Source organism: Ornithorhynchus anatinus, chromosome 4 (genome assembly GCF_004115215.2).
Source record: "Ornithorhynchus anatinus isolate Pmale09 chromosome 4, mOrnAna1.pri.v4, whole genome shotgun sequence".
Taxonomy (NCBI): domain Eukaryota; kingdom Metazoa; phylum Chordata; class Mammalia; order Monotremata; family Ornithorhynchidae; genus Ornithorhynchus; species Ornithorhynchus anatinus.
Window position 1 is genome coordinate 108,978,556 of NC_041731.1, and position 144,179 is coordinate 109,122,734.

Genomic DNA, 144,179 nt, shown 5'->3' on the forward strand with positions numbered 1-144,179 from the left:
ACTCCCATTTTGTTCATGAAGCCTGTTTCAGGTAGTAATTCATGGAAAAAAAACTTTTTACTTTTTGAATCTTCATTATGTTTTTGATACCTTATAATATTGTGCATGTCCTGAACTGTGCAGAAGTGCTATGTCTGCATTTATGTGGGTGTGTGCCCAAAGTAGGGGAATACAAAAATTTAATCCCCATTACTAGTATATCTGCTCATTGCCAACTGCAACCTGCTTTCTGTAACTATATTCTCACTCACCTGGTTCTCTCCCTGGAAGCCAACATTGCCAGTTATATTGCACACTCTTTCTCCAACCCTTCAAGGGAAGAGCAGGAGGGTAAAGGATAGGTTTTTGTAAGATGCTTGTTTGTTTTCTTTTAGTAAGATGACTGAGAGGGTAACAATGTGATATTATCTAATAGTGCACCTGGTGCATCTATGCCTCTTCTAAGGCAAGTTCTCTTTGCTGTCTGAGGGAGTGGAGGTAACATTTTCTCCTTTAAAAAAAGAATTATTAAATGTGTTGACATATTGCTAGACCAGAAGCCCTGATTCGAATTGAATAGGAAGGCTGAACTTTAGAGACCACCTAGCATTTGAACAATATTGATTTAATTTGGTCTGCTTTTCTCCTTCTACCTATGGTATAAAGATTAAAATTGAAATGAAAATACTATATTGATATCTGTGTGCATAGTATTTTCTTGATTGGAATCCAAGCCATGCTATATTTCCTATCACGATGTTCCTCTAAGAATGGAAGACTAACAAAAACTGTTTTAAAACTTCTCCCGTTGATGTCACTTTTTCCTCTTTATTTCACTAGAAAAGCTTTTTTCTGAGCAATGGTACTCAATATACTTCACATGGAAAATTAACTTCAAAAGTCCTGAAACTTCTCACCATGATCATTATCAAAGACCTAGTCAATCCTCAACTTATTTCCAGCACAAAACTGGTTCAGGTTTCAGGCATTTTTAGAAACATATAACCAGGAATTTCATTCATAACCTTAAAGACTTATCTGTCAGAAGCAGTCTGGTATATTATTTTATTTTATTTTTTTTTTAGTTCAGGCTCTAATAGCCATTAGAGCTACTAATTGGACTTAGAGGTAATCAGAGACATAAACAACATTTTATGTTGGACTGTTCTAGCTGAATATTGTTGTTTCTGGTATTCAAAGAAACTGCATGGCTTTATCTAATGTCCCTGGCATACAACTGTTGAAAGATTACATGCCAAATTGATATTTTTTTAGCATTCAGGTGGTCACCTATTCTGTCAGAGAGAAATGGAAGAAACCTCTTAAATGAATAACCTTCTCCTAGAAAATGTCCATTCCTTTAACATGTATTTATTTATCAAGGCTGTTTTATTTTATGAAATATCTCTCAGGTTGAACATAAACATTTATCAGATCAGCTTTCTACTGATTTTACCTTTCACTGAACTGGAAGTCCATTATTTTTCACAAATGTATTCCCCTGTCAAGCACGTACGTTTTATAAAAAAAAGAAGAAAACACCACTGTTCTGCAAGCGCTTCAGCTAGGGAAACAGAAAAATCTCTTCTTCCTAAGGACTCTGGTTCTTTTGGATATCCAATTAAGTGGGCTCCCTTGTTTTAATCCATCACAGGGATATCAGACCACTGGGTTCAGAGTCTGGTGCTGGCTCTTTGGAAGGTTTAAGAAGAAATAGACTAGTGGCATTTCCTGTTTGTCCCATAAATCTTTATAACCTCAATGCACTCAACTGTCAATTATCAATGAGTGAGTTCTCTACTTTGTGGATTATCCTTGGCAGATCTTTAAGCTTGTAACAACTATGAGCCAGCCTGGTCTCCAATGATGTCATCAACCATAGACCCACACAACTTTTATTGACTCTTGACTCCTTCTTTCCACTGAAGTGGATTATTCTACAACCACTTGGGTGGGGTTTAATGTTCCTTCTTGGGGGATTTTGCATTAATTGCTCTGGGTTACCATCACACTTCTCCCTACTTCTATTGGCAGACACTACTGAAAAGTGATTGCTTGGCTTCCTCAAAAAAAATGTATTGAAAATCAGAAATAAAAATCTTGAAGATCATTGGTCTTGTTTATGTGCTGTTTGAGCTTATTTTTATTTAAATGAATTTTTCGGCTGAAAAAGTTTTCTGACCTTTCATTTCTGGAAGCACGACTGCCCCTTTTAACTCATTTGTTAGTCTTTCTCTGCCTTCAGACTAGTTTTCAGTTGTTTGAAATCTGGGTGATTAAGGATTAAAGCTTCCCTCTCTTCAGCTAAATTTTAGACTTCATATCATCCCATTTTAAACGGTAAAAAGAGTCTGATTTTGATATTGCCTCTTCAAATGGGCCTTTTTCTTCAAAACTCTTATGATGTAATTCCTTGTAGCCTCCCGGCAGAAATGAAACAGTCCACTCCAAAGCATGCTGGCAAAGGGACATCATATTCTGAATTACTTGGATGTGCAATTAAAACGAATCAAAGGAATGGAGGTGACACAATGCATTAAACAAAAATGCATCAGGGCATTCAAAACAAACTGCCTCGGATTTTCAGTGCTTCTCTTCAAAGAGAGACTGGAGACGGGAAGTTTCCAACTGAAGTGACATCAGGCAGACTACTGGGACAAATGGGAGGCACAAATGCTCTTTCCCTTGCCTCAGAGGCTACTGGGGCCTTAGAAATTGCAACAGAAAATCTCCTGAACTCCTTCCCCATACCCATTCACCACAGCTATGAGGAGAAGAGTGTTAAGAAATACACTGGTTTTGGACTTATTTGGATGTTTGTTTTGTCCTGTGCCCAATTAGCTTCTATTCTTCCTGTGCAAAATCACAGTAATGACATGCAAAGAGATCATGGTCTAGTGGATAGAGCAGGGGTCTTGGAGTCATGAGGATCTGGGTGCTAATTCCAGCTCCACCACTTGTCTACTGTGTGACCTTAGATAAGTCACTTCACTTCTCTGTGCCTCAGTTTCCTCATCTGTAAAATGGGGATTAAGACACTGAGCCCCCCCTGCGTGGGTCAAGGACTGAGTCCAAGCTGATTGTCTTGTATCAGTGCTGTATCTATATCTACAAAGTGCCTGGCACATAGTAAGCTCTTAACAAATACCACAATTTTTGTTATTATTATCAGTCAACCAGTGGAATTTACTGAGAGCTTACTTTATATAGAGCACTGTACTATGCACTTGGGAGAGTGCAGTACAACAGAGTTGGTAGATATGTTCCCTGCTCACAACCAACTTACAGTCTAGAGAGAGAGAGACAGGTATTAATATAAATAATTAATACATATGGACATATGTGCTGTGGGGCTGGAAAATACCAAATACCCATAGACAACAGGTCCAGGTGCATAGAAAATGCAGAGGGAGAGGAATTTTGGGAAAAAGAGGGCTTAATCAGGAAAGGCCTCTTGGAGGACATGAGACTATAATAAGGCTTTGAAGGTGGGAAGAGTGGTAGCCTGTTGTGTGTGTAACAGCTAGTTGATACCCCAGACACCTAGCCAGGGAAAAATTGGCCATACAAAAAATAAATGTTTGCTAAACTTCCGTGATGAGTGGTTATTAGTTTACTTTTCAATCTTTCAAAATAATTGTTTGGTATTTATACATTGGCTATTTTTATTGTATTTGTGGCTACTGAAGGAGTGATGCATTATTTTCAGTGCTAGAATTATACATGTGATCTTTCCCTTCCTTTCTTATATTGAATTTTTTCTTTCTTTAACAAAAGAAAATCAAACACTAAATGCTTGCTCGGTCAAAATTCAGGCACTTACAAAAGCAGGAAAGGCTAAGGCAAGTTATCATATTTATGGGCTATTTTTTTATTTTAGTCTGAGTTATTTTGCTGGGTAAATAATCTGGTTGAGTTAATCTTATTCTAAGAGAAAATTTCTTGCTTTTTCTGCATTTCAGTGTGCAAACTTCATATTTATTCCATGGAGATTGGACTTCAGAGGAAAGGGTTCCATTCATTGCACCAGATTCTCATCCAAAAGGTTACACCGGGGAGGGAATCTGATCTCACACTAATGGAGATGATATATGTGTCCCAAATGACAGAATGACCTTTGATGTGGTATTTACCTTTAGTTTATACAGCAAGGTAGTACTTTTTGAATCTTAAAGTAATTCCCCATGCCATGTCTGCCTAAGAAAACTATTCCAAACATTACTTTATTGTTGGTCCCATTTACAGCATGTACTCATGCTATGTGTCTAAATAAACCTTTAAGATCTTGTGAAAGATGATCATGATGGGAACATGATCAAGAACCAAAATTCAATTACAAAAGGTTTTACCTGAAAAAAATGGTCTTCAATAAACAGAACTCACTGCCCTAAAGCAAATACTTGGGCCCAATGGTTCTTATTGCAAAAGCAATTCCTGAGTTTAAAAAATACTTACCATGCAATTATATACAAATTAGTTCCCAAAATATCTGTTTGCAACCATTAAGATGTGGCCGAAGGGTCATCATAAAACCACAGTGAAGATTGAAGAGAGCACAGTACTGTATCATATTCCAGGCAAGTTTCAGGCATTGAAAGTAAACCCACAATCCAGCCAAAGTATGAACTGAATACCTAACTCTGTTGATTTTATAGTAATAAACATGAAAGCAAGAATCACAATCTCAGTCTGGCACCCTGTCTTGCCCTCTTTTCCAACCCTAACACTAAGGTCCTGGGTGTTGGTGAGTGAATAATGAAAAATTCAGAGCAATATGAAATAGTTTGAAATGTAATCTTGCTGGGCTTGTTGTAAAATTGAATTAAATGCTTCTTTACTGGATGAATTCAATTTAAAATTGGGCCTGTGTCCATAGACCTGGGTGATTCATCTCCTTTGGAGTTATTTTAGCAACTTCACCTTCCCTCTGAAATAAAACAAGGCCATACCACTCAAATTGTTTGGTTTCCAGATGATGTGCTGATTAGAATTCCAAATGTGTGGCGTGGGCAGTGAATGGCTGGAATGGTGATTATGGTGTCATCATGCAAAAGCATTCCATTACCTGGAGCAAAGCACCCCATAAATGGCAGCTTTGCAGACTTTCAATTGTAGTCAATGTTTCTGTGTTGGTGGTGCTTGTTTTTTTAATGTGATGCAATAATGTATGGGTTTCAGAAGTTTGAAGTAAAAGGTGGGCAGTTGATCACCTATGTCTTATTCAGCATGCCTAGTTTTTTTAGGAAACAATTTCATTGAGTTACTAATTCTAGGTTTCGGGAAAAATTGAGGCAGACTAACTACCTATAATGCCAGTTTGTGCTTCTTGTCCTGTGCCTATTTGTCTGAGAATTTGAATGCTCTTTGTTCGATTGCAGCATTAATCCCACTTCAATACTAATAATGCTATACCAACTTACGATGGAATGGCTACTATCTTAAATTGGAATGATGTTATCCCCTCCCTGCCCCCAAATCTTCCAGACCAGAGCTTTTGCCATTTTAAAAGCCCTTTTAAATTCCTACCTTCTCCAGGAAAACTTTCCCAGTTTGTTCACAAAAGCCCACTTGGTATAGTGAGTCTAGAATCACAGTCCTCTAGGACTATAAATAAGTTCATTTGGGGCAAGGCAATGTCTACCGCACTTTGGGATTGTACTCTCCCAAGCACTTATACAGTGTCCTGAACACTGTAAGCACTCAGTAAATTCCTCCGATGTTCATTGCATAAATCCAGTGGCCCTGCTTAGCACTTATATATTTCATTTATCTCTGTAGTACTTATAAACATATGTATATGTGTATATTCAGTTGTCTGTGTGTTGATTTGTGCCTGTCCTCTGTCATATTCTGAAAGTGCTCAGAAAATACCATCAATTAAGATGTGATGCCACATCATTATATAAACATATGTATATGTGTATATTCAGTTGTCTGTGTGTTGATTTGTGCCTGTCTTCTGTCATATTCTGAAAGTACTCAGAAAATACCATCGATTAAGATGTGATGCCACATCAGTATGCTTAGTGCCACTTGAAATATAAAAATGTTAAAGTTAAAATAACTAGTGTTGTAGGAAATAGAAAAAGATACTGGATCCCCACACTTGTATTAATGACCCAAGACTTTCTGACTAATTTCACCCTTGATTTCATGTCTGTATGCATGGAGAGCTCAGCTCTGCTTAGAGTCCTCCCAGAATCTACTCGTAACTTAATGTGTGGCTAGGGGCTATTCCCTGAAGTGAAAGACTCCAGGGCTCCCGGAACCCCCCTCCATCAATGACAAGGAAAAATGGTGGTGACAAGGATGCTGTCTGATGAGAGGGAAAACTGATGAGAGAGACGATGAGCCTGGTGGCTAACACTGTGGCTTTCTGGGGCCTGTTTTTGAGGTAGGATTACAACTTAAATGTCTGCATTTGCTCCAGATATAGCGACAAAGTTTAGGACAATATGGAGATGCAAGGGGAGATATTTATTCCTTCAATTGTATTACCAAGTGGTTACTGTGTGCAGAGCACAGTAGTAAGCACTTGGAAGAGTACATTACAACAATGAACAGTTACATTCTCTGCCCACAATGAGTATGTGTATGGACCAGTAGAGGGCATTCAGCACCATCACTCATACACTGGAAGCACTTACATGCATGCATTTGAAGTTGTTGCTTTCCCCTACCTATAATTCAGTTTAGTGTCTGTCTCCCTCTTTAGTGTCTGTCTCCCTCCAGTAAATTGTAGACTCCTAGAGGGCAGGGATCATGTCTACTAACTCTACTAGTTTCTCCCAAGCATTTAGTAATAATGATAATAAAAATAATCATTGCGGTATTCAAGTGCTTACTAAATGCTAGGCACTGTATTAAGCACTGGAGTGGTTATAAGCAAATAATGTTGATCACAGACCCTGTCCCGCATGGGGCTCATGGTCTCAATCCCCTTTTTACCAATGAGGTAACTAAGGCACAGAGAACTCAAGTGACTTGCTCAAGTTCACACAGCGGGCAAGTGGCAGAGCTGGGATTAGAACCCAGGTCCTTTTGATTCCCTGGCCTGTACCTTCCCTGGCCTGTACCCTACCCACTAGGCCAAGCTGCTTCTCTAGCATTTAATATAGAACTCTGGACTCTACACTGTAAGTTCGTTGTGGATAGGTTATGTGACTTCTAGCTTTGCTATGTGCCATTCAGTTTTGTCAATCTTCCCCACTCTGTAGAGCTACTCTAATACTATCCCAAGCACTTATTAAAGTGATTATCACACATTAAGCAGTTAGTAAATATGAGTGATTGGTTCCATTGACATATTGATTCAGCACAGAGATTGAGTATGGATTTAGTGCCCTCTTGACTTCTAGGCCTACTAAACTCAGGTTCCTTATAATCAATCGTATTTATTGAGCACTTACTATGTATGTACAGAACACTGTAGTAAGCACTTAGAAGAATTTCAGATAAATATATTCCTGCCCATAACAAGTTTACAGCAAAGGTCAAATTCAAGTAGCCTCAATGACTCAAATTGCCATTAGGATCTTGGGCAGGTCACTTAACTTGTCTGTAACATATTTTACTCATCTGTAAACTGAGGGTTAAATGCCTATTCTTCTTCCCCTTTAGACTCACATGAGACAGGATCTGTGTTCCATCTTATTCCATTATATTTGCCCCAGCACTTTCTTTGCAGAGAGAAAGTGCTTAGCAAATACCACAATATTCTTATTATTTTCATTAAGAAGGCAGAAAGATAAAAGTATTATTGTTCCTTTCATTTCCACTCAAATCTGTTGTCCCTTGCAGGTGAGCTTTGCCCCAGTGCTAGTTGAGAAAGATGCATGGTCACCTACATGTGCCAGCTTAAGGGCCATAGTAACATTTATTTGGGGTTAATCAATCACATGGTGTTTATTGAGCATTTACTGTGTGCAGAGCACTGTACTAAGCACTTGGGAGCATACAATACAACAGAGTCAGTAGACACGTGCCCTGGCCACAAGAAGCTTACAGTATAGAAGTCGAGATAGACATATTAAAATAAACTATGGATGGATACATAAGTCCTGGGTGGCTCTTGATGGGGTGAGTACCAAGTGCTTAAAGGGTACAAATTCCAGTTCATGAGCAACGAGAAGGGACAGCAAGTAGGGAAAAATTAAGACTTATTTGGGAAAGGCTCCTTGGAGAAGATATGGCTTTAGTAAGGCTTTGAAAATGGGGATAGTTACGGCCTGTTACATATGAAGAGGAAGAGAGTTCCAGGCCACAGGGAGAATATGGGAAAGGGATAAATAGACTGATATAGAGTGAGTAAATTGGTGTTGAGCGAAGTGTGCAGGCCAGGTTATATAGGAAATCAGCAAGGTAAGGGAAGGAAACTGACTGAGTTCTTTAAAGCTGTTTGGTACATGAGCAACCACTGGGTAGTATTGAGGAATGGAGAGACATGGATTGAATGTTTTGTTTTTTCTTGAAAAGGATCCAGGCTGAAGAGTGTAGGAAAGACTACTGAGAGGAGATGAGTCTTGGAGGTCACTGAGGAGGCTGATGCAGTAGTAACGGCAGGATATGTATGATAAGTGCTTGAATCAGTAGTAGCAGTTTGGGTGGGAGGGAAAGGGAAAATTTTAGAGATACTTTGAAGGTAATAGAACTAACAGAATTTGGAGATATTGAGTAAGTGGGTTGAATGAGAGAGATGAGTAAAGGATAATGCCAAGGTTGTAGACCTGTAAGACAGGGAGGATGGTGGACCTGTCTACAGTGTTAGGAAAGTCATGGGGAGAACAGGGTTTGGGTGTAAAGATGAGTCGTTCTTTTTAGGATATGTTAAATTTGAAGAGTCATCAGAATATCCATGTATAGATGTTCTGAAGGCAAGAGGAAATGTGAGATTGCAGAGAAAGAGACAAGTCAGGATTTGAGAGATACATTTGGGAAATATCTATGTAAAAATGGTAGTTGAAGCCATGGGAATGAATGATTTTTGCAAGGGAGTAGATGTAGAATAAAAGGGGATCCAGAACTAAGCCCTGATGGACTCCTTCAGGTCAAGGATGGGAGACAGAAGAAGAGCTTCCTAAAGAGACTGAAAAGGTTCAACCATAGAGAAAGGAGGAAAACCCAGGAGAGGACAGTGTCAGTGAAGCTAGGGTTAGATATTGTTTCAAGGAGTAGGAAGATTAACTTAAGAGTTCAAGGGAGGAATAAAGATCTTTTATCTATAATTTACCTTCTACTTCTTTCCTTTGAATTTGCCCTCCTTTCATTTCAGTTCCATGCTTTCCTTCATTTAGAATTGAATCTTTTTCTGTCTCCCCCATGAGAAGGTTTGGAGCACCACCTTTGATTAGGAGCTGGATTTAGAGGAGGATGACAGTCAAAGGATAGGTTTAGTTAATTTTTTTGTTAATGGTATTTGTTAAGTGCGTACAGTGTATCACTTACTAAGAGCTAGGGAAGACAAAAGATAATTAGGTTGGATACGGTCCCTGATTCATACAGGCTCACAGTTCTAATCCCCATTTTACAGATGAAGTAATTTAGGTGCTGAGAAATTAAGTGAATGGTCCAAGGTCACACATGAGACAAGTGGGAGAGCCAGGATTAGAACCCAGATCCTCTGACTCTGAGGCCTTTCCACTAGTCACGCTGCTTCCCAAAGAAGCTAAGGTGATGGCTTGTAGGGGTGGAATGGAAAGAGAGGTGAGTCTATCTGATTATGCTGTGATTACAAGCAGGAAAGGGACAATTACTTATGCGTTTCAAGCTTACAGCAATAAAGAAAAAAAAAACTAAGGAGAGCCTATGTGATTGAAATGGCAAATAAAGCAGGTAGTTTTAGCAGCAAAAGCTAAAAGCTGGTTAATAGATGAGTGTTTAATGGGAGGCACCATGCACAAACACATAGAATGAAAAGTTTCTGAAGTATTTTGCCAAACAGGGCATTCAAAAGAAATAAAAGGTATGGAAAATCTTGATAGAATTCAAAGGAGAACCCTGCCTGCATATGTGAAGAGCTTAAAAACCCTGATTTGATATGCCTGCTCACAAGTAATGTTTCAAATAAAATTATAATTCAGAAGACAGCAGGAAACTGAGTTCCCAGTAGAGATTTAAACCACAGACTAAGATTTACACCACAAGTAGATATCATCAACCCGCAACTTCCCTGGCCTATCTTCCCATCAGCTTTACTTAGGGGATAGGGCATCTTACCCATGTGGAGTCAGCTCCACAGCTGAAGAAACCCAAATAGAAAAAGACAGAAATCTTTCTCTTCTCCTATCAAGTGAACTTGGGGGTTTGTTCCAACCCAGGCCTCTCTCTACTGAAATGCAAAAAGGTCCCTGTCCTCTCCCCCTCCCTTCAGCCTCGCATCTCCTCCTGCCTCCAGAACGTCTCCACCTGGATGTCTGCCCACCACCTAATAATAATACTAATGATAATAATAATAATGTTGGTATTTGTTAAGCGCTTACTATGTGCAGAGCACTGTTCTAAGCGCTGGGGTAGACACAGGGGAATCAGGTTGTACCACGTGGGCCTCACAGTCTTAATCCCAATTTTACAGATGAGGTAACTGAGGCACAGAGAAGTTAAGTGACTTGCCCACAGTCACACAGCTGACAAGTGGCAGAGCTAGGATTCGAACCCATGACCTCTGGCTCCAAAGCCCGTGCTGTTTCCACTGAGCCACGCTGCTTCTCTAAAACTCAACATGACCAAAACTGAGCTCCTCATCTTCCCTCCCAAGCCCGGTCCTCTCCCAGACTTCCCTATCACCGTGGATGGTATGACCATCCTTCCTGTCTCTCAGGCCCGCAACTTTGGTGTCATCTTTGATTCGTCTTTCTCATTCACCCCACACATCTGATCCGTTACCAAGACCTGCGCGTCTCACCTTTACAATATTGCCAAGATCCGCCCTTTCCTCTCCACCCAAATGGCTACCTTACTGCTACAGGCTCTCGTTATATCCCGGCTAGACTACTGTGTCAGCCTTCTCTCTGATCTCCCTTCCTCTTCTCTCACCCCGCTCCAGTCTATTCTTCACTCTGCTGCCTGGCTCATCTTCCTGCAGAAATGCTCTGGACATGTCACTCCCCTTCTTAAACACCTCCAGTGGTTGCCTATCAACCTCTGCTCCAAACAAAAACTCCTCACTCTAAGCTTCAAGGCTCTCCATCACCTTGCCCCTTCCTACCTCTCCTCCCTTCTCTCTTTCTATTGCCCACCCCACATGCTCCGCTCCTCTGCCGCCCACCTCCTCACCGTCCCTCGGTCTTGCCTATCCCTCCAGCGACCCCTGGGCCACGTCCTCCCGCGGTCCTGGAATATCCTCCTTCCTCACCTCCGACAATCTAATTCTCTTCCCCTCTTCAAATCCCTACTGAAAGCTCACCTCCTCCAAAAGGCCTTTCCAGACTGAGCTCCACCCTTTTTCCCTCTGCTCCCTCTACTCCCTCTTCACCTCTCCGCCGCTAAACCCTCTTCTCCCCCCTTCCCTCTCCTTCTCCCCCTCTCCCGTCCCACCCCCTCAGCACTGTACTCGTCCGCTCAACTGTATATATTGTCATCACCCTATTTATTTTGTTTATTTTGTTTAATGAGATGTACATCACCCTGATTCTATTTATTTACCATTGTTTTTATGAGATGTTCTTCCCGTTGACTCTATTTATTGCCACTGTTCATGTCTGCCTGTCTCCCCCCGATTAGACCGTAAGCCCATCAAAGGGCAGGGACTGTCTCTATCTGTTGTCAACTTGTACATTCCAAGTGCTTAGTACAGTGCTCTGTACATAGTAAGCGCTCAATAAATACGAATGAATGAATGAATGAATGAATGAATGAATGAATGAATGAAAAAGATGAGGAGGTAGCCCTCTGGCTTTCTAGGCAGTGTAATAATAATAAGAACAATAATGGTATTTGTATAGTCCTTACTATGTGCCAGGCACTGTACTAAGCATTTGGGTGGATACAAGCAGTCCTCGGAAAAGCAGCACGGTTTAGTGGCAAGAGCACAGGTTTGGGCGTCAAAGGACTTGGGTTCTAATTCTGGCTCCACCATGTCTGCTGTGTGACCACTTTACTTCTCTCTGCCTTGGTTACCTCATCTGTAAAATGGGGATTAAGACTGTGACCCCCACGTGGGACAACCTGATTACCTTGTATCTACCCCAGAGTTTAAAACAGTGCTTGGCACATAGTAAGCATTTAACATATACCATCATTATTATTACAAGGAAATCAGGTTGGATATAGTCCATGTTCAACATGGATCTCACAGTCTTAATCCTCCTTTTACAGATGAGGTAAGTGAGACACAGGGAAGTCAAGTGATTTGCCCAAGGCCACACAGCAGACAAGTGGCAGAGGATTAGATTAGATTAGGATTAGAACCCATGACCTTCTGACTCTTAGACCTGTTTTCTATCCACTGTGCCTTGCTGCTTCCATGCCGCAGTGCTGCTATAGTTTCTCCCTTCCTTCCCTGCAATTCCCTGAGCAACCTAAAACAGGACCTCTTAGTTACTTTAACAGCTTTCCGCAAAGGCTGACTATAATGAACAGTATCTGACCTGATGATCTTGTATGCATGTATGTGCCCCAGAACTTAGTACAGTGTTTGGCATTTAGTAAGCACTTAACAATTCTCTCAGTATCACACCTGGAGAGTGTCTACCAGTCTCAGCTACGGAGGAACGGTCAAACAGAAGCATACCCATTCCATCCCTAGCTTGGGCAGTGGCTACCAAGTAGAAAGCAATCTGCTACAAATCAAAACACACCTAGGTTGGGCAGCAGCAATATGGGAGAGAGTCGAGGACAGAGAGTCAGGTTTACTGTGTGGAAGAAGACAATGCTAAATCAATTTCATATTTTTACCAAGAAAACTCTATGGGTCCATTACCAGAATGATTGTAGATGGAGGTGGGGCATTCTGGGAGAGATGTGTCCATGGAGTTTCTATGTCCAACCTGATTTTTTTGTATCCACCCTAGTACTTAGTACATTGCCTGGCACATAGTAAGCACTTCACAAATACCACAGTTATTATTATTATTATTGGTCAGAGATGACTCAGCATAAAACAAGAAAAGCACTTAACAAATATTATTATTATTATTACTCTTATTATTCAGGGACTATTGGAAGGCTTCAGTTTTAAAGCCACAGTGCCTGAGATAACAAATCCTAACTCCAATCAGAGCTAGGTAAAAGCCATCAATCTTTGTGGATCTTGCCCTCACTCCATTACAGCTTGATTGATTTCAAAGGAAACATTTCTTGAGTAAATAAGGGTAGAGAGTAATCTTCTTGTGGGCAGGAAATGCAGCTTGTGGTTCTGTTGTACTTTCCTCAAGAACTTAGTACAGTGAATTATATGTAGTGGGTGCTCAGTAAATACCATTTGACTATTACATGATAGAAACAAGGTATAAAAGGCAACACTATAAATGAAGGCTGAGTAAGAAGGAGAGAAAGATGAAAAAGAAAAAGGGAAAATAATGTGGAAAAAAGATATAAAGATGAAAATAAGGAAGAAAGGGAACAGAAAGAAGAAGAGTGGAGAGAGTAGACAGAAAAAGAAAAACAGAGAGCATCTGGTTGCAGGAAAGGTGAGAAGAGCATGCTATTTAAATTCTGCACAATAGGGGAATGGGTCTTTCTTATATGTCATACACTTAGAAGCATCATGGACCTTACATTATAATTATTTCTCTACTGCCATCATCCCTATTATTCATTTATGAATTACTATAAATGTAGAAACTACAAAATAGAACGTGACGGTACTGCTTAATTAAACTTGGTCCAATTCCAACAGACCAAATAAATAAGGCACTTAGCTCTTTTTTTAAGAAGTTTTTCTCAACTCTAACCACTGCTAGAATTTTTTTTAATTAGAAATGAATGTACTTTCCAATATTTCTTTATCCTAAACACCTTGTACCATCTTAATTCACACAAGCACATCCAGATTGAAAAATCATGCCATATGTATTTTGGCTCAGAATGAGGCTTTTTTTCCCCAAATCTGTAGTAATTCAAAATAAATAAGGGTAGATTTGATGACAGCTGCTGCGAAAAGGAGTTTTTATTGGCATTAATACAGTAGAAACAGTTTGTGTTTATTATTATGTTTCATAATTAACATCTTGGCTTAGTAGAAAACATGGTTTTCCTGCAAATCTGAGTTCTTGCAAGAGTCTATGTTCATGATGACAGCAAGCAGGGCTGCAGGGAATCATGAGGTTTATGTCTCCTGACCCTGGGAACTCATGAGGCCCAGCCCCTGGTGTTTATGGTATAACGATCAGGATGTCCCGCTAACTCATTGGTGTGAGCAGTGTCACTACCATGCATGCTTTTACCACTTTCCTCTTCCAACCCCCAATCATAGTCTGCCGCTACCACCATCCTTCTCTGTCAGGATGCCTCCGCGGACTTCTCTTAGCTTCCTTCTCTCCCTAGTAACTTGCCCACTACTGCTGTTCTCAAACTGTAACCACAGGAGCAGGGAGTGGGTTTGGGTGGGTATGCCTAGAAGCCTGCCTATCCCCAGGGTTTTCTTTAAAAATCTTTATCCTCTACCTAATTAGCCCACCCCACCTGAATTGGGACTCTGGGTTGGTGGGGAGGAGGAATGATTAACACAAATAAGTGTTACTCTCCAGTGCTTATCACCTCCCATCCCTAGCTCTTCATCACCAGAGAGCACATTGTTAATTCCATAGTTGTGAGAGGTCCTTCATTGAATTTGTAGTGAATAGAAAGGGGTTTCCCTTTACATTTAATGTTAGAGGAATTGAGGTGGTACTTGTCTGAGGGCTAGGCTGTGTGTAGGTTTACTCAGGTGTGCCCTGCTGACTGAAGGGAAGGAGGGAGAGTCAGACTCATTCATTCATTCAATAGTATTTATTGAGCGCTTACTATGTGCAGAGCACTGTACTAAGCGCTTGGGATGAACAAGTCGGCAACAGATAGAGACAGTCCCTGCCGTTTGACGGGCTTACAGTCTAATCGGGGGAGACGGACAGACAAGAACAATGGCACTAAACAGCGTCAAGGGGAAGAACATCTCGTAAAAACAATGGCAACTAAATAGAATCGAGGCAATGTACAATTCATTAACAAAATAAATAGGGTAACGAAAATATAATAATGTTGATATTTGTTAAGCGCTTACTATGTGCCGAGCACTGTTCTAAGCGCTGGGGTAGACACAGGGGAATCAGGTTGTCCCACGTGGGGCTCACAGTCTTAATCCCCATTTTACAGATGAGGTAACTGAGGCACTGAGAAGTTAAGTGACTTGCCCAAAGTCACACAGCTGACAAGTGGTAGAGCCGGGGTTCGAACCCATGTCGTCTGACTCCAAAGCCCGTGCTCTTTCCAGTGAGCCACGGGACTCCTCATGACCATTCTTCCTTCCCAACCCCACTCCACCCTGCAGCCACCTTCTGTTGCAAGAATAAACCACAGGTAAAACCAAGAGTAAACCAAAGCTGGAAGAAGGAGTGGGGAGCAGAGGGACATCAGGAACAGCCACTAAATCATGGTGGGGGTCCTCCTGACTCCTATTCCCTCTTTCCATCCCCCCACCTGCCAACTGAGTCTGCCCACATCTCTTCTACAACTCTGCTGCCACTGTGGCTGATGGCACTGTAATGACATCACTGAGGGTCACAGGAGGGGGATACTCCATAAATTGATTTATCTCTGGGTTCTAATTTATTTTAAATCAACCCTGGTTGGGTGTTTTTGCATTGTCCAACATAAGTGCATTCACCTCACTTCTCATTGGATAACCCTCTCTCAGGTTAGATAGAAATATTCCCAATGATATTGTTAATCTGGGATTAGATCATTTTCTGAAATCCAAAATCATACAATCGTATCTACTAAATGATTACTGAACACAAAGCACTGTATGGAATACTTCAAAGTCACTAATGGAAGCAAAGTACACATTTCTTTCCCTCAAGAGGCTTGCAAATTAATGACAAGAATAACTGGTCTCCTCAAGAACCTCCAGGGGATGCCCAACCACCTCTGTAATGAAAAGAAACTCCTGCCCATTGGCTTTAAAGCACTCAATCACCTTGTCCCCTCCTACCTCACCTAGCTACTTTACCACTCTAACCAGCCCATACACTTCACTCTTCTAACACCAACCTACTTTCTGGCCCTCTCTCACCATCTGCCTCTCACTCATAGCTTGAACATGTTTCTCTTTGTCCATCTAATAAAAGCATTACTTGCAAGTGTTGCAAATGAGTATAGGTAAAGGGAAGATCCTTATGTGTCAAACCCCAGAGGGACCAGGATGGCCACAGCCTGTGGCCAGAAGCTGAAGGAAAAATATGAGGCATGAGAAAAAAGAGCCTATTGCCCAACATAACTGATTTAAATGTCAGTCAGTCTGTTGTTTACTGAGTGCTTACTGTGAGCAGAGCCCTGTACTAGTCATTTAGGAGAGTACATTGTAAATAAAACAGACATATTCCCTGCCCACAATGAGCTTACAGTCTAGAGTTTATTTAAAATAAATAAAACCACAGATATATACATAAGTCCTGTGGGCCTAGGGGTGGGGGTATCGTGAATAAGGGGAGCAAGTCAAGACAATACAGAAGAAAGTGGGAGAAGAGGATATGAGGGTTTAGTCAGGAAAAGACTCTGAAGGTAATTGTCAGATACGAAGAGAGAGTATTCCAAGTCAGAGTCAGGACATGGGTGAGAGGTTGGTGGCGAGATAGATGAGACTGAGGTACATTGAGAAGGCTGGCATTAGAGGAGTTAAGTGTGCCAGTTGGTTCTAGTAGGAGAATAATGAGGTGAGTTTAGGAGTGGGCAAGGTAATTGAGTGCTTTAAATCCAATGGTAAGGAATTTCTGTTTGATGTGGAGGTGGTTGGGCAACCACTGGAGTTTCTTGAGGAGTGGGGTAACATGACCTGTACATTTTTATAGAATAAATCTTCATATCAAGACCAGGACTGATTGGAAGCAATTGGCAAAAAAGTAGGGCTAGAATCTGGGTTTAGGGCTGCCTCTGTGCTCCTACTAGAGTGGTCACAGAAAGGGATTAAGACCAGCTCTTCCAGAACTTTTGATATATGGTTCTGAGCCACTGTATCCCCTTCTTTACCCCCCAATCACTGGGGGTCTCGTCTTCTGCTCCCTCAACTGTCACTATCAATCAACCATTGGAGGATGACTCAGCTCCTCCACCCAGCTCCAGAACTATCCTGTCCCTCACCCAGAAATACTCCATGAGGCCTAACTCCAGCACTTATGTCTATATGTTTATACTCTCTTTTGCCCTTTTGTAGTTTGTTTAATATCTGGGTCCCCCTGTAGTCTGTAAAGTCTTTATGGACAGGGATCATGTCTACCAACTCTCTTGTACTGTATGCTCCCAAGCACTCAGTACAGGACTTTGTACACAATCAGGGTATAATAAATACCATTAATTGATTAGAGTTCATGACTGAACTTACAAAATCTCTCAGGCTTCCAAGACTTCCCTTAAAGGAGAGCTGAGGTCTGAGAAGAGCAGGAGGAGTGTGGAAAATAGAAGAGGAATGATGGAGGGGAGGGGAAAGAGACCAACAAGTAAAGGGTGAAGAAGCAGCATGGCCTCCTGATTAGAGCACGGGCTTGGGGTGTGAAAGACCTGGGTTCTAATCTCAGCTCTGTCACTTGATCTCTGTGTGACTTTGAGTAAGTACTTCACTTCTCAGTGCCTTAGTTTCCCCATCTGTAAAATGGTGATTAAGATTGTGAGCCCCATAATAGTAATCTTTCAACTTGAATTCCTTGTTTCCACCCGGGGGTTAGTTCAGTGCCTGTGACATAGTGAGTGCCTAAGAAATACCATTTTAAAAAAAGTAACTTGGCTGGGCATAACAAGGAGCAGAGAGAGATCACTGTGGCTGTAACTGGCCTCTGCCTTGGTATTTTGTCTCTGGGTTGTTTCCACCCTAGTGTTTTGTTGGTGTCTATCTCTGATTAGGTGACCTTGGGCAATTCATTTACTCTCTTTCTGCTTCAATTTTCCCATGAAAACTCAGAGTCTGAACCTCCCATCAAATGTTCCACGGGCTGTGAGTAATTTCTAATATTGGATTTAAGGGGAAAGCCCTGAGGTGAAAACAACTGGTTTGGATTTAAGTCATTCTCTTTGGAATGCAATGCCACAGGCAGGGAAAATATCTCTCCTTCTGGACTGCAAGTTCTAAGCTTGTTGTGGGCAGGGAATTGGTCTGTTTATTGTTGCACTCTACAGCACTTAGTACAGTGCTCTGCACACAATAAGCACTCAATAAATATGATTGACTGACTGACTAGGCAGAGGTTGTATCTACCTACTGTATTGTATCATACTTTCCCAAGTTCTTAGTACAGTGCTCTGCACACAGTAAACACCTAATGAATACCAGTAGTGGAGATTGTAATAATAATTATAATATTAATTGTTTTATTTGTTTATATTTGTTAAATGCTTACTATAAGCCAAGCACTGTACTAAGCACTGGGGTAGATACAAGACAATCTGGTCCCTCTGAGGACCACAGTTTAAGTAGGAGGGAGAGAAGGGATTGAAGCCCCACTTTGCACATGAGGGAACTGAGGCTCAGAGAAGTGAAGTGACTGTCCCAAAGTCACACAGCAGACACGTGGCAGAGGTGGAAATAGAACTCAGGTCCTCTGACTCCCAGGCCCAGGCTCTTGCTGTAGGATTTACTCAATTTATGTCCATATGTATTTGCATTGAAAAGTTTCGTGAGCTACAGTCTCATGGAATTTTTAATGGTTTATTCTGTGGTAGAATAGGATTGACACTTTATGGTTGGTTCAGCTTTTGTTTTATTTGTGTTATTAATGTTGAACTGGAGGAAGGTGTGATTATTTCTTAACTACAATATGATCTCATCAGTTCCAGTTGACTAAGGAAAAAATCAGTTCTTGAAGTGGTTGGGGCACAAATGTCCACTTTAACAAGTTGGTCAGAGAAGTAACTCTACCCTGTCCTTTTTAGCCAAGCTCTTCCCATTCCTCAAGGATTCCCAGACTTTAATTTGAATCTATTTTTGTATATTTTTTTCCTTTGCAGCTCAAATATGGTGGACCATGTGCTCCTGCCATATCTGTCAGTTTAACCCCATTCATTCAGTCGTATTTATTGAGTGCTTACTGTATGCAGAGCACTATATTAAGCACTTAGAAAGTACTATTTGGCAACAGATAGAGACAATCCCTACCCAAAAACAAGCTCATTCATGCTCAGCACTCTCACTTGAGGGAACCGAGAGTAATATCCCGACTGGATTATTGTGTCAGCCTCCTCTCTGATCTCCCATCCTCCTGTCTCTCCCCAATCCAGTCTCTTCTTCATTCTGCTGCCTGTATCATCTTCCTACAGAAACGGCCCAGGCATGTCATTCCCCTCCTCAAAAACCTCCCTTGGTTGCCTATTAACCTTCGCATGAAACAAAAACTCCTCACTCTTGGCTTGAACGCTCTCCATCACCTTGTCCCCTCCTAACTCACCTCCTTTCTCTCCTTCTACAGCCCACCCATACACTCTACCGCTAACCTCCTTATGATCCCTCATTTGTGCCTGTCGTGCCTTCGACCCCTGGCCTACGTCCTACCGTTGACCTGGAATGCCCTCCTTCCTCACATCTGCCAATCTAACTCTCTTCTCCTCTTCAAAGCCCTACTGAGAGCTCACCACTTCCAGGAGGCCTTCCCAGACTAAGCCCCCCTTTCCCTCTGTTCCTTCTCCCTTCCCCATTCCCCCTTCTCCTGCCCTCTGCTCTTCCCCCTTTCCCTCCCCAGAGCACTGTGCATATTTGTATATATTATTCATTACTCTATTTATTTTGTTAATTATGTGTATATATCTATGATTCTACTTATCTCGATTATATTGATGCCAGACTACTTGTTTTGTTTTGTTCTGTTTTGCTGTCTGTCTCCCCTGTTTAGACTGTGAGCCCATTATTGGGCAGGGATTGTCTCCATCTGTTGCCAAGTTATACATTCCAAGCACTTAGTACAGTGTTCTACACATAGTAAGTGCTCAAATAATACAATTGAATGAATAGCCTGGGGAGGGTTCGTGGTGGGGGCTGGTGATGGCAGAGCAGGTAGCAGCCGAGGCAGAAGAGGAGAGAGGTTGGAAAGGGGAGGGTCCAAGCCTACATTGGCAGGGAGAAAGCTCACAGGAGGGGTTACCCCATCGCAGCCCCGTGTTCCACTGCCTCCATTGCCACTATTACCCCGGATGTCGACCCTCTGGTGGTGTTTACGTCAGTGAGGTGAAGGAGTGGAAGGAAGACTCAGAGGGGAAGGGAGTGTTCCCACCACCTCCCTACATTGCTCCACTATGGCCACCATCACCTGCTTCCTAACTGGTGAGGCAGCAGCAGACCTATGACCTCACATGGTTGGGAAAGAAGGGAGGAGATGGCTTCAGAATGGTGGCTGGTGGCAGTGAAAGAGGAGTTCCCAGGAAGAGTGAGCTACCGTCCTTCCTTATGAAGGAATTTTGCAGCAACAGAATACAGAGGTTGGGGGAGAAAAACAGGGCAAGGGCAGAGTTGAGTTGGAGCTAACTTCACGTAGCTCGAAGAGAAACAGAATGAGCTTCTCTAATGGGTGATTCTCATTTATCCAGGGTGAAGAGGTCAGGGATAACTCAGATAAATGAAATCCACAGATCATCTAAAACCCTAGCTTCAGCCATTTCCATCTCTTCTAATGACAATACTAATTATAGTTCTAATTTTATTAGTTTTTAAGCACTTATTAAATGTCAAGCATTTATGCAATGAAGTGGAGACAAGATCACCAGATTGGACCTAATTCTTGTCCCACACATGGCTCGCAATCTAAGAGAGAGGGAAAACAGGTATTCTGCTCCCATTTTGCAGATGAGGAAACTGAAGTGTGTTCCCATTTTACAAATGAGGAAATTGAGGCAGTGCACCTGGTCTAAGGTCATAAAAGAAGCAAGTGGCAGAACTGGGTGTTGAGTCCAAATCTCCTGACTTTCAGTCCTGTGCGCTTCTTACCAGGCCATATTGCCCCCACCAATGAATCCTACACTTTAGAAACACCATGGTGATGGTTCTTTTTTCTGCCTGCTTCCTAACCTGAATTCATGGTGCTGCTAATCCGTGAAGTGCCATGGCAGAAGGAAGAGGGGCAGAAAACATCTGAAGTTCGACTGTAAAAACAATGGAAAAAACAATCCTGAATAATAATAATAATAATGTTGGTATTTGTTAAGCGCTTACTATGTGCAGAGCACTGTTCTAAGTGCTGGGGTAGATACAGGGTAATCAGGTTGTCTCACGTGAGGCTCACAGTCCTAATCCCCATTTTACAGATGAGGTAACTGAGGCACAGAGAAGTTAAGTGACTTGTCCACAGTCACACAGCTGACAAGTGGCAGAGCCGGAATTCGAACCTATAACCTCTGACCCCCAAGCCCATGCTCTTTCCACTGAGCCACGCTGAATGATCACAATTGATCACTTGGATCTGTTCTTCAGGTACTGGCCAATCAATCAGTCAATCAGTGGTATTTATGGAGAACATACTATGTGCAGAGTGCTGTACTAAGAACTTGGGTGAGTACAATATATCAGAGGTGATAGACATGTTCTCTCCCCACAACAAGCTTACAGTCTAAGGTTTTTGAGGATTGTTCCCTCTGATCCATTTATAGTGTCACTGTAGCTCCCAAGATAATGCTTTGTTTGTGGAGATGTTGGCCAAGTAAGAGATGAGTGTGTACTGGTTTATTCTGGGTTGCTGTCAAGCTTCTGAGGGGGCAAAGAAAGAAGCAGCTTTGAGGCTAATGGCCTGAGGATTGGGAGAGTCCCCATAACCCTCCCCCAACCCCATCTTTTATATATGACCAAAAACAGCAAGAATCAAGTTAGTAGAACAGCTCAGAAACAGAAATCCTCTCAGTCACTTCTTGATTTCTGTCTCTACATTTTTCTGTCTCCACAACTGCTTGCATCTGTCTCTTTCCCTGACAAACTTCCCTCTTCCCTTTCCCACTAATATTTTCCACATGCAGAGTACTTGGGTCCCACCTCCTAAAAACCCTTGTCCTACAGTTCTTCCCGCCTCCCTTTCCCCCCCACCCCCATTTTGAGTACGCTCAGATCTCCTCTGCTCAAAAAGAAAAGTTGGCACCTATGCATTGACCTTCAGTTCTTTCCTGGCAATCTACCCAGTGACCTAAGTTCCTTCATTAATAAAGAATACAGAGTGAGACATTCCACAGTCCCTACTCATTATCATCCTTTACAGTAATGACTTTAAAATGGCTTCTGTCAAATGTTGTGAAACAATAGATGGATTGCTAATTTCCTGGATGTCTCAGACTACAGTGGATACTGTTTCAGAGGTGTGGTTGCCTTAGATGGAGTTGATTATCACTGCTCTCAAGAAAGCAGCAAGTTGATTGTATAAATAACAAGTGAGCACTGGGGGTACATGTTGTACTGTTAGATTGTTTGGAGTTTAACAGGAAGTCAACTCTGCCCTAATTTCCTATGTGATTCAATAGGGCATTTTCCACAGCACTCTGGAGCCAAATGAGAGCCGTTCCAATGTGACTGTTAAAAATATTCCCATGATTATAAGACCTCGGAGGGATCATTTGTTTTGAGACTTGCGTTCACCACTAAGGAACAATACAAAGTGCCTGAGTAGTAAAATTTGGAGTCTTGTTGTTTGATAAAAACAGAAATCACCTTCTATGAACATAAAGTGTAAATATCATGTGAAGCAGCTTGGACTAATGGAAAGGGTACAAGCATGGGAGTCACAGACTGGGGTACTAATCCTGGCTCCTCCGTATATCTATCGTGTGACCTTGACCTTGGATAAATCATTTAACTTTTCTGTTCTTCAGTTATCTCATCTGTAAAATGGGGAATAAAACTGTGACCACTCTGTGGCCAAGCTGATTATCTTGTATCTATCCCAGAGTTTAATGCAATGACTGGCACATAGTAAGTGCTTAACAACTATCACTTTAAAAAAAAAAAGATACATCAATGGTATTTCAGTTCATATTGTGTGTAGAACATGGTACTTAACCCTTTGGGAGAGTACAAAACAAGGGAGTTGGTAGACACATTCCCTGCCCACAATGAGCTGACAGTCTAGAAGAGGAGACAGACATTAAAATAAATAATTTATATTATTATTCCAGCACATCTGGAAAGTTTGATAGACCTATGGAAAAAGAGATTTTATCTCACTGGATCTACTTATATTTTCAGCATCTGGTTTAATAGATTAGCCACAACATATCATACTAATTTGGATTCTTGAAATACCACCATTTTTCCATGTAGTTTCCCACTATTCTAAGTTTTCAGTCCTCACATTCTTTATTTCTCATTAAATTCCCCCACAGCTGGTGGTTCTATTAGATCTGACTACCTCATTCTAATGCATCAAATTTGATGAATATTGACATTAGCTTCAAGGATTCCTGATAGACCCCTGGAAACGTGTTTTGAAGAACACAATGGAAAAGGGAACGGGTTTAAGCAAGAAGGGATGGTGGAGCAGGAAAGAGAAGTGAGATGTTGGTGAACTACTCTACCTGGGCATTCAGTGACACTCTTAAAATCCTCTTGACTGCCAGCCAAACCTCACAGCTGGACTTGAGAGCTAGGAAACACCAGCAGCTTCTTAAATTTTCATGTTGTCCCATTCCTCTTCTAAAGGTAAAGTATTTCTCATGTCTAAAACAGAAATTATGTTCATCTTCTCTACTCCAGATGAGAAGTTAAAAAAACCATTATTCCAATTGTAACTATGGTCCGTAGAGACAGCTCTATGTTTTTAACTGACTGTACTAATTCCCTAAGTTACTGAGTGGAAAACGTGGGCTAGATAGACTTCATGAAACCTGCTGCTTCAAAGCTTGAATCAAGCTACATTGCCCAGGTATTAAAAAAATAATAATAAAAGACCTACAGCCAAGGGTGGATGTTCCAGAAAAAAACAAACAAATTAAGTTCCTAAGTGCCTGTTAATAGAGAATCTTTGCAGTCCCTTAGGAGGCTGCAGATGAAGAAAGCAATTTGGTCAGCAAAGTCATTATCATTGGGAATTAATAAAATGTGTAATATATTCATTAAGGCAAACTTTTCCATATTTCCGGCAGAAATCCCAGCCCCATTTTCTAGTCTGTGAATGTGGGGCACCAATCTTATGTTCATTCATTCATTCATTCATTCAATAGTATTTATTGAGCGCTTACTATGTGCATAACACTGCACTAAGCACTTGGAATGTACAATATGGCAACAGATAGAGACAATCCCTGTCTAAATAGAATCAAGGGGATGTAAACCTCATTAACAAAATGAATAGGGTAATAGGGTAATAAAGGGTCATGGGTGAGTACAGAATATTTTCAATTTGGAGATAAAATTTTTGTTGTTCTCAAAGTTGACTTGAAAATTTCAGTGCAGTTGGAAAGTAGGAATTGGGAAGCAACATGACCTAGTGGAAAGAGCACAGTCCTGGAAGTCAGGCAACCTGGGTTCTAAGTTATTCATTTATGCATTCAGTCATATCTATTAAGGGCTGACTGTGTGCAGAGTTGTACAAAATGCTTGGGAAAGGACAATATAACAATAAACAATGACAATCCCTGTCCACAACAAGCTCACAGTCTAGAGCAGGGGAGGCAGACAACAAAACAAATGAATAAAATTACAAATATATGCATAAGTCCTGTGGGGTTGGCGGGGAAAGCAAAGAGAGCAAGTTAGGGTAATGCAGAAGGGAGTGAGAGATGAGGAAAAGTGTGGCTTAATCTGGGAAGGCCTCTTGGAGGAGATGTGCCTTCAATAATACTTTGAAGTGGGGAGAGTAATTGTCTGATGGATTTGAGGAGGAAGGGTGTTCCAGGCCAAAGGCAGGATATGGGCTAGGGGTCAGCAGCGAGACAGACGAGATCAAGGCAAGGTGAGTAGGTTAGCACCAGAGGAGCAAAGCATGCGGCCTGGGTTTTAGAAGAAAAGCGGATGAGGTAGGAGAGGTGATGTAGTGCTTTAAAGCCAATGGTAAGGAGTTTTTGTTTGATTTGGAGGTGGTTAGGCAACCACTGGAGATTTTTGAGGAGGGGGGGTGACATGTCCTGAATGTTTCCGTAGAAAGATGATCAGGGCACTGGCATGAAGGATGGACTGGAGTGGGGAGAGACAGGAGGTTAAGAGGTCAGCAAGGCGGCTGTTTCAGGAATCTAGGCGGGTAGGATGAGTGATTTTATTAATGTGGTAGCAGTTTGATGAAGAGGAAAGCATGGATTTTAGCGGTTATTAAGGTGGGACCCACAGGATTTGGTGACAGATTGAATATGTGGGTTGAATAATTCTATTTATATCTATGTTTCTATTTATTTATGATAATAATAATGTTGGTATTTGTTAAGCGCTTACTATGTGCCGAGCACTGTTCTAAGCACTGGGGTAGACACAGGGGAATCAGGATGTCCCACGTGGGGCTCACAGTCTTAATCCCCATTTTACAGATGAGGTAACTGAGGCACAGAGAAGTTAGGTGACTTGCCCACAGTCACACAGCTGACAAGTGGCAGAGCTGGGATTCGAACTCATGACCTCTGACTCCAAAGCCCGTGCTCTTTCCACTGAGCCATGCTGCTTCTCATTGATGCTATTGATGCCTGTCTACTTGTTTTGGTTTGTAGTCTGTGTCCCCCCCAGCTAGACTGTGAGCCCATTGTTGGGTAGAGATTGTCTCTATTTATTGCCGAATTGTACTTTCCAAGTGCTTAGTACAGTGCTCTGCACACAGTAAATGTTCAATAAATATGATTAAGTGAATGAATGAGAGAAAGGAGTCAAGGATAATGCCAAGGTTATGGGCTGGTGAGACGGGAAGCATAGTGGTGTCACCTACAGTGATGGAAAAGTCCAGGAGAGGACAGGGTTTGGATGGGAAGATAAGGCGCTCTGTTTTGGACATGCTAAATTTGAGGTGACAGGAGGGCATCCAAGTAGGGGATATCTTGAAGGCAGGAGACTTGAGGCTGGATTGAGGGAGAGAGATCAGGGGAGAAGATGTAGTTTTGCATATCATTCACACAGAGATGATAGCCGAAGCCATGGGAGCAAATGAGTTCTCCAAGGGAAAGAATGTAGAAGGAGACTAGAAGGGGACTGAGAGCTGAACCTTGAGGGACCCCCACAGTTAGGGAATGGGAAGCAGAGGGGGAGCCCATGAAGGAAACTGTGAATGAAAGGCCAGAGAGATAAGGAGAACCAGGAGAGGACAGAGTCAGTGAAGCCTAGGTTGGATAACATTTCCAGGAGAAGGGGATGGCCCACAGTGTTGAAGGCAACTGAGAGGTCGAGGAGGATTAGGATGGAGTAGAAGCCATAGGATTTGGCCAGAAGATCATTGGTGACCTCGCACCTCTGCTACTCACCTGCTGTTTGGCCATGGACAAGTCACTTAACTTTTCTCTGCCTCAGTTTCCTCATCTATAAAATGAGTTTCAATACCTTTTCTCCCTCCCACTCTAAATGTGAACACCACTGGGGTCAGGGACTCTCTCTAACCTGATCCTCTTGTATTTGCCCCAGGACTTAGTACAGTGCCTGGAATATAGAAAGTGCTTAACAAGAACTATAAAAAAAATTGAGAGTAAGTGTAAGCTGCACAGAAATAATAAACTAAACTAAAATGGAACTGTGCTGCTGACATTAAAAATTAAAAGAAAATCTGGTACAACAGATTTTAGGCTACAAAATGGAGTAAAACTGGATAGAAAGCCACGGGACCTGAGCCTAGATAATCACCAAGGGGAGGTGGCTTAAGGAAATAAGGCTAAGGGAAAGGGGAAAGAATGGATAACTGTTTCCTAGAGCAACTAAGCAATGGAGGGAAAAGAGAGATGCACACACAGTCCTCAAGAGGATGTATTTGTGATGAAGAGAACTTAATGTTCTCTAAATTTAAACCTTTAAATTTGAACATTAGCCTCCATTATGACAGTAGTTCAAATATTAAATAGAACTTGTCTTATGCTGTCGAGTCATCTCTGACCCATAATGATGCCAGGGGTACATCTCTCCCAGAATGCCTTACCTCCATCTGCAGTTGTTCTGGTAGTGTATCCACAGTTTTCTTGGTAAAAACACAGAAGTGGTTTACCACTGTCTCCTTCCGCACAGTAAATTTGAGTCTCCACCCTCAACTCTCTCCCAGGCTGCTGCTGCCCAGCACAAGGGGGTTTTAACTTGTAGCAGATTGCCTTCCACTGGCTAACCACTGTCCCAGCTATGAATGGAATGGGTATGCTTCTGTTTGACTCTCCCTCTCATAGTTGAGATGGGTAGAGTACTGGAAATCCTCCAGGTATAACCCTCAGAAGAGATTGAATAGGAGACGTGGGGAAATGGGGAATCAATTTGAAAAGCCACGGTGTGTGGAGTGAGAGATGAAAAACGTTGAAAGTGGGTCAGGGTATTGGAACTAAGGCAGTTAGGGATTGGTGAGGATGGGGGGCGGTTGTGGGGGAGAGTCACCTGATCACTAGATGGAATCAATAGGTACAGTTAACAGATCTACTACACTTTTCTACCTCAATGTTTAGTATAGTTCTTGGCACATAGTTTATGCTTAACAGAATATACAGTCATTTTCATTATGATGATATCTACCCTATAGTGAAATCTCTCTTACTCAATATTAATGGATTAGTGGAGCCATCATACCCATGAATAATTGACTGACCCATGAATAATTGACTGAATAATTGATTGAATAATTGACCCATGAAAAATAACACAAATCTAAGTAATTTTGTGAAAACAGAGAGTTCATCCCCAGTCCAGGTATCAAACTCCTTTAGTTTCTATTAAAATATCAGTCTTTCAATGTTTCAACATAAGATTCAGTTTTCTGGAAGCAGTTGTGTCATAATAATAATGATGATAATAATAATAATAGTGGTATTTGTTAAGTGCTTAACATGCCATTTTTATTATTATTATTATTAGGTGCTTACTATGTGCGAAACACTGTTCTAAGCACTGGGGGGGATACAAGGTGATCAGGTTGTCCCATGTGGGGCTCACAGTTTTAATCCCCATTTTACAGATGAGGTAACTGAGGCCCAGAGAAGTTAAGTGACTTGCCCAAAGTCACACAGCTGGCAAGTAGCGGAGCCAGGATTAGAACCCATGATTTCTGACTTCCCAAGCCCAGGCTATTTCCACTGAGCCACATAGCATTTGTTAAACTCTTACTATGTGCCAAGGAGTGTGGTAAGCTCTGGAATAGATATATTACAATAAGAAGAGCTTCAGTCCAGGATTTTTGATGTTTACAGTCCCTTAGAGTGTAAGCTTATTGTGGACAGGGAACATATCTACCAACTCTGTTATAGTGCACGCTCCCAAGTGTTTAGCACAGTGCTCTGCACACATTATGCACTCAATAATTACGATTGATTTATTGATTTGCATGGTCTCACAGTCTAATGGAAGCATGAAAGCAGCATGGCATAGTGGATAGAAGATGGGCCTGAGACTCATAAGGTCATAGGTTGAAGTCCCAGCTCTGCCACTTGTCTACAGTATGACCTTGGGCAAATCATTTAACTTCTCATTGCCTCAGTTACCGCATCTGTAAGATGAGGATTGAGACTGTGAGCCCATGTGGGACAGGAACTCTGTCCAACCAGATATGCTTTTATTTACCCCAGATCTTTGTACAGTGCCTGGCACATAGTATGGGCTTAACAAATACCATAAGTATTCTTAACAGATGCCATAAGTAATGGGGAGGGAGAATAGATATTTACTCTCTATCTTACCACTAAGGAAAATAAGGTACAGAGAGGTTAAGTGACTTGTTCAAGGTTGATTGGCTTGCAAATAGTAGAATCTGAATTAGAACACATCTCCTGACTCTTTGTCCTGTTCTTTTCCCACAGGGCCATTGTGCTTCACAAGTAAATCAGGGACTATCTTTATGGGACTTAATCCCTCAAATCAGACAAGACATACTGCAGCATGTAGGAGAGGAAGTTTGAAATAGTGATCTCAACACAATAAAGTTTACCACTTGGGGGAAAGCAAGAATAAAACCTAGCAAAAATATTTGCATTTTAGGAAATGGAACTATGGTAAAATGTGAAGCTTAGGAAAAATCTAAAAAGAGCTAAAAAAACCCCACTAATGGATACTGGGATATAATGAACCCCAGTTTACTTAGATTTAATTTAAAAAGGCCTTAAACAGTATTCCATATCTAAGGCTTAAAAAAACTATCCTAGTTTTGAGGGAAAATAATAATAGGAAACTGTCTAAAAGTTAGGAAATAGTTTGACAGGCAGCAAATTTTCTGCAAGGAGGAGTGTAATCAATGTGGTAGTCCAGCAATCAGTTCTAGGATCTGTTTTATTTAACATTTTCATAGATGATTGGAAAGGTAAATCTTAAAATTTCCAGATGACTCCAAACTTGTGGGTGGCTTCCTGCTGAGTAGATGGGAATGAACTGAAGAAAGACACTTCACAGCCTGGTGAGTGAGCAGGCGGTGCTAGATGAACTTCAGAGTTGAGCAAGTGTAAGTTAATGCATCTGGAAAAGATAATCCAAACTTCAACTATATGATGATGGGTTCTAAACTATTAATTATGTCTCAAGAAGAAACTCTTGGGGTTATTGTTGTCTGCTCTTTCAAATTATCCCCCCTCGCTGCAGATGCAGCCCACAAGGCCATCATCAGGAAGAATACTGGGAAAAAAATAACTAGACTGCTTTTACCGTTCCATAAAACCTAGGTTCAACTGCACCTGGAACACTCTGTGCAGTCCTGAGCATCACATTTTCAAATGGGCAGAACAGAACTTGAAAACAGACAAATGACAACAAAATAAAATAGATTGAATCACTACTAAAAGAGGATAGAATGAAAAAAAAAATAGGATTGGACAGTCCAGAAACAAAAAAATGAGTGGTGACCCGACTTAAGGCCTTAAAATCATGCATGTTTTGAAATGAGAAGATATGGAATTGCTATTTGCTAAATCTCATAATTGTAGAACTAGAAGGCAGTGGAAGGAAATCACATGTGGTAACAAACATTTGGAAGTCATTGCTCCTGGAAATTGTGCAGGAAGGTTATATCATGTTCAAGGGGGAGTTAGACAAATTCATGGACAATCTATCCACAGTAAGTTTCATCATAGAGAAAAATTAGGGGTGTTACAAGGTTCATGCATAATCATAAGGATGAATGGTGAGAAGGCAACCATCATTCTCTTCCCCTAAGAGGGCTCTGGATGGACCATAGGTCTAACCTATTATAACATTTCTCATGCTTTGATTATTGAGTGTGGTAGAAGAATTACATTAAACACATTTTTGGTTGCCAGGTTCAATTTTAAACAACTGGATGACACTTCATCAAAATTTCTTACTGTTTCCCATTTTCATTCAAATGATAAAATTTGCTCAAGAGCATCAAAAGCAAATGAGCTGGCATTCACGATCTTTTCTCCATGAGGAAACCCATTGTTAAGTCACAACATGTTATTGTTCCATCTGACATGATAATATAAAGTTGGGAGAGAGGAAGATTTCTTCAAAATGCTCTTTCAACCCCTTTCCATTATGAAATGACAATTTTAAAGGAACTGATGCTTAAGGAGGGTCTAAGATCCAAAAAAAGCAATTAAAAACCAAAGAAAAGTCTAGCACAAACTCACTAAGGAAGTGGCTGTTAGCTGTAATCTCATGAGATGAGACGGGCTGTGCCAGAAAGAACACTATGACCCACTGTTAATGATATTTATTGAGCCCCTGATGTGTGCAAAACACTATTCCAGGTGTTGAGGAAAGTTAGAATGAAGAATAGGCCTGAACCTCTGCAATACAGAACAGTCTGACATCCACACAAATACATAAATGTTTTGTCCTGTTTTGTTTTGCTGTCTGTCTCCCCTGTTTAGAATGTGAGCCTGTTATTGGGCAGGGATTATCTCTATCCATTGCTGAATTGTACATTCCAAGCACTTATTACAGTGTTCTGCACATAGTAAGTGCTCAATAAATACTATCGAATGAAATACGCAATCACGCAAACAGACACAGTGCAAAAGGAACAAGGAAAAGGACATCAAATAACTTGAAAAACACAAACACAGAAAAGGACACCTAGTCTATCAAGTTTAAGCAAGTATTATGTCAGAGCTGGAATGATTAGAAGGTCACATACAATACTTTAATGAAACCAGGACATTTTACCTTCCATGACATCCCAATTTTTCTGAAGCCCAAGAAGCCCGATAACTGCCTCTGAAAAGTGACTTGCCCAAGGTCACACAACAGGTGGCAGAGCTGGGATTAGAACCTAAGTACTTCTGACTCCCAGGCAATTGTTAATTGAATTGCTAATTCAATAAGGCATTAGAAGGAATGGAGGGATAATAATAAAGTTGGTATTTGTTAAGCGCTTACTATGTTCAGAGCACTGTTCTAAATACTGGGGTAGATACAGGGTAATCAGGTCGTCCCATGTGAGGCTCACAGTTAATCCCCATTTTACAGATGAGGTAACTGAGGCACAGAAAGTTAAGTAACTTGCGCACAGTCACACAGCTGTCAAGTGGCAGAGCCAGGATTCAAACCCATGACATCTGACTCCCAAACCTGGGCTCTTTCCATTGAGTCACGCTGCTTCTCATGTGGAAATGAAAGATATATTTTGGGAAAGCAAAGGCGGCAGAGGCAGGCACAGGGGATGGCAAGCCAGTTGACCCAAAGTTCTTGAATCTCACCATGCTGATAGCCACTTTCATCCCAGCAGGATCTGAGGAGTCTTGAGCCCTGGGACACTGCTGCATTGTACTTCATAAGCACCGAGTACAGGGCTCTGCATACAGCAAGCACTCAATAAATATAATTGAATGAATGAATGATCCATCGGAATGGGACAATGGCCCAGTCAGACACACTGTCTTTTTCCCCAGTAACAGCAATTTTAGGGAAACCATGTCTCTCCATGCTGTTTTAGGTAGAGACAAACAGTAGAAGGTGCCCTGACTCCGTTGGTAGTTTTTCAGCTTATTTCATGGTCCCTCCTCATAGCCCTCTCCAGGAACTGAGAGTTTGACATAATCAAGTTTCCTTGAATTGTACACAGTTCTGTTTTGCTATAATATTTATATTTTATTAATTTTTCAAAAATATTAAATTAACATCCTGAATAATGAAAGAGTCAGTGGGATGATTTGAATAAGCTATGCATACCAATTCCGAGAGAAAAGATGGTTGACAGGCATCTGCACTGAGCATTAAAATGCATGGATATGTAATGTTTCACTACTTTACCAAAATCCCAAGTGAAAGGTGTCCTAGGATTTTCCCTTATTCTTTTTTCTTCTCCCTGGGTTATATTCTCCCAAGTAGCACCTTAGCACTTTTGTGACTCTTCACTTAAAGCACTCACTTCTGTACATTTCAACATACATACTCTTCCTTAAGGGCAGGGATCATGCCTACCAGCTTTATGGCATTGTACTCTCCCAAGAACTTAGTATGGGGCTCTGCACACAGCAATCACTCAATAAATATCATTGATTAATTTCTTTTACTTAAGCACTTACTCATCCACAAATCCATCTTTCCAACATGCAATTTATTTCAGATCTGTTTTCCCCCACAAGCTTATAAGTGCTTTGAGGGCAGTGATCATGTCTCCTAAATAACCCCACTGTACTCTCCCATACCCTTATCACAGTGCTCTGCACCAAAAAATTGTTGTTAAATTCCACTGATATGGAGTTAGCTTGCAAAGCAAAATAAAGGGTTCCATGACATCCTGGTCCTAAATAGGATTTACATAGGGCACATATTACAACTTAAAGAACCTAAGTGTCTGAACCATTTTTGCCTGGGCAGTGGGTGTTTGAAAGATTTTTCATTCATTTTGGTTGTCCTTAAGTGTCAACTCTACATTTCCAACTGGTCTTCGTTTACATTGTACTTACTGAGATTAATCATCCAGTTTGCTAAGTGCATTGGAAATCATGAGTATTAACTATGTAAATGATGCCAGAAAATATATCCCCAAGTATAAAATAAAGCTGAAACTAGATGATGCTAATAAATATTTATATAATGTGATGAGAAAGGAATATTAAAACAATTAAAGCCCTCCAAATGTGAATAATAATATGTCACCTGTCCTCAGGGCAGCCCCTCTGGGTTTTAGGGTTCTACAAATATAAACCAAGGGAAATAATTCTGGGTTCATTTTAAACCTTGTGACTTGAGTCTGTATAAGTGCATGAGCTGATAGACTTAAATTGATGCCCAAAATAGGTCACCAACTGACCTAGTTGGTTAGAAATGGAAATGAATTCCTACAGGATTGTTCTACTTTTTCATTTTTCAAACCTACTTTTTCCTAATATGATGAACAAAAAAGATGAGTAAAATTGATTCAGGCAGAATAAGTGAGAGAGGTAAAGTTCTTTTGAAGTATACAAATGAGGAAAGGGAGGAAGAGATGTTCATCAGGCAGCATCGCACTGAACTGGGGATCAGCAGACCCGTGTCTGCTGAGTGATCTCGGGCTAGTCACTTTACTTATCTGTGTCTCAGTTTCCTCACCAGTTAATGCCTGTTTTCCTTCATTTCTAGATTGGGTGACTGGGACTGGATAGAAACTGATTGCACTGTATCCTAGTGCTCTGTCCAATGTTTGGTGTGTTGTAATACTTCATAAATACTATTGATATTAGCAAAGGATCAACCACATTAGCCAAGATAAAAGCTTCTTTTATGGTGTTTCCATTTGCTTAAAAAGAAAAGAGATCTTTTTAATGTTTTGTCCTGTGTTTGTGTTTACTTCCACCTAGTTTGGATCAAGTAAAACATTCCCTCTGGGTTTGTGTCAAGGTGAAGTGTTGTACTAATATTTTTTTTTTTCCCCTAAACTGGGAGAGTAGAGGGAAATGGGTGAGAGGCTAATCAAGCTAGTGCCTGATCAAGGGAAAATGGCTAGCTTCCAGATCACATTGCCCTGGGCACCCATCCTCCCAAGGTCTACCCACCACATGCAAAATGTCCTAAATTACATTAACTCCTCCTTTCCCTCTTCATGACTAACCAATCATTGCTCACCCTATTTTCTCTTCCTTTTGTTTTGCCTATGTGCTAGAGGCCACTCTCAGGATCACAGCTGAAGAGTTTCCAGTTCTCTAGTACTCTACCAGTCTCGACTATGGGAAGGAGAGTCAAGCAGAGGCCTACCTTTTCCATTCCTAGTTTGGGCAGTGGCTAGCGAGTGGAAGGCAATCTGCTACAAGTCAAAACTTACGCTTGCTGGGCAGCAGTGGCATGGGAGAGAGTCGAGGGCAGAGCTTCAAATTTACTGCTCCGAAGAAGGCAATGGTAAACCATCTCCCTATTTTTACAAGAAAACTCTATAGATACAGGCTAGAATTTTTGATCTACTTAAGATATTTTCATTTTTAAAAATCTTATAAGCAGCCACAGTCTCTGCTTAATTCACCTACATAGTGCCTGTTACAGAGTGATATATAGACAAGAGGGTTTCATATGGTAGCACAATTTTCATGGGTCACAGTGAAGTATAATTTTTGGATATATGGAGAGTCTAGGGGAGAGATAGCAAAACCACAGCTCTTCTTCACTTATTGTGAAACTTCTGATGAAATGCTAGTGAGCATATGCTCACTCATAGAGGAGCCCGTAGCTGAGTGGAAAGAGCACGGGTCTGGGAGTCAGAAGGACCTGAGTTCAAATTCGGATTCTGCCACTTGGCTGCTGTATAACCTTGGGTAGGTCACTTCACTTCTCAGTGCCTCGCTCTCTCATCTGTAAAATGTGCATTAAGAATATGAGCCCCTTGTGAGACATGGAGTCTGCCTAACCAGGTTTATGGAAGCAGCGTGGCCTGGTGGATAGAGCACAGGCCTGGGAGTCAGAAGGTCATGGGTTCTAATTCTGCTCCACCACTTGTTTTCTGTGTGACTTTGGGCAAATCACTTCTCCGTGTCTCAGTTCTCTCATCTGTAAAATGGGGATTTATAAGATCGTGAGCCCAATGTGGGACAGGGACTGCATCCAACCTGTTTGTCTTGTATTTATCCCAGTGCTTAAAATGGTGACTGGCACAGAGTAAGCACTTAACAAATACCATCATTATTAGTAGTAGTAGTATTCATTCATTATTTCACTGCTGCTACAGCAGGCTACAGTGTTCTGCTATTCCAATTTTGTAAGGGTAGTGGTGCTTCCTCCACCCAAAGGTGCCTGCAGAGGAGTGAGTTACCCACTCCCACCCCTGTCATTTTCTTTGAAAGTCTATCAGTTCTCTGCCACTTGCCACCACCCACTCCATAAGGATGTCTGTCCTCCTGTTGTACTCTCCCAAGAACTTATTACATTGCAATGCACATGGCAAGCACCAATAAATATGATTGACTGACTCTGTTCCCATTAAATCAATCAATCAATGGTACTTATGGAGCTCTCACTGTGTATAGAGCATAAGTTATTTTCGATCAACAGTTCTCAGCCACATTGTGTGTTTCATTTGTGACTCTGTAATTCCTGAGGCTTGGCCAACCTTGGTCTAAATCTAGATCTTATTGAGGTGTAGACATTGCTCACCTCTCCAGTAAGGCAACATGCACAGATACCTGTTGGAATTAAATCTATAGAACTCCAGAATCCAGATAGATGAAACTGGGAGCATACAGAGTAGGCTAAAACGTCTGTTAGGATGTATCAAAACAGTCTTAAAACTTGTATACAACCCTTAAAAGGTGATCTACTTCTCCATTTGTATTTTGAAGGTCTTTAAACAAGTAACTCTGTCATGAAAATGAACGTGCAATCTTGCAATATTTGCAGAAAACATGAATTTATTACACAACCCTGAAAAGAATGCAGTCTGTCCGAGGTGACCAATCAGCCAATGATCTTGCTTCCAGGTATTAGGTAGGTTTCTCTGCTTCTGCAGGTGGATAAAGAAATGTTCATTATTAACTATTAGAACTCAACAGTTTTCATTTACTGCACCTGCCTGGATGTATGCTAATGGTAAAAAGGTTGAAAGAATGAAATTTTCCATCATCCTTTTTAGATCTCTGAATTTCTCCCTTTCCGGAAAGGGATTCACCATCCTCTCCTTTAATAGCAAGCTCAACACATTATAAAAGGACTATTTTATGTCTCTTCAAGTAGACTATGTTATGTGGAACTGTTTGCCACATTAACAGTGACCCTATGGCCTGTAGTACAAATGAAGAGGCTGAGCTGAAGTTATTAAAAGTTAGTATCCTTAATCACAGAACTACTGGAGCAGTTTAAGTTGCACTTCTTGCTTATGGGGGTTATGTAAAACCAATAAGAAGAAAATGAACTGGAAACAATTGTGAGGCTGTAGCATGATTGTTACTGTGCTTGCAAAAATCAGAGCAACAGGAAAACGTGATCTTTAGAAGAAACAGTATAACAGCACACAGAGGTGGTTTTGATTTACTCAAGTTCTTATAAGGCACATGGCTTTCATGCACCAATGAAAGGCCAATTATTAATCCTATAATTATCCAGCCTTATCACTACTATCCACACATGCTGACGAAAGCTAGAGTTCTAGATATTGTTTTCATTAGTGTGACCAAAAGGAAATTTAATTAGAGATACATCTCTTGAATGGATAAGGAAAAATATATAGATTAAGCAATTAAACCTGATAATTACATTAGACACTTTTGCCATTCTGTGTCAGAAAACTGACACTGTAGGTGTCTATTCTCTCTTCTTTAATAGTTTATGACTATTTTTGAAGAGGGAAAAAAAGTGGGATATCCTTCCTGTCAGCTTGTGTACTGAACAGGAAGAAATAATCAACTTAGTTTATTCTGGAACGTATCAGTTCCTGGCCCTGGACCGTAACGGCAGCCATTTGGAACCAAAAAAACAGGTAACAGAAACAGAAACACACATTGATATAGAGATAGAGGACTGTGACCAAACAGAACCAGGTAAGCCAAAAATGGAGAAATGGAAATAAAGCACAGTTTTATTTAAAATCAGGCATCATAAAATGGACTTATCCACAACTCCCCCTATGTGTTTATTCTCTTTTGGTTTCTATAAACTTTGTGGGTGTACACTTGGATGTAACAAGATGTGGATAAACATTTTCAGTGTAGATTTTATCATCTGAGTATAAATCAGATGATTTATGTTTAAAATAACCAACCAAACCAATACTTGAATCTACTCTTGCTGCACTATTGTTGTTTAGACTTCTAGAAAACAGATGCAAAATTTTCATTTAGAAAGCCATATATCATTCTGTAGAATTATTTCCAGAAGTTCATGGTAGGTTTTTTTTTCCAGTAGGAGATTCTTAAATTGAAGAAACACTCTCCCCCATCTTCTAAAATACCACAAGAAATGATAAAAAAAGAAATTAACACAATAGTTGAAGTAAACAGGAGGCTTCTGTAGCCATTAACTATCTACAGCCATAAGTTCCTCATCACAAAATGATTTATGCTAATACAATTTCCCTGTTATGAGTGTCAAATTAGCAATCAGCTCTAGGTTGTAATATGTTGAAGGGTGTGCAGTAGTAGATAGTCCACATCTTCAGTCTAATATACAATGTACAAGAAAATCACTTCTGCCTATTCATATCAGTGAGCACAAAACCCAGAATTCATATGCTATTCCTGCCTGTGTCAGCTAATGTTGAATTCTGTGTTCATTTTAAAGGGTGAGAGGGTGGAGAACATGATTTTTATGGTGACAAATAGGCATTATGGAATCATATCAGGTGTAATTTGCAAATCCTAAGTGGCAAAGCCTAAAGAACATGCATAGTTCATCAGAAATTTGTAAATATATTCACTTCCTTTTCACTGGGGAGCCTGCGGGTATGTTTCAGTTGAATTTGGACATAAATTTTTAACAGGTGGACAGAACGACAAAGGGGCTATGAGACATATACCAGAGAAAACCCCATCTCATCGGAGAGATGAATCCTAGGGATTAGCTGTGATGTAAATTATATTTGCCAGGCTGAATACTTCTATCAGAAAGAAATATGAAAGTCATATGCGTGAACATATAGGAATAGATGGCAAGGATCTTATGCTTATGACTCACAACCACACCGCTGGTGTTCAAATGGTACAGAAAATGTTTTGATAATGATATTGTGTGCTTTTTTCAGCATCTGCAGAGTTCTGAAAATTCCAGTGGTGTGAAACACTTCTCCCAGAACTTCTCCAGATAGATTAGGGGAGTAAAGAGGTTTTGTTAGGGTTTTTGTGTTTTTTTTTAGAATTGGCATTTGTGAGATACCTGCTGGGACACCATTTGTGACCTTGGCAGAATTGGAACTTAAATAGAGATGTGAAAAGTCTTACACTCATCCTGGCTAAATATCCAGAAATAGTAGCATGTCTATTATTTGGTTTTGAAGGAGAAACATTCAGTGAATTAACAATGGAAGTTTTCCTTGGACAGCATCCCCATCTTAAAATATCACAGAAATAGACCATTTCCATAAGGTTTCCCATGTACTGCTGGTAGCCCAAGAACCAATCATTTTTAAAAATCAGGTTGGCAGCTGGCAGAAGGCTCAGAAGTGCCAATACTAATTTAAAAATTTGTTTTCCACACACAAAATAGGAGTTTTATTCCAAAATGCTTTTTGGCAGCAGGCTTCTAAAAAGGTACATTGAGCATAATGAGTTCATTTCGTCTCCTAAGCTTTCCTGGGGCAGATTAATGCTGTATTATTTCCTGTTTCTCAAGATGGCTTACTCATACATATGCTTGGAGAATGAAAAGCAATTGGAATATACTTGGAAAGAGTCACATAGGTGAGGCAACTGATCGCTAATGGATGAACGTGCTTCCTGATTGGCTACAGGATCATCAAGATTAGCAACTCCCATCTGGGCAAGAAGTAACCAGTTCCACAGTCAGGGCTGGGCCAACTCTGAAGAGCTTTCCAGGAAATGCTTAGTTTTCCTGGAATGGTGGTTTAAGAGGAAGGGTGGCAGAAATTAGTAAGTAAAGTTCACAGGCCCTCACCCAAATACAAAATATAACTTTTTTAATCAGTCAGTCAATCAATGGTATTTATTGAGCACCTACTTTGTGCAGAGCAGTGTACTAAGCACTAGGATGAGTATGATATAACAGAATTAGCGGGGACACTCCCTGCCCAAAATGAATTTACAGACTGGATGGGGAGACATTCATTGATACAAACATGTAATTTTTAATTTAAGGATAGGCACATTTTTAGTTCAAGTGTTGTAGGGTTGGGGATGAGCTGAATATCAAATGTCCAAAGGTCACTGATTAAGCTGGGAAAAAGAGGGCTTAATCAAGTAAGGACTCTTGGAAGATATGTGACCTTAACAAAGCTTCGTAGATAGAGGGAGTGGTGGACTGGCATATAAAGAGTGGGAGGGTGTTCCAACTAGTGGGAGGATATGGGAAAAGGGTCGGCAGCAATACAGACAAGACTGAGACACAGAGAGTAAATTGGTGCTTCAGGAGTGGAGTGTGAGAGCTGGGCTATACTAGGAGATTAGTGATGTGAGGTAGGATAGGACAAATGATTGAGTGTTTTAAAACTAATGGCAAGGAGTTTATGTTTGATATAGATGTGGATAGGCAATGACTGGAGGTTCCTGAGAAGTGAGGAGACATAGGCTGAATGTTTATGTTGAAAAACGATTTGTGCAGCAGAGTGAAATATGGAATGGAGTGGGAAGAGACAAGAGGATAGGGAGTCAGCAAGGAGCCTGATACGGTAGTCAAAGCACGACAGGAAAATTCCTTGGATCAGCATGGAAGCATTTTGGATGGAGAGGAAAGGGCAGATTTTAGCAGTGTTGTGAAGGTAGAACACACAGGACTTGGTAACAGATTGAATATGTGGGTGGAATGAGGGAGATGAGTCGAGGACAAAGCCAAGGTTACACAGATTTTTTAAATTCACCTTGTTTCAATAAATCACTTTAAAATGTATTTTTGAATATGCACTCTGTTGTACTGGTTTTAAAGAGCTGTGTATGGAAACATGGAATAATATAAAAATGTAAAAGGGGTTTATGATGTCTGTTTGGGGTGCCGTGGGGCCAAAATTCAATCTTTCATTATCTGGATAGCCGAAGGTTTCTGTGTCCTCCCTGCTGACAGCTATGCCCTCCTCCCTCCAAGGCCTCCTGTCTGATCTTAAGAGACCACATTAAGGTTATCCGGGATGGCAGCAGAGAAGGAGGATAGGGATTGTGGGTTGAGAAAGTTGAAGGAATGTGTCAATAGGGCCATGAGTAACATCAGATTTTTGTGGTAAATTTGAAAGTATGACCAGAATTGTCAGCCTGTATTCGTCAATCAAGGTAATTTACTGGGCACCTAATAAGTGTAGAATCCTGTACAATTCAGAGAGTAAAATTGGATTAGAAATGGTCCCTGTCCTCAAAGTACTTAGAAGTCTCCCTCTTGGGTGGACAAGCTAGATTGGTGGCAAATCAAATTCCCTTTTTTCTTGTCTTCCTACTGAAAAGCCTATCAAAACTAAGAGTCAGGAGACCTGGTTTCAAATTCCAGCTTTGTTCTTTTTTATTTATTCGTTCAGGTTTGTTTTTAAAAAATGGCATTTATTAAGCCCTTACTATGTCCCAGGCATTGTTCTATGATACAGAACAAGGCAGATACAAGGTAATTAGGTTGGACACAGTCCATGCACCACATTGGACTCACAGTCTAAAACCCCATTTTACAGATGAGATAACTGAGACACAGAGAAGTTAAGTGAATTGCCAAGGGTTACACAGTAGACAGGTGGCAGAGCCAGAATTAGAACCCAGTCCTTCTGACTCCCAGACCCATGCTCTAACCACTAGAAAATGCTGTTTCTCCACTTGTCCGGTGTGTGGCTAAGGGAAGTTAACCTCTTTGTGCCTCAGTTTTCTCATTTGTAAAATGGGGGTTAAATACCTGTTCTCCCTTCCCCTTAAGTAATGATAATACTAATAATTATGGTATTTGGTAAGCACTTAGTATGTGTCAGGCACTGTACTAAGCGCTGGGGTGGGTACAAGCAAATTGTGTCCAACACAGTCCCTGTAGGGGGTTCACAGTCTCAATCCCCATTTTACAGAGCAGGTAACTGAGGCTCAGAGAAGTGAAATGACTTGGCCAAGGTCACACCACAGACAAGTGGCAGAGGTGGGATTAGAACCCATGACCGCCTGAATCCCAGGCCTGTGCTCTAGCCCCTATGCCATGCCAACTATGAGCCTCATGTGGAAACAGGGCTGCGTAAGGCCTGATTTCCCCAGTGCTTGGCACGGCATTAGGTACATAGTAAGTGCTAAACAAATAGCATAGCAATTACTATTATTAGAAAGAATATATCTTCTTAATATGAGCATAGTTTGTACTTCACAATGCCGAAGATATCCCCCAAAGCACATGCTTTGACTCTCTAGAGTTGAGCTTCATTTTCAGGCAGAGTAAGAAGCGAGCCAGCAAATAGTAACTCAAGAAAGCCCAAAACATTGGCAATTCAATTTCATAAATGTGTGATTTTTTTTTTGTTCTGACTTTCTCAGTTACTGCAATCCCTGGCATATAAAAATACACATTTAAATGTAGCATCTTACCATCCCATCATGCAACAGATCCTTTGGGTGGTTCCTGAACTGCTGCCAATGGCTTCACTCTTCACTCTTTGGCTAGGTCTGATTTTGGCAATGAATCACCAGTTAACTGTAAGCTCATTTTCTGCCAAAAACATTACCTCCATCTTCTTGGCGAATGCCAGCCTTCAGGAAGGCCTGCCTCTGAATTCCTTTTTGACAGGTTTACTGGTCCAGATTGTAAGCTCCATGAGGAAAGGGTTCATGTCTACCTACTTTGTTGTATTCTCCCAAGTGCTTGTTATGGTGCTCTACATAGTTATCACTTAATAAATTCTAGCGGTTGATTGATTTCTTGGATCAGTATCTGTGTCTGTAGTGGTTTATTGTAGATCGTTTATTATTGATCCTACTCTTTCCCTTGCACACTTGATAAGTGTAAGCATGTACTGCCAGAAGACTGGGGTGGGGGAGAAAATGCCTCTCCCCCTCGTCTTGTGAAATGTATAGAAGTGGCTCCTCATTTTTTTTTAGCATGAAACAAAAAAAAATCGTAACCATTGGCTCCAAGGATCTCTCTGTTTGAATGGCTTTAAATTTAACTTACTATGCTTCATTATTATTATTATTATGGTATTTGTTAAATGGTTACTATGTGCAAAGCAACGTACTGGGGTGGACACAGTCCCTGTCCCACGTGGGGCTTACAATCTCAAATCTCATTTGACAGAAGAGGTAACAGGCCCCGAGAAGTGAAGTGACTTGCCCACGGTCACACAACAGGTAAGTGGCAGAGCTGGGATTAGAACCCACAGCCTTCTGATTCCCAGGCCCATGCTCTATCCAGTACTCCATGCTGCTTCTCTACATTCTTGACTCTTTTACTGTAAATAACTTGCTTATTCCTTCCCACGCTTGGAACTCCTTCCCCCTTCACAGATGATGGACCACAACTCTCCCCATCTTCAAAGCCCCACAAAAATGAATTCTCATCCAAGAAGTCTTTTCCAATTGATTTCTAATCTCCCCACCTTATAAACCCCAGTGCATGTCAACACTTTTATGCCACTTAAGCATTTAAGTACTTAAAACCTCACCCGGCACACATTTACATATGTTTTACTTCATCCTATCAGTAATTATAGTATCTACTCTATTAACGTTTGTTCCTTTTAAGGCAGGATCATGTGTAATATCAACCAGTCAATGGTATGTGAGTGCTTACTGTGAGTACAGCGCTTTACTAAGCACTTGGAAAAGTGCAATAAATTTGAATGATCCCTCCCTACAGATAGCTTACAATCTACAGGAGGGACATAGACATGAAAACAAATTTCAGAGAGGGGTAATAGTAGAGTATAAGGATATGTACATTAATGCTTTGGGTCAAGGCTATCAGTGTAATTCTGTCATACTCTTCCAACTATCTAGTTGGTACTCTGTGCACAGTAACTGTTCCATACAAACTAATGATTATTTGATCCACCAATTGTATCCTCATTCATTCTCTCTCCTCTCCCACTATAGTCTAGCTCATATTCTTCATTCTGTCCAAGATGAATTTCCAACTGTACTTCACTTCGGACTCTTTTGTCTCCAAGAGACTGTTCATATCTTTCTCCCTGCAAGGAACAACTGCCCCTCTCAGCTATGGGCAACCCCATAGTTCATACTCCAGTCCATACTTCACTCTGCTGACAAATTAGTTTTCTACAGAAATGTTTGGGGCATGTCACCCCCCTCCTCAAAAAATTTCCACTGGTTGCCTGTCCACCTTCATATCAAAGAAAAGGTCCTCACCATTGGCTTTAAAGCTCTCTGTCACCTTGCCCCCTCCTACCTCACCTCACATCCGCCAAACTAACTCTCTTCCCCTCTTCAAAGCCCTACTGATAGTCACCTCCTTCAGGAGGCCTTACCAGACTGAGCCCCCCTTTCCTTCTGCTCTTCTTCCCCTCCCCTTTCTCCCTCCCGCCCTCTGCTCTTCCCCCTTCCCCTCCCCTCAGCACTGAGCTTATTTGTATATATTATTTATTACCCTATTTGGTTAATGAGGTGTATATCTCCATGATTCTATTTATCTCGATGAGGTTGTCTCGTTTTGTTTTGTTATGTTATGCTTTGCTCTCTGTCTCCCCCATTTAGACTGTGAGCCCATTATTGGGCAGGTATTCTCTCTATCTGTTGCCGAATTGTACATTCCAAGTGCTTAGTACAGTGTTCTGCACATAGTAAGCACTCAATTAATACTACTAAATGAATGAAATGAATGAACTTCTCTCCTTCTACAACCCAGCCCACATACTTTGCTCCTCTGGTGTTAAAACCTTCTCACTGTACCTCAAGCTCAACCATCTCACTGCCAACCCCTGGCCCACGTCCTACTCTGACCTGGTATGCCCCTCCCTCCTCAAATCTGCCAGACAATTACTGTCCCCTACTTAACATTTTTACGTTGGAGGGGAAGGCATGCTTCCTCCAAGGGGCCTCCCAGACTAAGCTCCACGTTTCCTCATCTCCCACTCTCTTCTACATCACACTGACTCACTCCCTTTGCATTTACCCCCTCTCCTTCCCCCACAGCACTTACACATATATCTGTAATTCTATTTATTTATATTTATGACTGTTTATCTGATATTGATGTCTGTCTCCCCCCAGTAGAATGCAAACTCGTTGTGGGCAGGGATTGCCTCTCTTTACTGCTGTATTGTACTTTCCCAAGAGCTTAGTACAGTGCACTGCACACGGTAAATGCTCAATAAATATGACTGAATGAATAAATGAATGAATCACATCCTTCCCCTACTTCAAAACCCTTCTAAGAAGATAGGAAGCATTTCCTGATTATGTTCTCTCCCCACACATACCTTCCCCATAACATCAATCTATCCACCTGGGGTACTCATGTATAGAACAGTTTGTTTATTTGTTATTTATTTACATCTACTAATGATTAGAATCTATTTTTTCACTCTTTATTTTAAATTGGGGTTTTGATGTGGTTTTTTTCCCAAGTCAAATGCTATATTATTGTCTGTGAGTGATACTGTCATCCCTGGGCTGTGTGCCTGAGGAGACATGCCAGATTACTTCAATACTTGGACTAGCCTCAGACAATCAGTGGTATTTACTGAGCCCTTACTGTGTGAAGAGCCTCTGCTAAGGTCTTAGGAGAATACCTCTAGATTGTAAGCTCTTGTTGTGAGCAGGGGATGTGTCTGGTATATTGTTATATTGTACTCTCCTAAGAGCTTGGTAGAGTGCTCTACATTTAGTAAGCACTCAATAAATGCAATTGACTGACTACCAGACAGAAGAATCAGTGTGGTCTAATGGATTAGAGAAGGCCTGGGTGTTAGCCTGGGTTCTAATCCTGGCTCTACCACTTGGCTACTGTGTGATCTTGGGCAAGTCACTTCACATCTCTGTGCCTCAGTTATCTCATCTGTAAAATGGGGATTGAGACTTTGAGCCCCAAGGGGGACAGGAACTGTGTCAAACCTGATTTGCTTGTATCCATTCCAGTGCTTAGTACAGTGCCTAGCACATAGAAAGCACTTAACAAATTACTATTATTATTATTATCACCACAAAGAGCTTACAGCCTGTAGAGAAAGCTTACGGATTCCACTAGACTTGCCTACCCACACACATCCTCCAATTCCTCTATCACATTCATGCCCATACACACAAACACCCTAGCCCATACACCCACATATCTCATCCCCTTCCACCACCCCCAACACACTCAAGTTGAAGACATGAAACGTCTTTGAGAGATACTTTTTGGTAGTGAATATGCATTTTTACTCAGAATTTTATCCCAAAATCTTTTCCTTTTAGCCTGATGTATGGGTCTATTCATTTCCTTGATTGAAACTTTTCAACAGTATGCAGAATTCATTCAACTACAGTTGAGGATGTGTCAGCATTTCCATTATAACCTCCTTTCTAAGAGGTTTACAAATCAGCCATAAAAAATGTGATGCCGCCTGAAACTTGGCATTCAGATCCAAGCCCAGAAGCATTCTTTTTTTTTTGCAATTTTTAATGAAATCACTTTGGCCATTATGAAGTTAGGAGGGCAAAATCATAAATGCTTTCTGGCTCTCTATGCTTTTTGCCATCTTTGTAAGAAAAAAATATTGAACAAAAAGGAAGAAAGGAACAATGGAGATTGGAGGCAGATAGTTCAGGATAACAGCTTCAGGGGAACAATTTTAATAATCTGTGTCAAAATTCCTGTATAGCTTCATCACACACATCTTTGTGATTCAGTGTGTAAGGAAACTTGAATGCTTATAATAATTCTTGAACTTGATCATCAGCCACTGAAGGAGTGATCATTCCTTAAATCTAGTGCCAACAACTCAAAGACTAGAAATAACTTGGAAAACGAGGGTGGAACTAAAAACTTCAACTGAAAGAAGTTTTCATTGTTCCTTATTCCTACTTTTTTCAGAACCTTTAGTCTAATAAACGGTCCACCTTTTTTGTGCTTTATTCTAATCCCTGGCTTTGCGCCTCTTCCTTCTCTCAATTCCCACTTGATTTGTGTCCATTTCACTAAACAGAAACATCTTTATTTAGACAATGAAAAACAAAGAGAGATGAAACTTTAACCCAAAGATTTTGCTACCTGCCAAGAGTTATTTGGAGGTTGAGAAATGGAGAGATGTCATCACTGTTCACTAAAGAGAGCATTTCCTCAATCTTTAGGTTTCATTTATCCATTCTCTTATTTTCCTCTAGGAGCAGAGATCACTGAGGTCTGGGATACTTAAAATTATTTCCAATTTTTGATTTCATAATGTCCCAGAGCAATCACTAAGGATGTTCTTGATAATATATAATCAGTCTATCAATATTATTTATTGAGCATTCAAGAACACAGAGCCTATAGTGATGCTTGGAAGAGTACAATAGAGGTAAAAAAAAACACAATTCCTACCTTCCATAATTTTTCTAATAGCTAGGAAATGTTAATCTCTGACTAAATTTCACTAGAAGTATTTTATAATAATATAATTCACAAGAATATGGGAAAGAGAGCACTACACTTAGTGGTCACTCAGTATATAGTATAGAGTATAGAGTTTCAGTATAGCTTTCAGTATATATATATATATAGCTATATAGCTTTCAGTATAGAGAAGCAGCGTGGCTCAGTGGAAAGAGCCTGGGCTTTGGAGTCAGAGGTCATGAGTTCGAATCCCAGCTCTGCCACTTGTCAGCTGTGTGACTGTGGGCAAGTCACTTAACTTCTCTGTGCCTCAGTTACCTCATCTGTGAAATGGGGATTAAGACTGTGAGCCCCACGTGGGACATCCTGATTCCCCTGTGTCTACCCCAGCGCTTAGAACAATGCTCGGCACATAGTAAGCGCTTAACAAATACCAACATTATTATATAGTATTACTATGATTACCATAATAATAATAATTATAATTACTATGTCAGCAGCAGTCTGCCTGTCCCACTATTATAATTCCAAAAATAGTAGAGAATGCTTGGAGGTGTCATCCTCTTTGCCATTTCACCTAATGTATAGGGATACATAATTAAACAACCCTAATTTTTCCACTCTAGAGCTGTTAACTTTCCCTCTAAAAAGCCCATTATGGGCTGTTCACCTATGAGTTTACACAAACCAGCTCTTGAGTTAATGCTACTCTCTGACAATACAAATTCTTAATGACATGAATTCCATATGCTTATCTCATGCTGGGTGAGGAAGTGTTCCCTTTGTTTTGACCTTACCAGCTTCAAGCTTCAACGGGTGTCCCCTTCATTCTGTTCAACCAGAAGCACTCAATCAATATGATATATATGATGATATACGTTATAATTCCATTTTCCCTCTTTGTATTACGATTTTTTTTTTGTTTTTTTCTACGTTTCTTGGTCCAAATTTAAAAGTAAAAGACGTAATGGGGAATGGCTCTTAGCCTGATCCTTTGCTTGTACATTTTATTGGGATTGACTCATTAGTAACCAATCAAGGTACTTCCTTCTAGACAATCTTCTCAGGAAATAATAGACAAGAAAAGAAAAAAAACTGAAAAAGAACGGGGATTTAACCATTTCTTTCCCAAAACATCTATTTGCTCTCCTTAAGGCAGAGAGAAATAATAGTACATGGTAGATTATCATCAGAGGATTTTGCCTAAAACTTGAATCTTTTCAAATTATTATGAGAAATGCAGCATAGTATGGCTCCTTTGCATTGCATTTGGTCTCTTAGAAAGTCAGGGGGAGGCAAATGATGAGGGAAATTTCATCTCTAGGGCCACCATAGAACCAGAAAAACTCCCAAAGAATTTTCTGAAATAACTTTGAGTCACCTGCATGCGTGAGACTTTACTTCAGAGATTAGTTGACTCTCCTTCCTCTCCCCACCTAGATTTTCCCTCAGTAAAACTGGAATCAGATCATTATACAGAGGACTTGTGAAGAATATGAGCTGCACTTGCAAAACATAAATTATGATGTTCACCAACCCTATAAAGTGTAGTCAAGCACAGGTTTGTATTCCCTAGAGCAGACCCAATGACAGTATATTGGGTTAGACATGGATGTCAAAGTGCTCAAGAAAGAACAGGATTGTCTCTTTCTATATGCATTTGTGAAGGAAGAAATTGGGGTGAACCTGAACCTGACAAAAGGATTTTTAAGCATCTGATTGTATACTGATAGAAATGCCTTCAAAGCGGGAAACAATTTAGAGGGCCAATCACAGGTATGAGAAGTGAATTCTCAGTAGTCCATAGGAAAAAAGATCTAAAGCCAGCATGGGATACATTTTCTGATGTAATAAAATATAGCCCATAGCCCAGTTCTTTATACCTCAGAGGATAGATAAGAAGATTTCACATCCTTATCCAGATGTTTTTAGACATAACTTTTCTGTTTCCATAATGAATCAAGCATTTCTATGTCAAAAGATTCAAATTTCTCACCAAAACACATTCATCACCAAGAAATCCCAGAGCCCATCCATAAGCATTTAAACACATGAAGAAGTCATTCACTAGATATCCAGTAAAAACATTTTGAAATGATTTTTAAATTGCCAAGATATCCACTAAATAGATGGAGAATTAAAGTGCCTTTCTATGAAATCATGCATTGTCTTTTTGTAAACTCCTTATGAGGCAGTGATCGTGCTTTCAAAATTTAGTGTATAGTACTCTTCCAAGTGCTTACTACAGTGTTTCATATATAGTAAGTGCCTAATAAATAAAATGTATAGATTGATTAATAAAGTAGTAGAGTTTGTGGTGGATCATTGGTTTACACACCTTACACCATAAAAATATGTAGAGGAGGAAATTATTTCCCAATTTCTTCCTGCAAACAAAGTGCATCTTGGAAAATCTCCTGTTTTATACTTCAGGTAGAAGAGAGAGGATGATAATAAGAATTATGGTATTTGTTAATCACTTACTATGCACCAAGCACTGTTAAGCACTGGGGTAAATACAAGGTAATCAGGTTGTCCCATGTGGTGTTCATAATCATCATCCCCATTTTACTGATGAGGTTAACTGAGGCACAGAGAAGTTAAGTGGCTTCCCAAGGTCACACAGCAGAACAGTGGCAGAGTCAGGATTAGAACCCATTTCCTCTGACTCCCAAGTTCATGCTCTTTCCACTAAGCTTTGCTGCTTCTCTGTGAATGCTAGGGTGAAAATAGCCACATCAAAAACAACTGAGCTCATGGACTGTGAGGCTCATATATCCAGATTACTCTTTTAAATAATTTGTTAAATGAAAACTGTTTATTGGTCTCACTTCAAAATTAGTAAAGATTCATAGAAGTTTCACATTTTATTGTATTACAATTTTAGTGGGGCCCCAAATTTTTTTAAAAAACAGGATTATATGTGCCTGGAATTTCTGAAATATTGAGGCTCAGAATATCAAAGGGAGAGTATAATCTACAAATATGATTGTTGTTGGTCTTTTCTGAATGTATTCTGCTGAAAATGTGGGCACAGTCAATCAGTAATCTAGAAAGAAGTATTAAAGACAGTGGCAGAGAATTGGAAGAACTATTTATAAAGAAACAGGTTCAGACCTTTTTTTTACAGATAGCCCAGAAATAAAGGGAAAGAAAGACCAGGGGTTCAAGCAAGTTGCTGATGAATGAAATAGAAAAAGTCAAGAGCAGGGCACCAGAACTTGTACAAAACTGATGAAAACTTTACCCACTTCAAGTGATATTGTTTGTTATTGACTTTCTATAATGTGGAAAAGAATCTGAACAGAAATAGTAATGCACAGTATCCATAAATGAAAGCAGCACAAATTGAGTGAAAAAGGAAAGTCACCAGTCCACTTAGTCAATAAAGATCCCAGGTTTTAGGGATTTGCTTGAATCGCCATTATTAATCAGGCCACCAATTTACAAGAGGTGATCCTGCACAGTTGTTGATTGATAATGCTTACGGGCATTATGTCAGATTGCCCATGAACCATGAAGATTTGGGCAAGGTATTTGTGGACTCGTTGATTGGCAAACTCCACAGTTCACCAGCTGTCCAAATGAGTTTCTATTTTTTTCTTTAAAAATACATTTATCGGAAAAAAAAAATTGGAGACCAATTTTTAAGATTTCTTAGATCACTTTGGAAATGTAGGTGAATTTCCAACACATTGAAAATCAACATGAAAGCTATTAGGAGCAATTGTTCTATAATAGAAATTGAATGCACATAATGTTGCTAGAGCATCACAAACATCTGTCACTCATGCAGACATCATTCTTTAAACCCCTCTAACTAACTCTATTTTTCCTTTTGATAGTATCAGCGTTGCTCGAGGCATGACAGTGATTTGAGTGACATATGTCCAACCTAGAACTGTGCTCTGCATACTTATGATTTGTTTCTAGGAATCATCCCTCCTTGAATGATGTAAATTTTTAAATTTGTTTTTATTGGAAAGTGGAATATAAGAAGCAATGTTGTTACCTTGTGGTCTTAAAAGTCAAAGTTATTATGGTCTCCAGCTTTCATAAAAATTTTACTAAGTTTTTAAATTGACTTTTTTATTTGGTAATGAAAAAGAGCATGAATTATTTAGGAAGATTTTTTTATTAGAAACTTACAGAACAGCCAAAAAGGCAAAAATTCAAGAAAGAGTTTAACCAAAACCTCCTAACACTAATTAAAACTGTCAGCGCAGGTTGAAAAAACAAACAAATAAAAAATTTCAAGTGTATTGAACCATAATAGATGTAGGCTTTTAGGATAGCCCTTCACACCATCGTCAGATTTCTGAAATGGCACAATACTAATCTAAATCAAGGATATCTGACTGTGATTGGCCATGTGCAGCAGATTGACATTCAATTAATGGTTTCAGCATTCTTAAGGAATGTTTGCTCTTAGAAATATCAAAACCTCAATTTTTGTCAACATATTTGAGAAAATTCTCATATATCAAAATGGCATTCATAAGAATTAATCAGTTCCCCATTTAAACATGACTGTAAAGAAATCAAAAAGCTACACAGACAGATTCTGAATGTCTGCATTTTCATTTTGGTTCTATTTGACCATGTCTTAGTTTCTTTGCGGTGTAGCAGATGTAATGGGTCATATATCAAACACATAAACAAAGCTTTCTACCACAAGATATGCAGTGTAGGCGAAATATGGTCCCTTGCCAATAACATCATGCTCTCTCTTCAATTATACCAATCTGTAAGTTGGCATTTTACATCATTTGCTTATTTGTCAAACAGTAAATTGATGTGTGTGTGTGTGTGTGTGTGTGTGTGTGTATGAGAGAGAATGAGAGAAAGGGGCGGGGGGATATTATAGTTGCACCAATAAACTTGAAGGTGTGTGGTTATTTTGCAAAGGCATTCACTTGTTTTAAATCCACACCCTTTTATGGAAAAAAGGCAATTTGCACCCAATAATTGTTTTTTGTGTACTGGTGCTATTAATCCAGACTGGCCATTTATCTCTCAATCCATTAATCAGGCAGAAGCAGCCACCTGTCACTCAGGTTTTTCACACTTTATGATTCTTTCACAACAAGGGAGTGCACTGTGTCTTGAAATAAAAGAGAATCCAGAGCTATGGTCCTAATGAGAACCTAGAGAGCTATTCTAACTTGAGAAAAAGAAAACAGGGAAGAACTCACTGCAATATATATGGTAGGTTTTGGAGTTTTAACCCAATTACCTAGGACAGAGCACTGCACCCTGTGGTCCTCAAACACAAAATGATTTAAAACCCGAAGAATTCTAGGTAGCTTTTATTTTATTTTAGAAAGGTGGAGAAATGAGTTTTGGTAAATGTCAACAGCCATACTGAGAGAAGAAATAACTAGGCTAGTAGTAAAATAAGTGGTGGGAGAAGGTTGTTGGGTTTTATTTATTTTTTAACTGTTCAATAAACCCTTTAAGGGCAGGGAACTTGTCTTTTACTGCCAGTGAACTTTTCCAAGTACTTAGATCTGTGCCCTGTTCTCAGTAGATGCTCAGTAAATATCAGTGATTGATTGATTGCCTATATGACCATCTAACTGCTCTTCTGAGCCTTTCAGCTCTAATTTTAGGTTTCTGTAAGTGCAGAATTGTAGCTCATCATTCTCTAACTGTAGTAATGGAACACTTGAGCACTTCCTGATTGCTGTATGCTGTACTACACACTTAGAAAGGGGTAATGGAAGCATGAAACATATTCCCTGCCCTCCAGAAACTTGTTTTTTAATAGGATACGCTCACATTGGAAATATCCATTTCTGAGATCCTTTTGAATAAATCCAAAGCATACACTCAGGAAAACTGACCTGTGCTGGAATGTTATATTTTATCATGCTACAGTGTGCGTAAAGTAAAACAAAGCAAAGTATGCACTTCATTATATTTGTGTTTATAGTGTGTGTTTGTGTTGTTTTAATGTTTCATTATTCCTGATTTGTCTCCAGTCCCTTCTCCCTGTTTACACACTTAGGTTGTGAAAGCACCAGAGGACATTGTCTAATTCTCATTGGTTTATTCTCTCCCAGTGCTTCATACAGTGCTCTGAGCATGGTAACCACTTAATTGATAGTAGTGCTATTATTATTGCTACAACTAGATCTCAGACTTTTCTAGATACATTGTATCTGATGAAAAGAGTAAAAATTACTGAAAAATACATAAACTGCGGAAAGTGTATTTGTTGAGGAACCCAGTTTCTACGCTCATAGAGTTCAGAATCTAAAAAATACAAGATTTTAAATGGTTAATCAAGTGTTGACTGAGAAACATTGTTTCCTAGTGGTAAGAGCACAGGCCAAGTTGTCAGAGGACCTGATTTTAATTCTGATTCCTCACCTCCTGTGACTGTATGCCTGTGACTATAATTCCTAAAAAGAGTCTTCTGCAACTTAGGGGAGAGCAGAAGGTTTGGATCAGATACATTAATAGTGATTCTTCCTAAACAGCATTGTCTAGAGGATAGAGCTTGGAAATGGGAGTCAGAAGGACTTGGGTTTTAATCCTAGCTCCACAACTTGACTGCTATGTTACTCTGTGCAAGCCATTTAACTTCTCTGTGTTTCATCTGTAAAATACTATGAACTCTATGTGGGACTTGGGCTGTATCCAACCTGATTTGCTTTTATCATCTTGATGGTATTTAATAATAACTGTGGTGTTTGCTAAGCACTTACTATATGCCAGGCACTGTACTAAGCACTGGGGTAGATACAAGATAATCGGGTTGGACACTGTGCCTATCCTATATAGGGGTCCCAGTCTTAAGCCCCATTTCACAGATAAGGTAACTAAGCTTTAGAGAAGTAAAGTGACTTGTCCGAGGTCACTCAGCAGACAGGTGGCAGAGCAGAGATAATAACCCAGTTCCTGCTGACTCCTAGGCCCTGCTGTATAATAATAATAATAATAATAATAATGTTGGTATTTGTTAAGTGCTTACTATGTGCCAAGCACTGTTTTAAGCGCTGGGATAGATACAAGGGAATTAGGTTGTCCCATGTGGGGCTCCCAATCTTCATCCCCATTTTCAAGATGAGGTAACTGAGGCCCAGAGAAGTTAAGTGACTTGCCCAAGGTCACACAGCTGACAAGTGGCGGACATGGGATTAGAACCCATGACCTCTAACTCCCAAGCCCGAGCTCTTTCCACGGAGCCATGCTGCTTCTCTACCCTAGTGCTTACTACAGTGTCTGGCACATAGCCAACACTTTACAAACACCATAAAAAAGGGTCAGGCTCCCCCACCTACCTCTGTGGGACCTTTGGCAAGTCAACTTCTCTGTGGATCGGTTCTTCATCTGTAAAATGGGGATTCAATACCTGTGCTCCCTCCCAGTTAGACTGTGAGTCCCATCTGGGATGGGAACTGTATCTAAGCTGATTGTCTTGTATTTTCCTCCATGCTCATATAAAGCTTAGTACATAGCACTCTAAATAAATACCACTGTTATTTTTAATAGTGAGTTTTGTACTAACGGTTAAGGGAAGAGTATAAAAGTAGCAAGACACATTTACCCTGCCCTCTGGCTTACTTATATTACCAGGCAGACAGAAAATATTTAGAGATAGTGAGAGCAGGAGAAGAACAAAGATATAAAAGAAAGTTATTTAAATAAACCAGGACAAAACAGCTGAAAAAAATAATTGAATGTTTGCATAAATGTATAAATTATTTCTAAATAAGTATTATGAATTATGTCTATATTTATTTATATGACTGCTGCAGATAGCATTTCAGTTCAAATGTCCTTCTGAAAGGGAGATTTGTGCCTCTAGTATGAGAAATAGACTTCTACCCCCTAATACATCAGCCACTGAAAATGCCTCAAGAAGAACAGATTACTGAGGAAGAGTGTCCCATTGGGTTAGAGGATGTGGAAGTTATCCCCATTTTACTGATGAGAATATTGAAGCCAAAGAGCTGACTTAACTGAAGTCTCTCAGGCTGGCTAGGGGAAGAAGAGCTGAGGAGTCAGGGATGGGGGATGTCTCCAGAGGGCTAGGGAGTGTCCCCTGAAGAAGCTCAAGGAGCCCCAGGGCTCAGAATTCCACATGGGCTAAAACTGGAAAATGAAAATCAGTAACACACCCTTTGTTTGTTCATTTTACAGTATTTGTTAAGCACTTATTATGTGCCAAGCATTGGGGTAGAAAACAGTAATTTGGTTGGACACATGAGGCCCACCGTCGAAGTAGAAGGAAGAACAGGTATTTAATTCCCATTTTACAGTGAAATGGGGCACAATGCCCTTCTCAAGAAGGCACCTAGAGAGTTTCCAGTACTCTACCAGTCTCAGCTACGGGAGGGAGAGTCAGGCAGAAGCATACCCATTCCATTCCTAGGTTGGGCAATGGCTAGTGAGTGGAAGGCAATCTGCTACAAGCCAAAACTCACCTGTGCCGGGCAGTAGCAGTATAGTGAGCCCGTTATTGGACAGGGATTGTCTCTATTGCCGAATTGTACATTCCAAGCACTTAGAACAGTGCTCTGCACATAGTCAGTGCTAAATACATACTATTTAATAAATGAATGAATGAGATAGTAGAGAATGGAGACTCAAGTTTACTGCATGGAAAAAGGCAATGGTAAATCAATTTTGTATTTTTACCAAGAAAATTTTATGGCTACACCTCCAAAATGATTGCAGATGGAGATGGGGTATTCTGGGAAACATGTGTTCATGGAGTTGCTATGGATTGGAGAGGACTCCACAGCCTAAGATAAAACAAGGGGCACAACAAAGTTAAGTGACTTGCCTAAGGTCATACAGAAGGTAGGTGGCAAACTCCCAGGCCGATTACCAGGTCCATGATCTTCCATTCTTTTATTCAATCATATTTATTGAGCATTTATTGTTTGCAAAGCCTGTACTAATTTCTTGAGACAGTACAATAGAACAATAAACAGACACATTCCCTGCCCACAGTGAGTTTACTTTCAACTAAACCATGCTGCTTGGGCTCTTCTGGGCAAGAAAATTCAGAAGAGAAGGTTTGCTTGATATAAGTGAAGGTAAAAGCCGATTCTATAGAAAGAACTGAGAACTGTTGAACAGGAAAGCAGATGAAAAATGAGGAATTTGGAGTCCAGAAGTTAAAAATTATGTAATAGGAACATATAGCTAGTTAAAGGATCTAGGGAAAGAGATTTATTCATTCAATCGTATTTATTAAGCTCTTACTATGAGCATTGAACTAAGAACTAGGGAAAGTATAATAAAACAATAAACAGTGACATTCCCTGCCCACAGTGAGCTCACACTCTAGAAGGAGGGAGACAGACATCAATATAAATAAATAAATTTACAGGTAAATATATAAGTGCTGTGGGACTGAGAGGGAAGGGAAAAGAAAAAGGAGCAAGTCAAGGCAATGCAGAAGAGAGGAGAGGGAGAGGTTATGGGGACAGAGTAGAGAAAAAGAGATCTGTGACAGTTTTAAGGTTCTCTTTATGGATAGCATATTTCTAATATTCCTGCCAGATTGGTAGCTTTCAGGTACTCTGAAATGCCTGAATTTCTGTATCATAGAATCCATTCTATACTCCACTGACTTCCATTCCAATATGTATGAAAATATTAATAATGTGACAAATTAATCATTTCCACTAGTCAAGAAAAACAACTAATGAAAGTAGAAGAAATATGAGTAGCATTGTATCAGTCATTACCCACATCTTAAACTATGAGAATTTTATAAAATACATATTTCACGAATTTGCCAAGGAATGGCAGAGAGAAAAAAAAGGACATTACTTTCAATTTCCAACCGAATGCTAATTTTCTAATTAAGTGCATCCTGTTGGTGCATAGAATCAGGTATCTCAAGGGTTAAGCCAATTTACAAGGATTGATTTAGGTCTTCTAGACCTTTCCCAGCAAGCCCTCCTTTCCTCTTCTTTCACTCCATTCTGCGTCACCTTGACTTGTCCCCTTTATTAATCTCCCCCCTCCAAGACCCACAGCACTTATGTACATATCTGTAATTTATTTTTATTAATGTCTGTCTGTCCTCTAGAATGTAAGCTGATTGTGGGCAGGGAAAGTGTCTGTTATATTGGAAAGAGCACGGGCTTTGGAGTCAGGGCTCATGAGTTCGAATCCCAGCTCTGCCACTTGTCAGCTGTGTGACTGTGGGCAAGTCACTTAACTTCTCTGTGCCTCAGTTCCCTCATCTGTAAAATGGGAATTAAGACTGTGAGCCCCACGTGGGACAACCTGATTCCCCTGTCTACCCCAGCACTTAGAACAGTGCTCTGCACATAGTAAGCACTTAACAAATACCAACATTATTATATTGTACTCACACAAGCAGTTAGTGCAGTGTTCTGCACAGAGTAAGTTTTCAATAAATACAATTGACTGACTAAGAAATTTAGGGCATAAAAAGCTGATGGTTTACATATAAGGCAGTGAGTAGTATTCAGGTTTCCTGGCACTCTCCTAAAGTTTATTCCTTGGACAATACATAAGCTAACAAAAATCTTTAAAAAGCATTGTGACTGTTGTTGAAAAGACTAAAGTAGGATTGACAACCTTCCTACATTTTTTAAACTGTCATTGGAATCCATTGGAAATGATCAGGCTTGTTCTTTTGGTGACCCAATTTTGGATAGATGATAATAATAATGGAATTTGTTAAGTGCTTACTGTGTGCAAAGCACTGTTCTAAGCACTGAGGAGGATACAAGATGATCAGGTTGTCCCACATGGGGCTCACAGTCTTCATCCCCATTTTACAGATGAGGGAACTGAGGCACAGTGAAGTGACTTGCCCAAAGTCACACAGCTGATAAGCAGCTAAGCCACGATTTGAACACATGACCTCTGACTCCAATGCTCTTTCCAATGAGCCACACTGCTTTTCAGCTTGTAGGTTCTAATCCTGTCAGACCCACCTTCACAACATCGCTAAAATCTCTCTTTTCTTCTCCATCCAAACTGCTACCATGTTAGTAAAATCACTCATCCTATCCCATCTGGATTACTGCATCAGACTCCTTGCTGATCTCCCAGCCTCTTGTTTCTCCCCATTCCAGTCTATACTTCACTCTGCTGCCATGATCATTTTTTTTACAAAAATGTTCAGGACATGTTACCCCCCTCCTAAAAAACTAGAAGCTACTAAGAGTTAAGTGAGTAAGTAGGTAAATAGATAGCAACAATATTACCTATTGGAAAGAGTGTGGGACTGGAAGTTGGAGGACAAGGATTTTAATCCATGAGCCAAGTCATTTAACTTCTCTCTGCCTCAGTTTCCTAAATATAAAATGGGGACTCAATGCCTGTTCTCCCTCTTATTTATACTGTGAGCCCTATATGGAATAGGGACTATGTAAAGCCTGAATTAACCTAGAGGAATGAAGTGTGTGGGCTGGGCTGTAGTAGAAGACTAGTGAGGTAAGGTAGGATGGGGGAGCTGATTGAGTGCTTTAAAGCCAGCTGAATTTCTGTTTAAGGAGGATATGGATGGGCAGCCATTGGAGGATCTTGAGGATTGGGGAGACATGGACTGAACATTTATGTGGAAGAATGATCTGTTCAGCAGAGTGAAGTATGGACTGGAGTGGGAAAGACAGGAGGCTGGGAGGTCTGCCAGAACACAGATGCAGCAGTCAAGAATAGGGTAAGTGAATCAGCACAATAGCAGTTTGGATGCAGAGCGAAGGTGACTTTTAGCAATATTGTGAAGGTAGAACTGACAGGATTTGGGGACAGATTGAATATATGGGAGGAATGAGAGCTGAGATAAGGACAACACCAAGATTATAGACTTGTGAGATAAGGAGGGTAGTGGTATTGTATACAATGATGGGAAAGAAACAAGATGACAGAGTTTGGATGAGAAGATAAGGAGTTCAACTTGAGGCATGTTTAGCTTGACATGTCAATGGAACATCCAGGTAGAGATGTCCTCAGTGGAACATCCAGGTAGAGATATCCTGAAGGCAGGAGGAAATGCAAGATTGCATGGAAGGATAAACCCTGCCCTCACCATGACTTTCCCATCACTGTGCATGGCACCGCCATCCTTCCTGTCTCACAAGCCCATAACCCTGACATTACCCTTGACTCATCTCTGTCACTCAACCCACATATTCAATCCGTTACCAAATCAGAGAAGCAGTATAGCTTAGTGGAAAGAGCCTGGGCTTGAGAGTCAGAGGTCATGAGTTTGAATCCCAGCTCTGCCACTTGTCAGCTGTGTGACTGTGGGCAAGTCACTTAACTTCTCTATGCCTCAGTTACCTCATCTGTAAAATGGGGATTAAGACTGTGAGCCTCACGTGGGACAACCTGATGACCCTGTATCTCCCGCAGCGCTTAGAACAGTGCTCTGCACATAGTAAGCACTTAACAAATACGAACATTATTAATCCTGTCAGACCCACCTTCACAACATCGTGAAAATCTGCCTTTTCTTCTCCATCCAAACTGCTACCATGTTAATAAAATCACTCATTCTATCCCACCTGGATTACTGCATCAGACTCCTTGCTAATCTCCCAGCCTCCTGTTTCTCCCGACTCCAGTCCATACTTCACTCTGCTGCCCTGATCATTTTTTTACAAAACATTCAGGACATGTTACCCCCCTCCTAAAAAACTCCCATGGATGTCCATCCACATCCACGTGTAACAAAAACTCACCATTAATAAACAAATAATGGATATAATAGATATATTACAGATATGATGGGTAGATGCAAGATAAGTAGATCAGTCCCACTCAATCTCTCAATGGATGTAACAATTTAAGAGGTAGGGAGAGTTGGCCTATTACCTCCATTTGAGAATGAGGATACTAAGACACAGAATAGTTAAGACACAGAATGCTTTTCCAAAATCAATCTGTCAAAGGCAGAGCTGACAACATAACACTGTTCTCCTGACTCCTAATTCTATACTCTTACAACCAGACCACGGTGACTTCTCTAATATGAATCCTACCAGTTGGAGGCTTTGAGATACTCTGAAGCTTCTGAATTGCTAAGTATTTTCTGTCTGGGCTCATAGTGAATGATTCAAATGTGCTCTAGAAGGAGTTGAAAGAGCACAAGCCTGGAAATCGGAGGACTTAGTTTCTAATCCCAGTGCTGCCATTTGCCTTTTGTGAGAACTTAGACAAGTCTTTTCTCTATGCCTCAGTTTCCTCATCTGTAAAATAAGGATTCAAGTGTCCTCCTTCCTACTTAGACTGTGAGCATTTAGACTGTGAGCATTTAGACTGTGAGCATAAATTAAACTATTTTATCATCATACTTAATGTGGTAAAACTTAATGGGATACCTTGACTTTAGAATTTACATGTATAGTGACCTGAAACTGGAATCATAAAACTAATTTCAGTAATCTAGAAGGTACTATGTTTTAAATAAATTAGAACCAACTCTTCATCAAATTAGACTATTGTTATTGCAATGAAAATCAATCAATCAGTGGTATTTACTGAGCTCTTTCTGTGTGCAGAGCACTATACTAAGCAACTGGAAGAGTACAATACAAATAGAGTTAGTAGATCCATTCCCAGCTCACGGTGAGCTTACAGTCTAAAGGGTGCTTACAGTATAGAGCTGTGTATGAAGTACTTATGAATAATGTAATAATGTCTTTGATTACATTCACATTACCAATTCTTTTTATTCTGGGTAGAAGTTAAAAGCAGATGAGTTAAAATAGACTGAAAAGTGACCTTCATTTCCCAACATTTAAATGCTGAAATGTCATGAGTTTGAAAATTCCATGTAAGCAGAAAAATGGGATATTCTAGTTTAATTAATGAAGCCCTTTATGCAGTCTCCTTATGTATTTGGAGTTTCCAACACCTTAACATTTTGGTTAATTTAAGTATAAATGAATCTGAAGTTATCAATCATTCAATCAATGGCATTTATGAGATTTTACAATGTGTGGAGTCCTGTACTAAGAACTTGGGAGAGTTCAGTACATTAGACATGGTAGACATGATTCCTGCCCTCAAGGATTTCAAAACCTAGTTGGAGGGGCAGATATTAAAATAAATTATAGGTAGGTTAATTAAATTTCTTTTTAAATACACCTAGCATTAAAAATTGAAAGTCAAAGTGATTATCAGAGCACATTTTGTATTTTAGCCCTCAACGTAGCCAAAAAAGAAAAAAAAATTGGGGCTGGACTAGCAGAAAGAGCAAGGGTTTGTTTCTCAGAGAAACCTAGTTCTAATCTTGACTCCGTCACTTTCTGACCTTGGGCAAGATATTTAACTTCTCTCCCTCAGTTTCCTCATCTGTGTAATGGGGATTCATTCAATAGTATTTATTTATTGAGCGCTTACTATATGCAAAGCACTGTACTAAGTGCTTGGAATGTACAAATCGGTAGCAGATAGAGACAGTCCCTGCCCTTTGATGGGCTTACAGTCTAATCGGGGGAGAGAGACAGATAAGAACAATGGCAGTAAATAGAATCAAGGGGAAGAACATCTCATTAAAATAATAGCAAATAAATAGAATCAAGGTGATGTACATCTCATTAACAAAATAAACAGGGTAATGAAGATATATACAGTTGAGCCGACGAGTACAGTGCTGAGGGGATGGGAAGGGAGAGGGGGAGGAGCAGAGGGAAAGGGGGGAGAAGAGGGTTTAGCTGCGGAGAGGTGAAGGGGGGGGTAGAGGGAGCATAGGGAAAAGGGGAGCTCAGTCTGGGAAGGCCTCTTGGAGGAGGTGAGCTTTAAGCAGGGTATTGAAGAGGGGGAGAGAATTAGTTTGGCAGAGGTAAGGAGGGAGGGCATTCCAGGACCACGGGAGGATGTGGCCCAGCGGGGTTATTGAGTACACGTTCTCCTTTCTACTTAAACTGAGAGTCACGTGGCATAGGGACTGTGTCCAACGTGATTGTATTGTATCTACCCCAGTGGTTAGTACAGTGCTTGGCCCATAGTAAGTGCTTAACAAATACAATTAAAAAGAGGAAACATGCTTGTCATCTAAAAGTAACATAGATTTCAATCTCTCTAATGCTTTCTTTCCTTGTCTTCTTATGGAACTGGGGAACTATATTGATTTTAGTAAATATCAGGCTTTATTACAAATGTAATTTGCAAAATATAATTATGGTAGTAGTTAACACTATGTGTCAAACACTGTTCTAAGCACTGGGATCAATACATATTAATCGGTCGGACAAAGTTCATGTGCCACATGGAGCTCATTGTCAAAGTAGAAGGAAGAACAGGTATTGAATCTCCATTTTGCATATAAAACAGGGCACAGAAATATTAAGTGGTCACATAGCAGGGAAGTGGCAAAGCCCAAATTAGGACCCAAACACAGATCCAATTACCTCCAGCCCAGTAGTCTTTCTATTAGTCCATGCTACTTCCCTAAGGAAACATGTTGCTATAATGTCAATATTACGGATTCAAATATAATTATATATATATGTAGAATTGATGCTAATTCACAAAGCAACTTGACGTGATCTATATTGCATGTACCCCTGAAGTAAAGGGTTTTTTTCAAAAATTGATTCTTAAGCCATTAAATGACATGGTTTAGGAAAAATAAATTTCCTGATCAAATAGTCTTTACATTTCCCTTGTAATTGTATATGTTAGTTAATAATCAAGCATCAGAAAAATAGGCAAGCTGAAATGGAATTTAAATATCACCTTGCAAGTATGCCAAGTCTAAAAATAAAATATTTTTCAAATATAGCAAGAGCAGGAAGCTAGCAGGGAAATTGGTGTGGTCACTTGATGATAATGGGTTAGGATTTGCACTTGGGAAGGAAATTGTGTTATCTTTGGGGATCAATGCATTTTTAGATCTATTTTTACTAAGATGATGCTAGGGAGATCCCCACATCCAAAGAACTTTGTAGCCAACTGGTATAAGGAATTGTACCAAATTGTCCTCATGGAATGTTTTACAGAAAATTAATAAACCAGATGAAAACAAATAACTGTGACTAGATGGCATTTCACCTAACAGTTCTGAAAGAACTCAGACAGAAAGCTGCAGAACTCTAGAGAAAAGCATATATACATAACCTATCATTGACAAAAGGTCAATGAACTGGAAGACAGGAGGATTGTCAGTGTAACTTCCATCTACAAACATTCCAGAAGTCAACATTTGAATTATGGATTGGAATGTTTCATATTCATTCATTCATTCAGTAGTATTTATTGAGCGCTTACTATGGCAGAGTACTGTACTAAGTGCTTAGAATGTACAGTTCGGCAACAGATAGAGACAATCCCTGCCCAATGACAAGCTCACAGTCTAATCGGAGGAGACAGCAAAGCAAAACAGAACAAAACAAAAACAAGATAACATTATCAAGATAAATAGAATCAAGGGGATGCATACCTCATTAACAAAATAAATAGGGTAATAAATAATATATACAAATGAGCAAAGTGCTGAGGGGAGGGTAAGGGGTAAGGGGTAAGAGCAGAGGGTGGGGGAGGGTAAGGTTAGGGGGCAGAGGGAAAGGGAAAGCTCAGCTGAGGGGAGGGGAAGGGGGAAGGAGGAGGAGCAGAGGGAAAGGAGGGGCTCAGTCTGGGAAGGCCTCTTGGAGGAGGTGAGCTCTCAGGAGGGCTTTGAAGAGGGGAAGAGAGCTAGTTTGGCAGATGTGAGGAGGGAGAGCATTCCAGGACAGCAGTAGGATGTGGGCCAGGGGTTGACGGCAGGATAGGCGTGAACAGGGGATGGTGAAGAGGTGAGCGGCAGAGGAGCGGAGTGTACGGGGTGGGCAGTAGAAAGAGAGAAGGGAGGTGAGGTAGGAGGGAACAAGGTGATAGAGAGCTTTGAAGCCAAATGACTGAATTATGCTGGCCTCCATGCAACTTTCCCTCTTCTAGATCACTTATTATCTTCATAAATGATCTAGAAGAGGGAGCGTTACATGGAGACCAACATAATTCATTTTTCCTAATCAAATAATGACATTTATTGACAATGTGGGTCCCCATGGGACTGAAACTATTTTCATAATAGTTCAAAGGAGGAGATACACAACAAACAAGGAAGAATAAAGCAAAGTTGATAGTCTACTGTGGGCAAGGTGAATTAGTAGAAAGAGCACAGGCTTGGGAGTCAGAGCACGTGGGTTCTAATAACAGCTCTGCCACTTGTCTGCTGTGTGACCTTGGGCAAGCCACTTAACTTCTTCATGCCTCAGTTACCTTGTCTTTCAAATGGGGGTTAAGTCTGTAAACACCATGTGGGACAACCTGATTACCTTCTATCTACCCCTGCTCTTAGAACAGTGCTTAGTACATAGTAAATGCTTAACAAATACCATAATTATTATTACTATTATTATTATTAAAACTGATTCCTGAGAAGAACTGTCTCTAGTTAAACCATTAAAAAGCTGAATGAATCTTCCCATAACAACAGTAAAGTATTGGTTTGTAAATAAAAAACAGATGTTATTTTTTCCCAAAATTGTCCAGAATTGGGTATTGAAAGCCATGGAAGATGGCTGATATGCATTTAAGTTATCAGAGAAGTTCCACAACCGAGTGGCTGATTTTACTTCATCAGAAGCCAAATGGATGTGTCAAACCTCTGGTGAATCCACCCCTCTGTTCCACCTCTTATTCTATTGGAATTTACTTCCCACTTCCCCCATTCTCACCTCCCCTGTCAGGACATTTAAATTGTTTTTCTCATATCTGCACAGTTCATCTTCTAGAATGTAAGCTTTTTGTGAGCAGGGAATGTGTCTGCTAATACCACTATATTGTTATATTGTTCTCTCCCAAGCACTTAGTATAATGCTCTGCACAAAGTAAGGGCTCAATAAATATGATTAATTAATTGCACAGCTCAGGTGCCCTGCTCTTACCCCTCCAACTACCTGTTCATTCATCCATTCACTCATTCACTCGCATTGATTGAGAACTTACTGTGTGCAGAGAACTGTAATAAGCACTTGGGAAAGTACAGTACAACAATAAACACACACATTCCCTGCTCACAACAAGCTTACATTCTAACCTGAGCCTTGGAGCTAGTGTCATAAAAGAAGTTAGGGGTAGAACTGTTTTAAATCTGAAACACGGTATAAATTTAGAAATGCCTTATGTACCATTTGTCTGAATTCCAAACATCTGAAGTCTAGGACCTCTTATACTTATCCATTGCACATATAGATAAATGAAGGTAAGCAACAAGGGGTTTTACAAGTGATTAATGCGGCTAGAGACACTGCAGTGCTTAATTTGTGTTGTGACTTATACTGGCATCTTTGGAATTGGCAGTTTATTGTCTTGGACTCTCTGGACTTGGCAGTCTGTAGCCCTAGCAATATTATCAAAGATAATGACAATAGTGTTATTACACATGCAAAGTCATTATTAATGATGGTTTTATAATTATGATAAATAATAAGACATAAGTGATAAATGAATTATCACTTGAGCTCTGGCACATTTAAACAGTTGTTTGGGAGAGCTTCATGGAGGAAGGGTAGCTCTACAGTATGATTTGAAAGAAGGGAGAGAGTTGGTTTAAATGATGGCAAGTTGAGGAAGGATTCTCATTTGGGAGATGAAGCAATGACTTGGACATGGGATAACTAAGCCACAGGGACTGTAAGCAGGTTAGTTTGGCTGGAGCAGATATCACAGTAATGGAGGGTCAGATGAGGTCAGTTTTAAAGTAGATTAATTGGTGGAGGGACCTGAATTCCCCACTCAGAACTCTTAGTTTGATTCAAATAGCAATTGCAAACCACCGTAGGCTTCTCATAATGGGAATGACATGAGAGATTGATCATCTATGACTCTTTGAGATACCAGTTCTTTCGTCTTCAGAAAGCCTTTGGAAAAAAAGAGGCAAGAGTCTGAATTTGGTTGAAAGATCAAATGCTCATGAAAAAAAAATCTAAAATTCTTCAAATAGTTTCATCTCATCTTGCCAATTTGATCCTTAAATGGGGCAAATAATTGCCCAGCAAGTGATGACCTATAGTTAACCTTCCCCAGGAGGTGGTGAACTCTGAGAAGATTTGGGGATAAGGAAAGAAGAAGAGAAGGGCATTGCTTTTTGTGGTTTTTCTCAAACTGAAAATTAATTCTTGGAGAATTTCCTTGAAGAACAAGTTTCTCAGGGATATCCTCTGACAGATAGCAGTTCATATTATGATTGAAAAAGTTAAATTTGAAAAGAAAACATGGAAACCCATAGTTCCATCTTCTCTCTTCTCACCTCCCGCTCCATCTTTAAATTCACCCATATCAAGGGATGGCAGGGCACAGTTCCTTGGATGACAATTATCTAGAGATCATATTAAAAAGACCCCATGGTGTGGAAATCCTGTTGGCATGGAAATTGTTTTTTTGCAGGGGCTGATCAGATTCCTAGGATGTTCTAAGTACCCAAACATTACGATGGTAAGAGAAACCCACCTTCAGGAGGTCTGTGTCAGAACTTAGTAATTTCTTTAAAACCAGAATATGCTCCTTGCATTGCTTCCCAGAGTACATCATACTCTGAACATTATGTTTTTTCCCCAATACTTATGTGGCAATTTTTATCCCAGGAACTTATAATAGTAATAATAAAAATAATGACAATTACACTAATAATAATAATAATAATGGTATTAAGCACTGGACTGAGCACTGGGATAGAGACAAGAAAATCAGAACTCTCACAGTTCATGTTCAACACCACACAGGCTCACAGTATAAAAAGTGGAAAGAGAAGTTATTTATACTGATTTACAGATGAGGAAAATGTGGCTCATAGGGGTTAAATGACTTATCCAAGGTCACACAGCAGCAATTAATGGAACCAAGGCTAGACACCAGATCTTCTAACTCCCACTCCAAAGCCCTTTCCGTTACACCTCCCTACTTAGAGATGAGAGGGATAAGAGACTGAGAAAGAGTGCTTGAATATAGAGATGAGTGCATATGTATGTATGCTGCCAATCTGTTACATCCTTTTCCTCAAATATGATAAGCGAAACAGCACTGTATAAAGTGGCAAAACTACATTTCCTAATAATGTTCAGAATACTGGAGGCAAATTTGACTGCCTCTATGCATCTGGCCAGATATTAAACAGTGCCTTCACGGTCTGCGTTCTGTATTTTAACTGACAACTCAGACCTCTTTAGTAGGTGGTTGTGATTGGATTATTTTTCCACACATGTAATATGCTAGGGTTGAAAGTTCTCTTTCTTGAAATGTTTCTCAACCCACATTTCTACTCTCCACAAAACCCTCCTCTGGCTGTGTTCCTATGTATCAAACAAAAACTCACAGTTGTGTTCAAGACTCTCCACTAATTTTTCCCACCTTAGCTATTGACTTTCCTCACCCACTCTTCTCCAACTGTGCTATCTTCTACCCTTCCAAGCCAACCTTCTGGTTTTATCTGCTCTTGATCTCCTGCCTCCCTCTATTCTCTCCTTCTGTTCATCTGGCTTAGAACTCTCCCCCACTCCAGATCTGACAGATTACAGCTTTCCCCATATTCAGTTTCATGATACTTCATGACTTCATGTACTGATAATAAATCACAAACGTGTGGGAGGTAAAGCAGAAAATACTATTTTCTCCTAGTTTTTGTCTTGCCTCCCCACAAATTATTGCAAAAAGCTCGACAAGACCTAGGTCCTCCCCATGTCCTTCCTCCACCTACGCCATTCCTTCTTGACTAGCAATGCCCAAACTGAGTCTTAACAGACTTGAAAAAGGAAAAATTGCTTTGTAAAGCCCCCTTGAAAATGGTCAATCTTTGGGACATATGTTAAACTTGAGGATTATTATTAAAAAAAAAAATGGATTGGTTTCATAGTATGCCATACTCAAAGGTGTCCTAAATCCCACAAGATTTGCTCAATTAATTTCCAGTACCTTTTGCCATCAGCCAAATCTAGCACTTATGAATGTATTTCTATCCTTTCTCAGAACTCGTATATATGAAGAAGCAGCATGGCCTGGTGGAAAGAGCATGACCCTGGGAATCAGAGGATTTAAAATCCAGTCTCTGCCACGGGTCTGCTGTAGGATCTAGGGCAAGTCATTTAACTGCTCTATGCCTCAGTTTCCTCAACTAAAAAATGGAGATTCAATCCTTCTTCCACCTACTTAGACTGTGACCCAAGTGTACAGTCCAAGCACTTAGTACAGTGCTCTGCACATAGTAAGTGCTCAATAAATACTATTGAATGAATGTATGAATGTGTAACAGTGACTGCCTTCAACTAGATTATCTTGTATCTACCCCACCACATACAACAGCGCTTGACATAGTAAGTGCTTAACAAATACAATAATTCTACTACTGATAATACTAGTAATAATAATAATAACCAGTAATAACTAGTAATTAATGATGGTAATATGAATTCATTTATTGTCATACTTATTAAGTGCTTACTGTGTGCAGAGCACTGTACTAAACACTTCGGTTTTATTATAATTTGACTTCACTAGTTGTAAAATATTTTGATGGCCATTCACCCATTTGAATGTAGTAAAAGCAGTGATGTGGTGCACTGTATCACCGCTTTTCTCTCCTTTCCTTTCCATACACCTTGAATATGTTGTTTATACCCACCTATTCTACTCTGTCTCCCCCAACTCTCTCCTCAACATTCAGCAATATGGCTTCTACTCCCTCCTCTCTTCAGGAGCTGCTCTCCTAAATTAAATCTATTGGCCTCTACTGTATCCTAATTCTCTTTGACCTCTCAGTTGCCTCAGACACACCCTGTTCCTGGAAATATTATCCAAGCTTGGCTTAATTGATCCTCTCCTCTCCTGAGTCTCATCCTATCTCTTGGTTGCTCTTTCTCAGTCTCTTCTGCCAGTTCCTCTTCTCTCTCCTGCCCCATCCCCTCTCCCTGTAGGACCCTGTCTGGGCTCAGTTATAGGTCTCCTTCTATTCTTCATTTACACTTATTCCCTTGGAAAACTCAATTGCTCCCATGGATTTAAATATCATTTCTATGTTGCTAATTTCAAAATCCAACACTGACGCATGGGTCTTCACTTTTTAAAACATGATCAGTTACCAGAGCAAAACTTCCCATAAATAATCCACAAATGGATAATTTGGCCTTAAAATAATCCCTTTACAAGCTTGAATAATCTATGTGAAATGTATACATGGAGCACAGATGTAGGTTCAGAAGTATTCTGGTGGGTTTTTTGTTTTTCTTTCTGTTATGAAATTTAAGTACTTATTATGTGCCAGGCACTGTGCTGAGTATTGGGGTAGAGACAACCTAATCAGTGCGAGAAGCAGTGTGGCTCAGTGGAAAGAGAACGGGTTTAGGAGCCAGAGGTCATGGGTTCTAATCCTGGTTCTGCCACCTGTCAGCTGTTGACTTTGGGCAAGTCACTTAACTTCTTGGGGTCTCAGTTACCTCATCTGTAAAATGGGGATTAAGACTGTGACCCTCACGTGGAACAACCTGATTACCCTGTATATACCACAGCACTTAGAACAATGCTTGGCACATAGTAAGCGCTTAACAAATACTGACATTATCATTATTATTATATTATGTCCCACATAGGCCCACAGTCCAGAGGTAACCAAGCCACAGAGAAATTAAATTATTTTCTCAAGGTCAAACAGCAGACAAATGGCAGAGTAAGAATTAGGATCCAGATCCTTCCAACTCCCAGATCCATGCTCTTTCCACTAAATGCTTAGGTGGCACAGAAATACAGAAAGGACATTTGGAAGTATGAAGTAAAGAAATTAGAAATTATTCTAATGATAGATTCACTGACACTGTCCTCACCTGGTTCCTCTCCTATCTCTCTGCTAGTTCCTCTTCAGTTTCTTTCACTGGCTATTCTTTTGCCTCAAAGATTCTAACTGTAGTGTTACCTCAAGGCTCAATTTTGACTATCTTACTCCCTCTCTCTGCTCTACCCCCTTTGCCTCCCCACAGTACTTGTGTATATTTGTATTCATTTCTTATTCTATTTATTTTATTAATAATGTGTATATACCTATAATTCTATTTATCCATTTTGATACTACTGATGCATGTCTACTTGTTTTGTTGTCTGTCTCCCTTTTCTAGACTGTGAGCCCATTGTTGAGTAGGGATTATCTCTATCTGTTCCCAAATTATATTTTTCAAGCACTTAGTACAGTGCTCTGTGTAGAGTAAGCACTCAATAATATGATTGAATGAATAAATGAAGTTAAAACTCACCTGTTCTGGGCAGCAATGGCATGTGAGAGAGTCAAGGGCAGAGCCTCAAGTTACTGCATGGAAAAATGCAATGGTAAACCATTTCCACATTTTTACCAAGAAAGGTCTATGGATACACTACCAGTACAATTGTAAATGGAGGTGGGTTGCTCTAGGAGAGATGTGTTCATGGAGTAACTGTGTGTCAGAAACAACTTGATAGCATAAGACAAAACAAGACCATCGGCTGTAAAATGCTTAGACAGCTCTCTTCCTGTCTCCCAAGCTCAGAACCATGGGGTTATCCTTGACTCTTTGTCAGTCAACCCACATTTTCAATCCATCTCTAATTATTGTCAGTCCCACCTTCAAAGCATCGGTAAAATTCACCCTATCCTCTCCATTCAAACTGCTACCGTATTAATATAACCATTCATCCTATCCCACTTGGATTACCACATCAGTCTCCTTGCTGACCTCCAGCTTCCTGTCTCTCCCCCAGCTCCAGTCTGTACTTCATTCTACAAAATATGATTTCTGTGCAAAAACGTTCAGGACATAATAATAACTGTGATATTTGTTAAAGAGTTTACCATGTGTCAGGCACTGTACTAAGCTCTGGGATGAATGTAAGCAAATAGGGTTGGACACGAAAGGGTTGGACAAAGGGAGCAAATCAGAGCTATGCAGAAGGGAGTGGGAGATGAGGAAAAGTTGGGCTTAGTCAGGGAAGGCCTCTTGGAGGAGATGTGCCTTTAATAAGGCTTTGAAGAAGGGGGAGAGTAATTGTCAGATTTGAGGAGGGAGTGAGAAACGCGGAAAAGTGGGGCTTAGTTGGGAAGGCCTGTTTGAGGAGATGTGCCTTCAATTAGGCTTTGAAGGGGGGCAGGAAGAGAGTAATTGTCTGTCAGATTGGAGGAGATGGGAGTTCCAGGCCAGAATCAGGATGCAGTCTAGGAGTTGGTTGTAAAACAGGTGAGATCAAGGCAAAGTGAGAAGTGTGCGGGCTGGGTTGTAAGAGGAGAGAAGCAAGGTAAGGTAGGAGGGGGCAAGGCAATTGAGTACTTTAAAGCTAGTGGTGAGGAGTTTTTGTTACATACAGAAGTGGATGGGAAACCACTGGAGTTTTTGAGGTGGGGGGTAACATGTCCTGAATGTTTTTACAGAAAAATGATCCAGGCAGCAGAGTGAAGTATGGACTGGAGGTGGAGTGAGACAGGAGGCTAGAAGGTCAGCAAGTAGGCTGATGCAGTAATCCAGGTGGGATAGGATGAGTGATTTTATTAACGTAGTAGCAGGTTGGATGGAGAATAAAAGACAGATTTAAGTGATGTTGAAAAGGTGGGACTGACAGGAGGATCTGGAGGTGCCGCCTGACTCCTCCTGGGTTGCCAGACACAGGCTGTGAAGCCAGCAATGATCTGCAAAACACAAAGTGTGAAATGAGGGTCTGATGAGATCTTGCCCCCCAACCCCTCAATTTCTTGACAGCTCCCCTATATGTCTGTCTCCTCAGGCTACTTGTTGCCAATGGGTACGCAAAACAATGTCTGTGGGTCTGTCTGTGTGGCAACCACTTTCTGTGCAACCCCCACTGCCTCAATCTTGTCTTTTGCAGCTGCAGCAGCAGCTCTTGCTACCATTCATTTACTTTTTTTCTTATGGTTTCCTGGCTAAATGAAATTTAAGAAAAATAGGCTCAAGTTAATCACATCTTTGGATTTTGAGTTATTCAGTTAGTTTTTAGGACTAACCATAAATTACAGTTTTAAGATTGAATCAAAACTTGCCATTTCCAACTCACAGTGCCATCTCCTTCAGAAAGATGCTTACCTCGTCCACAATTTATTTTTCAGGAAAGCAAGTGCTCGGGATGTTATCTAATCACTTTGTGAAATACAATGAAAACCTTTATGTTCTTCTGCTCTAAATCTTAGGTTTTGAATCACTAGTCTATGTTCAGTATAGACATGTCTCCATCAATTAATAGAGGTAGAAAAAGGAAAAGGAATCAACCAATAAGTTGGGCCATTCAATTATGGAATAACAACAAGGTCAGGCCAGTAGATGACATTTCAGAAACTCTTAGAATGCTTAAGATGTTCCTGTGACAGAAACGGTAATGAAAATGGAAAATAGAACATGATACTATTACTGTGACAGTAAAGAAAATGAGATGACAGTTAATCAAAAAATGTAATGTTATATATTTAAATAAATCAAAACAAAATGATTTAATGGGGAAAAAAATCTTATATTAGTTCAGTCAACAGGTTTGGTTTTGTAACTCAATCCAAAATCTACTTGATGAAGTTTATTTATTTATTTAAAATGGAAGCAGCATGGATTGGCTCACTTTCCCTCAGAATCCAAACACTGTAACAGGTCACACCCAACTATTTCAATTCCCTGGCCTGTTCTACCCCAGGCACTGTGATCAGGACTGCTGACCTTTACCTCATAATTACTCCCCCCCTTCCCAGGCTTTCTTCTAAGCCACATCTTATTCTTGCAGTGTTCTCTTTGGTTCCATGAAGGAATGTAGTTTAGTGAATTCAAACACGTCAGCTAACCCTCTCTTTCACTCTCAAGTTCACCTAAACTCTTCAGTTCTATGCCCAGATGGAGTCTGAAATCTCTGAAGCCTGAAGAAGCACAGTAATAATAATAATGATAATTATGGTATTTGTTAAGTGCTTACTATGTGCCAGGCACTGTACTAAGCACTAGGTTGGATACAAGAAAATTGGATTGAACACAGCCCGTCCTACAAAGAGCTCACAGTCTTCATCCCCATTTTACAGATGAGGTAACTGAGGCACAGAGAAGTGAAGTGACTTGCCCAAGGCCACAAAGCAGACAAGTGGCAGAACTGGGACTAGAACTCACGACCTTCTGACTTGAAGGCCTGTGTTCTATCCACTACACCATGCTAGGGTGGAGTCAGTTCAATCAATCAATCACTGGTATTTATTGAATGCTTACTGTGTGTTGAACACTCTACTAAGCACTTGAGAGAATATACTACTACAGCACTGGCAGAGGCATTTCTTGCCAACAGACTAGAAGGGGAAACAGACATTAAAATAATTCATGGATATATATGTAAGTGCTCTGGAACTGAGGATGGGGTGACTATCACGTGTTTAAAAGGTACAGATCCAAGTGCAGAGGTGACACAGGAGGGAGAGAGAATAGGGAATAGGAGGTCTACAGGAATGCCAATTTTCCGGGTGACACCTCAACTTCCAATTTAGACAGAGAGGGTGAAATCTTTAATAGAACTGAACTTTATTCGAAAGCCTCTAAAATTTTATCAGCCACATAAACGGAGGCTCAGCACTCATAGAATAGAGTGTATTTTGAGGCAATTACTTACAAAGTGCCTGATCAATGTAATTGTAATTTACATCTGAATTTACTGTTCGGTCTATCCCCCCAGTAGATTGTAAGCAACTCGAGGGTAGGCATTGTGTCTACCAACTCTCTGGTATTTTACTTTCCCAAATGGTTACAGTGTTCTGCAAACAGTAAATGCTCAATAGCTACCACTGATCCTTTGACTGATTCTCCTGAACAATTGAGTGAGAAGTGTTTCTTTCCCAGAGCAGAGCTAATGAAGAAAGTGAAGAGGCATTGTCCCTGTATTCTCTGACTTTTTACTATGAGTTGTTTTGCACCTTGGATTATGAAGATGTGGTAAATTAATTTGCAAGCTTCAGAAACATACATCCAGCACTAAAGTATTGTCGGGAAGCACTCATTAATGCAAAACATTTAACAAAGCCCAGAAATAATGCATCTGCTCAGCAGCAATCCAGGTGCAGAGACTTAAATTCATCTTTGTATATATTCTAACAGTCCTCTGTCACAAAATAGTGTAGGAAATTATGAATCACATTGGCCATCTTGCATTTATTAAATATGTATACATGTTATTCATTATTATATTAGAAAGAAATAATATTTCAGGATTTTGAATAATGATGGGACATAATGTGATCTCTCTGTGCTACATGTAGTCTAATAAATCTTTAATAATTATTGTATTTATAAATAATTATAGCATTAAGTGTTTACTGGGCCAAGCACTAGGCTAAATGCTGAGGTGGATATGAGACAATCAGTTTAGCCACATTTTCTAGATGAAAACAATAAATTCCATCCATCAATTGAAAAGGAAAAGTCTAATTCATGCAGATGTAGCTAATAGTTTCATAACAGCAGAACAATCCTAGCAAAGCATTCTACATGACCCAATCTGTTGAATTACAGTTGGGGGAGAACAGCAGAATGACCTGGTTCTAATCCCAGCTCCACCTCTGGCTTGCTGTGTGATCTTGGGCAAGTCACTTTCCCTGATATGATTATTCTATATCTATCCCATTTTTTAGCTCAGTGGTTGTTATTTATTAGCATTTTAAAGATCCCATAACTATTATTATGATTAGGTTTCATTTCTGATGGAAAGTCCATGAAATAGGCTGACTTCCAACCCAAATCTGTCTGGCTGCCGGGACAAGTGAAGAGAATGAGAGAGAAAAAGAGGAAGGTTGTTTTCATTATGGGCAGAGAATGGGTCTGCTAATTATGTTGTATTATACTCTCCCAAGTGCTCAGTACAGTGTTCTGCACATGGTAAGTGCTCAATAAATATCATTGATTAATTGATAGTGGCCTAAAAGTGCCAAGAGAGAAAAAGAGATGTGAAGGGCACACAAGAAAATCCTCACCGAAATGAATGATTCTTTTCTATAGTTTTTCCAATACTGGGAGGGAGAAGAGAAAGAGCAAGTTATCAGAGAGTGAAGGGATTTACTATCTTCTCAGAAATCTGGGCCGTGGAAAATTAAAATTAATGTTTGTCAAAAAGAAATCTCTTGATGAACTCTCCATCCTAGTGATGAGCCTAGATGAAAGCCTGAAATACGCAGGCCCATGAATTTGATGAAGAACACCAGCTCTCTGGAGGAAAAGTCTCATCAGACTGACAAGAAGAGCCAAATGGGTAAAGTCCTCAAGAAAAATAGTCTCACATCTTGCTACTGTCACTGAAGATGCATTTATTGAGCTGGTAAAAACTTGAGCAGACTGAATCATTATTTTTTTTGTCATGTTTACAATTTATGTTCCATTATGAAGCATGTTTTTTCTTGGCTTTACATTGCACTCTTTCTCTTTGTGTGAACACTATTGAATTTTATTTGTAATCAAGTATTTTTCCTTCGATATGCCTATTGAACGAACATTTCAAATGTGATTCCTGAGGAAAGCCAAGCCATGTGCAGCAAACAGCAAGGAAACAGAATGATGGGAAAAATGACTAGAGTATGTTACTCCTGGGTACAGGTTCTAAGTTCTCTCATCTAGTTTCAGAAACTTTGGGGTGTGCTTACAATTGCTGGTAAACCTGGGAAGGATTTTGAAGTGAGTAAGAATTTCTCTTAACAGTGGTTTCTAAATGAAATGTCACCCAGTGATTCCACTAGTGCCTTCAGAGAAGCTGTTGGCCAGTATTTTTAATCAACAGATCAAAGTACAATGTAGTTTCCTTTTTAAAGTGACATGATCCAGGCAATAAGTAGTGGTTTTATATGTGAGTGAGTCCTTGGTCATCTGCAAAGGTTTATATGCAACTTGCAAAATATGGGTGTTTAGTGGGGAATTCAAATACTGCCAGGCTGTTTCAAGGGTGATTTAAGTTTCATAGAGGGATGAAGGACTTCATTCTGTACAAACTCTGCAGTTTATTCTTGCTCTTGGTAATACTGGACCTGGGGGCTTGATATAATGGAATGTGATTTAGAGTTCTAAATGTGCTAATTTTGTAATTCAGGTGTCCTGTGGAGAGTTTGTGTTCATGCCAGCTGCCTAGGGAATTAAATTCTGTTGATTTGTGGCAGGGACATTTTGTACAGTAGAGTGCTCTAGGCCAAAACCGTTGTGAAATGTAAATTCAATGTGTTGTTTTACTTTCTTTTCTCCATTTAATTCAAAGGGGCAGGTGGGGGAGGGGAACAGGTAATCTCAAGGGTAATTACTCAAGGCTCTCCCATACATGTTGGCTCCTACTAGCTGGGCTTGAGGATCTGTTTATGTATAATATGATCTTCTTGAAAGCATCTTTCTATTTCTTATTAAGTTATTACATAAATCTTGCTTTCAAGTTTGTATTTGACTCAATTCCTGCAGAGTAATTGGAACCACTTCCACATACACTCATTTTCCTAAACAAACCTGTAAATTTTACCATGAGCTTTTGGGCCTTTTGTCTCAAGGATAGAGATTAATTCTTCAATAAATAACCATTGTGTTCAATATCCATATCATTTGTTTTTGTGAGGAAATTCTCTAAGTGGTAAAGTGAATGCACTCCTCAGGCTCTCTTGTATTGTAGTCATTAGAGATGGAAACCCTTCTAGTGATGGCCAGTGACAGCACTACTCTGCCAATGTTGTTTGTTGTAGGAGAATCAGGATAGAACTGTGTCCCAAACAAAACCAAAAATATATTTCAGGAGTGTTTCCAGGAGAAAGAAGTGGTCCACATGCTGAAAGCAGCCAAGAGGTCAAGGAAGTTTAGGACCAAGTAGAGTCTGTTAGATTTGAAAAAAAAGTCATCGGTACAGTGGAGAGAGTGGTTTAGTGTTGTCCTTATATTTCCCTGTGTCTTCTGGTCACATTAGAACATATTAATGTTATTTGAATAGGTTAGTCAGTGGTATTTATTGAGTACTAACTGTGTGCAAAACACTATCTCAAGCATGTCAGAGAGTACAATAGGAGAAGACATGAACTGAGCTAACTAGAACTTCCAGTTCCAGCAGGGGAGACAGACATGGAATAATTTACAAAAGGAAGGAAGTGATCAAATAGTAAATATAGTGAAGTAATAATATAGATACACACACATATTTTATTATATATTCATTATAAAGTAACATGTTGCAAAAGTGCTATAATATGTGAAAGTATTCAGATGACAGTAGAGAGGATGTAACCTGAGAAGAAAAAACAATCAGAAAAAGACTTGTGGAGTAGATAGGATATGTACCTCACCTTGCTCCTCCTCAATTTTCTTTTCTGCTTCATCATTTCAATGTTTTATCATTTCATTATTCATTCCCATCTTATTACAGGAGTGAATTTTCTTATGCTGAAATTTTGCATGGTGTTTATAAATGTCCCAGTCTCAATAACACATTTGCACTTCTTCAGTCAAATCACAACTGAAAACTGTCTTACAATTTGCAGTCTTACCCTGCTACATTTACCACCACATAGTTTATCAAAGCTAGCCTGTATAGTTGCAATTATTAGCATGCAACCAGACATAAGGAAGAATACATGTGGATTTCAAGATCTGTTTAGAAAACAAGAGACTGTGGGCTCATTGTGGGCAAGGAATATGTCTGTTGTGTTGTACTGTGCTGTACTCTCCCAACTGTTTAGTACAGTACTCTGAACACAGTACTCTGCACTCAATAAATGTGATTGACTGATTGAAGGATTACCCATCAACAAGGCTGAAGACAAAGAACAACAGAAAGAGAAGAGTTATTTTTAAATCCTTAGAGCATTGCAAATCCCCCCTCGCACAGTTAACCAATTCTTTCTCTTCCACTTCACACTCACAGCTGGGAGAGAGCAAATAGTTAATTGAAGCATATACATATATATATATATATATATATATATATACCCCCAACTGTCATGCTTCTCCCTCATCAACTTAGCTGAGTAGCATAATCCTTTTCTGCCTCTTTCTGAACCTGCTTCTCTCCCTTCCTTCTAGTATCTCCTATAAACTCAAAACAAAGCTCTCATTATATAAAGGGATATTTACTTTAGTTAAACTACTGGGAGTAGCCTAATACATATAAATTATTTTAACTCACAGGTTATTTAAACAAAAGTCAGCTCCACTACCATAGAACCAAGGATAGTGCAAGCTGGAGAGGAGTGAGAAGAAAATGGAGAGCTGATGGATATCCCTAAAACCAATGGACAGGAGTTTCTGTTTGGTGCAAAGATAAATGGGGAGCCACTGGATGTTTTTGAGGAGTGGATATATTTGTGTTCTAAAAAAAAATTCTTTGAATAAGTACTAACTGTTAACTGTGTCAATTTTTAAACCTTTTTCAATGACAACTCAAGACACATTGTTAATTTTATATTATTACTCACCTCATATTCAGGATTTCGTTTTTCAGGAATGAAAGATTCCTCAAAAAAGACTGTAAAGTGGATATTACATTAATGATAATAATAATGATAATAATAGTATTTATTAAACACTTACTATGTGCCAAGCACTGTTCTAAGTGTTGGGGTAGATACAAGGTAATAAGGTTGTCCGATGTGGGGCTCACAGTCTTCATCCTATTTTACAGAGGAGGTACTGAAGCAAAGAGAAGTTAAGTGGCTTACCCAAAGTCACATAGCAGAAATGTGGCAGAGCCAGGATTAGAACCCATGTCCTCTAACTCCCAAGAACTTGCTTTTTCCACTAAGCCATGCTCACTTTGGAACTCAACACAACATTAAGAAGATTTACTTTAGATTTATTTAATAGACATAATGTTGATTGTGTTTCACTTCTGCTTTTGAGGTGGGTTTTTTGTCACGGTCAATATTTCCCTTGTCATATCGTCTGTAGAACTTGAGGATTTGGAAGATCCAAAAGAACAAATTCCCCTTCCAGTAGCCAGAAGAAGATAAATCTTTGATCAAATATTTTATAAGCTATTCATTTTGTAAGCTACTATTATTATTTAAGCTTTTTCAAGTGAAAATGGTAAATGCAATTGTAGATTTTCCCTTGATATACTTGGATTTGATTCTTAATGAGGAACATGTTGACATGTTTACTTCATTTCTTTATTCCTGTTTCACGTTCAGCAATCTTAGTGATTCATCCATTTCCTTTCATGCATCCTGATATTGTGGAACAGTTTTCATTCAAGATCATCTCAAAAATCTCAATCTTATTTCTTGCTTGTATCATCTTTGTTACACTTCTCAATCAGAGCTCAAGGTCATGTTATTTGACATTACAATGGAAGGAGCGTTATTATTGTTGACATCACTCAGAAAGATATGTTCTTTTACTGGTTCTCATTTAGGAGCTACCTTTTGCAAAATTATTGGTGGAAAATATAGCTCGTCCTTAACATAGAAAAATGTCTTTACAGGTGGTTCTAGAAAGATTTCCAATTTATTGCACTCCACTCATCTTAATCAGTGAAGCCAAATCAAAGGGTTTCATTTGGAGAAGCAGCAATTTTCTCTTCTAGTACTAACCCACTCTTTCCAGGTTAAATTGTTCAGGTTGAAAGGATTTAGATCCACCCTAAATAAATGGTCTCTTAAATATCCACTCATGATGTTTAAGAACAATTTCTAACAAAGCCAGGTTGGAGTTCAAATGACTGCTTCCAATTGCTTTAATTTATAAACACGTTTATAGACTTTGGGGAAGGAAGGATTGGAAAATAAAAATATAGTTCATGGAGTGTGGTAAGAACACAAGTAATAGAAAGAAAATGTGGACCATTGGGGAGCTCTAAGTTAATAAACGAGTGTAGAGAAACATCAGTTCCTGATAGATTTACTGGGAACAAATGAGATAGGTGGGTGTATGTGGAGCTATTCCATTTCAACGAAACTCAACCATGTAATCCCCCAATCCAAAGTAATCTTTGGTAAAGTGCAGGGTACTTAAAAGCTCAAGTGAGGATTAACTTCCTGGAGGACAAAACAGATCAGTCTGTGAAAACAGATTTCTGACCTGGAATTAAAGGTGACTCATTTCAGGTGGAAGAAGGCAGGCTAGCGTAAGTGCTATGGAAAGAAAAAAATAAGAATCTTTGAATCTGGGAAATAGAGAATGAAAAGTGTGGGTGCTGCTATTTAACATCAGAACACCAGAATGTGCAAATAGTAACATTTGAATATTTTCCTGAATCTTCAGATTTTATTACATCTTCTCTTTTTCCATCCTTCTCTGTATCTACTCCTCCTCTAAATATAATAATTTGGTATTTCTTAAGTGCTTACTATGTTCCAGTCATTGTATTAAGAGATGGGGTGGAAACAAGTCATCAAGTGAGACACAGTCCCTGTCTCACAAGTCACTCCCATCTGAGGAAGAAGAACTTTATTCAGTAAGTTTTTAGCCCCCATTTTACAGATGAGGAAAGGGGCACAGAACAGTTAAATGACTTGTCTAAGGTCATATAGCAGGCATGTGGTAGAGCTGTGATTAGAACTCAGACCCTTTGACTCCCATTCCCCTGCTCTTTCCTCAAGGCCGCATTGTTTCTCAGGCTGATCTTATTTGCTATAAAAAAATGGACTTAGTGGTGTTTCCCACTATCCCTGCAAAGCTTTCCTTTGCTGATATACTAAAAATTCAAATTTCTGCCTCACACCCAGAATGCCTCTGATGTTTAATCCTTTACATCAATTTGAACCATTTTCCCATTTCATTTTTCCTGTGATATCTTTCTATCAAGATGTGCATTTTTCTCAAAAGCATCCTTTTTCTGAAACACAGGGAGAAAAGCACAATAGGGAATTGATAACCCATTGAATATAGGTTTTCTCCCTCCCTCTTAGCCTGGGAATGTCATTAGGGTAAAGTACAACCACTTCCTTATTGGCAAACGAACCCCTGAGTCTCTATGGCTGTGAACAAATACTCTGGGCATGGAGATGCACAGGGAAAAATCTCTTCTAGCATATTCCAAGCTATGAATGTCACTGGGGAGTCCCTAAAAGATGGCCTCCTTCATTATTTCAGTAGGTAGGCATGAGCTGAAAGTTTGTGAAGCCCAAAAAAGATCCAGTGCATTTTGCTATTGGATTTCCTTCTCCCAGGGGTCAGGTCTACAGCCAAAACAGAGCAGTGGGTTGAGTAATTATGTTTTGGCCAAATCATCTATACTGGTGTCTAATTGTACAAATCTATCATATAATTACTCAATTTCATGCTTCCCTTTGGCTGAATAAACCAGACCATGTTTTTCACATGTAGGCAAGCTTTTTAGAAGTAGTTTCAGAGATCTTTATGACTTAAAATAACTGGGCCCTCTTCTTCTCACTTACTGTGGATCAACAAACTAAGCAGGTTGGATATAGTCCTTGTCCCACATTTGAATACCCGTTTCCCAGATGAGGTAATTGTGGCATAGAGAAGTTAAGTAGCTTGCCCTGGGTCACACACAGCAGGCAACTGATGGAGCCGGGATTAGAACCCATATCCTTCTGATTCTCTGACCCATGCTCTAACCATTAGGATACACTGCTTCTAGGGAAGTGGTCAGAATAAGTGTTTATAGAAAATCAAAACAAGTGCTATCACTATATAATAGAGGATTTATTTTCAGGAAAATAAAAAACATTGAAGTTCCTTAAAGAATCACTAGGTCATTGATTCTTAGCATATTAAAAGTGATGAACTATGCCCTAGAAATTGTAGGCAAGATCTCCTGGAAGAACTACCACATCAAATCAGAAACAAAATAATCAATGAATAACAATATTGAAGGAAAAAAGTTAAATAATAATAATAATTGTCCAGTGCTTACCTTGTGCCTGCATTGTGATAAATTCTGGAGTAGACAGACAACAAGATCATGAGGCTCACAGTCCAGGGGGAGGCAGATCATGAATTTTAATGGAAGCACAAAGTATATTTACGTGACTTGCCTAAGGTCACACTGCAGGCTTGTGGGGAAAAAGAAATTAGAACACAAGTCTCCTAACTCCCAGTACTATACTTTTTCCAGTAGGCTGAGCTGTTTCTCAGATAAATTAATTGTGTAACTTAGAAAAAAAAATATTGAATTGCTGCAGCCTTCTTTTTGGCTTATAGTGCTAACCTATTAGTGTTTTTCACGAGTGATAGTAACAGTAAATTCAATATTTCAGGTTAAGAATGTTATGGACAGAAAGCAGCCAGAGTTCTTTCTAAGGGGCCCAAAGGCTTCTACCATTTTCTCTAGTGATCAAAGCACCTCATACAGGAGGGAGAATATTTAATAGCAAGCGGTCTTTCCTTTCTTATGGGGGTGTTCCACCCATCAACTGAGGTATTCATGAAATGCCCCAAACAGAATTCCATCTCAGAAATAGAGAGAGGTCAAGACTAACAATATCCATGCAGATGCCTCATGTGAAAATATGTGCACCAGGCTGAAGTTTAATCTTTAGCTACAGTAGGCACTTCTGTAATGGGAATTTGCAATAATATTTCTTAGCAATGATGGAATGAATCTTTTTTAACCAACAGATATTTTAAAATTCCCTATCCAATATTTTCCCTTTCCCCATGATGATTGTTATGAGTGTGTTCATCTGGCTTTATAGGCATCATTCATAGTCACAGAACAAACTATTGCTTTCAAAATTCCTTGGGTAACCTCTCCACCTTCCCATTCCCATCCCCTACCATGTGGCTGAACATGTAATTTGATTCTTGGCTGACCTGTAGAAAAAAAATGTGTTGGATACCAGGGGTGTAATACTACAGACTTTTCACTGGCAACACTTTCATTGAACTCAAACAAGTTTTTGCCTGGCCTAGGAAGAGCACAGTTGGGTCCCAGTGCAAGAGAATTTGTGGGCAGAATTGCTGTTGCACTCACCAAAGTTTCAAAAGCAGTTCAGAGCATTTGAATCTGTTTAACTCAAAGTTGGAAAGACAGCCAAGAACATGGACAGTAAAACTTTATAAATGATAGCAGCTCCTATCCATAACAAATCACAGAGCTTGGTCTCTCCATGCTGCTCTGCACATCCCCTCTCTGAACTTCCTATGAGCCAACAGAGTGTCTCTAGAGAATGGAGTTAGTAAGGAGGAAGATGTCCATTCATAAATGCTAAAATGCTGGGGAGATGGGAAATGACTTACATATGAGCCTTTTCCCTCGTGGATCCATAATCACAACCTCGTCAGTTGAGAAATGGTTAGGGAATTGATTAAAATGACTTTTTTATTCCCAGAAGAACTTTGGCATTTTCCATATCAATTCTTACATTTATTAAAGCTGCATGATCCACATACTCAGATACAAGCTTGCTTTCAGAAACAAGCATGGGAATCAAATCTTTAGAAAAAAGTCTTTCATTTACTTTCCATAGGAATTCAATACAAAATTGAAGAAACCGATCTGGGGGAACTTAGTTTATTTAGGAGTTTTTCATATGGGGGATTTTTTATGCCACTTTAAATTTCACAGTGCTTTTTCTATAGAAATCCTTTTGGTGAAGTCATTAATTGTAAAGGAGTTCACCGAGGAGAGGTTTGACTCCGCTCATTTCTGATAAATGAAAGTGATAGAAAATGAAATGTTTCTAAGGGAAGAAGACTGACCTTAAAGGCCGAGGCATGACTGAGTCTCAAACAGGCAGTTTGGGGCAGTCATGGAGAGGTGAGCATCCTGGAGGAAAATGACAAGCTAGATACATAAAGATGTCAAGTTTCCAAGCCCTAGGACCAGGCTCATCACAGATGAATCTGTCTTCCAACTCCTACATTTTCCTGCAGTATGATAGCTTCGAGTTAGTGCTTGGCAGAAATATTGTTCAGCAAGTACTTTTCACTTGTGTCTTTCTCAGCACCCCAAGCCTCTGTTGGAACTTGACTGGTCAGGACAAACTGTACAAGAGGTGTTGCTCAACCACTAACCCTATAATCAATTCCGCAATGAAGGTTCTTCTTGATTCTGAAGCCTCATTTTCAGGATTAGCAGGGAGCTATTGCTAAAGAAGAAAAGGAGAAAGATGCAAAGAAGGGAGAATGAATCCCATGTCTAGACTTACACAGGTTAAGTGAAGATGGGTTTCTATTAAATTTGAAAAATGCATTGTCTCTTTAAATTACCTTTTTCCTCAACAACAGGATCACTGGCCTAAGTATCAGTATAGCTTCCATTCTCCACTTAACAGTGCAAATAATTGATTTGAGTTATAAATCAGGCAAAAGTGTTTCTTCATTTTTTTCCCGAAATTTATTAGTACACCCTTCACTCAGAAGTAGAGATTTAGACTCCAAGGCAGTCCATGACACCTGTGTTTTGTATTTTTTTACTTGCTGCTGACACAAACTGTAGTTAAGCCTGTGGGCTCCCATCTGTCATTAGTCAGTCATTCAAATATACTGAGCAATTACTGTGTACAGAGGCCTCTACTAACTGCTTGAGAGAGTACAATATAACAATGAGCTTACAGTCCAGAGCACTGTACTAAGCACTTAGAAGACAGCAATATAACAATATAAAAGATACATTCCCTGCCTAACAGATAAACGTTTTCGTTGTTTTTCTTTATTCATTCTTTCATTCATTCAGTTGCATTTATCGAATGCTTGCTTACTGTTTGCAGAGCACTGTACTAAACGCTTGGGAAAGTACAAAACAATAATAAACAGACACATTCCCTGCCCACAGCAAGCTTACAGACATCTATACAAATGAATAAATTAGAGATAAGTACATAAGTGCAGTGGGGCTGGGAGGGGGAATGATAAAAGGGAGCAAGTCAGGGTAACACAGAAGGGAGTGGGAGAAGAGTACAGGAGATGCTTAGTCTGGGAAGGCCTCTTGGAGAAGATGTGCCCTACAATAAGGCTTTGAAGGAGGGGAGAGTATTTGTCGAATTTGAGAAGGGAGGGCATTCCAGGCCATGAGTAGGTGGAGAGACAGACAAGACCCAGTCACAGTGAGAAGGTTAGCACTAGAGAAGTTAAGTGTGCTGGTTGGGTCGTAGAAGAAGAGTCATGAAGTGAGGTAGGGGGAGGCAAGGTGATGGAGTGCCTGCTCTAAAGCTAATGGTGAGGAGTTTCTGCTTGATTTGGAGATAAATGGGCAACCACTGGAGTTTTTGAGTAGCAGGGTGACATGTCCTGAATGGTTTTGTAGAAAAATGAACCAGGCAGCAGAGTGTAGTATGGCCTGGAATGGGGAGAGGCAGGAGGCTGAGAGGTCAGCAAGGAGGCAGAATTAGTAATCCAGGTGTGAGTGATTGTATTAATATGATACATACCACCCTTCCCACCACGACTCTCTTAATCTTCCCTTTTCCATTCACATCCCTGTCCCTACAGTTTTCCCATGGCTCCATTGCATCCTCACTCCAGATGTGTCAGGCATTCACCCCTTAGCCAAAGCAAAATTTTTTTAACCTCATCTCATTTTTCTCATATTTCTCATACATGTCCTTCCCACCACCCCCAATTCCACATGGGTAGGAAAAAAGAGCCAGATAAGGTAGAAAAGCTGTTGGAAGACCACTGTTGCTTTGCTTCCCCCGTCCACTCTAGTCTATTCCTTCCTTTCTTCCATTCTGAGAGTTCCAGTAAGTGTTTGCTTAAGAAAACCATAGGTCAGAGGAGCAATAGGGGTGACATGGTAAGTCAACTTTTTTAAAACAAAACACATCGGTAGCAGTTGGTTGACACATGGTAGACCCAGGTTATGGAGCCTTGAGTATTCATTCATTCAATATCATTTATTGAGCGCTTACTATGTGCGGAGCACTGTACTAAGCGCTTGGAATGTACAAATAGGCAACAGATAGAAACAGTCCCTGCCCTTTGACGGGCTTACAGTCTAATCGGGGGAGACAGGCAAACAAGAACAATGGCAATAAATAGAGTCAAGGGGAAGAACAAATCGTAAAAAGAATGGCAAATAAATAGAATCAGGGTGATGTACATCTCATTAAACAAAATAGATAGGGTGATGAAGATATATACAGTTGAGCGGACGAGTACAGTGCTGAGGGGGTGGGATGGGACAGGGGGAGGAAGAGAGGGAAAGGGGGGAGAATAGGGTTTAGCTGCGGAGAGGTGAAGGGGGGGGATAGAGGGAACAGAGGGAAAAAAGTGGGGAGCTCAGTCTGGGAAGGCCTCTTGGAGGAGGTGAGGTTTAAGTAGGGATTTGAAGAGGGGAAGAGAATTAGATTGTCAGAGGTGAGGAGGGAGGGCATTCCAGGACCGCGGGAGGACGTGGCCCAGGGGTCGACGGTGGGATAGGCGAGACCGAGGGACGTGAGGAGGTGGGCGGCAGAGGAGCGGAGCATGCGGGGTGGGCAGTAGAAAGAGACAAGGGAGGAGAGGTAGGAAGGGGCAAGGTAATGGAGAGCCTTGAAGCCTAGAGTGAGGAGTTTTTGTTTGGAGCGGAGGTTGATAGGCAACCACTGGAGGTGTTTAAGAAGGGGAGTGACATGGCCAGAGCATTTCTTCAGGAAGATGAGCCGGGCAGCGGAGTGAAGAATAGACTGGAGTGGGGGGAGAGAGGAGGAAGGGAGATCAGAGAGAAGGCTGACACAGTAGTCTAGCCGGGATATGACGAGAGCCCATAGCAGTAAGGTAGCTGTTTGGGTGGAGAGGAAAGGGCGGATATTGGCGATATTATAAAGGTGATATCGGCAGGTCTCGGTAACGGATCGGATGTGTGGGGTGAACGAGAGAGATGAGTCAAAGATGACACCGAGGCTGTGGGCCTGAGAGACGGGAAGCATGGTCGTACCATCCACGGTGATAGGGAAGTCTGGGAGAGGACTGGGTTTGGGAGGGAAGATGAGGCCCTCAGTTTTGCTCATGTTGAGTTTTAGGTGGCGGGCAGACATCCAGCTGGAGATGTCCTGGAGGCAGGAGGAGATGTGAGCCTGAAGGGAGGGGGAGAGGACAGGGGCACAGATGTAGATCTGCGTTCATCTGCGTAGAGATGGCAGTTGAAGCCCTGAGAGCGAAAGAGTTCACCAAGGGAGTGAGTGTAAATGGAGAACAGAAGAGGGCCAAGAACTGACCCTTGAGGAACTCCAACAGTTAAAGGATGGGACGGGGAGGAGGCGCCAGCGAGGGAGACCGAGAATTACCGGCCAGAGAGATAAGAGGAGAACCAGGAGAGGACAGAGTCCGTGAAGCCAAGGAGAGATAAGGTGTGGAGGAGAAGGGGATGGTCGACAATGTCAAAGGCAGCTGAGAGGTCAAGGAGGATTAGAATGGAGTAGGAGCCATTGGATTTGACAAGAAGGAGGTCATGGGTGACCTTAGAGAGAGCAGTGTCGGTAGAATGGAGGGGATGGAAGCCAGATTGGAGGGGGTCCAGGAGAGAATGGGAGTTAAGGAATTCTAAGCAGCAAGTGTAGACGACTTGTTCTAGGATTTTGGAAAGGAAGGGTAGTAGGGAGATTGGGCGATAACTGGAAGGGGAAGTGGGGTCGAGAGAGGGTTTTTTTAGGATGGGGGAGACATGGGCATGTTTGAAGGCAGAGGGGAAGAAGCCATTGGAGATTGAGTGGTTAAAGATAGAAGTTAAGGAAGGGAGGAGGGCAGGAGCAATGGTTTTTATATGGTGAGAGGGAATGGGGTCCGAGGTGCAGGTGGAGGGGGTGGCACTTGCGACGAGGGAGGAGATCTCCTCTGAGGATACTGCAGAGAAAGATTGGAAAGTAGGGAGACGGGTGGGGGGGGGCAAGAGGGGGAGGGGTGACTTTGGGAGAAGTATCAGTTATTAACAGTTTTTAAGTGAGTCCCCACAGGGTGCAAAATACAGTACTGAGCACTTGGACAGCAAAAAATGAGGAAGTGGCATATTCTCTTCCCACATGGAGATTACACTCTTACAGGAGAGATAGACATGAGAAACTTTTTTTATGGCATTTGTTAAATGCTTCCTATGTATCAAGAACTCTTCTTGGCACTAGGGTAAATACAATGAATTAGGTTAGGTTGGATACAGTCCCTCTCCCACAGGGAGGTCACAGTCTGAGTAGAAAGGAGAACAGGTTTTTAATTTCCATTCTACGGTTAAGGAAACTGAGGCACAAAGAAGTTAAGTGCCCTCTCCAAAGTCACACAGCAAGCGACTGGCAGAGCTGGAATTAGAATCCAGGTCCTCTGACTCCCAGTTCCATGCTCTTTCCACTAGACCATGCTACTTCTCACAAACAAGGTATTACTGTTCGCTTGTTCTCTAGCCTGTAAGCTCTTTGTGGGCAAGGAATATGTCTACCAACTCTTATACTGTTACCTTTTACTTTCCCAAGCACTTATTATGGCTTTCTGCACATAGTAAACATTTAATGAATATGATTGATTATCATGGAGAGAATAAGTTAGACACAGGAATGAGAGGCAAGGTTCAGGTTTGGGATGAAGGGAAGACTGGGAAGGCTCCTGAGGATATTTCAAGTGGGACAGTGAGGTGGAGATGGGGAGAGCGATAATTGAGAAAAGAAAAATGAATGTTAATGCTTACCCGAGTGATAAGAGGAGGCATCATGAAAATGTACATTAGCCAGTAAAGACTCCCCTCTGACCTTTATGTTGCAGAAGCTAAGTCCTTCCATCCAAACCAGGGAAATTGAAACCAGATATTTGTTTCAGTCTTGCTCCTTCCCAATCAGTATTTTCTGGCTGCAAGATTTCCCATACCAGGAGAGAGGGTTGGAAGATTGGCATCACCAATTGAAAATTTTATTTTATTCACCATTATCTACAACTTTTTATCAAATTTCTCACCCTCGGTTTCCTTCCAGTTCTTGCGGCTCATCCTGCCTTCATCACCTTCCATCTACATTTGGACATTCTCTAAGAGTTTCTTTGAAGTACTTCATCAGGACTCCTCTCTACTGTTCTCTGAAATACTGGTTTCCACCTGCCCAATCAACGCCTGGGAATATATTTAGTCATGCTTGCCATGTTCAATCAGTATGACACCAGCTGCAAACTTCCTGGTGGATGTGAACTTTTGCAGGCCCTGAATGAATCCACAGATTAATTACATTTCTGACCATCTTCATTCATTTCCTGCCCTTCAGTTGACCACAAGGCCTCCCACATAATCTTTTGTAGCCAATCAAAAGTTTGTGCTAGCAGTTGCCAAGACATCAGATCTCCATAGCAGCCCCTTTGTTAATCGAATCCTGGGTCTTATGTGGATAATTCAGTGAGAAGGCTGGTTTACCCTGGTAGCCAACCCACCTTAATGATCTGGGGCATTGAGAAGTCCTGCCTGGACTGGCGGCTGTGCAACCAGAACTCTTGCTTTGCTGTACAGCCAGAATACCGTTAGCTGAGCTCATGCACAAAAAGCCACTTTTTTGTAGTGGATACAAAGCCAGAATGATCTGTCTAGTGTTCTAAGTTTGGCTGCAAACTGAAAAACAAAACAAAACAAACAAAAATCCCCTCATAAATAATGTATTAAATCCACCCACCTTGTACCTAAGAACCTCAATAGAACTGTAGGCAGAAAATATGAGCTGCAGAGCAGAGATTACATGTGAAACATTTTAACCATTTTAGTGTAAAGTGGAAAATAATAATTCATTACTATAATTATTCATTAATGAACTGAATCTGAGCACTGCTGTCCATCTCCCTGCCATTTTGAAATTGATCTGGCCATTAGTATTCTCATAGAGAAACTGCAACATATGAAAACACATTTTATTAGTTCTCATTTTAACATGACATTTATAGTCTATTTAGAATCTCTTTGGTTGCATTCGTTCACTTCTATGGTTTTCATTTCTTTCTTTTGTGTACTGTTTTTGTTCTCCATTGTTTTTATTATGGAGTCAATTTGAAACTGTTCTGGGGCCTCGTGTAATCAAATTTTCTATAGTTCTGCAGTGATTGTTTTCTATTGTGTGATGGTAGGTTCTATTGCTTTGTTTTCATTTATATAACCAATTGTTTATGATTTGAGAATATGTGGTCAATTGCTGCCTACTCTCTACCTCCATAAGGATTTTCACTTAAGTGTTCTGTGTACTGGTTTGATTATTTCAGATGGTACAGTTAGACAAATCTGATTTTTGGTTGAGTCAAAGAGGATGATGCATTTCCATAGTTTTGATAAGAATATCCTCTCTAGAGATTATTAATCAGCTTATACAGTATCTTTCTGATCACCAACTCATGAGAAAATATCCATGTCTCAAACCCATTCTCCTAAATAACGTCTGTGACACGATAGTTCAAAAATGTACCTATCAGTTCTAGGAGCTTGGTAAAGGTAATAAGAAAATGTCAAACACATTTGTCTACAGGACAGCAAATAGAAAATGAATCAAACATGCTGCAGTGTTAATGTTTAAACTTCAATGTCAGGCATTTGCCTCCTAGGAAAATGGGAATTGAATGAAATATTTACATTAAAATTGTGGTGCTTCAAAGAGGGCTGAGAAGGATTGGTTGAAGAAAGGGGAAAAGATGTAGACCTTTGTCAAAATGACCAGAGTGGGCTTGCAGAGTTATGAGCCAAACAAAGCGTGGCCTAGTAGAAAGGGCACAGGCCTGGGATTTAGCGTATGTGGGTTCTAATCCAGGCTCTGCCACTTCTTGCTGTGTGGCACTACACAAGCCATTTAACTTTTCTGGGCATCAGTTTCCTCATCCATAAATTGGGGATTCAATACCTTTCTCTTTCTCCTCTAGACTCTGGACCCCCTGTGAGACAGGGACTATGTCAGACCTGATTAACTTGTATCTACTCCAGTGCTATATGATGCTTGACAAATAGTAAGCGCTTAACAAATACCATAAAAAATGGAGAAAAAAGGACTGATTGTATACTTTCCATAAACACTTCAGTCGTGGAAATGAAATCAAAGATCTAAATGGATCTGCGGGTTGGGAAACAAAAAGAAAATAGTCAAAAATGCGAAAACTGAAATAAGCAGGCTGGTGCTTTGCTATCACTTCCTTTTTTCCACCTCTGAATTTAATCTTTAATTCACTGTTTTGATGGATAATGGCAGATAATTCTGGCTGCCATAATTATATGCCCATCTGTATCACTTTCTATAAAAATCTGACATTTCATTGGTTATGTTGTGATCCATGTGCAGTGTGAATGTTTATTTTATCAACTAGGCTTCATTCCATCAAGTTTTGAGGAAGGAGGAGTTAGTGGCAGCCCAAAACAGGAAGCGGCCCATTGTTTGCAGAACGGATTTCGAGATGGAGCTTAACAAGTTTAGTTTGCCAGGTTTTGCAGCAAATATCTGTCTTTATAATGGAACTTTTGTAATAACATTCCTTTTGTCACACTGTTCCATAAATGTTACATACATCATCTATTTTAATATTATACTTAATTTTTATTTTGACTATTGGTATTAACTTACTTTTTTTTATTCAAAAGTGCTTTAGCCAGGAAATAAGTATCTCTTAATAGATTTTGGCAATTTCACCAACAAACAAAGCTTTTCTGGCAATTTTCCTCTTTTATAGTTATTTTGGTCTGAATAAAAAGGCTTTAGATAATAATGATGGTATTTGTTAACAGAACAGGCTTTTTAAAAAATCCTTAAAACTTTCATACATTCATTAAAAAGGCTTGTTTTCTTAAGGTGTCCCTGCTAATAAAATTTTTAATCAATTTGGTACATAATGCTAGGTAATTTGGTAAGATTCCCTCATAAGTGACATTTATTTGAATATGCAGCAAGCAAAATTAATTGATGCATCTTTTTTATGCTTAAAACTGGAAAAAAACAACCCATCTGCTACTGAAAAATTGATGTGCGATTGAAAGAAAATGAATAGTCTTAGTATAGTCTCTGCAACCAGTAAGCACTCAATAAATACCATTGATTCAATGAGTGATAGATAATTAGAAGATGTTGTTATACTGTTCTTAGGGTTCAGAAAATCAGAGTTTTTACACGTTAATGAACCACTTTTAATGCACTAAACATTCATTTAAAAAAAAGACTCTGTACTTGTTTTTCCTATATCAGGTGTTGATGGTCCCTATAATTTGACTATAAAGCCTCGATTTTTATGGAGGTGACAAATTCCCGCAAATGGCTGCTGGGATTTGCTTGAGATGTTTCTGTATTGCTCTTTGCTGAGGCCTGGCACCCAGGATGCAGATGATCAGGAAAAAGTGGTTAGTAAAAGCAAAAGTGCAGTGGCATTTCAAGCCTGAATGAGCAATAAATGTCTCCATGCATGAATGTCCTACTCTGGTGAAAGAACCAAAAATACCTGTCAAATAGGAACTTTGGAGGATCAAATGGGATGAGAGTTCATGCTTAAAACTAGTACTTGAAGAGAGCATGATATTTCCTAACTGTAGCATCATAGAAATTCAAAGGGAATTAAATAGATTGGCTATATGGACATTGTAGAATTATTGATATTTTCACATTTCTTGAAGTGGGAAAAATAAGCATTAAGAATCAGTATAAGCAGTGTCGCCTACCAGAAAAGGAATAGGGCCACAAGGGCCTTATAACTCGCTCTGCCACTTGCCTGCTGAGTGAGCTTCGGCAAGTGACAACTTCTTTGTGCTCAGTTTCCTCATCTGTAACATAAGAATTGAATGTCATCTCTTCCTTCCTCTTAGACTGTGAGCCTAATTATTATTCAATTGCATTTATCGAATGCTTACTGTGTGCAAAGCACTGTACTAAGTTCTTGGGTGAGTATAATACAACAGTAAACAGATACATTCATGTTTATCTCATGGAGTGAGGACATTACTGCATCTCTTTGCCTTATTTTCCTGTCTTACTAGTGAAGATTCTCCTCAGAGGGAGACTTTCAACAGAAAATTCTTACATAAAAAGTTTGTTAGGTCTTGAATCTTAAAGGTTTCAGAGGTAACAAATGTGAAACAGAAACATATGTGCAATGTCTCTAAATTCTCTACCTACCCTATCTCACAATGGAAACCATTTTCCTTTTTTTTTTTTTCTGAGGTTCCTTGAAAGATCTAAAATCAGCATCTCCAGCTCTGTGCACCAAACCACCCACCCTCGTCTGTTTTCAATGAAATGGGATGTATTGCTTCCTCAGCAGAAACACTGCATGCCTGTTCTCTCACCCTCTTTTCCCATATGCTTTAGGAAGGAATTGCAGATTTATTTTCCATTAGCAGAAGGAGTTCATTTTCTCTGTGTTTCTAGGACAGCCACAATTTGCATTGTTATCCATTTGAAGAATTCACTGAAATGGGGAAAATGAGCTGAATATATTATGTATGTACTCTGTAAAAAAATCCTATTTCTCTGGTTGTTTCACTAAGTCATATTATTCAAAACAGTTGCAATTTTTCTAAGTTTTTATGCAAGAAATTGTTTAGGACTCCAAATGTTAGCTAAAAATCTGAAAACTGAATTTACAGGAAGTGTAACTAGCTTAAAAATGGCAGGTACTGAAACAATGACAATCTTAGGGTCTTCCAACCCTAATATTAGTGTGGTCTGCCAAAATGTGCTAAACTGTCCCCAAGTTGTCTGCGAGAGTTAATAGTCTTCTCAAAATGCTGAGAGAATAAGACTCACAGTGATCAGTGAAGAAATGAGGTTTCATAAACTTACTTCAAAGGAACAATAAAATAAGTTTTGTTTTTTAACTCTATCAACTGCAAGGGATTTAGAGAGAGTAATACTGGTTTTCACATGACAACCCTTTTCAGTAAATCTTCGGGCAGCAAGCATAGAAACTTATCTCATGTTGTATGCATGCCCAGCCTGCGTTGAGTTTAAATATCTGACCCAGAATCCTTTGTTTTCCTGCCTGATATAGGGACTCTGAAGACATATATATTTAGATTGATTGGATGGGAGCCACGATGGAAAATCCAAATGGGAGTGGTTATCTAATCTGACAACACTCTTTTATATGGTAATCACTACTGACTGCAGGCGTGGTTCCCATAGCCAGGGCTGATCCCTGGGACATCATGCTGAGTGGGAAGTCTCACAGGAACTCACACCCAACACCGAAATGAACTGAGGGCTGTGTAGTTTCAGTAGAGGGTTCAGATGAACTTGCCTAGAGAATGAAGTGGCTAAACACAGGGATTGGGAGATGTTGGATATGAGTTAATAACTCTGGACAATGTCTCAACTAACTTGTCTAAAGATAGCCGTAGAGGTCTAGTGGCATTTGTTGACAAATTGTACTTTCCAAGCGATTAGTACAATATTCTGCACATAGTAAGTGCTCAATAAATATGATTGAATGAGTGAATGAATTTTATACATTTGTATTTAAATATGATTCTCATTTTCTTAATATTTAGTACTCCCTGAATATTAATCATAGCAGCCTAAATGTAGGATTATTTTGTCAGAGCACTGTTCTAAATATCTGGGGAATATACAGAAGCAGCAGTAGTAGTAGCAATAATAAGAATAGCATTTATTAAGTGCCCACTCAGTGAAGGGCACTATACTAAACACTTGGGAAGGACAAAACAAAGCACCACATTCCCTGCCCAGGAGGAATTTATATTAAACTAGAGGAAAATAGAATAAGATTATTTACAAATACAGCAATAAAAATAAATAATTGCATGTAGAGTTGAATAAGCTGCTTGCTGAGCATGGGAATAGATAAGCAACTAAGTGTTAGACTTCACTGAGGGGGTATATCTAAGTGCTTAGAGGGTGAGGACTCACATACAGAGGGAATGCCAAAGAGGGGGAATTAGGTTGTCCCAGAAATAATAGAGTTTTAGAGGGGCTGCGAAGATGTGGAGAACAGTGGTATGCTGGATCTGAAAGGGAAAGGCAGAAGATTCAAGGCAGAAGAGAGAGCTTGAACAAGTCCTTTGTTTGCTCTGTTCAATCATATTTATTGAGTTCCTACAGTGTGCAGAGCAACATACTAAGCACTTGAGAGAGTACACTATAGCAATAAACAGACTTGTTCCCTACCCACAGTGATCTTACAGTCTAGAGGTGGACCTTACAGTCCAGTGGATGAGTTTTCAGTTTAAATCATCGTTCATAATGATTATTTAACCATAATGATTAAATGTGAAAAAAATCCTTATCCAATACTGCAAAATCACCCTCCTCACCCTCTTGATTATCTTAATTAGCTTCCATGGAATTTGTTTTATTCTGAATCTGAGTAATAGTGATGGTATTACTTAAGAGCTTGCGATGTAATAGTGGGGTAAACACTAGATTTTTTGATCAGATACAGCTCTCACAGTTCCCAAATGGGCCTCAGAATCAAAGTGCATTAGACGCCAATGGGCCATTTCCTTAAGGGTTCAGAATTGGTGCCCTCTACAGAATAAAAACAGGCTAAACCCAATATCAGTTATTCGTCGATCCATCAATCAATACAAACTAGAGCATTTGCTGTATGCAGAGCACTGTACTAAAAGTTTAGGAAAATGGGATATAACTGATGTAGACACTATCCCTGCAAACAGTAAGTGCTCTAGTTTGTATTGACTGATGGAATGTATGGTCTTCAGGAGAAATTTACAATCTAGAATCTTTCTGTATGAAGGGCCAGCAAAAGAAGATAGAGTACCTTACACACAGTAAGTGTTCAATAAATGTGATTGAAGAAGATGTAGGATCAAACTTTCCTACCTGAAGTTCTGTGGAGGTCCCAGTGACTGTGCCTGAACCAGACATGCAAACAAGATGATGGTCAAAAGTGGGATTAATTTATAGCACAAATGGGAAAAGATCACAACTGGAAACTTGAAAGTCAAAGTTTGCCAGGTAAGCGACACTTATAACCACTAAACTTTAAGGCTCTTAGAGTCAAATTGAAGATTTGATTGAGACATTAAATGCCATGTGCTAGGCCTTGTGCTAAACTGGGAAAATTCCTAGAAAATAGGCAATAATCTAATCTGAACAGTATCTAATTCAACATTCATTCAACCCACAAATTCAGTGTACCTAAAGTACTGACAGTTCTACTCTCAAAACACCACAAAATTCTACTGTTTCCTCTCCATCCAAACTGCTACCTCATTCATCCAAGCACTTGTCCTCTCCTGCCTTGATTACTATATCAGCCTCCTTGCTGATTTCTCTGCCTCCTGTCACTCTCCACTCCAGTCCATACTCCACTCTGCTGCCTGGATCTTTTTTTTTTTTTTTCAAAAACAGTTCAATCCTTGTTTTCCTATTTCTCAAGAACATCCAGTGGTTGCCCATTCACATCCACATCAAACAGTAACTCATTGTCCTTGGCTTTAAACCACTCAATCACCTTGCCCCCTCCTACCTTGCCTCCCTGCTCTCCTATTACAACCCTGTCCACACACTTGATTCCTCTAATGCCAACCTATTTACTGTACCTTGAGTAAATCTATCTCACTATTGAATGTTAATGTTAATGTTGGTATTGGTTAAGCGCTTACTATGTGCAGAGCACTGTTCTAAGCGCTGGGGTAGACATAGGGGAATCAGGTTGTCCCACGTGGGGCTCACAGTCTTAATCCCCATTTTACAGATGAGGGAACTGAGGCACAGAGAAGTTAAGTGACTTGCCCACAGTCACACAGCTGACAAGTGGCAGAGCTGGGATTCGAACTCATGAACCCTGACTCCAAAGCCCGCGCTCTTTCCACTGAGCCACGCTGCTTCTATTGACCTCTTATCCAAATCCTACCTTTGGCCTGGAATGCCTTCTGTCTTCATATCCAATAGACAATTTCTCTCCCCACCTTCAAAGCCTTATTGAAGGCATACCTCATTCATTCAATCAAATTTATTGAACACTTATTGTGTGCAGAGCACTATACTAAGAGCTGGGGAGCGTACAATACATTGAAAAGCAGACACATTCCCTGCCCTCAACAAGTTTACAGTTAGAGGGGGAGAGATGGACATTAATATAAGTAAATGAATCACAGATATGTTCTTAAGTACTCTGGGGCTGAGAGGGGGGAAGAACAAAGGGAGCAAGCCAGGATGACACAGAAGGGGGTGGGAGAAGAGAAAAGGGGGACTCAGCCACATGTCTGTTGTGTGACCTTGGGCAAGGTCCATAACTTTCCTAGGCCTCAGTTAGCTAATCTGTAAAATGAGAATCAGAGTGTGAGCTCCTGTGGGATAAGAAGCAGAGAAGCAGCAAGGCTTAGTGGGAAGAGCACAGGCTTGGGAGTCAGAGGTCATGGGTTCTAATCCCAACTCCACAACTTATAATAATAATAATAGTGGCATTTGTAAAGTGCTTACCATGTGCAAAGCACTGGACCTGGTGAGGATTCAAGGAGATGAGGTTGTCCCTCGTGGGGCTCACAGTCTTAATCCCCATTTTACAGATGGGGTAACTGAGGCCCAGAGAAGTTAAGTAACTTGCCCAAAGTCACACAACTGACAAGTGGCTGAGCCAGAATTTGAATCCATGACCTCTGACTCCCAGGCACGGGCTATTTCTACTGAGCCTCGCTGCTTCTCTGTCAACTGTGTGACTTTGGACAAGTCACTCAACTTCTCTGTTCCTCAGTTACCTCATCTGTAAAATGGTGATTAAATCTGTGAGTTCCGTATGGGGCAACCTGATTATCTTGTATCTTCCCCAGAGTTTAACAGATACCATCATTATTATTATTATTACAAGGATTATATACAACCTGATTTACTTGTATCTATCCCAGCACTTAAAACAGTCCTTGACACATAGTAGCTTGGTGGCAAGATGACGGGCTTGGGAGTCAGAGGTTGTGGGTTCTAATTCATTCATTAATTCAATAGTATTTATTGAGAGCCTACTATGTGAGCTTACTATGTGAGCTTACCATGTGAGCTTACTATGAGAGCACTGTACTAAGCGCTCGGAATGTACAAATCGGTAACAGATAGAAACAGTTCCTGCCCTTTGACGGGTTTACAGTCTAATCGGGGGAGATGGACAGACAAGAACAATAACAATAAATAGAATCAAGGGGATGAACATCTCATTAAAACAATTGCAAATAAATAGAATCAAGGCGATGTACATGTCATTAACAAAATAAATAGGGTAATGAAAATATATACAGTTGAGCAGACAAGTACAATGCTGAGGGGATGGAAAGGGAGAGGGGGAGGAGCAGAGGGAAATGGTGGGAAAAGAGGGTTTAGTTGTGGAGAGGTGAAGGGGGGGGACGGTAGAGGGAGTAGAGGGAGAAGGGGAGCTCAGTCTGGGAAGCCCTCTTGGTGGAGGTGAGCTGTAAGTAGGGTTTTGAAGAGGGGAAGAGAATTAGTTTGGCGGAGGTGAGAAGGAAATCCTGGCTCCGTGACTTGTCAGCTGTGTGACTTTGGGTAAGTCACTTAACTCCTCTATGCCTCAGTTACCTCATCTATAATATGGGGAATTATAATAAGACTGTGAGCCAATGTGTGACAACCTGATTATCTTGTATCTACCCCAGTGCTTAGAACAATGCTTGGCACATAGTAAGCACTTAACAAATGTCATTATTATTATATTAGTAGTAGTAAGTGTTTAACAAGTACCTTAATAATAATGATGATAATAACCAGAGCTTGTACCATGTTGGTAACTATTGAAACAGCATGGTTTAGTGGAAGGAGCCCAGGCTTAGGTGTTAGAGGACATGGGTTCTAATCCCAGCTCCACCATCTGTCTGCTGTATGAATTTGGGCAAAACACTTAACTTCTCTGTGCCTCAGTAACCTCATCTGTAAAATGAGATATAAACTCTGAGGCCCATGCCAGACAACCTGATTACCTTGTATCTCCCCTAGTGCTTAGAACTGTGCTCGGCACATAGTAAGTGCTTAACAAATACCATAATGATAATAGTGATAATTTAGTAGAGAAGGGACTAATTTGGAGATGGTGTATATGATTCATTCAATAATTTATCTTGAGTGCTTACTGTGTGCAGAGTACTGTACTAAGCACTTGGGAGAGTACAATACAACAATAAACTGACACATTCCCAGCCTACAGTGAGTTTACAGTCTAGCAGGGGGAGGTAGGGGACAGACATCAATATAAATAAATAAATTACAGATACGTACATAAGTGCTGTGGGGCTGGGAAGGGGGAAGAAAAAGTGAGCAAGTAAGGATGATGCAGAAGGGAGTGGGAGAAGAGTAAAGGGGGTGAATCAGGGAAGGCCTCTTGGTGGAGATGTGCCTTCAATAAGCCTTTGAAGAGGGAGGAGAGTAATTGTCAGGTGAATTTGAGGAGGGAGGGCATTCCAGGCCAGAGGGAGGACATGGGAAAGAGGTTGGAGGTGAGACAGGTGAGATTGAGGCACAGTGAGAAGGTTAACATAGAGGAGTGAAGTATGTGGGTTAGGTTGCAGAAGGAGAGAAGCAAGGTGAGGTAGGAGGAGGCAAGGTGATTGAGTGCTTTGAATCCAATGATGAGGCGTTTTTGTTTGATATGGAGGTGGATGGGCCACCACTGGAGTTTTTTCAAAAGTGGGGAAGTGGGGAAACGTCTTGAACGTTTTAGTAGAAAAATGATCTGGGCAGCAGAGTGAAGTATGCAGTTGCTTGGGGAGAGACAGGAGGCTGGGGGATCAGCAAGAATGACGTAGTAATCCAGGCAGGATAGGATGAGTGACTGTACTGATATGGTAGCAGTTTGGATGGAGAGGAAAGGGGTTATTTTACCTATGTTGTGAAGGTGAGATCCCAGGAATTCCTCCAAGAGACCTTTCCTGACTAATCCCTAAATTCCTCTTCTCCCACTCCCTTCTGCATCACTCTTGCACTTGGATTTGCTCCCTTTATTCACCCCTCTCTCATCCCCAAAGCACTTATGTACATAACCATACTTATTTATTCTGAATGAGGAACTTCTTTACCAACTCCACTATATTTTATTCTCCAATGCACTTAGTAAAATGTTCTGCACAGAGTAATTTCTCAATAAATATGATTGATTGATTGATGTACCACATGAAGGTGTCTTCTAACTGGGTCTCCAAGAAACAGGTAGGCAACAGTTCAGGGCAAATGGGATGCTCTGAACTCTCTGATTTCCCTTTGCTCTGCCCTCAGAAGAGGTCAACTCTTCCTCAGTGGTTTACAGAAATCCACGTCCATCCAGAATGCTCCAAAATGCTAATGATAATAACACTGCTGTTTGTTAATATCAATAATAATAATTGTAGGATTTGCTAAGCACATACTAAGTGTCAGGCACTGTACTAAGTGGTGGGATGGATACAGGAAAATCGGGTGAGACACAGTCCTAGTTCCACGCGGGGGTCACAATCTCAATCCCCCTTTTACAGATGAGGAAACTGAGGCACAGAGAAGTGAAGTGATTTTCCCAAGAACACACAGCAGATAAGTAGAGGAGCCAGAATTAAAACCCATGACCTTCCGACTCCCAGGCCCGTGCTCTATCCACTGTGCCATGTGTATGCCATGTGGTGCCAATCAACATACTAAGTGCTAGAGTTTATACAAGATACTTAGCTTGTCAGACTCCCTTTCCTCACAGGCTATTGGGGAAGGAGAGCAGGTGTAAAATCCCCACTTTACAGATGAGAAAACTGAGGGACCAAGAAGATGAGTGACTTGCCCAAAGATGTACAGTAGGCAAGTGGTTGAGCTGCAGTTAAAATGCAGGATCCTTGACTCCTTCTTTCCACGTTGTCATGCTGCCTCTCCAAAGAAGTACAGTTTTTTGCACACAGCATGGTTTAGTGGGAAGAGTATGGGATTAGGAGTCAGGAGACCTGGGTTCTAATCCCAGCCCCGCCACTTACCTCCTGGGTGGTTTTGGGCAAGTCAAAGCCCTGTGCCTAAACCTCTCCACCTGTAAAATGAGATCGGCTTTCCCCTCTCTTAAACTGAGTTCCATGTGAGACAGTGAATATGTCTAATCTGAATTTCTCATCTCTACCACAGTGTTAAGCACATTGCTTGGCACATTATAAGAACTTAAACACTATTATTTTTATTTGTATTATTATAGATGGTTCATAAGTATGATTACTGCTACTACTGATACCAGTGTGACCTAGTGGATAGAGCAGAGGCCTGGGAGTCAGGAGGACCTGGGTTCTAATACTGGCTCTTCCACTTGTCTGCTGGGTGACCTTGGGCAATTCATTTAACTTCTCTGTGCCTCAGCTACCTCAGCTGTAAAATGGAGATTAAAGATTGTGAGTCCCAGGTGGGACAGGGATTGTGCCCTCCTTGCTTCACTTATGCACTTATGCCTGGTGCACAGTAAGTGCTTAAGGAATACCCTTATTATTATTGTTATTAATAAAGGATAGTGAAAAAAATGAGTTTTTATATACTTATTTGTTAGCCAGGTGCCATGGGTAAGAATTTCATTGACTTAGCAGTCTAAATAATTGCTAATTGACTTCCTTAAAATCTTAGAAGCAGTCTAAAGTCTAGTTCCTCCCATGTTTCTCCTCTATACTGTGACATCTCTTCTAGTTACCTAGGTAGGTCGGTGTTGGAGATAACTAGAAATTGGTAAACGGATTTGGGAACACATCTAGAAAATCAGTTGCTTGGTGTGTGTAATCAATTTCTCCAGTACTATTGTCCTGTGGCCAATTGAAGGATATCCAGCTCACTGCATCTTTTTATGAACACGCTTAGGACTCTTTCTCTGAAGGTTAACGGTCATGTTGGAAACCAGCTCCCTGCATCATCTGAACACTTCTATTTTCAGAACTTTATTGACATGCTAAAAGAAATAACAAAAAAAGTCAGAAAGCAAGCAAAGGGATTGAGGATATCAGTCATATCTAATTCTTGTGCTAAATATGTACTTAAATAGATTCATCAGAAAATTCAATTCACTAATTGTCATTATGCAGAGAAGCAGCCTGTCTTAGTGGAAAGAGCACGGGCTTGGGAATCAGAGGTCGTGGGTTCTAATCCCGGCTACGCCACTTGGCTGCTGTGTGATCTTGGGAAAGTCACTTCACTTCTCTGGGCCTCAGTTACCTCATCTGTAAAAATGGGGTTTAAAAAATGTGAGCCCCATGTGGGACAATCTGATTACCTTGTATCTACCCCAGCACTTAGAACAGTGCTCAGCACATAGTAAGTGCTTAACAAATACCATAATTATTATTATTATTAGCATTACTTTTATTCAAGGGGATGGGGAATGTAGTAAAATTGATGGTGTAGGTGATTTTTGAAATCCTCAACAAGAAAGTCTAACTCTAGACTCATAATTCATTCTGTCAGTTGTATTACACATCCTCTAGTAAGTGGCATACCTCCACACTGGAACAGTAATATTCCAAATCCCTTTTCTTTATATCAATTCTTTGTTTAGAGGTGAGTTTGAAAATAATAAAAACTGTAAGGAGTATCTGGTACCAAGCCACGTATTTGGGTTAAGAACACAGCTAGTGTACCCAATATTTTCAGGAGACAAATTAAAAATTGCCAGATTCACAGGAATGCAGGATGCTACTTGCGGCAAAGTAAAAGCAAATTTTTCATTTAAGGACAAAAAATTCCGGAACATAGATTAACAAACTTCCTGTCTTGCTCTCTATTCTGTTTCTAGAGACAGAGACATGATCTGAGTGGTTTCAACCGAGGGGAGAGAGATGGGTTTTTCTCCGATGAAACAATAAGGAGAAAGAAATGTATAAAGCGTGTTTGGGTTTTGATCTTGTTTCATTTCTTCAGATATGTAAGTGTCATTTGTTTGTTATGTAGGAAATAAAATTTTGCACTGACCTGAAAGAATGTGTGACATCTGCATAATGATAAAAATCCCAAACAAAACATAGAGTCCACAGGGAGTATTTGAAGGAGGATGTGACTTGCTATCTAGTAGGTCAGAGAAAAGCGGAAGAGAGCACAAAAACAAGATAGCAAGTTTATTCTTTATCAAGGGTTCTCATACATTGTAGGGAGAGGTAGAGGAAGGAATAATGATGCAGCCTGCATTATCAAAGCTTCAACAACTCTGCCATTCTTTTTGCCTTTCACCTCTTTGTTCTTTCACCTTTTTATGCACAAAATTGGGGAAACCCTGAAAATATGGAAGACCTGACCTGAGATAGGATATAACATGGACTCTGCATTGGATTGTATGTGCTCATACTGCTCTATTCTGTCTTGGTTAATGTTGCTATTTTTTAATTATGAAACCTCAGTAATCAATCACTCGGTCAATCATGCTTATTCAGTGTTTTACACTGTGCAGAGCACTCTACTAAGTGCTTTAGGGAGTACAATATAACAGATGGTAGACACAGTTCCTTCCCTCAGTGAGCTTACAGTCACATAGACACTGGACATAAAATATAATGTAATAATATTTATTAAGTGCTTATTAAGCCCTGGGAAAGATAGTTGGGTATTAAATATGATAGGTGAGTTTAAAATATGATCCCTGTCTATCGGGGTCTTAAAATTTAAAAATAAAAATGGGGAGCGGGACCTAGTGATAGCTTCATAATTAATCAATCAATGGTGTTTATTGAGCCCTGTACCCTTGGCTTGGGAGAGTGCAATGTGACAAAATTTATGGACCTGTTCCCGGTCCATAGTAAGCTAATTGTCTAGAGCAGGATATACATGGTAATATAAATAAATGATTTATAATATATATTTAAAGATATGTACTTGAGTGTGTGGGGTTGAGGGTGGGTCAAATTTCAAATCAATCAATGGTATTTACTGAACACTTGCTGGCTTAGTGGAAAGAGAACAAGCTTGGGAGTCAGAGGTCATGGGTTCTACTCCTGGCTCTGCTGCTTATCAGCTGTTTGACCTTGGGCAAGTCACTAAACTTCTCTGTGCCTCAGTTACCTCATTTGTAAAATGGGGATGGAGACTGTGAGCCCTACGTGGGACAACCTGATTACCTTGTATTTACCCCAGAGCTTAGAACAGTGCTTGGCACATAGTAACTGTTTAACAAATATCAAGCACTGTACTAAGTGCTTGAAAAAATACAGTACAACAGAATTAGAAGAAATGTTCCCTGACCATAACAAAATGTCTGAAGGTTACAGACTCAAGTGCGTAGGCAACACAGAAGGGAGAGCAAGCCAGGGAAATAGGGGTTTAATTGTAATCAGAAGGGCTGATATACATAAGGAGAGGTAAAACCAAACCCTGACAACATGAAGACAACAAAGAAAGATCAGTGGGGTGCTGAGGCTGAAGGAGCAGAATTTTAGGTTCCTCATGGCTCAGAGTCCATAGCCATAGTGACCACTATATAAGTGGCCACCACAACCTTCCCAAGATTTGTAGGGGCAGTGCCAGCCTGTGGCTGCAGCTGTAGCTGCTTTTGTCTTTCCTGACATTCTGGTGTAAGGTGGGCTGGGAAGGATGTTCCTCGGTGATGTGGAGGAGAGCCAATGCGGGTCCTGGGAAGCAGTGTAGTGGACTAGAAGAGGAAGATGCTGAGGGCCTTGAGGGCCATAGTGAGGGGTGGCAGGTACCGGAGGAGTCTCACTGCTATCTGGTGGAGAGGGTCTGTACTCCTAGAATGGAGAGTGCCTGAGACTTAAACTCCAGACTGGGAGTGAGGCTAGGCTCTCTCATCTATCTTGCCACTCACCCGCTTCCAACGTCCTCCCCCCAGCCTGGAACTGCCTCCCTCTCCATATATACCAGTCCACCACTCTCTCCACTTTCAAAACATAATTGAGGTCGCAACTTCTCCATGAGGCATTCCCTGATTAAGCCCTCTTTTTTCCTGTCTCACTCTCCCTTCTGCAACATCTATGCTCTTGGATCTGTGGCCTTTGGACGTTTGATATTTGCCGAACCCCAACCCCACAGCTCTTATATGTATATTTAAATTATATATTATAAATTACTTATTTCTTCATATTAATGTCTAACTCTCCCTCTAGACAGTAAGTTTATTATGGGCCAGGATCATAACTGTTAATTCTCCTTCACTGTACTCACCCAAGTGCATTAAACAGTGCTCTTCACATAGTAAGTTCTCAATTAATACCATTGATAGATTTTATAGATTAGGTCAGGGGTCTGCAGGGTCAATTTCAGCCTTCCCTAAGGAAATGAATCTTTTCTGCCCAGGGTATAAGGAGCAACTCTCTCTACCTTTTGCACCCATGCTCACTATGTAAAATTTGCCTGGGCCCAAAGTGTGCAATATCCTTCACTGTTGTTAGTATCTAGGAGGTCCTCAGCCACCTCTCTGTTTCCCCACCCAGGCCCTTCCTGCCTGGACCACCCAGTACCCCTGAGAAAGCAGGTGGAGGTGGAAGGAGGGGTGGGGTGAGGTGCCCAGGGACCTCCTGTCCCCTTTTCCCTTTCCCAAGGGGGCAGATTTGTTCTTTAAATATAAAGGTCAATTTTTATAGGGTGACTGCACTATTTCTGAATTTGCCTCAGTGAAAATCAATAGAATCTAAAAGTTACCTTTATGACACTTAATATGTTTGCTAGAAATGTGACATTCTACTTGATTGGATGCATGGAGCTTTTATACTCTAATCAAACTTGGCTGACATAACCACAGTGCTGCAAGAAGAGCACTTAAAAACATACTCTATTCTAGCCTCATCACTTAAATATTCATTGCATCATTTTACATTTCCATTTTACACTACTTACTGCATTTGCTGATCACATATGAAGATTTCCTGAGTCTATGACTTGACTATTATGTCCTATAATTTCTGAGTACAGATAAATGGCATTCACAGCCAGCAGGGAGTCATGTTGGGTAAGAGAAAAGGTCATGGGCAATGTTTAAACTATGTCCAGTGTCCAGTCCTTTCGGGCAGTCTAGAACCATTTGCAAACCAATCAGAGTATTCAGAGCTTGATTACTCATGTGGTGACAATTTAAATTATAGACATAACAAAATGCATACACAAACACAGCTAGATAGATGTCTACCTTTCATTCCTTTTATAGCACCTACATCTCACTTTTCTCACATTTATGGCACTGATATTTAAAAAAAATTGAAAAACTTGCCACATTTTAGGAAACCACAGTTTAACATTAGGACAATAAGAGTCTCTGCGTATCAATTCATGCAACTAGGTGGAGATATTTCCAGCTTGTTGCTGTGCTTTGTGTGAGTTCAGGATTGCATCAGTCACTTCCATTGACATTTTTAAATGCATCTTTTGGTCTCCTGCCATTTAGAGGTGTGGAAGGAGCCATGTGCTTCATATTAGGGTCATATAAGGGCAAGCCTTTGGCTACAGCTCAACTTCAGAATTAAGTTTGTAAACCACTACCATCATCAGAGCATATTTCACTCAAGCCTGGTTTTTTATCTCATTAATCTTGTGAAATGTTTTCATCTTTATAAAACTGATGAAGAAAGAGAGGTCAAGCAACTTGTTTAAGGTTTTCTAGAGAGTGGTGTACTCTTTACGTGTCCAAAATCTTGGACAGCCTGCCTCTCTCTAAGCTCCACATTGTATGGCATCTCATTAACTGTTTAAAAGCACATCTGGCAAAAATAATTTCTATTTGAAAAATCAGGGCAAGTGAGAACAGTTCCTTGATATTTGAATATGAAGTTAATTTTAATTTAAATAGTCTTAGCAGTACAGGATATGAAAGTTAAAAGAAACCCAGCAAGATGACAACAGGAAAGAGTGATAAATTGATTCTAACAGTTGATAGACAATACAACTATTAGGAAACCAAAATTATAAATTTCATTTTCTCCTGGCCATACATGAAAGAACTGAGAAAGTGTGACACAGTACCAAATCAGAGAAACAGCATCCTTATGAATGCATTCTTTTACGTGTTGCTGAAATCCTTGGGGAAAACATGCACTGTGCAAATATGAAAACGTGCTTTTTCCTTAATGAGGTTGAAAAGCCCTCTTGCTGAAATCATTAAGGTACATGCAGGCCCAGAATGACTACAGATTTCCAAATACTCATGTCAGAGTCAGGGGCTGAGAACCTTCTTCCCAACAAAGTATTAAGTGTCACATGAGTGTGCAATGTTTCTGGATAGACCTTCTAATGACCCCTCCTTGCAAGTCATACATGAACCTGGGTGAATTCAAACTGATTTCTTGTTCAGATCCAAGTGCATCTTGGCTTCATTCCAGCCCAAGAAATATTATCAGGACTGTTATTGATGAAATGGAAGCAGCATGGTGTAGTAGATAGAGCACAGGCCTGGGAGTCAGAAGGTCATGGGTTCTTATCCCAACTCTGTTACTTGACTGCTGTGTGACCATGGGCAGGTCACTTCACTTCTTTGGGCCTCAGTTACCTCATCTGTAAAATGAGAATTCAGACTGCAAGCCCCATGTGGGACAGGAACTGTGTCCAACCCGATTTGCTTGTATTTCACCCCAGAGCCTAGAACAGTGCCTGACACATAGTAAGTGCTTAACAAATACCATAATTATTATTAGTAGTAGTATCAATAAAGGGGAATTGTAAATTATCATATCTGTATGGACCATAACCAACATTTATTTGAAAACTATCCAGAGACAACTTCTTCCTTGATGCAGCAAATGTACGCAGCATCAGTTTCATTGAAATAAAGGGAGATTGGCAGATGGTTCTTGTTATGGTTGATACCGGTTGATTGAAGCTATTTTGCTGAGGTCCTAAAAGAAGTCCTGTCTGATGAACCCCTTGGATGTGATTTGCATTTACCCAAGAGTCTGCCTGAGTAACATTCCACATCTCCTGCTTCTGTGTTCCACAATTTAGAAAAAGCAGTGTTGCAAAACCTGAAACATATTTACTGCTGATGGCAATGCAAATGGTGACATGCATTGACCAGCTATCTGATCTCTACCCACCTTGCTATGCTGGCCTTGGCTATTCACTATGACTGTTAACCAGCACCTCCAGTAGCCTCTCACCCAGTTACCCTAAGTGGTTATTCTGATCAAGCAGGATGAAGATCTACTTGTTAATTCATTCCCTCAATGAATCCCTCCTTGTTTAAACAATAGCAAGAGACATACATTTTGTGAACAAAATTGATTTCCTGGCCTCCTCTGCAAATGACCTGTCCCTCCTCCCAATCTCATTGCCATGATTCATGTGAACACCAGCCAGAGCAGGGAATAATGTTGATCGCTTCTCTTCCCATAAGCACAGTCTACTGCATAGGCTTAGTGCACGTTTGTATGTCACAGAAGCTTGGTATAGCATCCAAATGAGTCTCTTGTGACAAAGAAATCTTCATCTTAGTCACTGTGAACATTCTGTCTTCATGGTAAGGGCACAGAGCAGCTTTTAAGTAGTCTGTCCTACTCTATCCTAATTCTCCCCGACCTCTCAGCTTCCTTTGACACTGTCAACCATCCCCTTCTCCTCCACACCTTATCTCACCTTGGCTTCACGGACTCCGTCCTCTCCTCGTTCTCCTCTTATGTCTCTGGCCATTCATTCTTGGTCTCCTTCACAGGCTCCTCCTCCCCTTCCCATCCACTAACTGTAGGGGTTCCTCAAGGATCAGTTCTTGGCCCCTCTTCTGTTCTCCATCTATACTCATTCTCCATCTATACTCACTCCCTTGGTGAACTCATTCTCTCCCACGGCTTCAACTATCATCTCTTCGCAGATGACACCCAAATCTACACCTCTTCCCCTGTTCTCTCCTCCTCTCTCCAGGCTGGTATCTTCTCCTGCCTCCAGGATGTCTCCACCTGGATGTCTGCCCGCCACCTAAAGCTCAACAAGTCTAAAACTGAGCACCTTATATTCCCTCCAGAACCCTGTCCTCTCCCTGACTTCCCTGTCACTGTGGACAGGACAACAATCCTTCCAGTCTCACAGGCCCACAATCTTGGTGTCGTCCTTGACTCAGCTCTCTCATTCACCCCACATATACAATCCATCACCAACACCTGCCGGTCTCACATTCACAGTATCGCCAAGATCCGCCCTTTCTTCTCCATCCAAACTGCTATCATGCTGGTAAAAGCTCCCATAATATCCTGACTGGATTATTGTGTCAGTCTCCTCTCAGATCTCCCTTCCTCCTGTCTCTCCCCACTCCAGTCTATTCTTCATTCTGTGCCCAGATCATCTTCCTACAGAAAAGCTCTGGGCATGTCATTCACTTTCTCAAAAACCTCCATTGGTTGCCTATCAACCTTTGTACGAAACAAAAGCTCCTCACTCTTGGCTTCAAAACTCTCCAATATCTTGACCCCTCCTACCTAACCTCCCTTCTCTCTTTCTACTGCCCACCCCATACACTCCGGTCCTCTGCAACTCACCTCCTCACTGTCCCCTGTTCACGACTATCCTGCCATCAACACCTAGCCCACGTCTTACCACTGTCCTGGAAAGCCCTCCCTCCTCACATTCGCCAAACTAACTCTCCTCCCCTCTTCAAAGCCCTACTGAGAACTCACCTCCTCCAGGAGGCCTTCCCAGACTGAGCCCCCCCTTTTCCCTCTGCTCTGCCTCCCCTCCCCCTCCTTCCCTTCCCCTCAGCACTGTGCTCATATATTTATATTACTTATTACCCCATTTATTTTGTTAATAAGATGTATATATCCTTGATTCTATTATCTTGATGATGTTGTCTTGCTTTTGTTTTTTTTCTTCTTTGCTTTGCTGTCTCCCCCATTTAGACTGTGAGCCAGCCATTGAGCAGGGATTGTCTCTATCTGTTGACGAATTGTACATTCCAAGCACTTAGTACAGTGCTCTGCACATAGTAAGTGCTCAATAAATACTATTGAATGAATGAATGAATGAATCCACCTACACCTCAGGAGGGCTTCTAATTTGTTTCCATCTGCTGCCAGCTAGTCACTTTTTACATTTTCTCAAGGCATCCTTAATGGTTTGAACAGAATCAGTTTTACTGCCATTATCTTGGGGAACTGGGCAGTCAGGAATAGCAATCCTTCCCACTAGGGGGTCCTCTAACTTAACCCTTTTGTTAACCCTATTGTTTCCCAAGAATGCCTATTATGCCAGGGCCCCTTGACATTCCCACTTTTTCACTAGCCCCAATTCTTACCTAGAAATCAGTCAGTTATATTATTGAACATATACTGTGTGCAGCAAACTGCACTAAGTGTATGGGGGAATAAAATATGACAATATAACTAACATATTTCCTGCCCACAAGGAGCTTACGGACTAGAGACGAAGTTAGATACTAAAAGAAATAAATAAAATTACAGATATATACATAAGTGCTGTGGGGATGGGATGAGGGTTAATGGAGCAAGTCAGGGTAATGCAGAAGGGAGTGGAAGAAAAAGAAAAGAGGGATTAGTCAGGAAAGCCTTCTTGGAGGAGATGTGCTTTGAATAAGACTTTGAAGTGGGGAGAGTAATTGTCTGTAGTATAGGAAGAAGGAAGGCATTCCAGGCCAGAAGCAGGATGTGGGTCAGAGGTCGGTGGTGATTTAGATGAGTTTGAGGGACAGTGAGGTTAGCATTAGAGGAGTGGAGTGTGTCTAAGTGCTTGAATTTATCTATCTATATATGTCTATATGTATTGGCATATATTCTTGAATTTCTTTGTAACTACAAATATATGTGTAAATTCTACTATCAGTGGCTTCTTTGAGCATATACAGAATAGGTGTATGTATTGTGCCTACATGTATATGTATGTGTATATAGACACTATATATATATATATATATATATATATATATATATACACACATAAATATAGACACTATCAGACGTGATCACCCTAAAATCTCCCCTAACCCTCCCCAATCCCTACCACCTCCTGCCCCTTCTTCAACTCTCCCATCTTTCCCATCAGTATCTCTATAGATCTGCTGCCTTCTCTCAAAATCCACCTTCTCTACCTGCACAGCTGTCCCTATTCCTTCGCATCTTATCAAAACACTCGGCTTCTTCCTTTTCCCCCTCCCTAACACTCATCTTCAACTGTCCGCTCTCCAAATGCTTCTTCCCCACTGCTTTCGTACTTGCCCATGTTTCCCTGATCCTAAAAAAAAACCCTCCCACGACTCCATGACTCTCTCTAGTTATTGCCCCATCTATCGCCTACCATTCCTCTTCACATTCCTTGAGCAAGTTGTCTACACCCTGAAGTTGTAGGAAGTTGTCTCAAATTCCTATCCTCCAATTCTCTCTTTGACCCTTCCAGTCTGGTTTCCATCCTCTTCACTCTGCAGAAACCACCCTTTCAGAGGTTACCAATGATCTTCTTCTTGCCATATGCAATGACCTCTACTCCATCCTAATCCTCCTCAACCTCTCAGCTGCCTTTGACACTGTTGACCACCACTTCTCCTGGAAATATTATCCAACCTCAGCTTCACTGACACTGTCCTCTCTTGGTTCTTCTTTTATCTCTCCTCCACTGCCTCCTACCCCTTACTGTCAAGCCCCTAACTGTCAGTTCCTCGGGTTGAGGATCTCCACTCCCTTGGAGAACTCATTAGCTCCCATGGCTTCAACTACCACCTCTATGCAGATGATACCCAAATCTGTGCTTCCATCCTAGATCTCTCTCCCTCTCTGTAGTCCCGCATTTCCTCCTACCTTCAAGGTATCTTAACTTGGATGTCCTCCCATCACCTCAAGCTTAACATGTCAAAAACAGAACTCCTTATCATACCAACCAAATCCCATCCTCCTTCTGACATTCCCATCACTGTAGACTGCACCACCTTCCTTCTGCTCTCACAAGCCCATAACCTTGACATTATCCTTGACTCCTCTATCTCATTCAACTCACATATTCAATCTGTCACCAAATCCTGTCAGTCCCACCTTCACAACATTGCTAAAATCTTCCCGTTCCTCTCCATCCAAATTGCTACCACTCTAATACAATCACTCAACCTAACCTGCCTGGATTACTGCGTCAGCCTCCTTGATGATCTTCCAGCCTCCTGTCTCGCCCCACTCCAGTCTATATTTCACTCAACTGCCTGGATCATTTTCCTCCAAAAACATTCAGGACTTGTCACCCACTCCTCAGAAAACTCCACTGGTTGCCCATCTCCCTCCATATCAAATAAAAACTCCTCACCATTGGCTTTAAAACACTCAATCACCTCGCCCCCTACTAACTCACCTCACTATTCTCCTACTACAACCCAGCCTGAGCACTTCACTCCTCTAATGCTAACCTTCTCACTGTACCTCAATCTTGTCCATTTACCTCAATCTTGTCCATTTCTCTACCATCCCATTGCTCAAGTCCTGCCTCTGGACTGGAAAGCTCTCCCTCCTCACATATGATGGACAATTACTCTCCTCTGCTTAATAATGTTGGTATTTGTTAAGCGCTTACTATGTGCCAAGCACTGTTCTAAATGCTGGGGTAGATACAAGGTAATCAGGTTGTCCCATGTGGGGTTCACAGTCTTCATCCCCATTTTACAAACTGAGGCACAGAGAATTTAAGTGACTTGCCCAAGGTCACACAGCTGACAAGCATCAGAGCCCAGGATTAGAACCCCTGACCTCTGATGCCTAAGCCCATGCTCTTTCCACTAAGCGTCACTGCTTCTCCACTTCAAAGCCTTATGGATGGTTCATCTTCTCCAAGAGGCCTTCCCTAACTAAACCCTCCTTTGCTCTTCTCCCACTCCCTTCTGCATCACCCTGACTTACTCCCTTTATTCATCTCTCACCCTGCTCAGCCCCACAGCATTTATGTACTTATCTGCATTTCTCTATTTATATTAATGGCTGTCTTCCCCTGTAGACTATAAGCTCATTGTGGGCAGGGAATGTTTCTTTTTATTGTTATATTAATACTCTTCTAAGTGCTTCATACAATGCTCTGTATACAGTAAGCACTCAATAAATATGAGTGAATAAATGAATAGCTGATAGTGAATTGCACCTATGGGCGCATGCATAGTGGATATAGCCATTATAGGGATCCACTGTTCCAACCAAACAATGCATACACCAAAACTGACTGTTCTGAGATATGTGTTGTTTATAATATGTTTTTTAGAGCTCCTGGTGTTGTTTACACATTTCTGTCCTTGTCTCATCATCTTCACAAAGCTTCACCTCAAAAAGAGTTACTGCTTTTTTTGTTGCTGTATGTAACACTGGTCTATTTCTTCTTATGGTAAGCTGTTACTATGTAGCAGAAACTGAATTAAGTGTTGGGATAGATACAAACTAATCAGGTTAGACCCAATCTATGTCCCACATGGGTCTCACAGTATTAATCCCCATCTTAAAGATAAGGTAACTGAGGCACAGAGAAATGAAGTGATTGCCTAAGGTCAAACAGCAGAGCAGTGACAAACCTGAGATTAGAACCAAGGTCCATCTGACTTCCAGGTCCATGCTTTATACACTAGGTCATACTGCTCTCTCAGCAGTTTGACTTCAGAGAAACAGCTTGGCCTATGGAAAGAGCATGGGCCTGGGAGTTATAGGACCTGGGCTTCAATCCTGGCTCCACCACTTGCCTGCTGATTAACCCTGGGTGATTTCACTTAGCTACTTCATGTCCCAAGTTCCCTCAAATGTAAAATTGGGATTCAGTACCTGGTCTCCTTCCTACTTAGACTGTGAGCCGCATGTGGAACAGGGACTGGGTTTGACCTGATTAACTTGCATCTACTCTAGCTCCCAGCACTTAAAACAGTGCTGACACATAGTAAGCACTGAATAGATACCACACACTCACACACACACACACACACACACACACACACAATTACTAACAGTTATCAACTGAGAGGAGCTCAAGAATCAAGGGAAAATCCCTAGCCACAAATGAAACTTTGTTTGATCTTAATTGCTGTTGTGCTTGAATGGTTTGGAAGAAATTTTGATAATTCAGAGGAGGAGCTGGGAAGGGCCTGGTGTGGGCTGAAGGGATTTGTAACATTATGATAATAAAGTCATTTATTAAGCAATTCCTATACACCAAAGTATTATGCTAAGTGCTGGGGTAAGTACCGATACAGATACATGGGGCTTACAATATAAAATGAGGTAAATTAGGTCTTTCATCCTCATTTTGCAGATAAAGAAACTGTGGCTCATAGAAAAGTCACCCATTAAATCTATGACCAAGTTGGAGATTGGAACCCAGGTCCTCTAACTCCCAGTCGTAGTTTCTTTCCACTTGGCCACTGACTGGCCAAGTCTGGTAGAGAGGGGAATTTTGCCAGGGAGCAGGGAGGGTAAGGGTCAACTATATTTACATCATGGGTGTTGCTTGCTGCCGACATCACTTGAGAAAAAGGACAGAAATCCCACAGGATCTAGGCTAACAGTCAGCCACACTGTAAAACAGGAGATGGTGAAGTAGAGAAAGTGGAGTTGGTTTAAACTTTTGATTTGACTGGAAACGTTTGGGCTTATTATACAGAATGGGACACACTCCAAACGAAAGAGTAATATAAGAAAATTGAGTAAATGAAGGAATGATGAAATGATGAAAAGTAATGATGAAAAATTAAACGTTTAGGAACCCCTCAAAAATACCAACATAAGAAAAATAATCACTTTTATGAGAGGAGAATGAATATTAAAAAGTATGAAAAATAAAAATCAGTTCTGAATAGGTATTGATAATAAATTACATCTATAACCATCTGTTGGAATTTAATAATATTGATGGCAGTTGAATTTTCAGTCAATTATTAATCATACCTATTCAAATTAAAGGTGAATAATAAAATAATTACATATTTTCACACTAAAAATGTAAGTCCCATGTGAGACCTGTCTATCTTATATGCGCCCCAATGCCTTAAACAGTGCTTGTCACATAGCACTTAACAAATTCTATTATTAATTCTATTATCATTGTTATTATTATTATTATTACTATAAGTATTATGAGAAGCAGCATGGCTTAATTGGTAAAGCATGACCTGGAAGTCAGAAGGATCTGGGTCTAATCCTGGGTCTGTCACTAATCTGCTGTGTGACTTTGGTCAAGTCATTTCATTTCTCTTTGCCTCAGTTCCCTTATCTGTAAAATGGGGATTGAAAGTGTGAGCCCCACATGGGACAGGGACTGTGTCCAACTTGTATTTATTCAGGACTTAGTACAGTGCTTGGCACATAACACTTAACAAGTACTATCATTAATATTATTATTATTCCTCTGAAATCTACTATTTAAAGTGAGCCCATCTATTTTTTTCAGAAAGCTCTTTATGAAGAGCAGTTCATCAGGTGGGGGTGGGAGTACAGGATTAGGTTCAATCTGTGACCTTATCTAGGCAGTACACTGATCAACAAGACAGTGATAGATAAGGAAATAAAAAACAGAACCCATAAGGCCAGCACACTCTTTGGGAGACTGTCAGACTGAGTGAGGCAGTGTGTTGCAGACCAAACAACACCAGACCCTACTAAAAGTCTTCAGAACTGAAGTGTTGGCCATCTGTCACTATGGCTGTGAGACACTGCCCCCACACAGACAAGATATCTGGCTCCTTCATTCATTCAATCAAATTTATTGAGTGCCTACTGTGGGCAAAGCACTGTACTAAGCACTTGGGAGAGTGAGATATAACAACAGACACATTCCTACCCACAACGAGCTCACACTCTAGAGGGGGAGACAGACGTTGCTATAATTAAATGAATAGATAAATAAATTACAGATATATACATATGTGCTGTAGGGATGGGAGGGAGTATGAATGAAGGAACAAGTAAGAGTGGCACAGAAGGGAGTGAAAGAAGAGGAGACGAGGGCTTAGTCGGGGAAGGCTTCTTGAAGGAGATGTGCCTTCAATATGGCTTTGAAGTGGGAGAGAGCAATTATCTGTCGGATATGAGGAGGGAGGGCATTCCAGGCCAGAGAAAGGATGTGGGCAGGAGGTCGATAGTGAGATTGATGAGATCGTGGTACAATGATAAGGTTATCATTAGAGGAATGAAGTGTGCAGGCTGGGTTGTAGTAGGAGAGTAGCAAGGTGAGGCAGGAGGGGGCAAGGTGATTGAGGGTTTTAAAGCCAAACTGCTTTAAACTCCTTGAGCAGTTTTCCAGCATCATTTACAAGACAGACTCAATATCACATAAAGGCACTCTCCTAGCATCCAAGTTATACTTACCTTAACACAACCATTCTGGGCAGGACACTTGAGAAGAATGAGCGACAACAAGCTAAAGAGAGCTGCTGTAGGGAAAGCTAAAATTGGGAAACTGAGCAAAGAGGGAAGAGGACATGTCTTAACCTTCAGATAAGGCTGAATCCCAGCTGAAACTGGGTGCACTGCCATTAAGAAGGAAGCTGTTGTCTTTGAGCAAAAAGTTCATATGAATACAATGACACAAATGAGAAAACAGCACTAGTGCTAAAAACACTGAATATAACAACATAGCAAGGGATAACCCTTTTGTGCTACCATTGTGGATCTCACATTGAGCTATTCAACCACAGAAGACCTCAGAGTTGAACTTGATTAGCTGTGTATCTTCCAAAATGAAGGACAACCATAAAAATTACAGCCTGAGGTGAAAATGGAAAACCTCCATAAAAGACACTGATTTGGACTATAGGATTTTGACAACAAACTTTTCATTTGAAAGGGAGTCATATCATTTGAAATGCAAGTACCTGTCAAATACCTCACTTAAATAAAGACAATCTCTTGCAATCTATGATCCTGGGACAAGGTTTCTTTAAATTTTTACCTTCCAACACAAGGCATTAGGGCAGTAACCCTTTCAATCACAATATTGGCAAACGATTCAATATTGACTCAGAGATTGTCCCAATTTTTAAGCTATATTTTAATGGTATGGCCTGCAAGTCACTCTGAGCTCCTCTTCCTTCTTTGTCCAGAAATATGGGTCAGTCTTGATTAATCAGTAAGTCAATCAGTGGTCTTGATTAAGTTCTTACTGTGTGTAGAAAATTATCTCTCCCCACAAGGATTTTACATACTAGAAGAGGTGACAGACATTTGAAAAAAAATTTAGATAGGGGAAACCACAGAATATAAGGATATGTGCTTAAATTCTGGGTGGGTGGGGTGAATATTAAAGAGCTTAAGGGATACAGACCTAGGTGCAGAAGTAAAGGCAACTATGGGGTGTGAGAGTTTAGTCAGGAATAATGTAGAATAGTGTAGAAGCCAGCCCAGAGATTATTGATGAGATATTTCTGATCACACTCAACTGTCTTATTTTGGAGTCTGAGTGGAAAGAGAAAGAAGTGGAGAGGAGGTAAGTTCATAGGAGGGAAATGACTATTTTATTAAAGGGATTTGGCAGTTGGGATATGGTTCATGGGGCTCTTTATTGGAGCTTTGAAAGCTATTAAAGTGATGCGTGGTGTACAGTTTTAAAACATTATAGAATGACCCAAGGTATCCAGAAAAATATCAGTAATGTAGATGTTCTGCTAGTCTAATTGAATGAAACACACATATGGAATTGCAATTAGGACGTTTATGACAGTTATATATATAATCTAGAACTATATAGGAACTATTCTAAAAGACAGTAATTATTTTATCCATTATAACGCATATGGGCTTAAAATTTTCAATGAATTCCACTATTAACTTTTAAAGCACTCTAAAGCTGCCAGTTCAGCTGTTTAAATAATAGGAAGACTTGTAATAATAGGAAAATATTAGGTCATTGTATTTAGGAAAGTTTATATTGTACACTTTCTTATGATATTCCTCGTAGCAATTATATATACAGATATAGCATAGTCGTTGCCTGTCTACTATTTCAAATAATTATTTCTGAAATCAAAGAAAATAAATTTGGTTACTTGTGAAGATTTGATTATTTTAAAACATTTTTAATATTTCTTAGAAAAAATAGAAGAAAGTGTTTTGGTAAATCTTTTACATCTCTCAATCTGGATTCCCAGTCCTTATTGGAGAGCAGAGCAACAAATGAGCACTACTGTGGTTTATATAGCACAAGTTAAAAGTTAAACTATCTGAAGGAGGAAGTTGAGATTATAATTGTAGGAATATTGAAAAATGAGCAAAACTTCACCACCACAATAGCCCTCTCTACAGAGCTGTTTTTCATATTTTCCTCTTAAACTAGATTCACACCTCATTCTAGATGCAGTCAGAGAATTGCTGCCTGGAAACTGGCAGTTTTCAACAGTGCCACTCCCTCAAGCTTCTACAAAGGGACACGTTTATGATCTATCCTAAAGGTCGTGATACAGGGACCCTGTGCCCCCAGCAGAATTGCAGAGTACAGGCTGTAGCTGCCCACTGATATGACTTACTTTAGATTCCACCTTCAAATAACATACTCCTGATATAAATAAAAGACATCAGCCTCATTGTCGGGTCAGACCAATAGCTCATACAGCAATACTCTGACATCAGTAACAGGACTTGTGTAAATAACATGCCCCAATCACCCTCTAGTCAGTAAGCTCATTGTGGGCCAGGAACGTATCTGCCAATTCTGTTATATTCTACTCTCCCAAATGCTTAGTACAGTACTGTGAATTCAGTAAATACTACTGATAATAATAATGTTGGTATTTGTTAAGTGCTTACTATGTGCAGAGCACTGTTCTAAGCGCTGGGGTAGATACAGGGTAATCAGGTTGTCCCACAAGAGGCTCACAGTCTTCATCCCCATTTTACAGATGAGTACACTGAGGCACAAAGAAGTTAAGTGACTTGCCCACAGTCACACAGCTCACAAGTGTCAGAGTCAGAATTTGAACCCATGGCCTGCCTCTGACTCCCAAGCCCATGCTCTTTCCACTGAGCCACGCTGCGATTAATCAATCCTTATGATTAGGAATAAACCATATAGCTTCTCTACCATTATGGACTTCTTGCCCATGAATTTAGAAAACCTTGATTGTACCTATTGATAGTTTTGCCTGTGTAACTTTTCTATAATTAAAATTCTATGTGCTACCATATGTTTTGGGGTAAAGAATGTGTTTTTTTTCTATCTTCATTTTGTTTTAACCCATTATCTTCAAGCTACAATTACTATTCTTTCTTATCAATATTGTGAAATATAATTGTTAGTTGCCATTGTTTTTACGAGATGTTCTTCCCCTTGACTCTATTTATTGCCATTGTTCTTGTCTGTCCATCTCCCCCGATTAGACTGTAAGCCCATCAAACGGCAGGGACTGTGTCTCTATCTGTTGCCGACTTGTTCATCCCAAGCGCTTAGTACAGTGCTCTGCACATAGTAAGCACTCAATAAATACTATTGAATGAATGAATTTCCCCACCTAAACAAGCCATAAATTATAGTCCCTGGAGGGGATGCTTCAGTAAAAAGAAGAAAGATATTTTTTCCCCCACAATCCCCCAGTGGTACTTCATTCCAAGGTAAGAATGCAATCCTTTCAGTGGATTTCCATCAACTCTGTCTTCTCAGGAGATAGAATTGGATGTAATATTCATTCATGCAGCTGTATTTTATTGAGCACTTACTGTATTATGCACTTGGGAGAGCATAATGTAAAAATAGAGATTGAAATTGAACACAATTTTAATGGCATTTGTTAAGTGTTATTATGTGCCAGGTATTCACTAAGCACTGGGATAGATACAAGTTTCTAAAGTTGGATATCGTCCATGTCCCACATGGGCCTCAAATTTGTAATACCCATTATTCAAATGAAGTAACTGAGTCTTGGAGAAGTTAAGTGACTTGTCCAAGGTCACACAGCAGACAAATGGCAGAGTCGGGATTAGAACCCAGGGCCTTCTGACTTCCAGGCCCGTGCTCTATCATGTTGCTTCATTTATATTTCTATATTACCATATTTCTATATTATTTTTGGAGTGAAAAACATCATTCATTTTATGTTGTTTTTTTCCATATGTATAAGCGTCTCATGGCTGTTACTTATCAGTTTCTAGTGAACTCTATATTTCTGGGTGTGTAATGGACAAATAACTGATTTATCCACAGAAGTTTTCAGTTAAATGTGAGCAGAGAATTTTACTTCACAATACTCCTTTATTGCTTTTCGATCTATCAATCCGTAATATTTCTGTACACTTAATGCAAATCATTACACTAAGTGCTTGCTTTAAAAGGGCTACCATACTGTTACATTTACATAATGGTTTATAATGCTATAATCAGTTATCCTTAAACCTCAAAAAGCCCATAGATGCACTCATAACAAAAAAGAAGATTAAAAATAGAGACGGTACAATCGAATGGAAGGTCATAATAATAATTATGGTATCTGTTAAGTGCTTACTATGTACCAGGCACTGTGCTAAGTGCTGGGTAGTTGCAAGCCAATCGTGTTGGACATAGTTCTGTCCCACAAGGGCCTCACAGTCTCAATCCCTATTTTACAGATGAGGTAACTGAGGCACAAGGAAGAGAAGTGAATTGCCCAAGGTCACACAGCAGACAAGTGCCGGAGTTGGGATTGGAACCCATGACCTTCTGACACCCAGGCCAATTCTCTATGCAATATGTCATGCAACTTATCATGGTTCTATGGGAGCAGGTCTTGTAAGAAATGACTTCCAATGTGAAAGATGTCCAAATTAATCAGGAAGGATTAAAATTTAATAGGAAAATTTATCTCCTCTCCTGGTTCTCCTCCTTCCTCTCTGGGGGCTTATTTTTTTGTGGGTTCCTCCTCTGCCTCCTACCCACTTTGGGAGTCCCTCATTACTCAGTTCTGGTCCTCTTCTTCAGAATTTTCTCTCTGCATTGGAGAACTCTTTTGCTCCCATGGGTCAATAACCATCTCTATGCAGATGCAGATGATTTCCAACATCTCCAGCCCTGATCTCTCTCTTCCTCAGGAATCTTGCACTACCTTAAGCCTTAAGGACATCTCTACTTGTATGTTGTTCCGACACTTCAAATTTAACATGCCCCAAACAGAATGCCTCATCTTCCCATCCAAACCCTGCCCTCCCCCTAACTTTCCCATCACTGTAGGCAGCAATACCATTCACCTTGTCTCACAAGCTCCTTACCTTGGTGTTACGTTTGACCTATCTCTCTCATTCAACCCACATATTCAATCTATCACTAATTCCTGTTGGTTCAACCTTCATAACATCCAGAAATCTGCCCCCTCCTCTCCATCCAAACTGCTACCTCGTTAATCCAAGCATTCATCCTAACCTGGCTTGATTACTGTATCTTGTCTCTCCCCACTCCAATCCATACTTTACTCTGCTACCTCGATCATTTTTATACAAAAACATTCAGTCTATGTTTCCTCCCTCCTAAAGAACATCCAGTGGTTGCCCATCCATCTTCATATCAAATAGAAACTCTTTGTTATTGGTTTTAAAGCATTCAATCTCCTGTCCCCTCCTACCATTTCTTGGTGCTTTTGCACTTTAACCCAGCCCGCACACTCCACTACTCTAACTCTAACCTACTCACTTACCCTGATTTCATCTATCTCATGACTGACCTCTTGCCCACACACTGGCATGCCCTCCCTCTTTATATCTGGCAGATGATCACACTACCCACTTTCAAATCCTATTCAGGGCACATCTCCTCCAAGAGGCCTTCCCTGACTAAGCCCTCATTTCCTCTTCTACTCCCTTCTGTGTCACCCTAGTACTTGGATTTACACTCTTTATTCATCTCTCTCACACCCTCACAGCAGTTTTGTACATATCTGTAATTTTACTTCTTAATATTAATGTCAATATTCCCCTCTAGACTGTAAGCTCATTGTGGGCTGTGAACATATCTACCATCTCTGTTATAGTGCACTGTCCCAAGCACTTAGTACAATGCTATGCAGAGAGTTACCTCTCAATAAATGCTATTGATTGATTAATTGCTTTTCACCATTTTGCTAACCATTCCTATGACATGCATTAGTGTGTGTTGGGAAATGGTCAAAATTGTGGTGTACCAATCAGTTATTTTAAACCTTTGTTTAGAGATACTTCTATTTTCATCTTTCAAACCGCTAGTTAAAATATGGCTTGACTAGGAACAGAGGGTGGTTTTTTTTTTGCTTTAAGACTCATTTCTGCAGTTAAAATCCTTTTGTACTCACTATTTCAGAAGAAATCACAAGTCGCCACTTCTAGTTCCAGTTTCTGCTGGAGAGAAAACCCAGACACCTCGAGAACCCATTGAGAGTTGTGGTTTTGTTTTGGTTTCAGAATGAAACATTTGTAATAAGACCTCTGAAATGGTTCCACGAAACCTCCAGGAACTGTGAAAAGGGTAAGCTCCCCAGGGATATTTTTGTAGCTTTAAAACGTTGGTTTTTGAGATAAAAGCCTTAAAAGCTTCAAAAAATGATTTGGTGTACTTCCTGCTTCTCAGAACTACAGGCAATTTTCCCTCCATGCCACCTTTTTCATATACCTCAAAGGGCTTCTCCATGGAGGTGATCTGTGAGTTGTGAGAGACACTAGAAATTAGCCTTTGCTTTTCCTTTAGAAACCCATTTGAGGACCTCAATGAGTCCATTCCTTCTTCTTTCCCACCTTTTACCTTTACAAAAGCTTTTATTCTGTTAAAAGGTCCATGGAAACTCCTCAAAGCCTCTTAGAAGGTGGTTAGGGTTATAAGAAAGTTAAAATAATTCTAAATAGCTGGACTATTCTTCAGCAACAATCAACTAATATTTACAACTCTGTGTAATTTTTGCTCTAATGATCTTAGCCTCTAAAGTGAATTCATTGCTGCAGACACAGAATGAACAAAGATCTTAAAGTTAGACCCTCACACCCGCTGTGTCCTTGTTTAACCCACAGGTTCAAAGAGCTCATTAACAAATGCTTGGTCACATGGATTAGTAGTTTTTGTTGCTGATTTCTTTGGTTTTCCTGAGTGAAGAGGAAGTTGAGAAGCAATTGATAATGGAGGTGGAAAGTGAAGGAAGGGAGTATCAGTTGAATATATGGAAAGAAAGGAAATTGCAGCAGGATGAAGGGAAGAATGAAGTGAGAGAAGATCAGAAGTGGGAGATTAGGCAGGAAGAATGGATGGCATCACATCACCAGGGATTGTTGGGGTTTTCCCATTGGGAAGGTGCTGGACCAGTTAAGGAAATTTCATAATCCCCACCCTGTGGGGCTTCCTGAAAATAGAATCTTACTTAGAGTGGATCTCACTCAACAAGGATTATGGCACATGCTAAATCCTTACTATGTGCCAAGCACTGTTCTAAACACTGGGGTAGATACAAGCTAATCAGATTGGACACATTCTCTGTCCCACGAGGGGCTCACACTCTTAATCCTCTTTTTAAAGACGAGGTAACTGAAGCACAGATACGTGAAGTGACTTGCCCAAGGTCACGTAGCAGATGTGGCTGAACTGGAATTAGGACCCAGGTCCTTCTGACTCTGAGCCCCGTGCTTTATCTACTAATACAACTTGTTCAACCAATAGTATTTATGGAGAGCTAGCAGCATGGTATAATGGATAGACCATGGGCCTGGAAGTCAGAAGGTCATGTGTTCCAATCCCCACTGCACCACATGTCTGCTATGTGACCTTGGGGAAGTCACTTCTCTTTTCTGTGCCTCAGTTATCTCATCTGTAAAATAGGGATTGAAACTGTGAGCCCCACATGGGAAAGGGACTGTTCAACTTAATTTGCTTGTATTCTCCCCAGCACTTAATACAGTGTTTAACACATAGTAAGTGCTTAACAAATTCCATCATTATAGTTATTATTATTACTAATAATAATGTTGGTATTTAAGTGCTTACTATGTGCTGAGCACTGTTCTAAGCGCTGGGGTAGACACAGGGGAATCAGGTTGTCCCACGTGGGGCTCACAGTCTTAATCCCCATTTTACAGATGAGGTAACTGAGGCACCGAGAAGTTAAGTGACTTGCCCAAAGTCACACAGCTGACAAGTGGCCGAGCCGGGATTTGAACCCATGACTTCTGACTCCAAAGCCCGTGCTCTTTCCACTGAGCCACGCTGATTCTCTAGGCACTTGGAAAGTATAATACAACAGATACATGCTCCCTGGGCACAGGGAGCTTACAATATAGAAAGGGAATTGGACATTAAAATAAATTACTGATGCATGTACCTAGGTGCCATGGAGCTGAAGCTGGGTTGAAAATCAAGCGCTTAAAGCATACAGAACGAAGTGCGAGAGTGACACATAAGGCAGGAGGAATGTGGAAAATGAGGGCTTAGAGAAGGCTTCTTGGAGGAGATGTGATCTTAATAAGGCTTTTAAAATGGGGTGAATGGTAGTCTGGCAAATATGAAGAGGAAGGGAGTTCCAGACAATAGGAAGGTTGTGGGGCAGGGGTCTTTGGTGAGACAGACAAGGTGCAGAGAATTAGTTGGTGTTAGAGGAGTGAAGTGAGCCTGTTAGGCTGTAGTAGGAAGTCAACATAAGATAGGATGGGGCAAGGTTCTTGAGTGCTTTGAAGCCAAAGGATGGACTTTATTTTTGATGTAGAGGTGAATGGGCAACCCCTGGAGGTTCTTGAAGAGGGGAGAAATGAACAGGGGAGAAATGCAGACTGAGTTTTTTTTAGAAAAATGGTCAATGCATCAGAGTGAAGTATGGACTGGAATGGGGAGACACAGGAGGGAGCGAGGTCAGCAAAAAAGCTGATGCAGTACTTCCAGCAAGAGAGCAGAAGGGTGTGAACAAGGCTACTAGCAGTACTAGCATCCACCTACTCCCTGGATGCAGAAGAATGGGTAGATTGTTGAGATGTTGTGTAGGTAAAACCAAGAGGAGTTGGTGACAGATTGAATATCATATCTAGACCAGCTGTCTTCACACTGTTCTCCAAATTTAAACAGGGCTGTGGTGCCCCTGACTGTCCCACTAGGTTTTTACAAACACCTGCATTTATAGATAGTAGAGTTAAGTGCCAGGCTTTCCTAGGGCAATAAGAGATTCCCTTAATAGCACAGGCAAATGCCTACCTTAGTCAAAGACATGGCAAGGAGACATATCAAGTTTAAATTCCTTTCCTGTTTCTCAGATTCATCCACCTACAACAGAGGAATGTAGATGATGAACTATAACTGAGGATGCCTACAATTCAGCTCAAAATGAGCACACAATAAACTGAATTAGTGTAGACATACCTCACAATACAATCAGATAATATTCTTTGAAAATGTAGCTGTAATGTGAACTGCTCTAACAAAAAACTTGTTTAGTCATAGACTTATATGGTTCAAATTAGGATCCATTCCTACATTGAAATTCCTATAAGTGCTAGATACTGTAAGGATAAAAATTATTTAAATGATTTTTCAATATTCACTAAAGTAATCTTAAAGAATGACATCATAATATTAAATAAATTAAGTTGCAAAATGATTGAGTCTTTGCAGAAGTTTGCAGAAGATAGGTGCTTGTTCTGCTGACAGTGGTTGTAGGGTGGTTTTTTTCCATTTAAATAAAGAATAAATAAAGAGTTTAATTTGGATTAAACAGCAGCCCTTTTCTTGAAATACCTTAGAACAGAATAACTCTTAAACACCTCCTCAGACTTCTCATTCACTCTCTCCACTAGGACTTTCTTCTTCAGTAACATTTATGAATTGTCAGATTTTACCTGCCCACAATGAACATTCAGTTTAGAGGGGGAAGTTAAAGAGAGATTTAGTGATTTGCCCAAGAATCACATAGCAGAGTACTGGCAGAGCCAGGATTAGTACCAAGGTCTCCTACTCCCAGTCCTGTACTCTTTACACTGTTAAGTTTCTTCTCTTTTATGACTTTCAACTCAAAAGAGAACAGTATTTTGCAAACTGTAGGTGCTTACCATTACATGAATTGGTTGAAATCTGTAAAAACTAAACAGAAAATGATGAAATGAACAGGGTGTCTTTTCTGTATATTCTGATGAAAATTTGCTGTTAGACTTAGGGGCATAGCAGTTTTATGACATATCCCATTTGAACAAAGTTCACCTTAACTGGAAGCAACAAGCAGATATATCAAATTTTGAATTTTCACCCTCCCCTCCAGTGAATTCTTCCCTTATTCCAATGGGTGATTTGCTATCGACCCCCCCACCCTCACTCCCTTCTACATCCATCAGTAGCAGTGTGGGAGAAAGCTTTAAGACTTAAGAAATTCCCATAGCACTGTGGGAAAGGGCAATTTGCCCATACCCTGTTGAGTATATTATGGAATTGCAGAGATGCCTATATGTATGAATGCCAATATGTGTTAGTGTGTAACTGAATACTTGCAAAGAGAAAATGGTTTTAGAGGTACTGATTTTAACCACCAGTCTGACATTATTTTCTTCCACTGAACTAGAAATTTAGGTTTTAAGTCAAGGCCAGCAAATCAAAATCGGTATCATCGCCAAAATGGTCCTTGGGTTAAACCTGGACCCTAACTGAAGATGAGAATTAAAACAAACATCAGGCAAGTTTTCCAATCTGCTTTTGATCATTATAAACTCTAGAAACAGACTCCTGTTTTACAGATCAGTGCCTCTTTTTTCTCAAGGAATTTTGTTTTGTCTGTGGTGACCAGCTGCAATATTACACTGCCATAATATGAAAGAGACGAGAAAATCACCTTACAGAAGGAAATAGCAGCATGATATGTTTATGACCTAAGAATGTCTGAATACAGCAACGAAGGCACAAGCACAGGATTAAGAACAAAGGCACCGCTTATTTGAATAGACTTGTCCTGTTCACTAGGAAAAGAAAGTTTACTCAGACAACAGAAGAAGCCAGTGTTGCTTAAATAATTCAGAATCACTGCCAGCTTTTCACTATAATAATGGTTTCAACTGTTTAGTTATTTGTTTGCAGTATTCCCTTAAATGACTTGCTCCATGTGTCTGTAGTGGTTTGCGCAGTGTGCAGTGTAAACTAAATGTAAGGGATGTACAAAGCTATTATAAATTTCTTGAGGATAGAGAAGAGTGAATACTCTATATTCTTAACATTTAGAAAGTGTATCCAAGCCTTTTCATAGCCCAAAGTCAACTGAAAATAACAGTCCCAATCCCAATTCAGATACCCTAAATATTTATGGCGATTTTGAATTTGGCTTTAAACACTGATAGATGAACGATGTTTTGACTCATGTTGTGAAATTACTATTATACTGTAAAGTTTTCTATGCTATACAACCAAATCTGCTTTCATTCTGGGGGCAGTTGGCATAAGGATCCTCAAACTATTATTTGCAACTTGAGTATTCACAGCTGGAATGGCAATGGATTTGTTATTTGTAAAACATCCATGAATTTCACCACAGGCCTCTCCACCAACGTTGAAGCATCTGTGAATCAAACTGTTCCCCAGCTGTTCATTCACTACCTGCAGGTTCTCGTAGCATAAAGTCCCTATTAATACTGCTGGTTACACTACACCCCTGATGAGCCCTTACAAAATTGTTCCTTTCATAGTAGTTTAATGTTTTAAATCCCCCTACAATAATCCCCTGCAGATTCTTTCCCCCCAAAAGTTCTTGTTGATTTTTGGAGTTGTTGCCAGGATTTTTGTGGCAGCTCTCCATATTTTAATCTAAACCTTTTTTGTTTCATGAGTAGTTCGCATAAGGTCCTGCCTTCCAGGCAGATACACCCAGGGTGATTTCCCACAGAAAGAATAGAAAATTTTTCCATGAAAGCAAGATTCAGAAGCTAAACTGAATAAAAATAAATGCCAGACTAATGTTGTTTTAGGCCTTATCTTTAAAAGCACAATTGCTTCAGGATCCTTTAACAAATAGCTTTATTATTAAGGGTTTGGAAATTTAATTTCTTTTATAATGACACATTTTTGGTTTTAATTAAAAGCTCTTAGTGATAGTTATTTGTATTATTGGAGTCCCTTACATTTTTTTCCAGAAATAAATTGCATTTAGAAGTCATTTGGTAAAGAAAATGTGACAATTTTACTTGAGGAAATGGTAAAACAGCATTCTTTTTTTGTTGAAAAATGAAGGGATGATAGATTCATTCATTCATCTGATCATATTTATTGAGCGCAGAGCACTATACTAAGCGCTTGGAAAGTACAATTCAGCAATAAAGAGAGACAATCCCTGCCCACAACAGGCTTACAGTCTATAAGAGGGAAGACAGACATAATGCAGGATAGCTGTTTAACCCAGAACGTCGGTTTCTAAAATAACAGGGACTATTAAATTAGTGAAGGGAGAGTCTCATAGTTTTTGATGAAAATTTTAAACCTCCCAAAGTCTGAATACTAATTAAAGCATCTGTAAATTATTTTGATTAGGATATTTTTACTAATCAAATTTTCTTTTGTGGTTTTGAAAATTTCCTTGATCAACCAAGCTGGAGATTTCACCAAAACAAAATCCTTATTGTACTGCTGTGCTTCTATTTCTAGACAAAATAGTATTTCATGAAAAGAGAATCCTACATCTTGGGAAAAATTATTCACAATTTTTCAGTTCTTAAAGTTTGGACTCAAACTTTAGGACAACTTTATATGTGGCATATTGACTTATTTGAGGTGAAAAAAATTCTTAAGTGGGGGTTAGTGGACAGTAATTTGTTTATTCAAATAAGTACTACACTGTCAATATATTATAGAATCATATGATATTTCTTTGTTCCAAAAATGTATTTGTATTGGGCATTCAAGAAATATTTGGCTTCTTTGGCAGTTTATAAAAACAGACCCAGAATAAGATGTGTCCTTGGGTTTCATAAAAGTGTAACTATTTCTAAGTAGTATCCAATTTTCCTGCCATAGATGTCTCCTACAAATTGGTGTCAGCCAGCTCATCATCCATATTAAAACTATTAGCTGAGAGGATATTATGCACGTAACATTGTACATGGGAGATATATAAAATAGGGGTACATTCTCAGCTATTGCTTAATACTGTGTTACCATCACCAAAAATAATCTCCAAAACTCCATAAATACACTTTATTCTCCTAATATGTTCATTTCAATAGGCATAAATTGCTCATAATTCCCAACAGGCAGCAGAAGGGAGGGAGTTGCTCTGTGCTTGCAGCAATTCCGCAATATGTGACTGCAACATTTCAGGAGGTGGGCAAGAGTCAACAGTCAATCAGTTATCAATAGTAACTGCTAGCAGAGCTCTGTGCTAGGCACTTAGGATCCTACAGTTTAAATAGATGTCATGATCCTTGCCCTCGAGGAATTTGCAATCTAGCTACTTCTCCAGAGATGCCAACTTTTTCTTTTCAGTTCAGGTCCATAGAGAGGCAGGGATTTTCCACTCTGAACCTCTCCCTTTCTAATGACTCCTTCCCTTCTGCTTTTAAATGTGCTCATGTCTTTCATACCAAAAAAATAACACCAAGCAACATTTTAAAATGTTTAACAATCAGCACCTTCAAGCTATCTCCTCATCTCCCTGATCCAATTTGCTACACACCTGCCCCCTTCACTCCCTCTCCATCAGCTCTCTTCTTGACCTTTATGCATTTCAGATTTTACCTCTGGCATCCAAGTTCACAAATGACCTCTATATAGTCAAGCCAATAGAGCTCCAGTCTCTCCTAATCCCCATGTCCTCTTGTCTGCCTTTGACACTATTAACCACCTCTTTCTGCTCAAAATGTATCTCAACCTGTATTTCAGTCACACCTGGTTCTCCTAACTCACCACCTGCTCCTCCTCAATCTCAGTCTCTGGCTCCCATTTCCAGCTCTCCTCTCTTAATTGTGGATGTGCCTGAAGACTCTGCCCTGTGTCTCCTTATCTTCTCACATACATTCAGTTGTTCATGAAGCTCAATTTGCCTGCCATGCAGTTGACCTCCACATCTACTCCACTAGCTCCATTCTCTAAGCTGTTTTACAATACTGTATTTTCTCTTGTCTCCAGAGCATCTCAATATGGTTGTCCCACCAGTACCATAAGTTCAAGATAACTAAAACTGAACTCATATTCTTCTCTGAATTTATTCTTCTTCCTAAATTTCCACCACAAGCCACACCTATCATCTTCTTTGACCCTGAAACTCACAACCTTGTTATCATTTTTAATTTTTCACTGTTTGTCAGTTCAGTCAATCAATCATATTTATTGAGCACTTACTGTGTGCAAAGCACTGTACTAAGCCCTTGGGAGAGGACAATATAACAATATAACAGACACTTGCCCTGCCCAAAATGGGCTTATAGTATAACGGGGGGAAGAGGGTGGTGAAACAGACATTAATATAAATAAATTACATATCTATACATAACCACTGTGTGGATGGGAGGTGAGATGAATAAAGGAAGCAAGTCAGGGCAGAAGCAAGTGGAAGAAAAGGGAAAGAGGACTTAGTGAGGGAAAGGCCTCTTGGAGGACCTGTGCCTTCAATAGGCTTCGAACAGGAGGAAAGTAATTGTCTGTGAATTATGAAGAGGGAGGGTGTTCCATGCCAGAGGCAGGACATAGGCTAGAGGTAGGCAGCCAGATAGCGAGATAGAGTGAATAGGTGAGGAACAAAGTGTGCAGAATGGGTTGTAGTAGGAGATCAGTGAGGTGATGTGGCGTGAAGGGTTTTTTTTTAATGTCTACTGAACATTCTGTCTCATAGTTTGAATTAGTAGATTGTTTAATCTGATGAGCAGCAGTTGGTGCCAAGAAAGTGGGTGGAGGGCCTGTCCATGAACCTCAGGAGAAAGTAACCCAGATGATCGCTGGTTCCCATGAACATTTTTCTCCACTATCCCAGCTCATTTTGCTGGGCTCTAGAGCTGTAGCAGTGGGGAGCGGATTTTCCTCCTCCATCTTAGTTCATTTTCACAGGCTCTGGAGTGGCGGCTGCAGCAGGAGAAACAAAAAAAGAGGTTTTCCTCTATTGTCTGCTCATTTTCCCACGTTTTAGAGCAGAACCTGAAGATAGGGCAGCAGAAAAACACATTTCTCTTGGCTATCACAACTCATTTTCCTAGGCTGATGTCCACAGTAAGGAGAGAGCTGCTACTGCCACCATCCCATGGCCACTGCTGTGCTTGGACCTGCGGGAGTCAGGCTGGGCTTCCCTGAGAGGTCATGGGTCCTTGCTCTCTGTGGTCCCTCTCCCCATGGGCGTCAAACAAGAAAAAGCCTTTTGTTTGTTTGCTTTTCACTTAAAAAAACTGATCGAAAAGAAGGCCCCTGGGGCCCACAGCCTTCCAAAACATAGGTGACCCCCTGACTGGAGATCACTGCAGCCACTACCCAAAGCTTCCTCCAAGAGGCCTTCCATGACTAAGCCCTCCTTTCCTCTTTTCCCACTTCCTCTTTGTCGCCCTGACTAGCTCCTTTTAATCGATTCCCCTCCCAGCACTTTTATACATATCTGTAATTTATTTATATTAATGTCTGCCTCATCCTCTAGATGGTTAGCTCATTGTAGGCAGGGAATATGTCTGTTTATTGTTATATTGTACTCTACCAAATGCTTAGTACAGTGCTCTGCCACAGTAAGTGCTCAATAAATACAATGGAGTGATTGCCCAGCAGTGCAGTGCGCCAGATAATAGACAGGAGACTGGTGACAGATTGTGTCATATGACTGGGGTGTAGGGGAGCTGTGCCCTGGGATTGGTAGTACTGATAGACTGCCCTGACAAATTCACAAGCCTACCAAACATCTCATACGCAAATCACACCAGCTTCACCATCACAGACTTCTTTCAGTACACATCTACCCACTCCTCAAAAACCCTCCATGATTGTCCATATATCTCTCTTCACTAAGGAGGAATTCCTGACAAATGCCTTCAAGGTACCTCACCAGATGTCTCCAGAGCACTGTGCTAAGTACGGGTGTACTTGAAGATATGATTTTTCTGAGGTCATAAATTCTTTTCACCAGAATCTTCTCAGTGTCCAGTGTTTACTCTGTCCAAGCTAATCTACCTATTGTGTCTAATACTCAAATCCCACCTGGAACTCCTTTCCCTTCATATCTACCAGAGCAGTTCTCCCTTCCTGAAAATCCACTTCCTTCAGGAGGCATTCCCCAGTTAAGCTCCTCCTTTTCAAATCAACAAATCAAATCAACAACCACATTTGAGTGTATCCATGATACTTAACACTTACACATTTTTCAATTACTTTTTCCATTTCTTCTTCCATACACTATTTTGCATTATAACATTGACTTCATTTTGATCACATTATTTCTGTCTGTACCATTAGACTATAAACTACTTGAGGGCAGGAAATGAGTGTTTTATTAACTTTAATTGTATCCTCCCTAGAGCACTTAGGTGCTTTTCACAAAGTAGATCATCAGTAAATGCCATTAATTGATTGATTGATTGTATGGTGAGTGGAAGGGGATGGACTTCAAAGAGCCACAAGCCAGAAAACACCATTTGGGGTCTTTTCAGTCCTAATGGTCAAAGACTTAGTATAAACAAGTCTATAAGCTTCCCGCAAAATGTTATAGTGATAATTACCTTTATGGAGTTGGCATGTAAGATACGAACAATGATATAAATGGTGGATTAGTTGCAGAACTAAGACTTGTGTTTTTATCAGAATCGCCTTGAAGTGTATACTCAGTCAATTACAGATCAGTAATATAGTTTCATTAATGTATTCATAGTGAGCCAGAGAGATTCCATTGTAGAGCAGTTAAATTTTACTTCTTTGGAAGCAAAATGCATGTACACACAGGAACCTGCCCTGCTGACTCTGTCTGGATAAGAAGTCATCCTCCCTTCTCCCCGCTTACACCATGCCCTTTCTGAACTGTTCCTCCCTTCTTCCCTACCATAACTTTTAAAATTATTGCCATTTTTTTCTGTGGCTCCCAAGTGTGGCTCCTGTCCTTTTATTTGATGTCTGCATTTCTATTTTCCACATAATTAGGGCTGTTTCTACTAAAGGTGGAATTTGCCCTACGATCACTTATCATAGATATATTTGAGGTATTCCTCAGCATGTTTGGTCTATCTAGAAGTACCATGACACATTTCCAAGATATTTCCACAAGAACTGAAATCCATGCTCTTTTTCAGGAAGAATTGAGGTCAGGAATGGAGGAATGGCCCCTTGTCTGACATGTGAAGAATAGAATCCGGAACCTCTTTATATTACCAACCACTGTACTTTCCAAGCACTTAGTACTGTGCTCTGAACACAGCACTGAATTAATATGATTGAATGAATTTAAACCAAAAATAGGCACCAATTCATAAAAAACTATGATCAATGAATACTAAAAAGAGGGCTAGTGATACCTCTGCTCATTTTCTGTCATTTTGGAAGAAGACATGGTAGCTGGTATCCTCTCCTTGATGATGCATTGGATCTTCTCTTCTGGGGTCAAGGGGATCTCTCTGCTTTTCTGTAAAATGAACAAGTCCTTCCCTGACTGTTGAATACCAGCACATTCTGTCATATAAAGATATTTCCCAGCTGCTGCCCAGAAATATTATATTGCTTCATGTTAAGTCTAGTTTTCCTTTTCAACAGTATCAGTATCAGCACAGTTTATTGAGCACCTACTGTGTGTAGAGGTCTGAACTAGGCACTTGGGGAACATAAAAAAATGGTAACTATGTGATCCTCGCTCTTGAAGCACTTGTATTCTCTTAAGGTAAATGGGGAAGGGATATCTTTATACAGGTGGGAAGAATTATGACCCTCAATTAAATGCAGAGTTTAAGGCTATGCAGCCCCCTTTGCTAGAACTAGACAACTAGGCCTATTGGTAATTCTTATTCTTATCATAATTCTTATTCTTATCATCATCATCATCACTGTGGTATTTAAGTGCTTTCTATGTGCCAAGCACTGTTCCAAACTGAGTAATCCATTTACATTAAACAGGTTAGACTCAGTCCCTGTCCCAAACTCTCAGTCTAAAACAGAGGAACAGATATTTAAATTCATTTTACAGATGAGGAAGCTGAGACAGGGAGAAGTTAAGTGACTTACCCCAAGTCACACAACAGTCAATTGGCAGAGCCGGGTTAGAATTAAGTGTTCCTGACTCACAGGGCTGTATTCTTTCCACTAGGCTACACTGCTTCTAGGCTAGAAGGGGGAGAGCAGTGGCACGAAGTTTTCTGTTAGTTTTTGAACCCCTTCCTGACTGTAAAATAAATATATTCACTAACACCTTGGATTTGTGCTGCACCCCTGCATATGTATCTTATGTCGCACCAGAAACACAACTGTCAGGAATCAATCAGTCAGTACTATTTAATGATTATTTATTGTGTGTGGTACACTTTACTAAGTCCTTGGGAGACTATAGTACAACAGAGTTGGAAGACATATTCCCTGCCCCCAGGAGATAATAGTCTAGAGTACATGAAAGAGTGTGGGTGGTTTGGCAAAGCCCACCAGGACTATAGCAATTTCTTGATAGCGGTTTCAGGATAGTTTTCTTCATCATTAGTCACAGGAGCCCCCTCTTGGGGTTACATCTGGAGAGTTTCCAGTACTCTACCAGTCTCGGCTATGGGAAGTAGAGTCAAACAGAGGCATGTCCATTCCTTTCCTAGCTTGGGCAGTGGCTAGCAAATGGAAGGCAATCTGCTACAAGTCAAAGCTCACTCATTCTGCACAGTAGTGGCATGGGAGAGAGTCAAGGGCAGAGACTCAAGTTTACTGCGTGAAAGAAGGCAATGGTACACCACTTTCATATTTTTACCAAGAAAACTCTGTGGATACACTACCAGAACAATTGCACTATCAGAACAATTGCAGATGGAGAGCGGGGCATACTGGGAGAGATGTGTCTATGGTGTCACTACGGGTCAGAAATGACTTGACGGCATAAGACAAGCTCTTTATTCTTCCAGTGTGTTTTCCCATCAAGTATCTCATTAATTCTCTCAGCATCCCAGGAAGGTAGGGAGAACAAGGTAGTATTATTCTCATTTTACAGAAGATGAAACTGAAGCCAGGAGAAATTAATTGATTTGCCCCAGCACACAGAGTAGCCCAGTGACAAAAAGGAATTGGAATACATAGCTCCTGATTCCCAGACCAATGCTCTTTTCCCTAGATCATGTTACCTGCCATTCAGAAGATATATCTTTGGAAAATAAATGACAAAATTACAGACAACTACTCTCTCCCCCTTCAAAATCTTATTGAAGGCGCATTTCCTCTAAGAGGCCTTCTTTGACTAAGCCCTCCTTTCCTCTTCTCCCTCTCCCTTCTGTGTTACCCTGACTTTCTCAGGCTAGGAAATACGAGAAGCAGTATGGGTTAGTGGAAAGAGCAAGGGCTTGGGAGTCAGAGGTCGTGGTTATTCTAGAGTCAGCTCTGCCAGTTGTCAGCTATTATTGTTATATTGTACTCTCCCAAGTGCTTAGTACAGTGTTCTGCCCACAGTAAGCTCTTTATAAATACAATGAATGAATGAATATAATTGCTGCTGAATCAACTAATGCAGCCCCAGATTTTTCAATCAGTATGTAGATGAAAAATAATTATACTATTTTTTACTCCTTCCATTGCCTTCAGTACCTGAATCAACCAACCAGTATTATTTATTGAGTATTTGCCCTGTGGAAAGCACTGTACTTTGTTGACTCCTTGTGGAAAGGGACCACTGTCAACTCTTGTACTCTCCCAAGCATTTCATACAGTGCTTTGCACACAGTGGGTGCTCAGTAGATAACATTAATTGACTTTGAGAATATAGTAGAATTAATAGATGTGGTACTCATTTATGGTGTCGCTACGGGTCAGAAATGACTTGATGGCATAAGACAAGCTCTTTATTCTTCCAGTGTGTTTTCCCATCAAGTATCTCATTAATTCAGTTAATGAGAAGATTACAGTTTGGTGGATTGCACCCTCCAGTCTCCCCCCGGATACTCCCCCTGTAATCTCTGTCCATGTCATCCCATTGCCACTTCTTCCTATTCTCTCCCTATTCTTTCCTCATTCTTATCCTCTCTCTCATGTCCTCACCCTCTCCCTACCTGCCTTCTACCCATCTTAATTTCCTGCACTTGCTTGATCCTACCACAGTCTCACCCCTTTTGGGAGACTTTGCCTTAAAGGAGAGTTATTTTAGAGGATGTGGGAAGTAGTGAAATAGAACATAAAGCCCAGGACAGAAAAAACAGATCAGAGATTGACTAAGTATACTTGTTAATGGTTCCAGTAGTTTGAATAAGCTACTTTATTTTCATAACCACAGCTTTTGGTTTGTTTTTTCAATAAAAACTATAATGCATCTTCTCTTGTCTCCAGGACATCTCCACTTGGGTATCCAACTGACAACACAGACTACTCACCTTTCCCACTAAACCCCTCTTCCACCAAATTTTTCCATTTCAGTAGCTATCAACACTATCTTCTCTATCACAAAAGCCCTTAATCTCAATGTCATTCTTGACTCATGTCTCTCAACTCTCACATTCAATCTACTGCCAAATCTTGCAGACTATAGGAAGTACCACCATCCTTCCTGTCTCACAATTCCATCACCTTGGTGTTATCCTTGGCTCCTCTCTCTCATTCAACCAACATATTCAATCTGTCTCTAAATCCTTTAGTCTCACCTTCAAAACATCATTAAAATCCTCCCTTTCCTCTCTGTCCAAACTATTACCACATTAATACAATCACTCATCCTATCCCACCTGCAGGAACCTCCTTCCTGACCTTCCAGCCTCTGGTGTCTCCCCACTCCAGGCCTTACTTCACTCTGCTGCAAAATGTTCCGGACGTGTTTCCCCACCTTTCAAAAAACTCTAGTGATTTCCCATACACCTCTGCATCAAACAAAAACTCCTCACCATTGGCTTCAAAAATGCAATACCTTGACCCCTCCTATCTCCCCTCGCTGCTCTCCTACCACAACTCAGCCTGCCTACTTCACTCCTCTAATGCTATTCTCACTGTGCCTTGATCACCACAAATCTCTGGCCCACATCCTGCCTCTGGCCTGGAATGCCAATTCTCCACAAATCCTACAATTACTCTCTCCCTCTTCAAAGCTTTTTTGAAGGCACATCTCCTCCAAGAGGCTTTCCCTGACTAAACTCCCTTTCCTCTTCTCCCACTCCCTTCTGCATCAGCCTGACTTGCTCCCTTTGTTCTTCCCCTTTCCCAGACCCACAGCACTTATGTACATATCTGAAATGCATTTATTTATATTAGCATCTGTCCCCTACAGCTCTAGACTGTAAGTTCATTGTGGGCAGGTTCTGTTTATTGTTGAATTATACTCTCCCAAGTGCTTAGTACAGTGCTGTGCACACAGTAACTGCTCAATAAATTCAACTGAATGAATCATATACACCATCTCCAAATTAGCCCCTTCTTCTCCTCCCAAATAGCTACCAACACAGTACAAGCTCTGGTCATATAATAATAATTATTATTGTTTTTTATGGTACTTGTTAAGGGCTCACTGTGTGCCAAGCACTGTTCTAAGCACTGGGGTAGGTACAAGTCGATCAGTTTGGACACAGTCCCTGTCCCACATGGGGCTTACACTCTTGATTTCCTTTTCACAGATGAGGTAAATGAGGCTCGGAGAAGTTTTATGGCTTGCCCAAAGACACCCAGGAGACATGTGGTGAAGCCGTGATTAGAACCCAGGTCCTTCTGTCTCCCAGTCCCGTACTCTCTCCAGTAAGCCATGCTGCTTCTCTTATCATAGGTAGACTTTTATATTAACTGGTCTGGTCTCCGGACTGGTCTCCAAGACTCCAATCTATCCCATCTCGAATCTATACCATACGTTGTTCCATGAATTATCTTCAGTGCTCATTTCTTCTTTCCTCAAAATACCTCTCCACAGAATCAAATAAAAAATCCTCACAATTAGTATCAAGTTTTTCCAACTTAACCCAATTTATCTATTTGTTCTTTTCACTATTTCACATCTTATTCTCTACTTTTCTCTGCAAACCTTATTGAAGGCACATTAATACCCCAAATAAGCCCTTATTTTCCTCCTCTTTCACTCCTTTCTGCATTGACGTTGCACTGGGATTCGTACCTTTTATTGATTTGTCATTCAATATTTTTTTTAATATTAATATCTGCCCCTCCTCCAGGCTGTAAGCTCGCTATAAGCAGAGACCATGACTAGCAACTCAGCTATATTGTACTTGCCCCAGCACCTAGTACAGTGCTGTGCACACAGTAAGCACTCAATAAATAAGATTGTTTGAAGCCATTCTCCTGGCTGAACCTCAACACTCATGTCTTAGTTCCCTGGTTCACACAGTTGCTCTGGCTTTGAACTCCTCTCCCCAAATTCAAATCCTCTTAAAATCTTACCTAAAAATATCCTTCCCTGATTAAGTCCCAGAAACCCAATTGTATGTGTCCATAAGCCACCTCTAGTACTTAATGTTCTTATTTATACCCATCCACAGAACTGCTGTATACTCTAGCTTTATTCAAATGAATATTCTTTATTTTTTTTTCTGTCTTCCCAATTAGAGTGTAAATTCCTGGTGGCAACTCCTTGTGTTATTTTCTTTCTACTTCCTAGGCCACCGTGGCCTAGTAGATAGAGCACTGGCCTGGGAGTCAGTTGGACTTGCATAATAATCACAGCTGGGCCACTTGCCTCCTGTGTAATCCTGGACAAGTCACTTTATTTCTCTGGGCCTCAGTTACTTCATCTGTCAAACGGGGATTGAGACTGTGAGACTTCTGTAGGACAGGGAATGTGTCCAACAGTACTAGCTTGTATCTACCCCAGAATTTAGTAAAGTGCCTGGCACATAGTAAGTGCTTAACAAATACCGTTAACAACAACAGCAGCAATAAATACCATTGATTGAAGGAAAGGTCCCACTCGATAGATTGACAGTAGAAGTGGTAAAAGTATTCATTAGACACTAGGTGCAGTTTACTATACACTGGAAAAAAAAAAAGGGTGGGAATTACAGATTCCCACTAGACTGTAAACTCCTTTTGGTGTCCATCATGTTTGTTTTATTGTATTCTCCCAAGCACTTAGAGAAGCATCCTGTCATAGTGTCTAGAGTCTGGGCCTTGGGAATCAGAAGGTCATGGGTTCTAATTCTGGCTTTGCCACTGGCCTGCTCTGTGACGGTGGGCAAGTCACTTCACTTCTCTGGGCCTCAGTTACTTCATGTGTAAAATGGGGATTAAGAATGTGAGCCCCACGTGGGACAACTGATTACCTTGTAATTACCCCAGTGCTTAGAACAGTTCTTGGCATGCAGTAAGAACTTAACAAATACCATATTAATCATTATTATCATTATTTAAGGTGCTCAGCACACAGTAAATTCTAAATAAATATGATTGATTGATTGATTGATTGATGGAGAAAGTCCCTGGAACTTAAGGGGGTCACAATCTAGCAATGGAGTGGGCAAGGAAGTTGGTGACATATACAAAAGAAAAGATGAAATAATCAAAACACACACAGAAAAAAATAAAAGCAAGAGACAATTATCCTATGCATTCATTGTCAACTCCTTGAGAGCAGGGATCATTACTATTCACTCTATTTTACTCTCTTAAGGGAGTGGGGAAGAAGCCATTGGAGAGTGAACAGTTGAAGACAATAATAATAATAATGTTGGTATTTGTTAAGCACTTACTATGTGCAGAGCACTGTTCTAAGTGCTGGGGTATCTACAGGGTAATTAGGTTGTCCCAAGTGAGGCTCAAAGTTAATCCCCATTTTACAGATGAGGTAACTGAGGCACAGAGAAGTTAAGTGACTTGCCCACAGTCATACAGCTGACAAGTGGAGGAGGAGGGATTCGAACCCGTGACCTCTGACTCCCAAGCCTGGACTCTTTCCACTGAGCCACACTGCTTCTGGTAGTTAAGGAGGTAAGGAGGGAGGTGTGAGAGTTTTTATAAGGTGTGAAGGAATGGAATCTGATGTGCATGTGGAGGGAGTGACACTTGAGAGGAGGCAGGAGATCTCCCCTGGAGATACTGCTGGGAAGGATGGGAAAATTGAAAAGGGGGCCGAGAGAAGGGGGGATGGAGGAGGGGTAGGGTGATTTTGGGGAGCTCACACCTGATGGTGTTAATTTTCTTAATGAAGTAGATGGCCAGATCCTTGGAAGCAGGAGGGACTGGAGACCTGAGGAGGGAATTAAATGTCTGGAGCAATAGGTGAAGATGATGGGCATGCGTATCAATAAGAGAAGAGAAATAGTTTTGCCTGGCAGAGGAGAGGGCAGAGTTAAAGCAAAAAAGGACAAACTTGAAGCTTTAAAGCTGTCCATCATCTTGCCCCTTTTTACCTCACCTCCCTCCTCTCTTTCTACATCCCAGCCCACACATGCCGCTCCTCTGATGCTAACCTTCTCTCTGTGCCTCAATCTTGCTTTCTCACTGCTGATCCTTGATCCACATCCTACCTCTGGCCTAGAACAACCTCCCTCCTCAAACCTGCCAATCACTCTTCCCTCCTTCAAAGCCCTACTGAAGGCATACCTCCTCCAAGAGGTCTTCCCAGACTAAGCCCCCTTTTCCTTAGCTCTCTTTCCCTTTCTCATTACCTCAATTCTCTCCCTCCCCACCCCACAGCACTTACGTATATATCTATATCTCTATAATTTTATTTATTTATATTGATGCCTGTTTATTTGTTTTGATGTCTGTCTCTCCCCCTCTAGACTGTAAGCCTATGATGGTCAGGGATTGTCTCTCTTTATTGCTATATTTTACTTTCCAATAATAATAATAATAATTATTGTATTTATGCACTTACTATGAGCCCAGCACTGTTCAAAGCACTGGGGTAGATGCAATGTAATAATAATAATGGTAATGGCATTTGTTAAGCACTTACTATGTGCAAAGCATTGTTCTAAGTGCTGGGGAGGATCCAAGGCCTTCAGGTTGACCCATGTGGGGCTCAGTCTTAGTACCCATTTTACGGATGAGGTACCTGAGGCACAGAGAAGTTAAGTGACTTGCCCAAAGTCACACAGCTAACAAGTGGTGGAGCCTGGATTTGAACCCATGATCTATGTCTCCCCAGCCCATGCTCTATCCACTGAGCCATGCTGCTTTTGTCCCATGTGGAGCTCACAGTTTTAATCCCCATTTTACTGATGAGGTAACTGAGGCAAGAGAATTTAAACTGGAAGTTAAGCAGGACAAGCACCGTGACTTAATGGAAATACCACAGACTTGGGAAATACCACAGACTTGGGTGTCAGAGCCATGGGTTCTAATCACAGCTCTCCATTTGTCAGCTATATCACTTTGGGCAAGTCACTTAACTTCTCTGTGCTTCAGTTACCTCATCTGTAAAATGGGGATTAAGACTGTGAGCCCCATGTGGGACAACCTGATTACCTTGTATCTACCTCAGCACTTAGAACAGTGCTTAGCATATAGTAAGCACTTAACAAATACCATTATTATTGTCATTATTATTATTATTTGGCTTGCCCAAGGTCACACAGCAACAAGTGGAGGAGCTGGGATTAGAACCCACATCCTCTGGGTCCCAAGCCCAAGCTCCTTCCACTAAGCCACGCGGCTTCTCTGCTCTGCACACAGTAAGCCCTCAATAAATACGACTGAATGCATGAATGCTTTGTCCAGAGTAAATGACTCACTGATGACTGTGATGTAAGCAATAGGTGCTATAGCTAGAGGAGCAGAATTAAATTCTTGTGGCACAGAATCCAAGATTCACAAAGAGTCACAGCCACTGCTTTCCCAGTGTTTTAAGTAGTGAAAGAGCTCATCCTGCTAGTTTCTCTTCCCCATTTCTGGGTTAGAACTTGGATTAATGGAATCTCCCAATTGGCTGCAGACCTCTAGTCTGTTTATAAAGATCTGGTCTCATGCCACTATTGAGAAACTGAGAACTTGTACTATGGCATTTCATAGAGCTGTTTCTCTTCTACCTGCCCTGTGTTCAGTGCCTTCTTCAGCTCTCCAAGTTAAAAAAAAAAAAAATGTGCCTGGTGACTTAATCTGACTGAATCTGGCTTTGGTCATAGGTTCAAGTGTCACAACTGTAGAGTCCATTGGAAAACACCAGCACTCCATGAATAATTTAATTGACCTTCAGCTTGATGTGCCATTCTCTGGCTATAGCAATAAATAATAAACTGCAACTACAGCAGTAGCTGAATAAGAATTCTGTATATATGCCGCATAAAATGAATAAAACATATACTTTTCCTTAATAGTATAACTCCAAAAGGAAATGTTGCCTCTTCACTTGTTCAGCTAAGCCCAGATCTTCTTTATTTATACAGCGTTCAGCAAATCACAATGTGGATATTACCTATCTTTGATCCAGAATAACTTAAATACTCTTTGAGCTTTGATACTTTGATTTTGTGGTAGGGTTTATAAACTGCCATTTTTTAATCTATCTATCGATCTATCTATCTTTTTAGACAGATGATAGTAGTGGTCATGGTTGTGTAGGTATGGAGGTGGGTAAGTACATCTAATCTTGCGGAACTATAAGTAGAGATTCCCTTGGAAGGGAGGTTAAAGGGAAGTTAAACTATATTTCTAAGTTTGGCCCTGGGTTAAATACATCAGGTATCTGCTCAGTAAATGCCACTGTTACTAATATCACCAGTGCCCCTGAATGTTTCCTCTGTTTCTGTGCCCGAGCTCTGGAGCGCTGTTGGAGGAAATCCAGACATCTCTCCAACTTTGTCCACTTTAAATTAATTCTTTGCTAGTTCAGTTCAGCTCTTGCCACTGCCCAGCAAGAATACTTCTCCCTCCTAATTTGTTCCCATACCCACCACCCCACCAGCTTTTCAAAATATTTAACTACCCTCTCAAACTTCCTGTTTCCCCACCCTGACCATTTCTTTCTCCTATGACCTCGCTACCTAATTCATCAACAAAATGGAAATCATCAGGAGTGATCGCTCTAAAATCTGCCCTGCTCCTCTTCAATCTCTCCTCTTCCTCCACCCTACATTTCCTGCAGTAACTCAAGGCAAAATCTCTTGTCTCCTCTCTAAATCTACCCTCTCCACCTGTGCTTCTGACCCAATCCCTTCATACCTTTTAATAACACTCACCCCTCCCTTCTTCCCTCCTTGACTGCTATCTTAAACTCTTCACTTTCTAATGGCTTCTTCCCTACTGCTTGCAAACATGCTTATGTATTCCCTATCCTAAAAATCTTCCCTTGACCGTACAGTTCTTTCCAGGTATCACCCCACCTCCCTCCTATCAATTTTTTCCCAGATCCTTGACAGAGTTGTTTACACCTGCTCTACTTCTTCTCCTCCAATTGTCTCCTAGATCCTCTAGAATCTGGCTTGTAGCCCCTTCACTCCATAGAAACAGCTTTCTCTAAGGTCACCAATTACCTTCTCACTAAATCTGACAACCTCTACTTCATTCTAATCCTCCTAGACCTCTCAGCCACCTTTGATACTGGAGACCACCCTCTTCTCCTAGAAACTTTACCCAAACTTGGGTTCACTGACACTGTCCTCTCTTGGTTCTCCTCCAGTCTCTCTGACTGCTCCCTCTCAGTCTCTTTTGCTGGCTCCTTCTCTGTCATCCACCCTCTGACAGAAGAGGACTCTCAAGACTCAGTTCTTTGCTCCCCTTCTATTCTCCCTTTACATTCACCCCCCTGGAGAACTTCTTCACTCCCTTGATTTCAATTATCATCTCTATGCAGATGATTCCCAAATCTACATCTCCAGTCCTGACCTCTCTCCTTCCCTGAAAACTCACATTTCCTGCTGCCCTCAAGTCATATCTACTTGGATGACCTGCCAACACCTCAAATTAAACATGTCTAAAACTGAATTCCTGAACTTCCCACACAAACCCTGTCCTCCTCCTGCTTTCCCCATCACAGTAGACACCACCATTTCTCACACTATCTCACAAGCCAATAGCCTTGGCATTACTGTCAACTTATCTCTCTCATTCCACCCACATTCAGTCTGTTACCAAATCATGTTGGATCTACCTTCACAACACTGCTAAAAACACCCTTTCTTCTCCATCCAAACTTCTACCATGTGATCCAAGCACTTATCCTATTCTTCCTTGGCTATTGCATCTGCCTCCTCGCTGACCTCCTGGACTCCTTTCTCTCTCCACTCCAATCCATACTTCACTTCGCTTCATGGGTTACTTATCAACAGAAACATTTAGTCCATGTCTCCCCACTCCTTAATAACATCTGATGGTTGTCCATCTATCTCTGCGTCAAACAGAAACACCTTACCATTGGCTTTAAAGTTCTCAATCAGCTAGCCCTATCTTTCCTCACCTCACTAATCTCCTACTATAGCCCATCCTGCAAACTTCACTCGTCTAGCTCCAGCTTACTTACCATGCAGCGCTCTTGTCTATCTCACCACCAACCCCTTTCTGCTCTTGTCTATTTCACCACCGACCCCTTTCCCATGTCCTCCCCCAGCCTGGAACACCCTCCCCCTCCATATATGCCAGATTGCCAGTCTCTCCACCTTCAAAACATTATTCATTTTCTCTGAGGTCTTACCCAGTAAGACCTCTTTCCCCAGCTCACTCTCCCTTCTTCATTGTCTTTGCACATTGTTCTGTGACCTTTGGACATTTGATATTTGCCCCACCCACAACCCCAGAGTACTTATAAACATACCTTTAAATTACATATTGTAAATTTTTTTATTCATATGAATGTCTGTCTTCCCCTCTAAACTGTAAGCTCATTATGGACAGGGAACATGTCTGCTATTTCTGTTTAACTGTACTCTCCCAGACAGTTAGAACAGTACTCTGCATATAGCACTAAACTGAGCCTTGAGGGACTCCAACAGTTAGAGGTTGGTAAGTGAAAGTACAATGAACACTGGGCACAGA